Source organism: Electrophorus electricus, chromosome 10 (assembly GCF_013358815.1).
Source record: "Electrophorus electricus isolate fEleEle1 chromosome 10, fEleEle1.pri, whole genome shotgun sequence".
In the NCBI taxonomy this organism is placed as follows: Eukaryota; Metazoa; Chordata; class Actinopteri; order Gymnotiformes; family Gymnotidae; genus Electrophorus; species Electrophorus electricus.
Window position 1 is genome coordinate 7,016,168 of NC_049544.1, and position 144,179 is coordinate 7,160,346.

Here is a 144,179-nt window from a genome sequence, read left to right on the forward strand (position 1 = left end):
GTGGCTATTACAGATATTTGACTTTAATAAATGTCATGGCACAAATGCATCCTTTGGTTTTGTGGTCATGTTTTATTTGGTGTTCTCTGTAATGACTAATGAGGAAAACACATGTATTTCACATTACAATGTCTAACAGTTACAAAGTCTTACTAAGTTACAGAGCTCTGTTGATTCTATGTGGTTGATATATAGTAAACAGAACATTTTTCATGCTAAATACTGCTGAGTTTTGGAACTTTCTCCTTTGAATTCTTTGATATTATTTTCCTTCTTATTCTCCTTATCGCACATTGATTTCACGTAAATTAGTCATGGCACTTGGACTGCGTTCCTGCAGCCGCCATAGATCTTGACAATGTTCAGTACTTGTATGGGTTGGGCATGTGTAATCTCATATATTAACTGATCATTTGACTGTGAAAAGATGCTCACCTAGTGATGGTATGAATTTTCCTAAGTTCATGTCAGCTGTTTCTTTTTCTCATCCACAGATTGTTCATGCCTTCTCTTAATGTCAATTCTTTCTCTTCTTTCTCTGTCTCAGGAAAAATAATTAACATTATAAACTGATAAGTATAACAGTACCTTTTCACACAGTAACATAAAAGAAATATGTGCGCAACCTACGCAATACAGTCTGACATGTTGTTTCTACCATTTAGCTTCCTCATGATCACAATTAGGAGCTAATGTGCATCTCTTGATAACTGTATCTTTCTTTTAACTCATGTACACCCTGGCTGGGTTTAGGGTTCCCTTTGGTATTGCAATATAGAAATAAGAATGCTGCTGTATAATTTATAGCAGCTGGAGTGAATGTTACAAGTTTCATGATTCCATACTACCCCATGCCATCACCTGCCCCCCCCACACACACAAACACACACACATACCCCTATGTAGACAGCGAAGGCTATTCCTCAGTGAAGCAACTGTGTTCAGTGCTGGCTCCCCACACAAAGGACGTATTCATCTCTCTCTCCTCCATTATACCTCACTAACAATCCCCCTCTCGCCACTAAACCAGTGGCTTGTTTGTCCTCTGTCCCTGCCTCTGTGCACGGGTGATTCATGGCTAATTGATCAAGGATGCAACACGCTTGTTAAGGGGGTTAGATGGCAGGGACAGAGGCAGTCAAGGAGTTTCTACTTCTGAAAACTTCTCTGTCCTCTTTCCTCTATGTTGCTTTTTGGTCCCATCTCCTCTCCTCTCATCAGTTAGCTTCAGCTGGGAGGATGCTTTTGCACATTCCTGCAGTGGAGGATTTGTCCCCTGACATAGTGTAATGAAGACAGACAGCTGCATAGCTCAGCCCAATATTCACTTGTCACACCAGACTGCCCATGTCAGGCTCCCGCTGCTGTACCCTGGCCTGGGCCCCGGCTGAAGCCCCAGAGAAATGAAGCTAAATTAGGGTGCTGCTTTGCTGTGCTGTAGAGAGATCCCTCCAGAGGTCTCACACTCTCACTTTGTCTGGTCTCCACGGGTTTGCATAGCACTTGCTACTGCACAGTGCTCTGAGCCAACTGTGCAGGGTGCTTCTTGCTGCTAATGTCTCACTCTGTCAAAATGGGCACTGCAGTTGTGTCACAGCAGCAATAATTGTATTTGTGGGATAGCAGTAATTGGTATAGTGTCACATTTAAGTTACCATGTTAGGGCACGTATCATTTGCATAATAAATTTGTAAAAACACTTGAGAGGGAACGAGATTGCTTCCTTGCTTAATGGATCCATTTTTAAAGATCACACCATCAGCAGAGAATGTTTAGTCATTAGGTTTTATTGACAGCGGACTGTTTGTGTTGAATTTGTTTCAAGCATGGAGAGAATGAGCGAGAACATGAGGGAGAGCTCTTTGGGTAGCTGAATGGGTGAGAGAAAATTGATTCGGCTCATCCATTTTCTGCAATAATGAGGACATGGAGCGCGAATCCATCTAATAAGCAATTAAAGCGGATCCTCCCCCCAGCCCATGGCTCAAGGTTTGAGTGGGCTTTTAAACGAGTCCATGTTAATCAGGGGAGGTTACGCTCTGAAATGTTCTCATGAGTAAAATGAATGTTCTCATCAGAAAGGGACCTATGCAAACTCCCACACTGTTTGTGCGTGTGTGTGTGTGTGTGTGTGTGTGTGTGTGTGTGCGTCTAAGCTAAGGTCACAGTCACATCTCTGCTAATATTTCTACTCAATGCCCTTTCCCCTTCTCCCTTCTATCATCATTACCCTTCTTTCCAAGTATTTCCTCTGCTTTTCACTCACTCAGTCATTCTTGGTCCTGTTCCTTCTTTTTTCATCCTGTCAAACTCTCTTCTTTCCCCTCTCCTTCTCTCTCTTCTTGTGTGTTTAAGCACCATCCTCTTAATCTATGTCTTTCTCACTGTCTTTTTCTCATGAGGCATTTCCCTCACAGTGCTTTTGGTATCCCTTCTCTTAATCTCCCTGTCCCAAGGATGGTTTTGCCTCTGCTTAACTTCATTTTATCATTCATCCCTTCTTCATTTTCAAACTCATATCTCAGCGCTTTGTCCCAGAGCCCAGGCAGCGCACTTCTGTTGAAGATAATGGATGGAGCTCACCTTCATACTCTGTCCTGCTTGTGCTTCTCAACACACATCTGTCAACCTCTGCTTCACCTACGTGAGTAGTCAGGAAAAATATCAGTGTTCTTTGGCCAGAGTAACCATCATTAGTTATATCTTGGAGTAAAGACTAATGAGTTCAAAGAAAACTTAAGCTCTAAAAAAAAGCAGTTTAGAAAATCTCCACCTGACTTGTGTATTTTTGGACATTTTCATACATTCTCATTTGCATTTCCCTTCATCAGCTACTTTTAATATTTGAAATTGCACAGTTCTCCTTTGTGCACTGTAGTGCAAGTATTTAGAAATAGTTACTGGTTATAGAAACAAGAAAGTTTCTATAAAAGTGATGGAAGTATAGTGCAAAGTCAGGACTCCATTACTAACACACACCTCTGAATAATCCATCAGGCCACAGTGGGAGCATGCTGATTTAAGATTCTATTGGCCAACATATCTGCATTCGTGAGATTTAAAAACACACTTTCATACTGAACAGTTGCTCACTACCTGAAAAATGCCCAAAATCTGGTTTTATGTGTGTAAATGTATCTGTTAATATAAACACATAAAGTTTTACCCTTGCTCTTAACAACTATATTTGGGCTGCAACTGTGAAAGTGTGTTTCCTAAAAGGATTATTCATCTGTTAGATCATCTAATGCACCTCATACCAATTCTGTAAAAGAAAAATGCCAGAAAGAAAATAAAATAAGATAATGGCAGCAAAAGGCAACTCTGAAAGTAGTTCATACAATAATCCACTTTACACTTACCTTACTGTTCTATTCTTTGTGACACTTTCAAAACCTAAATTGAGAAACAGCCAGTTTTATTTTTTTATTTTTCCTCTCCCGGGCTCAAAGATATATAGCCCATTTACACTCATTTTCCATCTGCAACTAGGAAACTGAAATTAAACAGTAAAAAGAAATGACACTAATCAGCATCTATTTATTAATGGTGGTTAGAAATCACACAATTTGATAAGCATGACAGCATTTGATAGTAGATATGATTAAGAATTTTAAAAAGGGTTTAAGAATACAGTGTGATTAAACTGATCCACTGATTTTATAAGCACTGCAAGCAGGTTGAATAAATGGAGCAAACTGGTTGTGTTATTACTGTTCCCACAGTATTATAAACACAAATTACTCAAGGTTAAAGTCTTTCAGTGCATTATCAAGTTGTAACTCAATAGGGGGGGGCACCCTCATATGCATTCATGCCATAATATAAATACAGCACTTAGCATCTAGTTTCCCTATTATGAGCTAGTAAAATCCAGTGTTGTTTGAACTGTAATGAAAAAAGGCAGCCTAGGAAAAACAAAGCTGAGCAGACAGGACCCTGCCACCCTCCGTCAAAGGATGTGTTTTAACATCTCATCTGTTTGTAAGGCAAGACAGATGCCTCGACTCTCTAGGGCTTTCTATCAGTCTGTCCTGATTAAGCAGGAGTCATTTCACTGGCATTACCATGGTGCTCTATGGCTCCACTCTGCCTGCCGAGCCAGGGACTGGGGCCCGAGCGTTCACTGCAACCCTGTTTCCCCCTTGCAACTGCAGCCAGAAGCAGCTTTTCATCTCTGCAACTCTCACAATAGCATCTGATTGTGTATGCATAGAAACCAGCTGGAGGAGGTGATGGAGCTACAGGAAGACCAGCATGGGAGACATGGCCAAGGGAATCTGATTAGGCTGTCCAGGTTTGCAGTGACTGAGCCCCATAGAACCAACTGTTCACACACACATACATGTGCACTTGCATGAACTAGCTCAACTGTGCAAGGGGACACATACACAAATATGCAGTACAAACATTTTCTCCACTATATAAAATAGCATCTATTTCGAAATATACTGCAATCTGTCTATAGTATGAAATAGTATAAGGCTATGTAAATTTAATTCAGATCCATTGATCTACTGCCTTATGTACAAAGATGTAGTACAGTATTTCTGGAAATGTAGCAAAAAGCTTTTAATGGAAATTCCAGTCTTTGGCATGAATAAATATCATTGTAATATACTGAATAATAGAAATCATTTTCTTGCATATAAAAATGATCACCATCTTAGCTGCTAGATCACCATCTTAGCTGCTGACTTCAGTGCCAATGTAGAGAATCAAAAAAACACAGAGAGACACTTAGTTGTTGATCTCTTCACCACATGAATGCATTGAGAGGGGTTTGCCTTCTTCATGAAAAAAAGGTGCATAATGTTTACGTCATGAACAGCACAAATGCATTAGCCTGCATTCTTCCCTCTTGATATCACTCTCTGTGTCTGTGTTGTTGCTCTCAAAGCAAGAAAAGGCTGAAAAACAGTATATGGTAGATCCAGCTGACTGAGCTCTTTATTCTCACACATCTCACAAACTCCTAGGCCTTTGTGAACATTGTTTGTGTTTGTCAGCTCCAGAGGGTGTAGCTCCTTCCTCCACTCTCCCCTCTGAGCTGCAACCACAGGTCGGCTCCTTCACCCTCAATTACAGTGTGACTCTTCTGGATGTAGCGACTTCAATGTGGCATCCATCGAAGCCAAAGAGTTGCGCTTTTGGTCTGGTATGTACATACTGTATCTGTGCTGAAGCAGTTACGTTTTCTAAATCATAAAATGGGAAATAGGAAGTCAGTAGGGCATGCTGCATTTGTACTGACTCTATACTGGCTCTGAGATCCCAAGAGATGCAAAAGATACATTTTATATCTAGAACCTTTTATGCATACAGTGCTTATGAGGGACATGGTCTATGATGGAGCTGAAAACATACCTTATTTTGCATGTGTGCTGTACACTATGCACAATGATTTATATAAAGTCAGAATTTTTAGTGCCTAAGGAGATATGGAACATTGTCCTAAAATTCTGTCCAATGTTAGTATCAGTCATAAATCTTTACAGTAAAACATTCATCAATGTAAAGGTACCCATTTGGGACATTTTAGAATAAAAAAAAAATCCTCAAGATTGCATAATCTTGCATAAAAATGCATTAAAAATTTGGGTGGATAAAATATTAGCCCCTATGTGAATTCTTTGAGAAAATGTAGCAAATTGAAATGTTTAGATTTCAAACCACACCTGAACCCCAAATGATTGGTGCAATCAGTTAGCATTGAACTCTGCTAACCGGATTCCAGTGAACAGGGCTAGTAGCACATGAAGGCTAGACTGAGAGGCACTTTGGAGAGGAAAATCATCAGATATGTTAACAAGATCCCTTAGATATCTGCAAAGATGATAACTAACCTGGCCTCTTCTGGATTTGAAATTTCAAGGAATACTCTTGTGAGGGCTCTTCACTGTAGAGAGCATCAAAGTGAGATTGATGTTTACCTGTGACCATTTGAAAAATGGGTATGAGTTTTGGAAATCTGTATTTTTGTCCAATGAGTCTAATCAGAAGCTGGTTGGGAACATGGGTGTTGCTTTTGTTTGGGGGGAAAAAGTAACAACCCAGTTTTAAATACACAGTTCCCATAGTTAAGGATGGTGGTGGAAGCATTATGCTGTGGGGGTGTTTTACTGCTTCAGGCACAGAGAACTTTCTATGAGTGCATGGGGTCATGATGTTGCAATTTTTAAGGATAATGTGATGAAATCTGCTGCCAGTATGTCTTTATGTCACTGCTGGGTCCTCCAGCAAGACAATGTCCCCAAGCATACATCCAAGTTAGTCCAAGGACACCAAAATCAAAGTTCTGGAGTTGCCCGCTCAAAGCACAGATCTCAATCCTATTGAGAGTCTATTGCAGGTGCTCAAATTTAAGATCCATTCTTGAAAACCATGTAATTTGTATGACTACCAGTAAAAGGCTGCTGTCAGTTGTAAGTGAGAGGTTATACTATTGACTATTAATTTTCAGAGGGCTAATAATTTTTGCCTTCTCATTTTTGATTGTTCCTCAACTCAATGTATCATTATGATGTCTTTTAAACTTCATGGAGGTTTTTGTCTTTGCTTTTTGGAAGTAGTTATACCAAAATTACTGTTAGTATTGGTCATATGGAAAAGCTAATGACACTGTTTGATTTCATAAAGTGGGCTAATAATTTTTACCTTAACTATAATACAGGCAAGATTTTTTTCCACCCATAAAATGTATGGCTGTGGAGTTCCCTACATCCCTTTATTACATCTGTTTTGCATCTGTTCTTTTTGCTGACAATCTAGATTTAGAGCTAGGATCCAACTTTATAGGAGCATATTTACAATGCCTATAGTAAAAATGTAAATTTTATTGATTATGAGCATTAGACAGTAAATGGTTTAGTTATGTGTTGTAGGCTGCTGTTTATTTTATACAAGCTGCTAATAAAAAGATAAAAGATGGTCTGAATATTTTAAATTAGTGAAATAAAATTGGTTGCCTTGGTTGTGGTCAGATTATGGTTGTTAAATAGTGAATTAGGGGCGCATAAATGTTTAGGTTGGTCAGAAAAGGCTGATTGCAGGACTTTCTTACTTTTTTTTCTTAAATTACTTAAATTGTGTTTTGTGCCATTCTTGTAGTAAAAATGTGTGTGTGTTTGTCCTTAGTCCATATAACAGTACCACTTCTGGTTCATCTTCAGATAACCTTGATAATTACAGCAATCTTTTAATGTTCCACTAAGGGATGATTCCTGAAGAGTAACTCATACTGATGTTACCCTTCTCTACCATATTGATATTATCATTAGAGGTTGAGAACACAGATGATGCTTTTCAACTGTTAACTGTATTATCTGCCAACTCCTCCAGTTCACTCAGGCAGTCATTGTTGACCAACAGACCATGCCCATCCCAGTTGTCTTCACCTGAATACTAACTCTGTCCACTTTCTATCAATTACCACTAATTACTACATATAGTCCTCATTTACCCATCTGTCTGTGCAAATTATTGCTTGCCTGTGGTCAACTTTCTGACTGTTATCTAGTTATTCTCTACTTCTATAGTTTTTATCTATGCTCTGTTTTTTTCCCTCTGCCCCATTTTTTTGGATCATATTTTTGTACCTCTGTTCTCTGACCTCCTGGTTTGGTTTTTTTTGGTTCTTTTTTTGACTACTGCCTGTTCCCTTGTTGATGGATTCTGGACTGTGTTGTTTTTTTGTTCTATCAGAGTTAAACTTCACCTTACTCTTGGATCTTCCCGTGTCTTGTTCTATTATGACAGAATACTTTGTCACCTGTGGATACAGCAAGTATACAAGCAAGCTTGTAGTTACAGGACACCGCAATCAATGACTTGCCGCAAAGATGGGCAGGAACTCGTTGATTCTGAGGCACATTTTTCTGCCCTGTTCAAATCGATATTTGCTCACCCTACCACTCGTTGAGAATCTTGAACTCTGCTATGCAAGATTTACCAGGGAAGTCGAACAGCAGCAGAGTATGCCAAGGAATTCTGTGCAATCGCAGCTGAGAGCGGCTGGAGTAACCTGGCTCTGTTTATTTAGTTTCAGAGGGGATTCAAAACTGAACAGGGGACTTCAAACTGAACAGAGGCACTGTCGACAACTGGGAGGAATTTATCCAGAGGGCCATCTTATGTGTACACACTACTCAGCCTGTGCACAAACATTTGTCACCCAATCATCTGCTGAATCTTCCTCTGACTCTCCCTTGACTATGCAGATTCGCAGGGCTCCCTAGACCCTGCTGAAAGCAGGTGACAGATAAATGAGTGGCACTAACTCTACTCTAGGGCACCTAACCACCTTATTGCCTCCTGTCCAAGCTGACCTCCCAGACATATGGAAGACCCTCCTCCTCTTTATGTAAGAAGCTCTACCTTGCTCAATGTCATGACCAGAAAAGTGCGCTACCTGTTCTGAGTCTTGCATACCCAGACAATTATTCACTGGGGAACTCTTATCAGTGCCACACAGACTTTTGTTGCATATAGCTGTTAACGTCATCACAGACTATCTGCCATCCAATGGCAACATTGTCATCACTCACTATCTGCCTCTCCCTAAGCTCCTGTCCACTTTTGAACTATCTGAACTACTTTTCACATACATATTCTGTTATTTTAGTCTAATGGAAAACATAGTCTCTGACAGGGATCCACAATTTATCTGTCATATGTGGAAAGTTTCCTATGACTTCATCATTAGTCTCTCCTAGGCTACCAGCTGCAAGTGACTGGATAGACCAAATGAATGAATCAGGAACTCGGGTGATTTTTTTTGTGCCAAAACTATGTTCATAACCAACAGGACTGGCATCACTTCCTACCACGGACCACAGAATATGCCCAAAATTCCCTGATCCACTCCTCACTGCATCTGATACCATTTCAGTGTGTGTTAGGCTACCAGCCAGCGGTGTTTCCATGGAACCATCCACCTTTGGAAGTCTCTGCTATAGATGACTGCCATTGACATTGCCATAGCATGACTCTGGGAGGCTTCCCACAGGCAACTCCAGTGGGCTGTGTGCATTCAATGTACCTTCACCAACAGACAAAACAGACCTTCTCTTTTGTTTCACTCAGGGCACTGAGTCTGGCTATCCATTTCCACCTGCCATGTAGGAAGCTTTTTCCCAGATAGGTTGGTCCATACAAGAGCTTACGATGTATTAACCCTGTCAGTTATCTCCTTCAGAACCCACCTCACATGTGTATCTTTCCAGTAATCCACATGTTGAAGCCTGTCTATTATAACCCCTTTACCTCACTACATGTTGCCATGTCTCCTTCCCTTCCTCTGCATATCAATGGGAAATCTGTTTATTCCATTCCAGTGTGTTCTTATACAATTCAGGCTTTGTTGGACTTATAGAGACATTGACGAATGCTGCAGTACCTTGTGGACTGTGAGGATTACAGTCCACAGGAGCAGTCCTGGATTCATACTGGATCCCTCGCTCATCTGTGCATTCCACGCCAAGCACCTGGATCGGCAGCCCCTTGGCCATGAGGTTGACCTTGTCATCTGTGGTTGGGGGGGGAATACTCTCACATCTGCAAACTTCTGCAGTTCACTCAGTCATCGTTAATCAACAGATCATACCCATCCTGACTGCCTTCACCTCAATATCTACTCTGTCCACCTGTTATCAATTGCAACCTCCCTATATATACTCTTCATTTATCGCTCTGTCTTTACAAAGCATTGTTTGTCTTTGGTCAAATTGCGGAAAGTTATCTATTATCTACTTCTGTGGTTTTTGATTATCTGTTCTTTCCTCCTGTTTTTGTTTTTTTTAACTACTGGCTGTTCTCTTGTTGCTCTGTTGTTTTTGTGCTCTAGCTGGAGGGATCCTCCCTTGTCCTGTTCTGTCAGGGTGGTTAGAACAGTTTAACCATTTCCACTTTACAACCTTTTCACACCCTTTGCTATGTAAATTATTACCAGTATAACTCTCCAAATAGCTCATCAAAACATGTTACTTTGGCAACAACAAAGGCTTGACAATTGACTGTTTGTTTGTTTTGTTTTTTTCAGTAATTAGTAAAACTAATTCCATGCTGGAATGCAAAGTGAAATGTGAGGTTGAGGATTTTTTACCTATATATTTATTTATTTATATCACACAAACTGCGCAAATACTGCTGGTATCAAAGTGCTGCCTGTCAAAGTTTGTTTGAGCAAGATGATGTGAAGTAATATTGTGCCCTGTGGCATGTCCAAGCACTTTGCTGAAGTAATCAAAACCTTCATAGAGTGTTTGTGTCCTGTGTTATATCCTTAATGCATTTCCTCAGTCCTCAACTTTCCATAAGCTTGTGTGGGGCTGCGCTCCTGCTCCATCCCAGCATCTCCTGCTGCTTATCCCTCTAACCAACTGCCTGGGCCCCTCTGTGCAAGAACATTTGCTCTTTATTATTTAGAGTAATTTACTGGCTTGCCTGGAGCTACGGTGATATGCTGGTAAGCTCTCTAATAGGACGTGACTGGAAGAAAAGAGGAGGGAGGGAGTAGGGGGTATGAGATCAGAAGCAGACTGCGAAGGAAAGAGTCTACTCTTCTGTTTCCATATTAATATTCCTTGCTATGGTCTGAGCAGGTTTGTTTTGTGTGTGCCCTAGCTCTCATTGCCAAAGCCTACAGAAATGACAGTTCTATCCCAATAATTCTTAAACTTCTTAGTGTGAATCACCAGTAAATCACATGTGACCAACAAATACTGAAAGCATTATGGATTATATTTAATGTCACAGGTTATGTTTTGCTCTGTGGCTACGATGATGTGCAGCTGAAACTCTCCTTTTATGCAATCATGTTTAATCACTAAGGAGCTGTTCTCTTAACAATAAAGATAAACAGCCTTTGGTCAAGAGCTAGATAGAATATTTTGAAGTACCATAATAAACATATTGTACATTTCTTTCTAGATTCTTAATTGACTGGGGTTTCATGAGAGGTTTGTGAATTATTTTTAATTCACATCAGATGTGATTTAAAAGCAGCCTGACCCAAATGCCTTTCTTCGGTAAAATCAGAAATTGCATATACAGCTCTCTTAACAGTACCTCAGTCTATCTAGTACAAGTAATAGAGTAATTTAAGTATCAGGAAACTGTCAAGCTCCTCTAATTCAGGCTATTGCGGGAGCTGCAATTTGCACATCTCCAGCCAGTTGCCTTGTTGATAACAGTAGGGCCTTTAGCAAGGCTGGTACTTAGAGCTACTGCCATGGTGATTTGTAGCTCTGGTTTCCACTGCGCTCATTACGCCATTGGAATTGGTGCCGTTTGGTACATTCCCATGGGCAGTATCAGTAAACAGAGCCTCGCTTTATGAGCTTCATAAGATGACGAATAAGCATACCACCAGACAGGGAGATTGTCAATGATAAACGTCTGTACTTAGCATCACTTTCACCATAACATTGAGTGGTGGGAGTCAGATTGTCTACATGAACCACATGGGAAGGAATCACATTTCTGTGATTGTATAAATCATTAGAAGAAAATGACTGTCTTGCCTTTAAAACTGGATCTCCCTTCCATGGTTTCCACTGACACATCTATCTCTATCCAGGATTATTTCATGGATATATTTTCAAATTGAGATGATTCATACTCATGCAATATGACTATAGGCATGACATAATAGCATATCGTATCCTGGTCTAAGAAAATCAGTCCGCTGAGATCTGGGGTAGATGCCTTATAGTACCAAAGAATTGCATGTCCACAGACTGAAGCTATCTCGCATATAAACCAGTGTGCTGCTTGTAGTTTACTATCCAGCAGTGTTAGGCTCTACAGATTACAGCCCACCTGCTTGCAGACAGGGAACCCACCCACAGCCCATCTGGCAGCTGCAGCGGCGCAGATGCAGGTGGAGCTAGTGAGGCTGGCCTGGTGCCTCAGCATGCCCTGCCAGCCAGTACACACCTGATTGATATTCCGGCTAAAGCCTGCGCTGCACAGCTTGACTGGAGGCTTTGAATAAGCTCCACTTCCACATTTCTTAACTCGTTCTGTACAACACAGAATGTATAAAATCAGCACAGTCCTGAGATTGTCTAAACTCTTACACTAAAGGTCGCCCACTGAAAATAAGGGGTCGATTGCTGCATAGGCCTACCTAGTAGATTACATTTACACCAAGTAGCTGATGACGACTGAATACAACTCAAGCAATTGAGGGTTAAGGCCCTTGCTCAGGGGTCCAACAACTTGGCAGTGGTGGGGCTTGTCAACCTTCTGATTACTAGTTGAATATGATGAGAGTCCATGTTTGTACTATGCAAGAAAAAATAAATAGTGATATAGCTTCTAAGGTAATTAAAATTTTTCCAAACCTCAAAATCTCTTTGATTAGGCATAATCCTCAAGAAATTGTCATCAGGGTGGATCCAACTGAATTATCAAATAACATTATCTCTTCTAGAAAGCAGATAACTTTTAATTTCTTGTTTAATTAGTGAATTATCTACAGTGGTATTATATTTGTAGGATGTACAATTTAAATGAGTGCATTTTGTTTTTTCAAAAAAAAAAAGATGCCACAGAAACAAAACATAGAGGAAACACTTTGATGTTTCAGTTTCTCTTGAAGCAGAGATTGATTGCCGCTCGCCTCTGAGCCACACTGTGATGATTTATATCGCCCACAATGCTGATGACTGTAAACAGAGATGCACTTGACTCAGTAAAGGATGTGTACAGCAGTGGTGTGTCTATCCATGGGTCAAAGTCTGAGAGCAGCATATGCATTAGCACTGATAACACACAAAGAGCAGCCAGCCGGGGTTAATTACAGAAACAGAGAAAACAGATTGTAAGCAGATATAGAGAAATAAACTCGAATGAATTAAAAAGAGAGCACTGATATTCATCCCGTTTTCCTTTCATTGGTATTCAAACGCAAACTGTAAAACATTCAAATATTTTGTGTTCTTATATTGCAGTGAAAAAGATTTTGCTTTCATGGAGTCTCCACAGTTATTCATCATGGTCATGCCACCACCATGCTGTGATGTGAGGCTTTTTAATTAGTCATGATTTCATTGACCAGTGAGCAGAATGCTTCTGTGCTGATGTTTTTACCACCTTTGAAGCCCACCGTGTCTCGTGGAGTTGAGGTTAGTTGGGGCTACTCTGTTTTTGCTTTATATCTGATTATATTTCTCAGTTTGGCAGTTGTTCCAGTTATATTGCCTCAGTGTAGAAGGTGCTCTGATTATAATGTCTCAGTGGGAAAAGCTTTTCTGGGTGTCAAAGGATCAAAGGAAGATTTGTAACCACCTAAATACACACACACTGTGTAGGGGCCATGGGGCAGAATCACATGTCAAATTGGCTCTTGACTCTCCATGCAATTTATTCTTGACTTCTAATATTAATGAGCTCATTCATGCATCAAGTAGCCTTTAGCAAGAATTACAGTAATAAAAATGCAGAGTTATAACTAACTTCACTTGATCATTATAAATATGGTCGAAAGGATGGTGGAATAACCTTCCTTCCTGCCCTGACAGTAATAGCATGCAATCAATGGGACACCACCTAACAGATTAAAGATTTTCGTATTTAATCTGAAATCTTAGATTGCTCATGGCTAACTCCAGCAATTTGATTTTACACTTAAATGATGATTAATCACATATTTGTAACGGCAAAATCAGAATGGTTACACTGATATTCAAGTCTGAGGGTGGTTCTGGCTTGTCTGGTAGCAGCTTTAGCATAAAGACCTGCTCCATTACTGGAACAATTTAATTTGATTACAGCAGATGAGGTCTGACAAAGCACCCCAGAACTAAGGAGAGAGGCCAAGTATTTTATCATCGTATAAACAAAATTAGATAATCAATATGCAAATCCTGGCACAAAGGCTCATGGAAAGAAACCAAGACATTTCATCATTATAAGAGAAAATTAGATGTTGCTCATGATGAAGATATTTCGGATAACTCTATACATTCCATAATGATTTTAGGCTCCACTATCACATTAGTCATAGTCATTCTGCAGAACCTTGTAAATGTTAAGTGTTAATTATAGTCATTACTCAACTTAAAAAATACACACAAAAAATCATTGAATAGGTCTGTTGTATGGATACAAAGATTGAGAAATAATTGTTGCTCAGTGATTGGGTTTCTTATGGACAACATGATGAGCATCTTAAGGGCATTTTTTTCTGGTCTGCTATACATCTGTCAGATAAAAAAAAAAAACCACATCAATAGCAAGCAGATGGCAGCTAAATATTCCCTTGAACTTGCATATTTACATTGTCCTCCTTTTTTCCCCACTTACTTTTCCATGTGGTTGTTTTAATCTTTATTCATTTGAACAAGAAAGGTCAAAGGGAAGCTAGTATTTCACACAAAAACCCACATCCTCCATCTTCATCTCCTTGTAATGGCAGGAACATGCATGGCTATTGCTCTGCTTGTTGCTTTGATTTATGACACAAGAAACAATGGCGAGGGGAGTGTTAACTTTACCGTGTGTGTGTGTGTGTGTGTGTGTGTGTGTGTGTGTGTGTGTGTCCGTTTGTGTGTCTGTTAGGGCTGTATGATATGGATTAAATCAGTATTTATGCTAAATACCTTGGTCCCAATATTAATGACTATGGTTTTACACTTTATGTTTGAATTGATGGTTAAATATAACAATTTTTTTTCATAACAAATTGATTTGGAAATAGTTACTTACAAAATATTTTATACAGTGAATATTTTAACAAGTTCTGTGTTAGTTTATAATGAGGAGGCTAAATTTAAAATAAAAAAAGTCACCTGTGCCTTGTTCTCTTCTCACTTAATTCAAGCCCACAGATGCCTGCCTCCAGTCTTGTACGTTACTCCAAGAAACACCTGACTTTGTTCAAGACTTTGCTGCTGAGTCCGATTTCTAAGATCTTACTGCCAGCTGAATTCACCTTTTGCTTTTATCTTTGTTTTTCCCTTGCCTTTTTGCCAGCTTGGCACTGTGCTTGTTTTTTGTAGGCAGTGTGTAATGGAGAATAAATATATTCCTTCACCACACTCATATCTCTTTCCCTGTCTGTCACCATCACAACAGCCTGCTTATTTCTAGTAATCAATTAGTGGTATTTTTGACTTTTGCATGAATGTAGTATTAATGCACACCTTAATTTTCATATAATGTAGTGAAAAGTAGTTTCCTGATCTGATTTTGAAATGTCCAGTAAAAAAAATTGGTTTGACCTATGCATGTTTACCTCCCAGAAGGGGAAATTGATTCTTTTCATTGGACAGTTTAAAAGAATCAGCTAGGTAAATGAATAAAATTCCCAGCACTAATATGAAGTGCTGAAACAGATGATTAATCATCGAGTTTATGTACCATATAAACAGCCTAATTAAAATAACATAATCAGAATTTCTTCTTTTTAAGAAGATAAAATGTAGCCTACCAATTGCCAGATGGAGCCTTTGTCCAAAGCTTTGAAGATGAATCTGTTTATTCACAGTGTGTTCCTTCATCATGTCAGATGCGTTATTTGTTGTAACAAACTTCACCATGTTCGATACGTTATTTGGTGTAACAGACTTCATTATGTTGGATGCATTATTTGGTGACACAGATTTCATCAAGTTGGATGCGTTATTGGTTGTAACAGAGGCCTGCTGCTCCTCGCATAAACCCCAGGTTACTAACACTTCCTTCACTTTGTGTGAATTGTTCTCCCCCATGTATTTTCTTTATTTGAACCAAATTTGCACCATCTATTTTTGCATTAATTTCTACTGATAATTTTCCCCAGACAGTTTCCACAAAGCATTTATTTACACTCACATAAACCTCTTTGTCATGAACACTGTTGTTTACCTGGTATTTCTGTGTAAATGCAGTATATCAGTGACCTATGTTGTAAATGGCTAAAAAAAGGCTCAAACTGCAACCTTTTGTGATGTCTGTACCATACATGTTCATACAATGGCATAGATATGTAAACAGTTTATCATTAACATGTATACATGTTCCTCCAGGAGACAAAGAGAACAGATATCATCTCAGGTTTCTCCACAGGCAAAAGATATCTTTTTTTTTTTTTCCAGAATTGTATGACAGAATCTAGGGCTACCTTCCTCCTTTTCCCACACCATAACAGAGTTTTTATCTGACCCGACTCTTGCTGGCCACAGCAGGACACAGGATAGTATTTGATATAGCGAAACATTAAACCCAGCATGGGGTCTCGCAGAGGGTATGGATTTTCTAATAGCTGGCCAGTCCCAAAATATGCTTACAGCACCAAAAGTGAGCAATGTGCAGTTGTGGGGCAAAGCAAATGCATTGTGCTTTATTCAATCGCTGAAGAGTGCAGTTGTTGGCTCCTGATACCAACAAAGTGGACAATGACAGAGGGAGGAAACAGACTGCTCTTGGCCAGCTACATATAGAGGTAACTCATGTAAAGTGTTGCAGCTGTTGTACTGGCTGGTAGGATGCACCTCTTCCCTCTCTCTGCCCTCATCTCACCCTTACTTTTCCTCTGTCTTTCTCACTCTCTTTATCGCTCACTCAAGGTAACTCACAAGGACAGAGATGATGAGTATGTGATGCTCAAGCTGCCTGCTTCAGGTCACGGACTTGATGTAAATTACACTGCGATCAGACAGAACCCCATTGTCATGGAGATCTACGACGTGTTGATCGTACTGAACTGAAATTCTGTCGGTAAAGTATTGTTACAACATGATGAGTACAAGAAGATATCCCCATGCGTGCCATGCCTGCCAATGGGAGACGTGGGTATGAGAACTGTGAAACGCTGGAGATCTGTTGCGGTCCAGGAGGATTGGGCCTTCCTGGATGTTAGAACCAGAGTGAATTACTGAGGTTGCCTTCCCTTATTCGTGCTATGCATTTTGTCATACAGGCATACTGCTTGCCACAATGTGAAGCAGCATCCTTGACTTGAGACATTTGAACAGCATCACGTCATGTCACTCCAAACATCACGTCACTCCAAGTATCACATGTCATTGTGGGTTTGCACGCTGGCCTTCCTGCCATATGACTCACCTCTGCCAACATGTCATTGTACTCATCACCTCCAGGACGGCGGGTGCCAACAGTCACACCTTCCCCTTGGGTTTAATTGCTGTCATTTCAGCACTGAAGGAAAGGCCCCCTCCCCATGACAGCCTAATTAGTCTTATGAAGAGCGCCTTGGGGCCATAAACAGTTCAGCCATGACGAAAAAGGGCCATGGGGAGCGTGCGTTCGGAGGAGAGGGCAGAAGAAGTTGCTCCTCTGCAGTGGCGAGTCGCCAAAGCCCCTCCATGCCCTTATTAGTGGGCCTCTAAGTCTCACCTCTTTGATTTCATTATCACAGTGTCACAGCCGAAGGCTCCCACCAGGCGCCCAGCCAGCCACTGCTGCGTGCACACCCACTCCCGCCTGCCGGCTCGGCCCTGCCACCTCACCCTGCCCTCCAGACACTTGGTACAGAAAAGGCTCATTACATGATTTTCAAATATGTGCATGCATTAGCATCTTGGTCAGGAGGCGAATAATGATTAGAATCATGTAAAAGCATGTAAAAGATTTGCCGACCATCCAGTTCTGACCAGAAGCCTCCTCTAACCGAAGGTCAGACAGTAAACGTACAAGATCTCTTAGGTTATGTAGCAATTATACTAATTATAATGCAATTTATGACCAAATATAAAAGCTCACAGATGTTTGGTGTAAATCGTCAAATCGTTACTTGGGTAATTAACTGTCATTACATGTTACATGCGCTTAATAACTTAAGAAACCACAAAGTCCCAAGTTCTAATTAAGTTGCTGGTTGGATGACTTCACTGCTGGCCTGAATAAAACCCAGCTGTAACTGCAGATGTAGTGGATATTTCCTGAGGAAAATTGGATATTGAACATGTGGCCACTTCATTTAGTGTATCTCTCTATGAAGTTAACATTAGGGGGACTAGACTAGGACTAGTTTTAGAATAGACTAGGATATCACACGAGCATGGACCAGTGTGTGTGATGTGTAGTATAAAAATGTTCACAGTAGTGGTCAAGCTGAGTGGAGGCTGCCAGGTCATACTGCAGATTGTGCAAGTTCAGTAGGGATTGGCAACCCTGTTGGCAGTTCAGTGATAAGCTTAAAATGCCATAATTACAATTCACTGGTTACAATTCACATTCCTATTATTTTAAATATTGGCTACAGCCTGTATAAAGTGATGTTACATTGTTCAATTCTGAAGGCCTCAGAGCGGTTCTGGATAGCATCCAGCAAGGCTCAGTGAGTGCTCGATAAAAGGTGAAAATGCATTCACAACACACAGCCAGCAAATCAAGACCTTTTAAATGAGCAGCATAGGCTGCTCTCTGGCTTAGAGTCTAAACAGGCAGGGGGAGCAAAAGGCCAGCCAAGATCAGGACATCCTAGGAGATCTGAGGGCACCTCCTCTCTTCAGCTGTGACCCTGAACCTGGAGGGCATCAAGACCCAGAGCCAGGTCAGTGGCTGCACTGACACGCCGCCTGTGCCCTCCAAAAAACTTGCCTGTTATCATTCATTTGCCCCAAGGACACTGGGTTTCCTTTAATCTGTCAGAAACACATGATCAGAGTGAGTGCAGATGATGCATATAGATTTAAAGTGCTTTCTCTGTTCAAACTCAAATGGGTTCAGCTAAAAAAAACATTTTTTTAAATATCAGAACAAATTCTAGATTCAGAGCACATTACATTATACATGCAGGAAATAAAATTGCTCTCAGGTCAAATATACTTACACTCATATTTCATAGTATATGTATTCAAGCCTAATTCTGACATTGGGAAATGATGAGAATTTCAATTTTGTGCACTAAACTGTTTCTCTCGTGAAGTCTGTTTGACTCCTCAAGGTGACATACTACACATATGATGACCTGCTCCCTGGTTGAAGCAAGTCGCTCCGAAACTTGCTCTAAAACAATAAGACATCTGTTCCAGCCTCATAACCATGACACACTTTCTAAAGAAAAGATTACCCTCATTATGTGCAATGGAGTGTAGTCATATGACCATGCAGTCTCTATACAGCCATTAAAGGCATGCCAGCTATCTATCAGCTCACTGCCCTGCTTTTCCTAATGAAAACACTGAAAACCTCAAATCCATCCACAACATCCTCTCATTTTATGACAAATGATGCATCCTTTTTTGGGGACCTAGGATGCAGCATAGCACATGGGCATAGTAGCATATTCAGTGTTTATTTGCCCTTGGGGGAATTTACTTGACTTGCAGATGTGAGGATACCCCTGAAGGTCTCTTGATGACAAGCAGCTTTATGGTGGGCTGCTGGTCCTGGTTTCCTGATGCTCTTAGCCCTAAAGAACTCTTACTTCACACACTGCAAGGCTGAACTAAAGTGGTCCCCATTTAGTTGGTTTTCATGTCAGTGTCTAAAGCAAAGAAATAAAGTAGGCTGGTCATTATGACCATCTATTTTAGGTGAGCTAGCATCCAAAGTTGACATGCTGTACCACTGTGTCTAACTACTACATAAATCTTGATGTGATAGAAGAGGTATGTTTGGGGAAGATACTTGATAGCTCAGTGACATTTCTTGCTGCAAGCTTTATTTTCATACACTTGCATGCATTTGCATTCAAAAACATAGCCTCATAGAAAACTACATTTAGCCCATCAAACTGTGATAACCATCTTTGACATATCAACTTTGCCATGGCATAGCTGTAAGTGTCCATCCGACCCATTCTACTTCTATGGTCTAGTGATAATGGATTAGGAATTCTAGGATTTCTAGAGCACCCACTAAAGTAATGTTCTAGAGTATCTGAGCTGTGTCATGTGATGGAAGAGCCTAGGCTTTGGGTTCTGAAGTATTCCTACTACAGTCATCATCACAGTGGCTACAGTATTAACATTCAGGGTCAGCTTACTTGGCTTGTCTTAATCACTCTGCTCTACATTCCCTTATTCTGTTCTTTAAAACCAGTAGTGGTTGATTTTAAAATAGCCTGAAAGCCTTTAAGCTGTTCTTGTTGTTTCATCTAGACACACAAATTTTTTTTCTTCATTCATTTCCTAAAGCAAAATCTTTCCTTAATTAGGGTACTGAAGCCTGATAGTGAAGATATCCAAAAGTATAGCACTTATTTAATCTTAACTGTGAATTGCTAAATACTAAATCTCCACAATCTTTCTGTCTCCTCGGGATATTTTCAAGCTATGATGTTAGACAACTGAACCATTTAAAGTGTTATTTAGACATTTGAGATGTAAACCTGATACTTCAAGATTCTGCCAGAGGTCAACTAAGCTCAGAGGGCCAGTTTCCCAGATCAAGGTTAGTCTTAAAGCAAGTCTGAAAAGGATATTCAATGATGAATCACCACCACCAATATTACAATTTAGTTAATGACTAGCCTTAATCCCTCCGAAGGAAACCAGACATGGCTGTTTCCATCCCTGCACAGTTGTTAGGTTTTAGATTTTAAAGAAAAGAAAAAGAAACAAGTACAACATTTTGTGGACTGGTGGTTGTTATTTCATTATATGTTTACTATTGTATTTAAAAAAACAACAAGAATGTGTAATGCACCAAAGTTCATGAGTGCTCTAATTAACTCATCCTTTATTTGCTTTGAGAAATGTTAGTGGCATTTTCATGCTCATACAAGTATGATTTGTCATTTCTGATCTTATTTTCCCCACTACTCTTTGTTTTTATAATTAAAAACCTTTATGACAAAATCTGGTGTTGGAAGGCTTGTTACATCATTACAAGGGTTGTTATCTCTAAACATTTCCTAAATTAATGCTTACCAACCTTCAAGATTTAGGAAAGTTTTCTAGGAAGTTACAAAACCCAGGATTATACATTGGATCATGTCCTTAATTTCTCAAACTACAACTCTTACAGTTATGTTTTACAACTTGCTTAAACATATTATTTATTATATTATGTATATACAATCTGCATTACTTTGGTTAGAACTAGCATTTATTGACTGGCATCTCATATTTATCCTTTAAATAATTCTCTTTGGGTACAGATACGGGTACTAGGCACAGGATCTGTTTTCCCAGTAATGAAGCCTCAGGTGACAGAATCTTCCTATTCAGGCTCTCAAAATGGAGACTGTGTGAATTCAGTCATTGTTATCACATGGTCTCATGTTTAGATCAGTTTTCTCTAATACTGCGTACTGTGTGTAAACAACAACTAGAGGTCACATTCTGTTTAATGAGAACTCTACTGACCAATGTATTCCCTTTTCACCCTGTGGCATATTACCCTGAGGTTCAAAATTGCTTAAACTTTTCTAGAGAAAGAAGATTTAAAAAGTGACTCATGTTGGCAGTAAGTTACTGGGGTCCTGCTGGAAGAAAGAGAAAAAGTTATCATTTGAGATTAAGACTGTTATGTTTTTCAGCCCACTGCCAATCCCTGAACTGAACCAACTGCTGGCAAGACTGCACTGCAAGCAGGGCCTACTGTGGATTCACTTGGATATCTTTCTCTTCCACAGGGTTCACCACAAAGATTGGGATCACAGAAATAATTAAGCTGGTAAAGAAAATTACTCAAGTATATCTATCAGTAAACAGTCCAGACCAACCGAATCCCCACTGGTGCATTAGTGACCATGAAAAGAAGAAACGGAAAGCAAACCTAAGTGATATATAAAGATTGGATGCACATGCATAGGATTAAAATGAAACTATTCAATGTTATTACATTACAGATAGCCTTTCTCATTAGCCTTTCCTGTTATGTTACAAAATGACAAAAAGATTGCTGATTGAATTTGTGAACCAGAATGGTGGCTTTTTTTTTTTTTTTACCTGATTGTAACTACCCCATCTTACATAACCTTGCTCTGTACTTGTGTTTGTTGCTAACAGAAAAATAAGACCCATGGCCTCCTTTGCAATGACTTGTATCATTCTCTCTACCTGTGACCTACAGAGAAAATTATAATAGCCTTACCATCATAGGTCAGTGATCTAATAACTAATTATATGTTAATGTGTTTTTTCATTGACTAGAATTTCACTGAATTCTGTGTCTAGAATTTTTTGTTGCTTTACTTTTTTCCCTTGGTTGATGGAAATAAGAATTTTTAGTTGCTCAATCTGAATGGCCCCTGTTTAAGAAACACAGAGAGACCTACACAGAGTTTTAGAATATTAAATAGTTGTGACTGTTGAGTGATTTAGAACTCTATGGGTTGTCCCAGTCTTGGACTCAGTTGTGGAACTACAACTGAGCACTGTGTTGAAATGCTTTGTTATCTTAGGACAATTTATTGAAAACTGGCCCATTAGACTAAAATATATTTAGGTCTTACCTTGCAAAAGTCCACCTTCAAAGTACAATTCACAGAAAACATTTCACAAATATTTAGATTTTCTCCAACCAAGTAAGGGAATTAGTGTTCCAGAGTAGTAAACATAATAATATAAAATAATAATAAAAATCTTTAGTTTATAATCTATGACCATTGCACTTTTAAATCAGTTTAATGTGCTTGGAGTATACCGTTTATCCCAACCACTTCCCTTACTAGCAATGTTTTAATGCAGTCAGTGTTTTCGTAAACCTTGTTTGTCAGGTGCCTCACCTCATATATGTTGTGTATAAACTTTTAAAGACAAACATATGCAATACTTTCACTAACTTCAATTGGATAAGCATCGCGTCAATCAAGGAGAAAGGGCGTGTTTTCAAAGAGATCGCTCTGTGTTGTGTAGTTCTAGCGCAGTCTTGCTATTTTTGTGGGCGTGTGTACATCGACGTTGTAGCAAGGGGCACTTCGCAGCTGTCTGCGAGCTAGGAAGAATAAACCTCTTGGGAAAACGCTGAGAAATCGTAAATTTCTGTTTCTCCATTACATTTTCGTTTTGAGAACGGTTTTCGTATCTCCAAGGAATCAGCATTCAGCGTGCACACAAAGGGCAAAGAATTAAAAGGAAAGAAAGGTGGTAAGTGGCCTGTTTTCTTCACTGATTTAAGTTTTTTTTTAACTGTACTTGTGCATATACTCAACTCGGGGAATAAAAACAGTGCGGGTTGTGTCTGATACATTTCCGTAGAGCATTTTTGTTTGAATTTGTAATTAATGGATTTCATTCAGGTCGAACAGCTTGGTCTTCTCCGATGTGTTGCTGCCGCGACACAAAGCCTGTATTGCATTGCATTTGCCAGTGCAACATAATTTAAAGTCCTACAGATATGTAGCCAGTACCCTTTAACATATTACTACGTGCTTTTGTTGCTGAAACGCATCATGTTTCTCTTTAGAAACACGCGTGTCAGTTGCAATTAGTTTAAATCCTTGTCCACGATTTTGGGCACCGTGATTTTGCATGCGGCTATTGTCTGCCAGCTAATTATGTCGCGAATAGTGGTGCAATGTTGTTACACGGCATTGAAGAATCTCAGTGGGCATCCTGATGGGAAACAGATGGGAACAGTCCGTGTCTTTTTTTTTCTTTCATAGTGGCTGTTTGGAGTGCAAAAGAAATGATCAAGTTCCAGTACGGAACGGGCACACTCCTTGCACGTACCTCGCAGACAGACAGCGGAGATGATACGGGGGACGAGGGCGCAGCACCGTCTTCCCGCTGAGATCTTTACCGAACCTCTGAATTTTTCGCTGCTTAATACCACCAGGTGTAATGTTTGTCTCCTCGAAATACCGAGTTTTTCGATAAGCAGCAGCTCTCTCCCGTATCCAAAGCTATGATAAGTTTGAATACACTATAGACAACCCTACAGCATGTTGCGCACACTGGCCAGATCTCTTTCAAGCAGTGGTCGTTTATAGTGCGAAATGGTATCAGTCTGTTCACTGGATGTGTTATTATTGTTTCTTACTTAATACCATTCTGATTTTCGAGGTAGTATAGGGTGCATAAGTAGAGCAATAACCCAGACTTAACTAAGCAGCAACACAGTATAGCCCAGTCAGTTCTTGCTTTGAGTAAAACCTATATGTAGAGGTCACCCAAATTATTTGGATATGTTAATGAATAGGTCACTGTGCTATTACATCTTTTTCTGGCATCCTTTTCTCTTTTCATGTTGGATAATTTTTTTTATTTTTTTTTAAAGGCATTGCTCAGGCATAATTGCAATATAAGTGCTTTTAAAAAGGCTTCAACCATTAATTCTGTTGCTGGAAGAACCTTAATGGATTTCTGAACTGCAAAGCAGCCAGGGCATGACATTTTGTCTTTACTAACAATTTCTTCTTAAATGCATCTGCCTAACCGTGAAGGAGAATTAATAGTAGCAGATTTAAAATATGTTTGATATTATCATTTTTATTTCTTTCCTCATAAAGCAAAAAAAAAAAGTACTGTCATATCGACAAATTTTTGATAGCTAATACTTTCTTCACACAAACTTTGGATTTTTTTTTTGTCAGTCGTAATTTCGATAATTACGAAAAATCCTGTCAGATTATTTCAGTGAACAGCTGTAGTAATTTATGTGCGTTCCTCAGGTAAAGTAACACAAATAATATGTGGGTGTTGATCCATTTGTCACCCCAACAGAGCAAACAGGCCCCTCCCTTTGTTTTTCCTCATTGTGCTTTTTTAACCAGTTTCACAAAGTTTAGTCATGTCAAATTCACAATGTCCAGTTGTAAGCAATCCGCCATGCCATGCAGCCATCAGTATGGGAGGGTGTAAGCTCTGCCAGCTTTCTTCCAGGCATGGAAGGTCTGTGGCTGAGTTCTTTTGAGCTACTGACCTCTCTGCAATGACCAGTGTCTCAACAGGTTTGGGTAAAAGGCCTAACCTGTTGGCTGGTGTGAAACTGGATGGGTGTGATTGAGGTGTGCATCATTCCAAGTCCATGAAGGACAGAGGGAGAGAGCACCCCCCAGTTGCCATCGCACACCTCTGCTGCTGGTTGCCTTTCCTCTGGTGCTCACAGGCGTTGCATGGCACAGTTCAGATTCAGTATGAGCCTTGAGGTGCAGTGTTGGTCATAGGCAGCCTTTGTGCTCTGCACCACTCAGGAGCCCATGTAGAGGTCATAAGCTATGGGTGTTTGCAGATATATCTTATCACAGGTGTATTATTGCATTTAAAGATAAATTGTACTTTGAGCTCTTCAGTCAAATGATAGTGGCAAAATGCCAGTTGTGTTAACATTAAAACCCCCTGTTGTTCAGTACTGTATACTTCTGGCTCCTAGTTTACAAATAAATTCCAATAAATGCTATAATTTTGTGTTGTTAGATTTTTATGGTCAGGTTTTATGAAGGTTGAGTAACAGTTCCTGTTCTCTTTAACTGTAAACTTTCCTCTGCTTCCAGTGAGCCCCACACTGCCAGCCTCTTTGCAAGTGTGGGTAATGATGCGTATAGCCTGGGGTGTAATTTTATTTCCAATTTCCGTTGCTGTAGTTTTGTCCTAAATGATGTTACGCTAGCAGGGTGCTGCGGATGACTGTGTCTTCCTAATGGTTCTTTGGGTAATGAGTGCTGAAATAGGCTTGGTGCTACAAGTGCAGATCTAAGCCATCTACTCTTCACGGTCTCTTTTCGGTCAGTGTGTTTTATTTTTCTTCCCATCAGGCCGCAGATAGAGGCATTTACTTTTGAACCCCATTTGGCCCATTAGACCAGTTTTTTATGACAGACTGACATTCAGAATGGATTCATGCTCAGGGATGGGAGGGAGACACAGTGAACACTTTACCCTGCTGTTTGGACATTGAGAAACAATAAATCACCTTCAATTAGAAAGTATTGGGGGTTTGTACCATTTCCTAATTCTCCCTTATATTTCACACTGATTGTTGTTGCCCCTAGCAACAGGACAGCCCATAGCTTGTAGATACACCTGGAGTGGTAAATTATGAGGCAGTGGGAGGGGTTGGGATGGGCAGGGGGTGGCAGGCAAAAGAGCACTGCTTGCTCCTGCATGGCTGCCCATGTCCAGCAATGGGCCTAGTACCCCTGGGGAGTGAATTATTACCTGTCAGATGTGAATCCCCTGCATCATCTATAACCCAGGCCTGACACAGGGCCAGCCAGACCCAGCACAGCAGCATAACCACTGGGCCTTGGCTTTCAAGCCTGGCCAACTCTCTCTGGGTGGGGAAAACTTATTAGCTTGCTGCCATAGCTATTGCAAATAGCTTAGGAAAATGGCCTTGTTTTCTAGGTAACCTCTGATGTATTTAGGATGTATTCATATATGTGTGTGTGTGTGTGTATGCTCAAACATATGCACATGCATGCACCCATGACATCCAAATGACATCTCTGAGTTTGGCTGGTTCTGTTTGCCTATGGTAAATGGAAGTGATGATTTTTTTTAGGGAGCAGGGGTCGAGGATCATGCTAAAATAACAGTTGAGCCAATTCCAAGTAATCAGCCATAACAGGGACCTGAGACATTAGAGAAGTTAAATAGGAATTGCTTATCTCACTGACACCATTTGCCACCTCACGTTCAGTTTTTCTGTGCCCGGAAATATGCCTGACATAACTCCAATTGGTTTCAACATTAACACCACAAACCCCCGACTGCTCTTTGGCTGGCTGTGGACTGAAGAAAAACACCATAATGATGAACACTGAAGGGGGGGAAGAGCTGAATGAGTGCTGAGCTGAGAGGGAGGCTGAAGTCGGAGAGAGGGAGGGCATGTCCTGGCCTTCACCTTGGACAAGTTACAGACCTCAACCCCCATTTCCCTCCTGCTCTTGGACAGACTGGCTGGCTTCAAGTGGCTTTCTGAACCATTTTTCAGAGTCTTTAACCCGTTGTCAAACACGCCGTGTGGTAGTCCTGGCTGAGCCACGGCACCCACTCGGGGAGGGGGCAGTGAGGCGACAGCTGCCTCGCGGTATGCTCAATGGAGCCTCTCCAGCTAATGTGCAGTACCACAAGTTCAAAACCATCAAACTCGGATAAACACACAGAGGGAAAGGGAGAGAGGGAGAGTGGAGAGTGCTTCGGAGAAGCAAAATGCATACAACTGTCCTGCAGCTTCCTTTAATTTCCCTCACGTATTGTCTGTTTTGCTGTGACAAACCAAAGCGCTGTTGAAGTATGCGTGGCAAACCAGTTTCTCTGGATGCAAACAACGTGAATGGAATTGCATTATAGTGCTGAATTTTTTTTTTTTAAGGGAAATTATTCTTTATTGTGGTTATTTCAGTGTTTCCAAAAAAAAAAGCAAAAAAATCCCCAGAGCTGTTTTATGCTATGGTGCACATAGCGACACAAATGCAGCCACACACACACACACACACACACACACATACACACACACACACACACACACACACACACACACACACACACACACACACACACACAGACAGAATGAGCTGCTTACCCAACTGTCATCTTTAGGAATGTTCAGATAGCTGGGCTGAGAGAGCTAAATCACATTGGGCTGGAACCAGCAGGCAGGCTAAGTCACAGAGGCATGGCTTCACTGTTAGGGCTTTTCCCTCCTTTCTGCCACTGGCAGCTCTTCACACCAGATTACGGAGTGATGACTAACTCCATTTCTTTGCGCTTCCACTTTCAGCTGCATCCCCTGCTCCGCGTCTTCCACCACACAAGTAGCCTTTTGTAGCCCTCCCATTGGTATGCTAGCATTACGGGCCAAACCCGCCAGCTATGGCCGAGCGCTTCCAGGATCAGCTCTGTGCTAGGCTGATGTCCACTGCGGTTCCTTTTTAATTGCTCTCATTTCTGGATATAAAATAGAACCCGCAGGACCGGGGCTCCCTGTTTTTAATTGCTGTTGGCCATATGTAGCAGTTATTGATTTCTGCACTCTGTAGAGATTTAGAGGTGCTGTGATCTGTGCCCTAAATGATCTCTTAATCAGTTTATAATGGAACAGCTCCTCCTGTCACATTGATTAGCTGCTTGCACTGAAATAGTTGGAGAGCTTTAACTTTGTAATCTGGTTTGAGCTCTCTAGGCCTCGTTACAGTCTGCTTACCTCAGAGGCTGTCTTCAGCAGGCCTTATTGCTGTATGCATTCACCTCAGCACTGGCAAAGAAAATGCAGTGGTAGCTCAGTGGTTAAGCTACCCGACTTGTAATCCGGAGGTTGCTGGTTCAAGCCACAGCACTGCCAAGTTGACACTGTTGAATTGTAAACAGAAGGTTGCCAGTTCAATGCCCACCATTGCTAAGTTGCCACTGTTGGGCCCCTGAGCAAGGCCCTTAACCCTCAATTGCTCAAGTTGTACTCAGTCATAATTGTAAGTCACTTTGGATAAAAGTAAATGTGAAATGACACTTGAACAGAAAAATCTGGCATTAAAATGTTAGAAGTAGAATGTGTTATTCAAGCCCCACCTCTGAGATTCACTTTTATCACTTTTGAACCGCTCAAAACCTGTTTTGAAAATTCAGGTTTGCACTCAGGCTGTCTGTTGTTCTTGGAAACTGGCTGCTGCTCCTGAGAGTCCAGAAATGAGAAAAGCAGTCTGCAAATGGAGAGAACCTGGGTCGTTGCTTTGTCTGAAAATACTTTCACTATTTGCTAAGTTTTGTTAGGCTTTTTCTTTTATTGTAATTATTTACTTCCCACTAACATTTAAGTGTTTCTGGATTTTTTGGTCTTTTATATTAAGAGTTTTAGAATTTAATGATGCTTTTTAGCACAATGGCCAACATGGAATTTTAAATATCTCTGCAGGATTCAGTGCTATGTGAGTAATAGTTGACTGCCTCACTGCATGTTTTTAAAACGAGCAGTTTTATGGCTCTAAAGAGTGAAACAGAGCAGGAAATTAAAAGGCTGAGAAGTTTTTTTTTTTTTTTTTTTTTTTAACAGTTAAAGTTGTAGCTCCATCCAGCAGAGACGAATCATCACAGCCCATTCACTCAGGACAGCAGGGCTTCCGACCCTGCAGAAGAGCTTTGATATGAGAGTTGAGATTTTCATTTTCCAGTTTTATTTTTGATAGTGGCCTTATGTGGAGGCAAGCTGGTAGGAGTTGTTCAGTGTGAATCTAGTGTGACCATATGCACATTATGTAAATCCCTCCAATTTCCCAGGCTTCCATAAATAGAAGTCTCCTTTGACCTTCATGGAGTGAATCTTGGCGCGGGTGGGCCCATGTGTCTTCAGAAGAGGAGCAGGGCTATACGGAGGCTGATCATACAGTAGTCTGCATAACACAGCAATCTGGGGGTGGGGTCTGTTTGACAGGTGAGAATACGGAATCGGTTCAGACTGGGGTGGGTTTAAGATTAGAAACCGGCACTGAACTCCGTAAGGTTCTGCGAACTCTGAGGACATTTACTAGAACGCCATCTATTTTTAGTACTTGCTGTGAGGGGGCGGGGCAGGGGAGAGATGTGGTGGTTGGCTGAGGCGCTGTCATAAAATCTCCCCTTGGTACATGGCCAAGCACCACTAGGCCCCCAATTCTCCCTCCTTCGTGCTTCTCTCATTCAAGTGTGTCTTACTGTAAACTACACGATGACTCCGTTCTGTGTGAATGTGTGCGTGCGTGTAAGTAAATGAGCTTGCAGATTTGTGGGGTTTTGTGAGCATGCTATTTCTCATGGCCTTTGTCTTTGTGAGCTATTTTGTATACTGGAGTTGAGAGTTGACTCTAGTAAATTTCCAAATCTCCTATCGCGCACACGCACAATTATAAAGTTCTGGTCTAAAGCTACCAGATGTCTTCATCTGATCCTTCTTTATTGCTTTTTTACATTATCTCTCTCCTGGCCAGTGGCTTATCCCAGTGGAGCAATCTTCGCTACACACTGACGTGTTAAAAGCGACTCCCTGTAAACAAATCAGCCACATACAGACACATTACCTCTAACAGTCTGCCTCACCTACACTTAACCACATTAGGCGTGAGCCCAAATGTCACATGTCTTTCGTTCTTTTTTTATTCTTTTCTTTTTTTCTTTCTTTCTTTCTCACGTCTTTTTTCTCCTTTATCCTTCTTTTTCTCTCATTACACGTTCACTCCTTCCTCTCGCTCTCTCTTTCTTTTTCTCTCCCTCACTAAATTCAGTACACCAGTAGGAGGCAGATGATGTCACCATGCAGGGGGGCGAGCTGCAGCACTCTGAAATAATCAAGTCAGTCTCGCAACCTTCTCTCATTTTATATATATATATATATATATATATATATATATATATATATATATATATATATATATATATATATATATATATATATATATATATATATATATAAAATATAAATGTATTTATATGTAGCGAGAGCGAGAGCACAGGAGTAAAAGTTGCAGAGTAGTACTCAACGTCTCCAGAGAAACAGGACATTTGGTCAGAGGTCCTTCATCAGCTGCACAAGCAAAGTGTGTGTGTGTATTTTTTTAATATATGTATATATATATATATATGTATGTGTGTGTGTGTGTGTGTGTGTGTGTGTGTATATATGCATGTATGTATATGTGTGTGTGAGAGAGTGATGGAGCAAGAGCAGGTCAGTCTGATCCAAGTTCCATCTCTCTTGGGTGAGCCAGTTGGAATATATGTATATGCCTGCCAGTGTGAGGATGGAAAAGGGGCGGTTATATATGAGTAAGGGCAGACTTGATGGGACTGTTGCCTGCCAAATGTCTTACTGAGCTTTGGAAGCATTAGATTTCTTTGTGAGTCGCAGCCTGTCTCAGCTGGAACTTCCATTCATGCTCATTGATTCTCATTTTGAAAGGGCCGCATGGCAGGCCAGGAGCATTAGTACAAAACAGCTCATGGAGTTCAACAACTTCCTGGTGGAAATATTAGTTTCTGGGTTGACAAAAACATTGGCAGTACATATACTGTATGTTTCTTTTGTGCTTAAATGAACTATCAATTAACTGTCGACTGCTGTAAGTGTTTCCATTTGTCTTCTTACCAAAGTAAGCTTACAATGCTCCGCTAACCAAGCTTTGAGCTCTGTGTGCATCCATCCCATTTTCAATTCAGATGCATGCTGTTTTTTTCCTCCCCCAAATTAGCATGATAACACCCTGGAGATGGAAATGGAGAAGAGCTAACCACATAGCTCTCGCTCTCTCTCTCTCTCTCTCTCTCTCTCTCTCTCTGTCTCTGTGTGTGTGTGTGTAACAGCAGCTTATTGTCATACTGAAATGCTTCATTGGATAAACTAGCACTCTGATCTCTTCCATAAATCTCTTGTATCGTTGACCAACAGCAAATAGGGGAATGGAACACAAAGGCAAATTGTACGTCTTTTTCTTTGTGGTGCACTTGATATTATGTTTGGTTAATAAGCTCGTTTTCAGAGCTATTACTCCATGTTAATCACATCCTGGTGTGCCCACATGAGAAGATCATGGACATACTTCATTTCCATGATTTGCCACTGTTGTGAGTGTGAGAGGAATGCTACTTAGAGAGGTGGGAAGGACCATGCTCATCCAAAAGTTTTCACTGTGCCTCTGCCACACATTTGAATCTGAGTTGTTTCTGCCATTGAGACTGTGCGGAAGTGGCGGAGGTGAAAGCCGGCTGGCTGAAGATGTGTTTTTGTGTCCAGGTGCCAAGAGGACCACCCAGCAGTTCTTTCACTTTTTTTTTTTTCTTCTTCCTTTTTTTAATAAGCAGTCCAGACCAAGTCAGCTCTGTTGCTCTTTGTAAAACCTGACACCCACCGCGCTGAATGGGCCGACCCAAATCCCAGTCTTCCTCCCAGCACAATCCCACTAGGTTGCGGGGGTCACAAGTTAAGCAGGGGCAGCATCGTGGCCTGAATAGTAAAGGGATTGATTTTCTTCAGTGAGCGTGGCGTTGAGGGATGGAGATGATTCAGGTCAAATCATTTACCCTCTACAGGAGGAGGGGGAGTAGAAGAATGCACTGGTGAAAGGGGGAGCGAAGAGGGCACTCCCAACATGTCAGCCTAATGTCTTCAGTGAGCTGCCCAAAATGGGACACAGATCAGCGTTCCTTTTTTTAAATAGGCAACAGAAGAGTGGTGACAGGAGATGATGGCAAGTTTTTAGTGCTAGCTACTTGTTTAGATTTAACTGAGCTGTTTATCTCACCCCTCCCACCCCCCCACCCCCTCGGGCTCTACTTAAATGGTACAGTCGGCGAGGCCCACATCCCTTCTCACTGCCAGGACCTCCAGAATTCCTGGTTGATTGTTTAGCTCCATGCCTGGGTCTAGATGACTCAACTGAATTATGCGTTCGCTACAGTCATGCCTTGCTGCCAGCCGAGAGTCTTTCATGCATTTACACCTAATTTTAGATGATTGTAAAGATCTTTGTTCATTGTTGGAGGCATTTTCTGCCTGTTTTGTGTTCAGCTTGGCAGTTTGGATTTATTCTGATAGTCATGCTAAAGTGGAAAGATAACGGAAGTGCACTTTTGTATGGATAAAAGTTTTAAGCTCCCCTATTAAGCATGTGTGTGCATGCATGCATAGATGTATCCATGCATGTGTACAGCCATATAATGGCAATGAGTTTTGAATTATATGGTCCTCATAAGGCTGAGAGCTTTATCCCAGATAATGATCTGCTAAATCTTTGTGCCCAAGACATCATTAATCAAACTCCACAAGAAAGCAGCTGGTGATTCGGAGAGCCCCTCTTCCCTTCGGACATGCCCTACTGACTCTTGCTTTCCATGGTTTGTCTGTGTATTTCATATGCTTTTGGGTCTGAGCCAAGACAAAGTATGTGGTGAGGACATTTTCTACAGATGCCATGTCAGATTTGTGTTCGGAGATCTATTTATTCTCTAAATCCGCACCTAACAAAGGAGCCCCAACATGTGCAGGATGTTATTCCAGGAATCCGTTAAGGCAGCCGTGTTCCTGGAGTCCTGAATGGTGAAATATATTGTTGAAGTGCTGAGGTGAAACCTGCCTCGCTCTCGCTCTCTCTCTCTCTCTCTCTCTCTCTCGCTCTTTACCTCTCTCTCTTGGATCAATTGGTTGAGCTCCCATAAAATCCAAAGATTTTAGATTTTTATACCCTAGTAAATATTTTCAAATGATTATATTATTTTCCTAAATGTAGATATTCCAAATATTCCACGAATGAGAGAACAATTTTGTGATTTTGCCATTAGGGAACTATTTTCAGACAAGCTTGATTGTGAAACTTGTGCTGTAAGGCATGTAGTGTGTATATGCTGTGGGTTGAAAGACGTTAGCCCTGCTGTAAAGGTTGTCCAAAATTATTCTTTTTTTATTTTCCAAAGTCCTTCGTAATGCTGTTCTATTTACAAATTAGTTTCTAGTAGAATTTTAGTTGCACCACAGTTGTAAGCATTTTCTGGCCCCAAAGGTTTAATATTGGACATTTGGGAACAATTTAGGATAGCATTAAGAGGTCTTGATAGTTTGCTTGTCTTTTTCATGTGATAATCGCAGTATGATTTTCTGAAGAAGACGGAGATGATGAAGAATGAAAAAGCATTTTGCAGTTTAGTAAAGCATAAATCTCAGTCATACACTGGCCAGCTGCCTGGCAAGTATCGCGTGAACCCAAAATAAAGTGACACGGATGCATTCGAGTTGTGTTTCTCCATTTTTATGGTTTCTGCTGGATATTCTTAGCAGCAGTAATGCAAGACATGTTTACAGAGGAAGGCCTGTACCAGTGGAAGATAAACTGGGAAGATACAGTGCAAAATGTTAGAGAATTGTGATTGACTCCTCTCTGTTCCTTAACCTGAATACTGAAGAGCAGGAAGGAGCCAGGTGCCCCCTGCGCTTATCTTCTGACTTTAAAAGCCTCAGAGGAATGTTGCTCCAACCCTCACCAACCAGAACAACCTGTCCACAGACAGCCTGTTACAGCTGTGCAACAAATCACAGTAGTCCTGATCCAGGACCAGTTTCTGTTCTGTTTCATTTTAGGTTTAAAAGCCAGACTGACCCAGAAACAGCACTTGGGTTTAGGATGTTTTGAGCTGGCCAGTTCTGGAGCATAACTGGCTTGGAGAGAATGGATTCGTTTTTGTTGTTGTCTACAAAATATCTTGGTGAATATGAGCCCTGGAACTGAACTGCTGTTGCGCTCCTAAATTTTGGATTTGTCACACTGAAACGGGCCATGAAGATCTTTTGTGAAAATGCCCCAGGATACAGAGAGTGCTTCAGGTCAGTTCCTTTCAGATGGGAGCCTGTGCCCCTTAGCCTGAGCATGGTTTTTAAGGCTCTCACAAGTGAACACTGTGAATGTTCTCGGTCACTGTTTTGCAAATATTGGCTTTTCAGATAATTTGCCTGCCACTTTCTTAGGTTACTCAGTATTGCCTTAGTCACAGACGGACTTTAACATTTTCTAGTGGTCTATAATTTATAGATTTTTAATTTGAAGAATTAAGAGGTCTCTCTACCAGAGCATAACTAATTTAGCCTGCCCTGAGGGGGATTTGTAAGTTGAAGCTTATTTTACAATATTAGGCCTGACTGTTATTAGATCAATTTTTCTCATTTATTTCTCCATTATTCTTCATTAAGACAAGATGCGTCCATCTACAATGTAAGCAAGTCTAATGCACTTTGTGTTTTGTGAAGAGACCGACGAGGAGGCATACTGATAAAGGGTTGGAGACTGGGAAGAAGAGGCGTGTGCTTGAGACTCACGCAAAGAAACACAGAGCGAGTTAGAAGGGCTAAGCCACAAAGACCAGAGAAGGCAGGGTGGTGGTGGTGGTGGTGGTGGTGGTGGGGGGGGGGGGTAGAGGAGAGCGTCAGAGTGACGCAGGTCTGCTTAAGGAAAGAAGCTGGCAGAGAGGAGCATTTGCACGCAACAGATTGAAGGAACAGATTGCGCTCCAAGATGCCCTGAGATTTGGACAGCTTCGGAATGGGATTTGTAGAGATTTGGTTGGAAATCTGTCCATAATGAATATTAAGTGAACAGTTCCTCCATTTTCTTGCGTGCAAAGGCATTGTTTTCTCTAAATGTTATTACTGTTTTCTGTTTCCTGTTCTTGGCGCGATGTCCCGGTGCTAGAAGAGAGAGATTTGTTTCACTTAGTAGTGTATTCAGACAATATAAAAAGTAAAAAGTGATTAATCTCTGAATTCATCTTATATGATATTAAGTATGATAAGAATGATGGTACTTAATACAGTGAAAAAGCTGCAGAATCTGTGGCAAATTAGTAAAAAGATCCAATAAATGTATTTTGTGGAGAAAACAGCTGTGAAAGGACTGTGTTTGGTGTAAAGTAACTGTGTGCCTGGTTTTTATTTAGTAAGATGCATCTAATCTGAATGCTGTAACAACTCCTTTAATAGCGGTTTTCTTTCTTTGTTCCCCCCACCCCCAGACTGAGGAATGCTACAGCTTCACTGAGAGTCTCCAGCATTTTATCAGACACACTTCGCCTCAACTTTGTCATGTGCCTCCAATCCAGCAATATCATTGGACAAGCATTGAGGTAGGAACCAATGGGAAGCAATTTGCTGAACTCTTAGTCTCCAAAATCACTCATGTTATTTCTTCTTGACCTCTTGAACCTTTGTTGATATTTGCTTGGTGAAATACAATTGCACTTTCTGAAGAAAGGCAGTTTGATTTGGCAGAAAACTGAAGCCTTAGCCAGCTGCATTACTTTAGGCTGGCTGGTCGCCGCAGGGCATTGTGTGGGATTATTTTATTATTTTTTTGGTCAATTTGAACAGCCTAATACAAATACAGAATGTACTTTCCACAAAAATACATTGGTGTTTGAGAATAAATCAAATCCTAGGTTCAGCAGTTGACCGAGGAAAGTGTGCAGGCAAAAAGAGTGCAGAGGGAGAGAGGTCAAAAATAAAGAGAGAGGGGAGAAGGGGAGGGAGAACAAGCGAGAAGAAGTAAGCCATAAGGGAAAAAAGGACAGACAGACAGACAGACAGACAAAGACGACGTGAAAGAATGAACCAGAAACTGTGAAACATGGGCTGAGCCACGACGGAGAACTGAAGAGAGAATAAAAAAAAAAAAATAGGCAATGTCTTTTTAGTACTTCTGAATAGTCTTCACCAGAGCACACCTGATGCACAGACCCAAAGAACTGGACCCCAAGCCAGCACTGGACCCACAGTGATCATAAGCACACAGGCACGTACAAAGGCTCACACACCTGAAGACTGGCTCGAGGAGTGATGGCGGTGACGTGGGGCCTCTCCTGCGTGCGCTAGGACCAGATGGATGGCCAGATGCAGGGCTGGGTTTGACCTTGGTGCCTACAGAAAGCGAACAGCCTAGTCCTCCCACGCTTCACACTCTCTCAGCCAGCTCGGCCTCCCCATGCTCCCTGGTGCCGCCTTCTGCCTGTGACAGCTTCTGATCTTTTTTTTTTTTTTTTTTTTGTCTTTGGATGAAGCATATGGAACCATTATAAAGGGCTGGTGTGGAAAATGCTGTCACAGTCTTTCAGAGTGGCTGCATTTTAATCACTGAGCCCGAACACTCATGTGATTCGGCAGACTCCTTAATCTAATGCAGGACTGTGTGAGAGAGGGAGAGGGAGGGAGGAGGCAGGGAGACAGAGTGGGTGGGGCAGAGAGGCGTGTGTACAGGTAATAATTGGGGCGAATGGGTCCCCAGGGTTGATCGAGAGCGGCCTTATTAAGTCAGTCGAACTCGCGGGTGAGTTCACCCCACTTCCCTTTGCTCACGCCTGGTAAAGCTGCCATACATCCCAGCTCCACTGTACCAGCAGCTAAAACATTTGCTCCATGAGCTCTTCCATTTCATGGGTCTTCAAAGTAAGACTTGAAACACTGACTACTCAAAATCAAAGCAAAGTGACGCCAGCATTGATGGACTATTTGCTTCTTTTTAAAACTGGCCTTGTTTTTTTCTACCTTGTATTAAGTTGCTCATTTTGTGCTTGGTGTAGCGGAACTAAGAAGGAACTATTCTAACTTCAAAGTTTTATGGTTTTAATGATAATTCTCAGATGGGTGGCTTTGTATTTGAAAGGAGTAAAAAAAAACAGGTGGGTGAAGGTGGATGTGGATTGTGTTCTGTCTCTGCCTAGATCTATTAATTGTGGGGTTCCACAAGGAAGTATTGTTTGTTTCTTTTTTGTTTGTTTGTTTTAAAACATGAAATTGATCAATACAATGAATAAATCGGTCAAAGAGGCTGCACTGCTTTTAACAGATTACTAAAAGATTTGGGACATATCCTGGAAACTAGAGTTAAATTTCAGCCACTAACCATGGATTGTATTAGACAAGATTGTCTTAGACAAGTATTTAAGTATAAGGACATGGTCTTGTGCAAACTAATTTACATTATTATTACATTATCTTCCTATTAAACCAATACAAATATTTCAACTTGCACAGGGTTCCAACCCTGCCAAAAACATTTGTAATTGGGCTCATGGATTCATGGGAGATGTTGAGAGTTGTTCTTTCTAAATCATTTTGAATCAGAGAGTTGGCCTTAGAACATGTTATACTTATGTTATACTTCAGTTCTGCCTTCAGTGTCTTCCCTTAGTATGTTTTATTAACAGAACAGTGTAGGTGAAGTTCCACAGTGACACAAATATGAATAGAAAAAAAAATTGATTTTATTTATATATATATATATATATATATATATAATCAATGTTTTGGCCTCTTATATCCTGCATGGTTTACTCCTGAACAGTGAGTTACTGCACTGAACATCTGACCAAAGCATGGACGCATCCACTCCATGTAGCCTACTCATGCTGGCTCCAAGAGGGCCTCCTTGTGATTTTGTTTCAAACTTCCTCTTCATAAAAAATGCTCTTTAAGACTCTTTGTTGTGAGAGACGTTGGTCTGACCGAAGGCCTTTTCACTGAGCAGTTGACAGTAGACCAATTTCTGTTCCCTTTCAGTGTGTCATAAACAAACTAACCCCGTTCGTTTATCGTCACCATTGGTGTCAGTGTGGCCACCTATCGTTCGCCTCCATCTTGTCCATGTTCCTCCTTTCTTCCCTCCCTACCCATACACCATAGCCTGGATTGTGGCCTGCACACTAGTGCACGCTCACTAGGCTCTGTGTTCACAAGGCCTCCTCATATACCAGGGCAATTTGCAAATCAAGTGAAAGGTTGTTAAACAGTTTTATCAGGAGTGTGTGTGTGTGTGTGTGTGTGTGCTTCAGCATCTAACTGCACTACATGTTAATACGTCTTGAATTGTGAGGCAGCATGTTTAGCATGCAACTCTTCCCAAGGCCTGTGCGCAATGGGACTGGTTTACAGGGTGACTGAGAGGAGGGTGCTGGTGTCCTGGGCACCCAGGAGCACTCTGGAGGCACTTTCATATTGGGAACCCAACACCAAAAGTAGGAGTTAAATGGGAGGAGGAGGAGGATGCTTTCCTCCCTCTGTTCTCATCAAATTGGTATCTAAGAACCATGGTGTGTGCATACGTGTTTGCGTGTGCATGTGCCTGCATGTTCGTGTGTGTGGCCTTAGTTGTTTGTTAATCCCCCAACCCTGGCTAACCGGGAAGTGCGTGTACCCCATGCTAACCTGCACCTCCAGTCTTGCCAGCCACTCCTTGGGGTCCTTCTAATCCTGCATGTGCCCTTGGCAGCGATTACAACCTTCTCAAAAGCTTTCCATCACAAGGCTTCAAAGTGAAGGGGTGGAGAGGGGTTGGGATCGGGGTAGGATGGAGGTGAGCAGCACCTGGTCGGCCTGTGGGTCAGCCTGAACCTTTACCAGAGTGTTTTCCATTATAGCACAGTGAGACCTGAAGGCCCTGGGGGAGAACGTGGGCAGATGGGGAGGGAAAGCTTAATATGTGGTGACAGATTAATCCCCCCCACACACAATTCCCATTGCATTTTTAATGCTCTTTTCTGTAAGTAGCAAGGCAGTACCAAAGTGTATTTCCAGTTGAAGAAATAATTACAAACTTTGCATAGCACACTACATAGCTTTTACAAGTTTCCATGTGGGGAACAATTTTATTTGGTGTTTATTTAAGATTTATAATACTAGGGTTTGTTTTGTCTGTAAACTTTAATGCAATAGCACTGGGCATTAATACTCAGTAAAACATTTTACTGTTTCTGTTGTGTTGGATATTGAGGGGGGGAAATGGTTTCATAGTGCTGTAATTGTGTTTTGAATGTTTTTCTTCCTCTTCAAACTCACTTAAGCAATGTATGGCTCCTATGGCCTGATTACTGAGGCAGTAGCATGCACAGACTTTTTTAGCTCACACAAAAATCAATAACAGATTCGGTGTCTGGACAAGGCGTTCGTCATGAGCCATCGTCGGGGATAACAGTCGCGTCGGCAGCATTGCACATGCTAACCGTTTTAGACGTGCTGTTTGTAGTAGCAGTGCCTGGGCTGTCTGAGACGGAGTAGTGGCGTGACTGAACCACTGCTCTGCGCTGCATTGGCTTTGGTGCCATATGTTTCCAACCACCCATTCATCCTCTGGGTCCAAAACAAGTCATCCTGAGCTTTTTCAGTAACATGCTGGCCACCAGACGGAAATAATTGTGGGTTAATACTGGCTCCTGCTATTTATGTTGAAATCCTTAAGGAGGACATTTGTTTTGTTGCATATGATGTGTTATTGTAAAGATGGGGGGGGGGGGGTTGTATTCAACAATATCTCTTTCCTTTGGAGCAGGCTGTATCTCTCTCTCTCTCTCTCTCTCTCTCTCTCTCTCTCTCTCTCTCTCTGGTTTGAATTATAACTCTTTGCATTCAAGTTTACTTGTCTATTTAACTGGATTCAGCCAATGAGAGATGACCTCATCTAAAATGACTGTAGACCTCTGGCAGAGAATGGCCAAGAACATCTCTCTTAAAGAGGGTGGAGGGCTCTTGAAAAAGCTCATCTCTAGTTAGATTGTCTAAAAGCAATTAGTTGAAATGGCAGATAAAGGGACAGGACCTTGGCTGGCTGTCCAGATTTCAACATTTAACTTATCTTAACCTCTGTTTATATTCCCTAATAAAAAAATTTATGAATCTACATTTTGAATCGTCTTTTGTGGTCTTTGTTTACAGTACTACCAAAGGTGGTAGCGGTGTATGTAATATTTTCATTTGTATTTTGGGCACTTTATTCAGGGGCCAGTTCATGAAGACGTCATTTCCATGGGGAAAAAAATCTCATTCTGTGACTCATTACTGTAATTGAACTAAACACTTTGTGGCAGTGTTCAAGAGGCCTTGCTTGTTCAAAGCCTTGATTGGAATAAAGGGATGATGGGTGTGAAGGAGCTATTATACCAGATGAGAAGCCACTCTGCCTCTTGTAAGCTTTAATGCCAGCACAGTGCCCACACATCCTGCCAATTAGCTTAAGTATCGTCCTGTCCCGTTCTCCCTGCGCTGCCCAAACCCTCTCGCCTTGAACGATTATTCCTCATCTTTTCTGTAAAAAAGCTCAAGCTATTAAACCCCATGGCTCTGATTGCAACTGCTTGATGTCATATTGCGACAATGTTACAGATCTACTAGTGAGACAGATAGGACTTTTGCTAAGTGCTGCGATGATTGCTGTTTTCACATGTGGCTCAGTTTGTTTATGGTATCGGTCCCCACTCACTATTCTCCATGCAACACAACTTGATATGTCATTCGATTTCCCCGTCATGCCACCCATCTAAGTCATTTGTTTATTTGTGATCATTCATATGACTCTCGTCGGATTATTTTGGATGCTGCCTGATTTGCTGATTTGTCTTTAGGGACGCCTCCATGGACTCCGAGTACTGATGCCAGCATGTGCTTCTGATTTGCGTCTTCTTACGGCATACCTCCTGGAAACTTCTGCGTTCTGAAACTAGCGCTTTCTCACGGTGCATCCGGAAGAGCCAGCGTGTGTGGAGCAGGGCGTGAAGCTGGGTTTAACTGGGTTCAGGCTCCACCCAGCAGGCGTTATGGGGCTTTTACACCAAAGTGGCAAAACCAGCTGGAACAGTGTTAACGGGGCAGGGTAGGCTCCTGTGATTAACTCAGTGAAGGCTTTTGTGTATGCTCACGCTATCGTCTCTCAACGTAAGAGAGCCTTTCACTGCTAAATAAACATGTCTGTTACATGTCTGTTCACTGAGATAAAGCCTACAGACAATAGACCTCTTTTTGACATGAACAAAACATAACGGGTGGCATAGGATGTGTCTTGTTTGCATCAGGCTATCACAGATTTAGCAGGCACTTTACTACGACTTGAGTGTAGTTTGGAGTATCGGCTAATCTTTGGACAAAATTTACATTCGATTCAGAGATGGACTTAAGAGATCAGCTCTCCTTACTGATGAAGTAGCCTTTGCTGAACTGCTTGGTGTGATTTTGTTAGTGAGATTTTAATCATCCAGGCTGGATATTTTTCTCTCACAGTGGGCTTGGAGCTCATTTACACCACTCGCTCACGCTCTTCTTTCAGGTGATTTGCATGCTGAAGTCCCACAGGCCCAGCACACACCAGCACAGCATTAATTGTTTGTGTTGCAATCAACAGCAAGCGCTTCTACTTTTTTTCTCATCCTCTGAGCAACGAATACCAAGAAATATCAGGAAAATTAGTCACTCGAGGCCTGGACTTTAGCAGAAATGTATTTGTGTGTGCACACGTTTCTGGACGTGCGTGCGTGCGTGCGCGTGTGTGTGCGCCTGCACTCCACCAAGGACAAAGAATACCTGGAGCATTGCAGCCTATGTTGCCTCTTTGCCCATGCACTTGAGTGGATTGATTTTTATGTGATTGCTGAACAGTGTCTGCTGATGTAGCCATGCGCATTTGAGCCTCGCTGTGCAATCAAAAGGTTGTGCGCCACTCTCTCCTCTAACCTCCGTCTGCGCGGTGATGAATGACCTCACAACGGAGCCCGACGTGGCCCGATACTGCCACTAAATCTCCAGCCACAAAGACCCCAGCACACTTGATGATATGGCTTGCACACGCACGTGTGTGCAAGTGCATGCTTGTGTGTGCAGACAGACGGGTAGACGATTATTGCTCTCTCCATTCATCTTCATTGTGCCTGCTGTTGGGCTGCTTCTGTCTTTGCTGGCACATATTGCTCTGGTCACCATCCTCCCAAAGTCTGGAACAGACACTGTGTGTAGCAGAAGTGTGAGAGCAAAAGTGGCACATGGGGAGTGAGAGACGCCGAGCGAAAGCCAGCGTGTGCACGAGGAGATGGAAGCATGAGGAGAAAGCAGGAAACTAATTAGCCTCCGTTGTGCTCTCATGCTGGTGGAATACCGGACTCCTCTCAGCTCCATCACCTGTCCTCCACCCCAGATTGCGTGCTCCTCACTGGCTGGCTCTTGGTCTTGTTACCCTCTCCCACCTGCGCAGACCTAATGAGGGAGGCAGATCTGCTGTGATCAGCTCGTCCCCATCGTGTCCACCCCGCACCTCAATGCTCCATCTCCAGCTCCTTGTACCTTTTGGTCTCTTGACAGTTTTTTGCTTTACTTGACTTCTAAGGCTTATCTTCCTGAAGGTTTCATTAGCAGATTTCCCTCCTTCTATTAATTATTTCCAGACATGAAATGCTCCCGCAGAGATTACAGCTGGAACCAGAGTAGGAAGAGTGAAGCCTGCACTCTGTTCCTCACAGCTCAGAAGCCTTTAATGCTGCTACCGAGCTGTGCTCACTTACTGCACCCGGAACAATCGCATCAGTCTGAGGACACATGGGAGAACGGAGAGTCACGTTAGAGGGGTTCTCACAACCACCAGCCAGGCTCTTTTTTTCACAAGTGATTTTTTTTTTTTTTTTTTTTAGCCCTTCTTTCCTCTGCCTCTCTGAAGCTTGTTGCTTTTGACAAAAGTAACTTCAGTTGGAAGAGCTCAAAACTCAAGACCACCATCTGGGTTACCATGGAGACTGTAGGATCTGTTGCCCCAAAGTGGAAAGCTACAGTTCTGTAGCGCTCTAATTGCCCTGTCATATGCTGGTGCGGAAGCGCTTGGGATGTAGCGCTTGGCACCTGGAGGACTTGTTTGCTCCCAGCCGGGGTCACAGAGGGAAGCAATGGAGGCGCGGCATCTGGGTGGGGGCCACGCACTCTGCCTGCTGCTCTCCAAAAGGGCACACCTCCACCATGCCCAGGCAGTGTTTAAACGTCATCCTCAGACATGTTTCGCATTCGCTTCTGCACTTTTAACTGAGACCTCCCTCCTTTGTGCTATAAGGGGGTTTATTTACACCCGAGGCAGGTTGTATCTTGTTGTGAAAGGAGAAAAGCCTTTACAAAACTCTCTTACACTGACTCTTTAGTAAAATATTTTTTATCATTTAATGGCATTAAAGGTTCTTCTGCAGTTAGGCGCGTCCAAACAATATGGCCTTGCGTTACAGTGAGCGTGTTATGACTAAAGCTGGATCACACAATGAAGTACTAAAATAATATTGGTATTGCAGCCATGCAGACCATATAAGTGCATAATGGGATATGAGGCTGGCGTTTGAGGAATGGCACGCAAGACTGAGTGCAACTGGAGCTGCTAGCTGCACAGTGGGGCTGGCCACTCTCTCATGCTGATCTGTGGTGTTCCAAATGCTCAGTAATGACAGGCCATTTGCCCCAGGCCACTGGCTGAGGGATGTGCTTGTGCTAACAGCACCCAGCTCACCTGGACCCACCCGCCCTCAGGCTGCCGCTGCAGGGTGCGCTAGCCGCTTTGCTCACGGCACGTGTGAGCGAGTGCCCACCTCCACTGTCCCGAGGCTCTCCTGGGGAGGGGAGGGAGGAATCGATAGCATTCATTTACCAGTGGGGGAGTGCAGCTCAGCTCCTGGGAGGGAGGGAGGGAGGGAGGGAGGGAGAGAGAGAGAGAGAGAGAGAGAGGGAGAGAGAGAGAGACTGTGAGACTGTAGAAGGTTAATGACTGCAGTATGCCATGGTGTGTATGGGCAGCTTGAACCAGTTTGGGGATGAGGTAAGCTGGCAGCAGCAGCTGCCACTCGGGCCATGAACACAGGTGACACAGGGTTTGTGGAGGGACCTGGCTGTGAAATCTCTGGCTTTCTTTACTGTGCTTCAAATGTCTAGTTTGCATAATGTAACATGAGGCTGCATTAAATAGGGAGTCCTAGCGTAAAGCCTGAATTTTGCACCAATAGGTTGCTGGTTTAATGGGGGGTGTTATAGCATTCTAAAGACAGTGTAGTAACACACCTAGGACACTTACTTTATAACCACCTCAGATGGTGGATAGACTTGTTTGGGTTTTGTCTTTCTTTGTTGAACCCACCCCTCCACAACACACTTACATGCATATACGTCACACACACAAACATACATACACACATACATAGTAAGACCAACAGAGACACACACATACACATACCCCACTGAGCTGGAAATGCCAGGCGAGGCCAGGCTTGTATTTGATTTCTCCAGAGAACACTGAGAAATACAGAGGAAGTATCTTCTGTTGACACTGAAACCTATCAGCAAGCCAAGTTCAACAAGTCTGACTCCCCTTCCTTCACTCTCTGTGTATGTGTGTGTCTCTCTCTCTCTCTCTCTCTCTCTCTCTCTCTCTCTCTCTCTCTCTCTCTCTCTCTCTCTCTCTGTGTGTGTCTGTCTCTCTCTCTCTCACCCACCCACCCATAGATTATTCTGCTCTGTTCAAATTCTCTCTTTCAGATGATAATACTGCCAAAGCATACTGCAGCTCTCAGGCCTGACATCAATACACTGCTAGAAGTTTTTTTTCATGGGGAAGAGATGTCAGCTCGGGGAGGAATGCGCCGCTCTTCTCTGAGGCTTTCTCCAACGCCGAGCCCCTGCCTTTGTCCCTCCCAGCTTCATACAGTCCGCCATGCGACTTTCTGTTAATCCAGGCAGGCTTTGAGCTTTTGGTAAACTGTTAGTGAGTTGGACTTGTTTAAATGTTACAGCAGAATGCGTTCCCACAGCCCTGGTATCCTCTAGATCTTGGAAAACATGTGGTGCATAATCACGGCAGGGTTCGAGAGGACACGGGATAGTGTGTGACCATGTGTTTTCCGTACGTCCCTGGGGCCCCTCAAACACAGCAGTGGAGGGACATGTTCTCAACAGTTCCTTCTGCCTGCTTTGGCCCTTTATTTTCTTTCTCTTCTTGGAAGCGATGCTCCTCGAAGCAAAAATGTGTTACCATACTCTGCCACGTTGCTGTTTAAACACCTCACACACACATACACACACACACACACACACACACACGAAGTTCATGAATTGCTCTGGCCACCTGGGGCGCTCCGTCCAGCGCCCACGGCTTCCCAGCCGGCCTTGGCCACGCAGTTGCACAACGCTGATCAAAAAGCTGGCCTGTGCCCCGCTGCCTCCCCACACCCCTGCTGCTCCACTCCCCACGTTCAGCGCTCATTATTCCGCCGTAAATAAATGATGCGGGATCAACGAGGAGGCCGTGGCCCCGCTGGGAGTGCGTGGCCGATTCCATTTGAATGCGGGGCTTTGTGATTGTTCCTTCGCTTTCTTTCTCTCCCCCTTCTGTCTCTGGCTGTTCTCTGCTCTCCCAATTGAATGCCTCATAATGCAAATTGCTCATAATTTATGGATGGGTCGTGATGGAATTGACAGGAAGCTTCTTCTCCCTCCTCCCCTCTTTCGCTCCCGTCACTACTGCTGCCCCTGGAGATGTGAATATAATCTGGAATATAACGCAGCCCTTTGTGGAGGTGCGAGCGTGACGGGCCGAGCTCTTTTTGGCCCTCTCCCTCGCATTGTTCCTAGCTTGGCCGTCGGCGTTTTCCGAGCCCCTGCCCAGAAACCCCGGCACCTTGCTCCCCCCTCCTGCACCTCAGCATCTGTCTCCTCCAGGCCTCTGAAGGCCTTAATTGACTTTTCATCCGCACGCAGCATAATTGAGTTTTAATCACCGTTTTGCATTCTGTTTTGATATTCAAATCAGCCGTGTCATCTGAGAGAAGAGGCAGTGGCTCGGCCGATTCCGCGCTGCCGCTGATGAGTGCATTCACGGGCCGACCCGCTCACCAGTCACTACAGCACTCAGAACCTGGCTCTCGGACACAAAGAGCCACTAATGGCGTCCCCCATCCCTTCACAGTAAACACTAATTAGCTCCTGTCGACTGCACGCTCTGCTGAGTGCGATGAAGGCCCGTGAAGGTGGGTAGGTGTTTTATTTTTGTGCGTATCATGAAACACCGGGAAATTAGAGCTGGCGTGACCCTCGAAAACAGCCAAGTTTCCCGCTGTCGCCGAGTGACTTCGCTGGGATGAGTGGTTGGAGCACTCACAGAGAGGCGGGGTGTCTGACAGAGGAGAGGCAGGTGTGTGTCTGTACCGCCACCGTTCTTTACTCCTCTTCAGTGCTCCCGGAGCTCTCCTCTCTGGGTGAACATGTCTCCTGGAGAGCAGCAGGGAGATTAAGGCAGTTTATAACAAACATCGATCAGAATAAAAGCACCCTGCTCATTAGTGGGCTACTGTTCAGGAGGTAAAAGTTCATTAACAGAGAGTGGGAGTCTCAAACCTTCATTACTACAGCACATGGTACATGCATGAATATCGCCAACAATGCAGGGGAACCAGAGTGGGATTGGTGGTAGCTGTGCCTACACAATCTAGTAAGATTGCTTTTGGCATTGGAATGTTCAGTCCCTAAATTATAGTCCCAAGGTGGCATTTTAATTCACATAGAAGTCATCAGGAGTGATCTGGAGTGACACTGGGCTCTTTGGAGGCAGGCAGAGACGAGTGCTTGCATGCATTGCTTTCATAAACGGTTCTCTCACTACCATGAAATGCGGGATGGCAGGCAACTTGTAAACCATTCTGTCTGGACAGGTCTTCTCTCTTAGTGACACACACACTCACACTCACGCACTCACTCACTCTTTCCCTCTCCCTCTGCCTCTCTCGGTGGTTGTGGTGTTGTGCTTCCTGGATTTCTCAGGACCATTTAATGAATGAGTGAACGTGTCACAGAGGGGCTCCATTCCATTCCAGGCTGTCAGGCATGCTGACGGTGCTCCAGCAGAGCTCCCCTCTGCCTGGGGATCAGCGGGCCCTGGCTGGGGCCCGGCTTCTACCTCCACCCCATTCATTTTCCTCGCGGCCCTTTGCCACTCTAAAACACCCCAGGAGCTCCCTGGGATAATGCAGCACATATGAGAGAGCTGCTTTAAGCTGATAAATGTATCCATTTTCGCACTTTTCTCTCCAGTCTGCTGGGGATTCTCTAGCTGTTGGTACTGTGGGCAACAAGATCCCACTCAGCTGCAGAGCCGAGAGCGAAAAATAATAAAGGCGATCCTTAGCCAAAACCTTTCACTGACATTTCAAGAATGAATAGCAATGAATACATTATTTATTTCTTTATTGGTTTTTGCATTTTTATTATGCGCAGTATCACAGCAAGCCGTAGCCAGCCCAGAGTCCAGTTAAGCATCTTTAATGCATCTTTAATCAGGCCTGTTTTCAGTTCTCACTATTATTGTCTGCTAACAGGTTTATGCCCCTTCTCAGTGCGTTAATGATATTTTGCGTTTATCTGAGCCTATGGCCTTTCGTGGGGCCCTGTAACGAGCCCTGCCATTTCCCAGGCTACAGTGTGTATCCTGCCTTCTCCTGGTCGTGTGCTCCTTTGACCCACACTGGCTGTCCATCCCCCTGCTGTTCCCACGCGTCTGTGTCTCTGCATTTCCCGTCTCTGCTTCTGGCTTTGTTTATACCTGCCTACATTTCTGAATGCTTCATTTTCTTTCTAATGGCAGGCACGTGTGCTTTTGGAAAGCCGGCCTGGCTCTGAAACGGGATTTAAAAAGAGGGACGTTTTCTCCTCGGCCCCTTTGTGTCCATCTCTCTCCTTTATTATTCCCCCCCGCACCACCATATCAAGCCAGTTTCTGCTCAATTGCCCAGATTGTAATCTTATTCTCGGGGGGAAAAAAAAGTTTGCTGGAAATGAAGCTATACATCATAGACAGCTGAGAGAGGAAGAGAGGAGAGTGAGGGGAGAGTTTGAGAAGAGGGAGGGGGACAGAAAGGAAGAGAAATGGGGAGAGGCAGGAGCATGGGGGCAGACGGAGAGAGCGAGGGGAGAGACTGAGGGGAGAGGACAAGGAGGCGGAAGATTTAAGAGGGGAAAAGGAGTGGAGATGGAGAGAGGGACTGAGTGCCAGATGGAAGGGTATTGTAAATAAGTGCTCATCTCCAACCTGACCTCCCTGCCCAACCTACCCACACCGCCTTGTTAAAGGAAGTGACATTTACAGACAGAACATTCTTCTTTTGCTGGCTGGGCATCATTAGCATTCTGATTCTGCAGCATGCTTTTCCTGGATCGCTCTTCAGCTTTTTTCTTTTTGTTTCTCTCTCTGTGTGTGTGTGTGTGTGTGTGTGTGTGTGTGTGTGTGTGTGTGTGTGTGTGTCATTGTCTGAGTCTTCCTTTTTGTCAGCTGTTGGTGGATACTAAGAGGGAGTGTGTGTGTGTGTGTGTGTGTGTGTGTGTGTGTGTGTGTGTGTTTGTGCCCTGCGTGTGCCTGGTTTGGTCCTCACATGTGCCTCCACTGCTGCAGCACACAGGAAGGTGCCCGTTTAGCCGTCTCCATGGAGACAGAGCAGCGATGACCAATGAGGAGCAACTGAGCCCCTGGGAAGACACTGTAGGTCTCAGTGAGGGAAAGAGATGAACTGAGAGATGGAGGGGGAAAGAGAGATGTGTGTGTGTGTGTGTGTGTGGGGGGGGTCTTCATGATCTTTTCTTGCACTTTGGTCAATATGCAACCTTGGAAGAATTGGCTCAGAGCACTGAAAATCCTTCAAAGGCTTGTAATCTGTTAGCAATATTGACCAAAGCTGTGTAAGTGGATAAGACATTTGTGGTTTTCTGTTTGTCACTCTGAGGTTTAAGGCTTGGTAAACACTTACCTTCACTTTAGCTCTGTGACTGTCTATTCCCATTTCCTGTATTGAGTCATGCATTAGAACACAGTCCGACATTCAAATTTATTAGCACTCTTAAATGAAAACGCACGACCCTATCTGAAGTGTGTCCAGTGATATATGCAATCCCTTAATAAGACTTGCGCAATGAGAACATGCGAGTCTGCCGCACCTCGGCACCCCATGCTAAATGGCCCATGGGTGGCTGGTGTAAGGCTGCAGGCTGTGATCTGCCCTAAATCCCCTCAGCACACTCTTGCGCCCAGCTTAGCCATGTCCCGGCTGGCCTTTGGGAGGAGCTCAGGGCTAGTGAGGCTCCATCGTGTGGGCGATGGCTGCAGAAAGGTGTGAAAGGCGGCGTTTATTCCCACCTTGAGTAACCGGAGCCTGTAGGGCTTGCCTGGCTCCCCGTGTCACTCCCAGAAACGCAGGCGGTGTGTCCCAGACCTGTTGTAACATGCGAAGGAGATGGGTATTATTCTGGTGACATTTGACTGATGGGCTGTTTACTGCTGTGAGTTGCGTAATCAAGGTCTGCCTCTGTATTATACAGAGTTAGAATTTAAGTTAGCAAATAAAATAGTTAACAGTAGTAGTATAATTATTGTCAATTCAAAACATCACTGTCAGATAAAATACAATTTTATTAAGCACTTCTGAAGTCTTCACCCCCAAAGGAAGTTTTGGATGAAACAATACTGACAGCAGCCAGAACTTGATGTTAATAAATTATATATTTGTTGGCATTCAAACTCAGACTAGTTTTAGATGTGTGAAAAAGACCTCTGCTCATCTGTGGGATACACATCGCGTAACACTGGAAATGGTAGAAGTAAGTTTGTGTGGGTGTGTGTGTGCCTAAGCTGAACAATAGCTCAGGAAAATGAATCCGACAGAGAGGGAGCAGACTTTGGCTCCTGTGGAAGATGGGCAGCCCAGCATGTGCAGGTTGAAAGTAGGACAGCTCTCAGAAGGATGCTACCAAGACTGTCAGGGCAGGGGCACAGACACAGACATGAAGACCTCCTATCCCACACACACACACACACACACACACACACACAAACACACACACACACAGTGTAAAGGAAAGATGTTCACAAAAGTGCCTTTGGCCTGAGGTGGGTGGGTTTATTAGTGTGGTTGTTTGGTGAATGATCACATCTCCCTTTCAGTGTTTGAGGGATGAAAGCCTCCTCCACACTGGCTTTCTTCCCTACACTCCTCCTCTTAAACAAGAGCACACGGATGTGCTGCTTCTCAAACAGGCTGCCACTGGATTTCAAGTCCCTCCGTCATTGATCGAGTCACTTCTGAAATGGTTTCCTTAAATACAGCTCTCTACCCCTGGCTCTCTCCAGGCGGGCCTCCCTGTTCAGAGACCTCAGCCCATCCGGCGCGGCAGATCACACGGAGGGAGCGTCCTGCCCACTGGGGCCATAGGTAGACAAATCCATCTATCCTTTCCTGTCTCTTGCTCAGCCTGTTTCCGTTGGGCACTACTAAGGTTAATTAGCACATTCGATTAGGCAGATGCCTCCTCAGTCGCTTTCTCCCCTCCCTCCTCTGTAAAACCGACTTCCCTCCAGTGGTCTCTGCAAGGTCTGACTTATCCTGGATTTTTATAACTGGTCCCAATACTATGTGTGTCAAGGAAAAGCGATTACTAATGCATTCTACCTGCTGTGTTTTTGAATCTTAAATCTGGAATGATCAGAATTATTTAATGCATGGACTTTTAAATGATATAGACTCCAAAAGTAATCAAAAATAACTACAGGCAGGAATAACCAAGCAAAGCATGAATGCATTTTGGTAAACATTTCAACATGTTCCAGTGGAGCACCACATAAATTGGTCAGCTCTGTGCCTTTTGAGTTTCATATGCTTCGGTTCTGCCTCACTTGCTCAAATTGATTACACAAGCAGTTTGCCAGTATACTGTCAACATATAGATACAAGTCCATGTACTGATGTCTACTTTTATATCATTATGTAAAAAGACTATGACGATTTTATCGTGCGAGGGATGTTATCACAAAATCATAAGATTGGATGTGCTGTGTTCCTCAGACTTTAGTGGTCTGTCTGTCCAAGGACACAGGGAGTGGCTTGGCGTTGGAGCAGAGCGGTTGCCGCGGGAGCAGATGGGGCTTTAGATGTGCAGGCAGAGCTCCCAAAGGCACCTCCTGCAGCCGAGCCACAGGGTAGCCTGGTCCGGACATACACCTCCTCTCACATGCTGCAGACTACTGTGGCGTGTGTGTGTGTGTGTGTCTGTCTGTCTGTCTGTGAGTTTGCACATATCAGGATTCTCTGGTTTCAGTTATGATGATGCTGTCGTGATTGTTTCCACATGTGAGATGAAGAGGACGTGTGCGCATGCATGCGCCTCTTCGTGTGTTTGGAAGCAGAGTGAGCCCCTGTGGAGTGCAGGCTTGCCAGACAGATTTTTTTCCTTCTAGCCCAGTGACTGCTCAACCCTGACAGTGAGCTTTGCCCAGCAGTTGCGATGCGTCTGTCCCTGCCGGCTCCGCTTCACACCTCAGAGATGCTCGCTGACCCACGCATGAGCCCCAGGTGCACCCCCCAGGTCCCCAGGCCCCGCCCATGCTCAGTGCATGCGGACATCTCATGCTGTGCACCCCTAACGTACACATGCACAGGTCCAGAAATCTTTATTGGAGCCATGTTCTTTTACAAGCCCTTGAGTCAGCCAGTCAGGAGTCCTCCCTCCCTGACTCTTTAGAATCTTCAGTCTGGAGCTGTAAATAATGGGGAGGTTAAACACCGGTGCACTGTCTCTCTGCTGACCCCCATCCCTCTTAACCCCCCACCCCCCAGCAGAACAGTCCCGAGAGAGAGAGAGAGAGAGAGAGAGAGAGAGAGAGAGAGAGAGAGAGAGAGAGAGAGAGAGAGAGAGAGAGAGAGAGAGAGAGAGATACAGAAAGGACTACAGTGACTGGGAAGGACTGGAGCCGGGATTAAGACAGATGGATCCATCAGAGTGGCTGGATGATGAATCGCAAGGCTACAGGGAGACGCTCTCCTTTATGTAAAAGAGGCGCTTTCAGATGTGGCACTGCCATAAATCAGATGGAGATTGTTCTAATTTCATTACAATGGCAGACAGTGGAGCCGCCATTACTGTGTTGCACTCTGCGTGTCTGTCTCTGTCTCTCACTCTCTCTCTCTCACACACACACACACACACACATTTTTATTGTGCTGTTTGGACCCGGTCTGCACAGGAACGGCAAGAGCTGTGGGGAGCACAGCAAAATTGCCTTTGCGTTTGTGTTTTCATACATATTCCACAAGAGACATGAAATGGGGATGAAAGGAATACTGCTGGTCCTCTGTCTTTCCCGGCTCTGCTCCGGCCTGTACAGGCAGCAGCCGCACCTGCCCTGTGAGTGTGTGCCAGGCCCAGGAATGGCACGCGGGGCACGGTAATTCCTCTCCCAGTGCAGATGGCAGAGGGGGCTGGAGAAGTGAGCTGACATGCACAGCAAACGGGCCGCGAGCCACAGAGCTGCCCCGTGGCCTGGGCCCCAGCCCAGCGCCCATGCATTATTGATGTCGGAGCCAGGCAATGGAGCCAGACACAGAGAGGAAGGCAAAAGTGTTCCGCAGAACAGGTTACAGGGCGTTTTCTGCCTGGATGGAGGTGATGGCGTGTGTGTGTGTGTGTGTGTGTGTGTGTGTGTGTGTGTGTGTGTGTGTGTGCGTTCTCTCTCTGCATGAGCCCCATAAGCCCCTGGCCTCCCTCAGCAGGGGGCGGCATGCGCTCCAGCTGTTTTGGCTGATAAGCTGTTGCCGTGGCGTTCTCAGCTTATAGCCATGCGTCAGTGGTACCCGCTCTCCAGTGTCTGCACGACACCCGCCACTCACACATGCGCATGCGCGTGCTCACACACACACACACACACACACACACACACACACACACACGCTTGCATTCACTGGCACATTTCCAGATCGCTCTGCACATAGATAGCGTCAGCCATGGCACGCTTGCACACATGCGACCTCCGCCTGCACAAACGCCATTGCTCCAGCTCTCTGTCCGACACACACTTCGCATGACACGCACTCTGCGCCACACAGCTGACTGATAACTCGCCATCTTTCCATCCTTCCTCAGCCTCTGTCAACAGTGCTGCCTGCTCACCCAACAAGCTCCTGACAGCTGAAGCCCCCCCCCCCCAAACACACACACATACACAGGCGCGCACACACACACTGATACTGACAATGACGATAATTGCAGTAATGAACATGGGGATGGTAGATGTCTTCAGACGCCATCTTAGCACTTCCTTCGGGATGGCTTCATGGAACCATAGTGGGTAAACAGTGAGCATCTTGCTGAACCTGCAGCACAGATCAGGCTGTAAACACAGAGCTGATGAGTGCAGTGAGCCTTTGGCAAAGTAGCTGGAGCCTGTTTCAACACTCCGCACAACCGCTAGCTAATGCTCTTACTTCTGTTCTTCACTGCTGGGTAAGACCTCTGTTGCTGTGTTGTTGGGAGCAGACTATTGCAGATTTCTCGGCCTGCATGCTATTTTTTTCAGTGTAAAGGAACCATTAATCAGTGCATCTTTCTCAGTGCTCAGTGCTGGCTTAATTTCAGCCTAGTCAGCTCGTTATTCCATGATTCCATCCTCGTCGGTATACAGACCGTCACTCTCTTGTTGTGTCTACCTTGACGACACAATACAATACTTCCCAGGACACGGAGACACACACACACACACACACACACACACGGTTGCTGTAGCTCTTATTATGTCCTCCTCTGTGTGTACGTGTGTCTGGGGCAGTCCCGCAGCCACTGCAGGAACAGTGATGACACTGACACAGCTCCACGCAAAGGTCAGTAAACAGCAGCTCATTTCTCCTCCTGCAGACTGAAAGGGAAATTGTTTTGCTGTGGTGGGAGTCACGGCGTGTGCACAACCTGACTGGCTGACCTGTCAGTGTCGGTCATCATGCAGGAGCCTCATTTAACTGGCCCTAATGCAGGCAAGTCTCTGTCTCTGTCTCTCTCTGTCTGTCTGTCTGTCTTTCCCCCCTGTGGTTCCCCCAGCCTCAGGTGTGGAGGTCCTCTCTACAAAATCAGGCAAGCAGAGGAGCAGGATCAGATGAAAGATTCCCACATTAAAATAAACTCCAGGCGCATTCCCAGAACTCGTTACCTCCACATCCTCACACTAGTGTGCTTCAGAAGGGCTGCACTCAAGGTTTTCGAGGCGAGACGCTTTACGAGATTAATATCCGCGTGTGGGTGTGTGGCGTGTATGCGCTCGTGCGTGTGTGAACTAGCCGTTGGCTGTGTGCAGCAGTGTTTTTCCCTTCTGTGGTAAGGACAGGGAGAAGCAGGGCCTCTTGGCTCAGACTTCACTCACACTGGCGCTGGCAACCCAAAACCCAGAGTGCCATTAGCAGAACAAGGCTACACACACACACATGCACGCCTGGCAGCCTATGACCCGCTATTTTCCACAAGCTTGCTCCAAAGCGGATGAGTGTGCCAGCCTATTACACGGTGCTGCTAGGGGCTCCCCTCAAAGCAGCCAGTCAGAGCTCCCATTCATTCAGTGCATGTTTACACAACCCACTTCATAAAGCCCCGCCTGCTAGGCTGGGCCTGCTAGGCTGGGCCTGCTTCTCACCACGGCCCTTTCACTCACTGCTGTTTCTCCTGAAGACGGTTGTGCTGCAAAGAATTCGGTGATTAGACAGGATAAGTCAGTGCCACTTATCTATAGTCTATGAAAACTAAAAAGATGAAAAGATTCCTGTCTTTTTTGGGTGGGTGGGTGGGTGTGTGTGTGTGTGTGTGTATGTGTGTGTGTGTGCACGCGCATGGTGTGGTGTGGTGTGGTTATATAAAGGGGCCAGACGCACAAGCCATATTTCTAATGCTCCCCGTCACTGTACTGCAATAGCTTTATTGATCCCTCTTAGTGGATTTTTGGTGGCATTTGCTCATTGTGTTCCTGCGTTCATTGCGGTTGAGAGTTTATTGGATACCGAATATGTGCACAGAAGACCAAATGGTTCTTTCTGACTGCATTGCAGAATTCTGCAGGCTCTTTGACACACATTTGAATAATGTTCTATTGCTGGTAGTCAGTCAGTTTGAAGTTGATTTAATTTTGAAAAAGAATTAGGATATTAGCTTGAGTTTTGTGGGCAATGTTTCATTTCTAGGTGAAAGGCCATCTGATATCCCTTGAGTCTGAGAGATGGGGGGGGGGGGGAGACGGGACACAGATTTGTAATACTTTCCATGAACTGCCCCACTTTGTTTAAGCAGAGTAGGGTTGTTGTTTTTTAAAACATTTTTAAGGAATTTTTTTTTTTTTTTTTTTTGGGAAACAGTAACATGGTGGGCCAACAGAAACAGGTAGAGAGATGTTAGCTAATTACCATTTGAGTGCAATGCCAGATTTGTAAACCCCTGTGAGCTATATGCTCAGAAAGTGCACTGCTAACCTGTGCTGTGCCGTCACTATTGTTAACCCTATGCTGTGCCGACACCATCGTTAATCCTGTGCTGTACCAACACACACATTCACTCAAGACAGGCTTTCATACTTGCGCGCACACACGCACGCACACACACACACACACACACACACATATCAAACAATGTGTCTGAGGGGTGTACAGTGGGCTGGGTGACCCTTTTGAGCAGTGTGTGTTTGTCCAGCCTGGCTATCGATTGCTCCATCGAATAATCGAATGAGAAGTACTTTTGCCTTATTAAAGAGCAATAATAAATATACAAGCAGAAGACAGTTCTCTTAAAATGAACAACTAATTGGTTTCTACTTTAGAAAAATCTGTATTTTTTTTATTGCTTAAGTTGCATACAGTATCTGTCAAAACTCAACATAATTTAAGTGCAATATTACATTCGTGGTTTTAAATAAAACATTTTCTGAAATGCAAAAACAAGTAAATAAAAATAAAAAATAAAAATGGTATCCGGGATATTTTTTCCATGAAGTTTTTATTTTTCTTGTGTTTTTCAAGATATGTGCAGAACATGATTGTGTTGCGTTTTGTCAAGTCATTAAACATCACTTTGATGAAACTGGTGTAGTGATTGTTGATATGAATGGCAAACACCAAATAGTTTGGTTTACACACATGAAAAATATAAACCAGGTAAAACTAATAATTTGTCATTTGCTACTTTCATTAACTTTTACAGTGCACTCTGGGCCTTAACATTTGTGTGAAAGCAGAAAGAGTTCTTGAAAACAATAGAAATATGTAAAGAAAATATGTGCAAAAATCCTTCAAAAGTCACTTATGGCTTATTTATACTATCCTCCCACCCTTTTACAGTAGAAGTAATACAGTGTCACCTCACATTGTTTTGGTGTGCTCCCACATTTTTTTTTTTTTTGCAAGCAAGCTTAGTATTTAGCTACTGAATCTGTTTTTGGCTTGATGGGTGTTTTACATATTTTTCGAGCAAGGCACGATGGGGCATAGGAATGCCGTGCATATAGTTCTATGGATTAAAATAAGCTTCGACGCAAGGAATTTGGATCAATGATTTTTAGTAATCGGGTTACTTGAGTTTCTAGAGGAGTCATTTTCGCCATACCTGGCTGTGAATGACACAAGCACTGGAGCAAAAATGGACAATTGATCTGGAAGCTTTGGGGCCTGAGTGACTTGAATTCTCTGAAATTCTGAAGAGAAGGGAGAACGGGTTGAGCTGGAGATGGGAGAGGGTTGAGCTGGAGATGGGAATGTATTAAATGCTCTTGGTTAACTTGACAGCTTGGAACATTGGGCTATAATAAGAGATGTGAGTGAAAAAAATGGAGAGAATTTTTTTATAACAGGGAAAGACTGCTGTGTCAGTCAAATAAGTTGGCTGAAAAAAGTCCTCAAAGGCAGAGCTTTACTTGCAATTAGATAATTCACTTCATACAACTAAAAGACATTGAACTTGCCGATATCTCTCTCGGCTCAGTGCTATGAGGTCTTGTGGTTTCTGCTACTGTGGCCTTGAATGCACAACATTCGTCGCATATCAAAGGCAAGACTAGTGGAACGCCGTCAGTAGCAGTGACCAGCCCCTGGCACACTGTTCAGGAATGGACGTGGAACTGCGGAACAGAAAAGGCTGCGGCTTTCTATTCCGGGGCCTAGTGCATTTCCCTGAGTGCTTGGCGAGACTTGGAATGCTGCTTTGGTTGAATGGCTGTGCTATATCTAGTGAACAGCTCTGAGGAATGAGATTGCACCCAGCGCAGGGCAGAGGGCCATCTCCACATGCTGCGTGTGCTCTTGTGGTTTGAATTTCCTTGCTGGTTTTGGCACAGCCGTTGAATGAACAAAGATGGTGATGTACAGATGTCAGTGACATTGTGGCCTGAAGCATCAGGAGACCATGGCCAGGAGGTTTGACAGACGCAGTATGTAAGAACCCCGTAGACGGCTGCAGGCACTGGAGCGCCCGGCTAGCTCATGTCTGCTCCTCGTCGCCTCATCTCAGATTCAGAGATTTCAACAGATATGAAGTTTCATCATCCCATGAGATGCGTGTTTGCAGACAGCAGCAGAGATTAGAGGGGCGGGAGAAGGAGAGTAGATAGGCGGTGAGAGAGTGCCGTTGACTTGGAGACCAGATTTCATTATCTGCATTAGCTATGCATGGCCACGGTTACTCAGAGCCAGGTAATGGGAAGGGGTGGACGGATGAGGTTTTCCCATGTCTTTAGGGATCCAGGATGGGGCCTGGATGTAGAATCGCACGCCTAATCCTGGATTATCTGTGTGTGTGTGCGTGCGTACGTGCGTGTGTGTGTGTGTGTGTGTGTGTGTGTGCTGGCAGAAGAGATAAGAAGATCCATAAGGACTTCTTTGTTTGCAGCTCCTGCACTTCCGCAATGTCTTTAAATCTTTTGTTCCACAAACAGAGAGAAGAAATGGGCTACACTGCTGGAAAGAGCTTGTGAAGTGGTGAGGAAAAATTCCACGAAGAGGCTGCTTTATCCCAAGGCCACCAGGGCTGACACTTTTCTTTTTCATCGTAATGACTGTCATAGTGTGGCTGGCCAAGAGAAAATTGTGGTTTGTGTTAGGCTTGGTAAGATATCTGACCCAGGGGCAGCTTCTCCTGGTCAAAGAAAACAGGAGAAATTAGTCATGGCAGCGGTGCCATTTTCTGACGTGTTTATTCTGAAGCCGCAGGTCCTGCGCTTTTTCACAGAGCTATTTTTTGATGCTGCTGTTTTTGGTGTCATGGATCTTACATGCATAGGCTGGTATCTCTGTTCCACCTCAGCCAGCCTTTCCTGTAATACCACTGGGGGTTTGTTTATTTACTCAAATGCTGAAGTTGGCCCTATTTTGTGGCGGGGGTGGGGTTGGGGTAAACTGTGATTGTGATTTTTCCCTTTCCCTTCCCAGGTTGGAGTGATTACATGTCTAGGTTGTTCCAGTGACTTGTCAGCTTGACAGAAGCATACATCACACCTTGCTGTCTCTAAAATGCTTCTCCCTCTCCTTTAACACGCTCATCATCCCTTCATCCATCATTCCATCACTCCACCTCCACCGCCTGCTAAATGAGGTCTATGGTTTGCATTTCTAGCAAAAGCCCCTTCCCCCGGGAATAGTGATCGGTTTGTAGCCATCCTGTGTGGGTTTAGGCGGAGGCGGAGTGGTGGTACATTCAGCCCCCATGACTTGATTTTTAATAAAGGCATGCTGGGAGCTGTCCAGCTGTCAGTCCAAGTACTGCATGCTGCTTTCAAGGTGATTTATGTCCAGCAAGGCTCTTAGATTGTGTTTTCCTGCATTGCCATGTTCATGCAAGCGTTGGCAGCCCACCATGGCAGGAACCAAGAGCGGATGCTTACGTTTCCAGTGGAGGATTGCTTCGGTGTGCAGGTGATGTATAAAATACGGCGGGACTTTGGTCTGCCTTCAGGCTCTTTCTGTGTCCCTTTTACGCCTCATCAAGGTTGGGACACATGCGGACATGGATAACAGACATGCAGAATTCTAGAAAGCGCTGTTTTTTAGGTTAGTTGCACAGTGATTGTGCTCATGGTTTTTGCTGCATGACTAAATAGAAAGGCCGTTGTAAGGTCAGTGCGTGTGGCGAGTTGTCTGAAGTGAGCTGCGCATGGGGGTGGCGACGGTGGTGGTTGGACACAGGGAGATATGGGAGGGCTGAAAGGCTACCTGTCAAACTGCAGAGCTAGAACAATGAGGTTTCCCCAGCTGGCACACCGGGCTGGAGAGGAAAAGGGACAAGTCAGGGTCATGTTCATTTTGACCAGCACCAGGGGGGGGGAGCGAGAGAGAGAGAGAGAGAGAGAGAGAGAGAAAGAGGTATATTCTGTTAGCAACCTACCACCTTTTCCTGTGTGTTTCTCACCAGCCATAATTTTGGGAGCACTTGAAATGCATCAGCAGTGCACTTGTGAAGCTGCAGCCGAAGGGGGTGTTTGTGTAAAACAGCTGACGAAGGAAGAACCGACTGCAAACAGCTGAACAGCTGCAAGAGACGGAGAGATGGAAGTTTACGACATCCTGACAGGACCTCTCCATCCGTTCCCATGACATCAGAGCAGGGACCAGTGACCTGGCCCTCTGCAGCCTGAACCCTGGGCCAAGGGCCTTGGAAGAAACCCCTGAGCCCATACACAAGTCCCTTTCTTCCCCAGGCACAATGCTCAGAGAACCTTCTACTGAGCACGTAAAACTTTTTTATTCCAAAAGCATTCCTTTTAATACTTTCTATGATGCGACTACTGTTTAGAATAGCTAAAATAACAATTCCGCTTACTTAGGCTCATACTGACAAATATTTAGAGCCCTGATGTCTCAGATGAGCAGCTGTATGTTCTTGCCCTCATTCACACCCAAGGCTGCTTCCAATAGACTTTCGGCAAGCTTGGGCATGGACTAATGAGAACATCCATTTTCATTTGTTGTTCACTGGAAATCACTTTTCCTCCTCGTTGGCACCCCTATACTCTTCCTCAAAGTTGTGCTGGAGGTTTCATTGATTTGAGAACCCCAAAGCTTCCTATGACTTGGGCCTGTATTTAAGATGGAGGTTGGCTTGGTTTATATTTTTGAACCAGTCATAAAATGTAGGTTTGGATGTTGGCTTGGATTATAATTTTGACCCAGTCAAAAGATGCATGGTTGGAGGTTTGGTGTCTGTGGCTGGGTCCAGGTAATTCTTTTTAGCATGATTTGGCCTCTGCAGGAATGTCAGGGTCATTTTACCCTGGCCTCTTTGTCCTTTCTTTTTTATCATTTCACGTCTCATGGACAGTGTGAAAAAACTATCTCCATCTCTCAGGGCATACCCATATGTCTGGAGTGAAAGATGAAATGCCGCTGTGAATGGCACTGTCAGCCTTGCAGGAATCAAACTCTCACACTCCTACAGGCGAGAGAGGGAGAGAGAGAAAGAGAGAGAGTCATGCCTACTGGAATGTTTGCTAATTGGTTGAGGTGCAAGTAATGATATGAAGCTGAGATTGGTGCCATTACAATGAGTTTTTCCCACTGTTTCCAATTGTGCATTTGTGTTTATACATGTGTATGCATGCACTCGCCCACAGGACACTGTAACTAATCAATATTTCCACTGGGGGCAGATGAGCTGTAGCGTCTCTGACTGCATTGTACTAGATGCACATGTACTTGCACACAAATGCACAAGACCCTTGCATCACTAGCTGTTTTACAAAGCAGCTTGCAGACATCTACGATGTGCGGTGTCAGGAAACACTGACATCATGTTCAAAGTAAGTAATGATAAACAACCAAATATTTCAGAAATTTCAAAGTGGATTTATTGTTCTGCCTTGAGACTCAATCGGCTTGGTAATAGCAACCAGCAACAGCTCGCAACATTATGCTGGGGACACAAAAGACCTTTTTTGCATTAGAAGCATTAGAAAGAAAACTAGGTTGTACAGGTACTCTCCTAATTTAAGGAAGGTCTTTAAATGATTTGATTGCTGACAGTATTCTTCCGTGCCCTGGTGCGTCACTGGCCATAATTGAACATGCACTCAGCAGTGGGGGTGGGGGTGTAAGGCATCTCTGCTCAGCCACATGGAAGTGCAGTCCATTTCATTTCCTCCTGAAAGACAGCAATTAATCTGATTAGTAATTAATCAGCCTGCTGGACCTGCTCTTCACTACACTAATGGCCAGTATGACAGCGAGGCAACTGCATTATTAATAATCCCATTTCATGGGCTGGAGGGGGTAGGGATGTGGATATGGATGGGGGGGGGGGGCATGTAGCAGGACCAAATCAGGGCCAATGATCAGCAAACAAGGCTCATGGCCTACAGGGTCATGGAAGGCGAAGAAGGCAGAAGAAATGAGACGCGAACATGACCACACCTTTTTACAGCCGCCCAGTACCCGGACTGAACACTTGATGAGAGACTGGTTCCAAACAGTGGTGCATAATGTTAAAACTTATGATTGTGAGCCTCTGTGAACATCTAGTCTTGTCATGGCAGGCAGAACACACATCATGGACAGTGATGGTGTCTCAGATCAGGAGGCCTAATGAAAGTTTGCAAGGTTTGTTACAGCACTCGGGTCCCTGTTGCACTCTTTTGAAATATCAGTATTTCAGAGGCCAATATCAAGATGATGATTAACAATTGATCCGCCGTACAGCAATATCACACAAACGCACACAGCTCCTTACAGAAAGGCGACAATGAGGGAGTGAAGGAGAAAGGATGTGCTGTGAGAGAGCAAAGACACAGAGGCGATCTCATAAGCAATGAGGCACGTCTAAATACCAGTGAACTCCTCTGGGTCTTTTAAAAGCAAATGAGAAAATCGAGGTCACATGACTCTTGTTAGCTGAGATGGGGCCAATATTTACAGTCACCATTTATACCCCAGCTGTCGCCTGAATGACATCTTTAACCTGAACCTTTATCGTCTGAACCTCTACGATTTAGTGCCGCGTCAGCTTAAACTTATAAAACATCCAATAGAGAAGTTTTGGCCTGAGCCCACACATCTCCTCTTGGCTCAGCCTGTTGACTAGAGTCTGAATTAAGCACTCTTCTAGAACCTTTGCATTTATCCCTGCTTTATCTTAGCTGAGCCGGTCTAGCCAAGACTAAGGTCGCTGTTTCTGCGGACACAGCGCAAACGTGGAACATAAGACCTCATACGACCACAGCGCACGCATGGGTGGGTGTGGCAGAAGCGTTGTTTGATGTATTGCTATTTTCATAATTACAAAGAGGTTGCGTTAGACTGAATACATGATCAGCAGGTGTGGCTAGGCGTCCCGCCAGTGTATCTAATCAGAATAACTCCTCTAGTTCCGTTTAAAAGCTGGGTGTGAGAAAAAGCCGAGCATGAAACGGCGACTGCGCAGTGACAATTTCGTCATGGCAGCGAATGTGCAGGAATGGCAACGCCCACAGAAATTCACAAATGAGGAAACAGCCATACAGAGAAGTAGTCGCCGCAGCAAAATGTATGGCATTCAAAGCATTATTATTGTTCCCGATGATGAGCGTAAATTATTATTTACATAACTGTGATATGACGAAGTATTTTATTTATTTAAATTATATATTGTTTTGGGTTTAATGACCCGTCGGATTCACATTTTAATAGTAACAATTGGATTTTAAAAAAGAAATAACTTAGGGTGATGTTCGTGATCAAAATCCCGTTGTGAGAAATTAGACACAATTGTGCAGTAGTGCAAGCGCGTTTTTAAACCAAAATGGAATCGACCAATACCGTCGCACCAGCAGGTTTCAGTGTCACACCCCCGTTGCATCATTCCACCTAACCTGTCACATGCGCTTTTACGTCTGTCCACCAAGTTAACGAATGGTAATACACGCATGCGCATCTTACGTTCAGTTAGTAAAATACGGCGTTAGGTGGCTTCAACGCACCAGCACCGACACGAAATCAGAGCCCAGTCTTGTAGAGCAAAGTCTGCTCTGCATGGCCAGCGGTGGTGTCTGTGGTCTTATTTCGACGGCAGCCACCTCATGCAAAGCAGACTCAGCAGTCTAGCATTTCCCATGCGATTTCTCACCAAGCACAATGCCTACACAAATATGTTGCTTTTTTGTGTTTTTAAACTCTGTGTGGTGGCAGTATGTTGTAAATTCTGGCATTATACATTTAATTTGTGCCATATTGTAGCTTTAATTTGTGCCCAATTGTGACAATATTGTAGTCACAATTCTGTTGGTGCAATGACAATGAACAGGCAACCTTATTTTGTCCCCTTTTAAATATGGGGCTCACAATACCTTGCTGGTTTGTAGGAACAAGGATGTAAACTCTCAGAGGACGTTTACACACACAAATGATCACACATGACAAAAGTGAGTGTGTATAATCGAGTCTAATAAATGACACTGCAGCCCCTTTCCTATGAAACACATTTCAATTTGTTGACATGCGCACACACACACAGAAAAACGTGTGTGTGTGTGTGTGTGTGTGTGTGTGTGTGTGTGTGTGTGTGTCTTTAGATTCTGGAACACCATCCTAACTGACTATATTGTTTCAAATGAACTGGCTGTCACTTCATATGAGGTGGCTCTGATCAAAACTCCAGGCCAAAGACCCAGTAATATTCTCCAGACTCTAAACAAGCTCAAAACAAAAATGCCTGTTAAATGTGGCTTACATGCATCTGACTCATTATTAAATAAATATTTAGATCTTTCTGTATACCAGGTGCTTCTTTACGGTCTATTTAAATTTCCCTGCAGATGAGCATCAGTTTAAACATGGGTATTTGGGACTACTCATGTGTTAACCAAAGCAACAAAAGCCTCTGTAGCTCTTTGCAGCCTCTGGACTGCCGAGAGGGGACATCGACACCTCTTCGCTGTATTCATTTGCATTAAAAAAAACCATTCAATTATAAGTCCACTCCATACATTCCGATGACCAAATATGGCCATGGCAATGAAGCGTCTTGAATTGGGGCGGGGTTTCAGATATCGGAAACAGACGCTGTTAGTCGCCAGCGGTTAGCGCAGCTAGCGGCAGTCAGAATGTGCTAACCTTGCACAAATACGTTTGCGGCACATTCTGCGAGTGGCCCCCAAACTCAGCAGGGAGGAGGCTTTCTTAAGAGAGGCGACTGTGTGTAAAACTCCGTGGTTGCTTAATAAGCTGGGCTAAGCCTGGGCTCTGGAATTCGAAACCAGTTTTACTCCGACTCTGGGGTGTCTGTTTCGTGCCAGGAATTCTAAAATTTGAATCCCTCAGAACAGGAGCCCTACAGTCTGACTGCAAAGCATATAGCTATATATAGAAAGTACTTATTGTTTAGTCATGTTTTAATAATGCAGGTATTAATACATTGTTTACATATGACATATGCAATGCTGCAGTTGCTTGGGAAATAAACAGCATCTCTGACTAGGAAAAGGAGAGCGGGAGAAAAACAGGGAGAGATTAACCAGGGTTAATGAGTTTAGAAATCGTGGCTCTGCTCGTGGCGGTCTCTGGAGGAGGGAGCTCTGCTTTCCACCAGAAACATCTGCTAGTGTTTAGAGCTCCACTGTGCGTGTGTGTGTGCGCATGCCCGTGTGCTGTGACAGGCCGAGTAAGGGCGGTGGTTGCTCTAAGGGGAACGTTCAAGCGGTTTGTCCCTTCCTCTGTCACAGGTCACTGACCACTTTGTGTTTCTGGCCAGCACTTTCCTGCCTCAAACATGCTGTTATTAACCTGTGACTTTCCAGCATGACTCCTAATTCTCTCTCTCTCTAATTCTTACAGGATCTTGGCTGAAGACTGCTAAGTGCTGTCTTGTCTGTGGGGTTGTTGCCCCTTCCCCCTGCACCCCCCCCCCCCCCCCCCCCCCCCCTCAGTGCTCCCAACCCAAAACTCTTGCTTCCATCTGCGGCGCAGAAGTTCCTCCATTGAGCTCCGAGGCGGAAGCCAAAACTGCTCCGTTCATCGGATTCGGCAGCCATCCGGGCACTGACAGTGAGTACAGACAGCCTTCTAACCCATCCCACTCTCTCCCTGAGACGGCAGCGTAGATATCCTGGGATTCTCCCCGGCAGATGCAATCGATCCCAGACTCCTGCTTGGTTTACTCGGGCGCAACGGCAGCCGGCCAGCATCAGTGGGAGCTCAGGTGTGCCTTTCTGAAGCTGCTCTTTGTACAGGCTCTTAGCTGTCTGCTGATCAAGCGTCCCAGTGGGCCTTGTAATGAAGTTTGACGTCTGCCTGCCGTCTGCCACCCTCAGCCTGAGATCAGGTTGCTATGACAGCTACTCCCATTCAACCTGTTCCACGGCTGGAAGTCCAGTGTCTCTAGACAAATGGACTCAGAATAATAAGTATATAGTGATGAATCATAATTTGTATCATAATTTGAGAGCTAAAAATCTTTACATTTTTAAATGTTCTGGAGTAGAAAAAAATAGCTCTGGTTTGTATGCTCTGGCATGACTTCACTATAGACTGTCAATTTCTCCAGTTGTTAGAGCCTGAACAGAACACATTTCTCATTCTGTCTCCATGTATTTTTCATCTGTCTCTTGTTCTGCCTATGCCCTCTCTCTCAGGCTGTAGTGACTACCCGAGCCCCTCCCACTTTTCTGCGGGTGTGTTTAGCGCCCCCCTCCACCATGCTGCGGGCAGCTCTGCTGGTGGGCTGCATGTTTAGCCCCTCTGTCCGCCCTTTTGCGACCTCGCTCTTTTTTGTCCTCTAAGCCCTCCTTTTTTGATTTTAAAGGCCACCGAAGGCCAGGGAGCGGCAGTCAGAAGTGTTCGGCTCACGAGCAGAGGCATGTCTGTTGTGTGGCTGAGGGGTCCACTGAGCACTGTGCAGATTGCGTGGCGCTGGACTCATTCGGATCGGAGTGCAGAGAGGAGGCACCTGGCCCCAGGTCTCCAGTTCCCTGTAATGGTTGTAATTTAGGGGAGCTGTCGGGCAGTAGAACAGAGGAGCACAGGCGCAGAGTGGGCGCACAGGCGTGAAGAACACGCGGGCCGTGGCCCAAATGGGAGCGCGGCGCACTCCACTTATCTTTCCTGTCACTTTTTACTATCAGACAATGTGACTTCGTCTGTAGGACCATACAGACAGAGATCTGGGAGGAATCCTCTATGGCTCACAGATGCGTCTTTGTGAGAATAGTTTTTCCATTGCATTTCAGGGTTTCGGGCTTCTGGGATGGATGCATTGATGATGGCCTAGCAGGGGGAGTGGGCAGGGCTTTCTGGTTCAGGTCCTGCTCCATAAGTGACTTGGGTCAGCACACACGACTGTGCTGCACTGGGCTTGTGTAACTTTCACGCCGATGTCATTTTCAGCTGACATTTATTTTCGCGTTTGTCCTAATGCTATCCCTCTACAAGGAGTGCTTCCCTGGAGCAGCCGGAGGTTAATTGCTTTATCCAAGGGCACAGTGGCAGCAGCCATCAGTGGGCATCAAACCTCTGACTCGTAGCCCCAGCCGAGTCTACTGAGCTACCATCACAAATTACAGTATTCACTCCACTGTGCTGTCCACTGTGTTAATGCTGCTACACTATTTTGTTCACTACTAAACCGACCCTCTTATGGGGGGCAACGGAGAGGTCCTATTAGAGAAGAAAAGAATGCACAGCCATTGAAAGAAAAAATATATCAGGTGTCAATTGTCTCACTCAAGGGCACCTTGCTGGGGACCCACTTGGGATTCTTACCAACAAACTTGCATCAGTGTTCCGTGGCTGTGAGAAGTGGGGCCCCTCAGTGGAGCAGGGTCCCACCCACCTGCTCCCTGGGGTCCCTTCTGGAGATGAGTGCTGAAAGAGAACAGTGTTTCACTCCAGCACCCAGAGCCCCACAGCCAGACAGAGGCACAGATGGTGCAGTGAGGAGGGTGTCTCCACATCCCGCTTCTGACAGGAGCTGATCTACCCCAGTCACGCATGCTTCGCTCCTGGAATCTTGATATGTGCAAATGTTCAGACGCACACACTCACACTTGCACATGCACCTGCTTCTCTGCTTAGGTACATGTGCACAGGTTCATGTGCATGTCACCTTCTGTCTTGTTTGAGGCAGTGGAAGGCGTTTATCAGCCCGTGGGGGCTGTGTTGTGGTGATGGAGACCGCTGGCCCTGCTGCAAGACAGACAGATCCCCCTGGCCCCAGTGCCAGCCCTGAGCACTGCCTTGTAGGGCCCAGACTCACCAGATGCTGCTGGAAGAATACTGAACTTAAGCCCTCAGGAACTGCACTCGCTCTGCCGACGCTGTGATCGCTACAGCGCTGCCCAACCCACCGCTGGTTTCATTATGCAGCAGGATATAGGCTGCGAGTGTTATGGTGACGTGATCTACTGCAGGGCCATGTCTCGAGGAAGGATGACTGTTCCTTTGTTTTTTGCCATATTGACTGTTTGCAAAATGGTGGTCTTAAGATGCTTTAAAACAGTTTTGGGACAGCATGAGAACAAAATGTCCTACAAACTACAGTCTTAAAGGAATACAAAAGTTTTCCTGGAATTTAAAATAGAAAACTAAAAGCAAATCAGGCCATGTGTGTGTGTGTGTGCGTGCACGCGTGTGTGTATGCACACGTGTGTGTGTGTGTCTAGGTGATAATTGTAGGCTTTGGATGGTATCCTCTGTGAGAGGCTGAGAGCGTTTTCCCACGGCCCATTGATATTCCGAGTGAGTAGCACATTAAGTACGGTATTGATCTGCAGATGTGATGCATCCGTCGGGATTCTCCAAAGGCGCTCTGGGATCCGTTCTGTCAGTACATCATGTCTCTCCCAGCCTTCCTTCAGGCATTCAGCCACATGAGGAGACCAGTTTTGTCTGTTTGTGTGAGTGGATGTGTGTGCATGTTTGTATTAACGTTATAATATCTAAACTCTGACATTTAAACTCTTACTTTTTGTTTTCCTAGGATGCATTTCATTTTGCATTGTTTTTTTTCTTCATAATTCTCATCTAATGCTTGTCAAAAAAGCAACACCTGCTATTTTGTACAAATCTTTCTGCTTTTGGCATCTCTTTTAAAAACAACGCTCTTCTCCAGCTGAGTCTGCCGTTGGGGGTCACTCCAGTCCTCACACTCTGCTTGCTCCTGTTCTGCTACCCAGAATGCCCCTCCCCTATTGGCACCAAGAGAGACACAGTAAGGTAGCGATGCCGTAAGGAGGGAGCACATAAGGCCATGAGACTGACAACACAATGCACTCTGGGTAGGAACTTGAGGTCCCTGCAGCCTACACAAACGGACCTGCCACAGCCTGAAAAAAAATCGCCTTTTCATTCTAAAAAGACAGTCAGAGTGTGTTTACCTGGGGGGCGTGTGTGTGTGTGTGTGTGTGTGTGTGTGTGTGTGTGTGTGTGTGTGTGCACGTGAGTGTGTGTGAGAGTGAGCGATGCAGGGAAGTTGCTAACACACATCCTTCTTTGAAGCAGCTTCAGCTCCAGGCATGAGCAGGTGCCCAATAAAAGATAAAGCCCTCTGCTTGATATTGCCTCCCTTGGGCTGGTAAGATACTGGACAGCCAACTGTACCTGAATCTAACCCATCCAAACACACTGCCATCCGCTTCAGCTGCAGTCAGGAATGGTTCTCGTTTGAATGTTGAATGAAATATTTAGACATTAGCACTTTAGGAACCATGACACTACTTAGCAATTGCATGGAAAATCAAGGCACAAAATGAAAAGGTAACATCAGAGGGGGAAACATTTCAAAGCACGGAACATGTTGAGGCTTAAGTGTCACTGTTATCACATGTGAGGTGAGTCCATTCTTTTCTTTTTAGTCTCTTTCTCCTTTTGGTATAATTTATCAAATTGATGTTTTTCCACTACCTCTAGTTACCTGTCTGCGTTGGTGGAATTCAGCATTCTCTAGTTTTGCTGTCTGCTTTAGTGGAATTCAGCTACTGCACTCTAGAGTTAATCTAATTAATTCAGCAGACAGCTGGTAGTGCCTCACACTTATCAGATCACACATGTCTTGCTGTTTTTTCTTTTGCAGTAGGTAGGAGTGAGTAACATACTTGTCTGTTGATAACCCAATGTGCACAAGGTCAGTAGCTTTTACCATATGTTGGTTTGTCTCACTCTCTTGTCCAATTTCCATTGTGTGCTTGCAGGTAAACTCTCCATGAGACCACTTTACTTTCATTCCCCTCCACTTATAGCTGATGAGTAACTTGTTCCCTGACCACATGATAACCACTGCCACCCTTCCCCCCCACACCCCCAACCCAAAATAAACATTTAGTGCACCAACCTGACCCTCCTCCGGTTCCAGGGGGTGGACCAGCCTGTGCACAGTTTTCTGCCATGAACTGAATCAGAACCCTCAAATATCCAGCCATGTCAGATGTTCCCCACACCATTCAATCCTCCTAGCCTCTCAGGATGGAGCCAGCATCTCATCTTTCACCACTGTCAGTTATTTCCTCTTCAGACAAGTTCGCTTTTCATATCCACAACCTGGCTGCCCCAAAGGTCAAATTAGAATATTCATGGGGCCGGCTTTTAAAAAAAAGCACTTGGTGAAGGACGATAAAGCTAGATGAGTTCACCGCTGTTCTGCTCTGAACTTCCCCGCAGCCTCGTGCAGTCATCGTTCTGCTCATGCCCAGGCTGCTCTCTGTAGTTGATGGTGGAACCATGTGCCTGTGGAGATTATTCAGTCCAAGAAAAAAAGTCACATTGTTTATAAATCCTGACAGAAGATACTAAATCCCTAAATCCTCACAGAAGATACTAATTTGGATGGCAGAAGCCTTGAGGAGCCTGAACTCTTGGGATGGTGGGAATCTTCTCCTCTACTTCCACTTTTAGACTTGCGGACAGGCCCAGACTAATTGGACATGAAGGTGTTCTATTTTGAGCATAGCTGCAGCCTGGCCTGGACCACCCTGTTGAACTCTGGCCATCTCCTTAAATGAGACACAAGCTCCTGCTGCCTGGAGTATGACACGTCCTGGCTTTTCTGATTGTTCCTCTTTTTTTTTGTCTGCTGCTTCAGATGTTCCTCAAGTGCGTGCTGTGGAGGCGTCTCATTATCTCTGAGGCTTTGAGAAGAGGACCTGTAGCTTGGTCTTTTTTGATGAGTGCTATAGAAGTGGTGGTGTGCTATATACCATGTTCTCCACCTCACAAACCCCTGCTTACTGTGGTCTCTCTAGACCAGACATTGATCTTATTTCTGTGCTCACGGCTTTGAGCAGTAAATCTAATGGCTGCTTTAGAGGTCTGAGCATGTCTTAAAGTCCAAATGCAAATGTAATTGTTAATAAAACCTTTAGAATACATTCAGAATGTTTTCAGAATGGATTTCATTATTAGCATTAGTGCTGTTTATAATGATTTCAGCATTTTAAGTGCTTCAGTCAAATGCACTCTGGCACCTTTTCTGCTCTAGCAGAACAGTTGAACTCGATGCTCAAGTCAGTCAGACCAGGTCTCACGCCTACCCAATAAACACTGTTCTTCAGGGCTCGGCAATGGCTTGCCTTCCCACACAGCTCCCAGTGTGCTGTCTAGATTGGTACCTGCTGTAAATAAAGAGCACATCCGCTCTAACCTCTGGGCCATTTTTATCCGCTCAAACCACCATCATTAGGGATGCTGTGCCAGCTCAGCGGCAAAGACACAGAAGTGAAGACCCTGCACTTATACAAGTGTTGACCCCGAGCATGACGCACAGCACCAGGGAGCGAGCCACAGCCGGACGGGTTGCGCCCCACACAGCAACCCCAGTCCTGCAGCCCAAACTGAAGATTTGAGAGCTGTATGTGTAGCTGAATGTGAAGAACACAGGCCAGCTGGTCCAGCTGCATTGTGTCGGGCCTGCCTGCTGGTCGATCGTGTTCTTCCCAGAGCCTGCGTGGGGGAGGCAGACGGAGCGGTGGGAGCCGAGTCCCCATTACTGCTAGAGGGAGGGCACCTAAAGCGCATCAGAGCAGCGCACTCCCAACACCCTTGCGCACCCCTGCAGACCTGTCCACAAAGACCAGAAAGAGCCCAACAACAGACACGTCCTCATCCTCTGACTTTTTCCATTTTCTGTTGTTCATGTCTCTTTTCTGACCCCCTGGCCATGCTTTTCATTGTGGTTCTTTGAACACAAGAACTCTGTTTTGCTCAACTGATCAAATATATTCTATCTGTCATTCTGAAACACATCTGTAAACTGTATATTTATATATAGACCTTTATGGCATGGAGTGAACCAAGGCCACAAGCATTAAATTCTCTCTGGGGAAAGATTTCAAGATTATGTTGGTGGTTGTGATACACTAGTCTGACACAAATAGTATCTCAGAAGGACTGTAAGTGCTGAAACTGTGTGTATGTGGTAAGGTTCATATTTCTGTGATGCATTAGCTATAGATAAGATGTTATAAATGGAAATATCTGTAAAAGTAGTCTGCTGGTGTTTGCGTGTGTTTGTGTTTGTGTGTGCAAGTGTGTATGCGTGTGTGCGCTAGTGTAACCGCAGATTGTCTCTGTATTGATTCAACTTGTTCATTCTGGTTCTGATTTCTGGTGCTCAGTGGCTTCTGTACTCTTTAGTACAGTGACAGTAATACAAAAAAGAACTCTTTGGATCTCTCGCTTGCTGTCTTAAGCAACCCATAATCTCTTGCTCTCTCTTTCTCTACATCTCTGTGCCCTGTTCTCTCTTCTTTTTGTCTCCTTTTTGACTCTAGACACACTCTATATATGTTCTTTTCACTCATTTTTTTGTGGTGTTTTGCCCCTCCACACACACACACACACACACACACACACACACACACACTCACTCACTCATCCCCATGTCATCGGTGGCACAAGAATAATGACCCTTGTTGGCTCTTGCACACAGACTAATGAGAATCTCAAATCCGACAAGCAGAGTGCATTTATCACACACTCACGCTTAATGACGCCAACACTGCCATAGCTTAACACACATATGCGCGCACACACATTATAGATGAGGCTGTCTGGCTCTCCTGCGCTCCATTAGGGCAGTATGCTGTAATACTCGGGGAGGGGAGAGTCAGTTCAGGAGGAGAACTGTGCCCATTTCTCTCCCTCACACCCCCACGTTTTCTCCATCTGTTTTTGCACTCTCACTGTTAACAGGTATTCACATTAGTTTTACAATGACTCATTTAAAACATCTCATATAATTTACTTAACTAATACGTAAAGTAGTATCTAATCTGTTCTAGGGCATGTAATTGGGATTAAGATTAGGATTAGATAAAGGATTACACAGTGTGAAGGAAGAGTGTTCCCACTGTTTGATGTGTAGATTTAACAGATCGGTTTGCACCTTAAACACACCCACACATCCTCATGCCACACACAGGGGATGGCATGTCATACCTGATCACCCGTGGCGCCACCAGCTGGCACTGTCTGCTCCGTGCCGAGGCCCGTTTTGTCGCATTATGGGACGTTTCAGAGATTTGGATCAAAGCCTTTTAAAATGGCCCTTAGTAATACATTTCTCTCCACCCCACTTTCCCAGTGTTCCCCTGGCACTGGACCTTTGTTGTGGCTTTGTTTATGTCTTCCACAAGGTCAGCCTGAATGCCAGGCGGGCGCGTCTCTTTCTAGGGCGTTCACACTCTTGCTGTCAGTGTGATTCTTATCTCTTGTCATCTTGATATAATGGGTCTCACGTTTTCTATGTGATGCTCCAGTGATTTGCCTGTTTATTAGAGCCACCTTAGGTATGCAGGTAGAAGCCATAGCCATCCTGTTACCTTGTTTTAGCTCTTCAGCCGTGCTCAGTTTCTGACTGGGCTCGTTTTTGGTGGCAGACCTCTCGCAAACCCAGCACTGGCGCTGTGCCAACACATGTAAAAACTCCAGAACTAAAAGACCCTGCTGTGCCTAGTGCACGTCAACCAATGTAATACCTGCTACCTTCCTGCTAGCAGGGCAGGCTCACCACTGCGTTGAGAATGGCTTGCCACCCAGTTAATACCTGGGCAGTGGCTGAAGACTGACCGGTGATGATGAAAGAGCTACAGCATGGGTGACAAATCAGAGACCAGAATGTGCATGATTGCAGGTGGGTTACAGTCTATAACTGTGCACATATTAATTGCGCCTGTAAAATGTGCACTTAATAACATGGTATAAGGAAGGTGTTTCTAATATAGTGAGTGGCGTGTGTATATGAACAAGGGCTAAATGCAGACGTGATGTAAAGTTAGTGAATGCAGGAAAAAATAGGGTGTTTGTAATACAGAAAATAAAGTTGGGAAGGTCACTTTCAAAATGCGTTCTGCGCCACATTACTGATTGCGTTATTTAAAATTGTAATTAGTAACAATCAAAAGAACTTCACGATCCCAGTAACACATTCTGATTACATTCTATACTTTTTAAATTACCTTCCACATAAAGCCTGAATATTGAAACTTAAATGCTGGTTTGTACTTACAGCCAGTGACAGTCCTGCTACCACATCTATTGTTGCCAGTTTTCCTCTCTTTTTAGATGCTGTTGGAAACTGTTCCCCCTTTAGCCCACTTTTGAAATCTAATCATAAAAAATCACATTATCTTACATTAATATGATTATTCAGCCCATGGTGCTGTACCTTTATGGATTACATTTTATGTTATGTTTTAAATATGTACTGTAATCCCATTCTGAGGTTTGTCAGCTGCCCTAGGCTCTGGAGTGGTTTGTATAGATTGGATGGTTATATAGAAGAGTGGCTGCTTGGCTCTGAGGGAGAGGACAACATGATGATGAGCTTAATTTGAGAGCAGAGGTTGGAACACACCGGCAGGATAAGAACAGCCCCCCCTATCCCCCACAACCACCACCCACCCATCTCTCTCTCAAACACACACCCCACCCACCACACACGCATGCACACATTCCCGATTCATGCTCTTTTGATTCTGACTTACTGGCACTCTTGATTGGAAATCATTCATTTAAAAATAGGGTAGCCCCTGTAGTGGGCGCCTGCCTAAGTTAAGTAAGGATCATGTTCAGTACCAGAGATGGGTGTTGGTGGCAGAGATGAGGCCTCCACTGTGTCTTATCCTCTTCTAATCAGTTGAAGTGTCCTGTCAGGAAGGTTTCCCCTTGTATGTTCTCTGACTCACACAGTCTCTTTGGACTGGGAAGGTCAATAATCAGTGAGCCATCATTGACAGGTATTGGTCAAGAGCCTTCAAGAACAGGGAGCTGACCTTGAACAGAGCTGGAAGGTTCAAAACTAATACTGAATTCTGCATTCAGATGGATGAAACCTGTCCTTCACACCACCCTCTCTCTAAACTAGTGAGCTCATGCATCTGCATTCTAAATAAAAAAAAAAAGTGACAGTGTGTCCAGTGTGTCACTGCAATGAATCTAAGTTCCGGCCAGGTACTTCAGCTCTGGGGCCGTGTGGGTTGAGCTGTGCAGCAGCATATGGAGCTTCCCCATGATGAGAGAAGAATGTGAGCGCAAGAACGAAAGGTATAGAAGGACAATTTGAAGGTATATATTAATAGCACACTGGAGCATGGAAACAAATGTGCTAGCCGCACCTAAAAGCCAATTTGTGTGTGAAATGGTCAGTCGCTCTGAAGATGTACTGAGATGAAGTGAAGAGCACAGAAGCTTTTGCCCTTGCCTAATGGAACTGCAGCAGAGATTAACAGAGTTGTAGAATCACACACATCCACGGCCACTCATTTGGGATGCATGGAGCATTGTGATTTACTGGTTAAATACCCACACGCTTTAGCTTTAGCAAGTCACTGAGTTTTACTCTCTGTGGTTTACCCAAGGAGCTCACAGAGAATATAGCTTTGTGCTTGGTTTGGTTGTATTTCTGTGTTGTGTAGGCAAACACACAAACATGCAGCCAAACCCGATGGCAGAATAACATATAGATTCTAAGGATATGCCTTTGGGGTGGGAAGATCGTTAAGAGATGTTCCCATTGTTGTGTTAGACTGCTGCCTGCTGTGTGTGTGCCTTTTTGGGCACATGTGCAGGTATGCTTGAGTATACCATCAGTGAACATGTCTGTACAACAGGCCTGTTGTACCTACCTGTTCTGAATGATATATATTTCTGCCTTCTGCTGAGCGGGAGTGCGTATATGTGTGTCAGTGCATGTGTGTGCATATGCATGTCATATACTGTCATATAAGGCAAGTACTGCAGAGACTGATCAGAGCTGCATGCTTGTATGCCCACTGCCCATACGGGGGCTTGCCAGATGAGAAACAGTTCACAGTAAACAAACATTGTAAAAATCTCTCTTACCTTCAGATCTCTTACCCCCAGGAACAAAAACATTCCCTCATGCAGTCTTCACCTGATTTCAGATACACAAAAACACCCACAAACATTTGTGCATGTACACACACTGTTGTGTGAAGAGAGACTCTAATCTGATAATTATGAAGTTTCCATCATCTTTGTCTCTGATTGAGAGTCAGTCGCTCTCTCGTTCGCTCGCTCGCTCTCTCGTTCGCTCTCTCGTTCGCTCGCTCACTCTTTCTCTCTCTCTCTCTCTCTCTTCCCCCCCCCCCCCCCCCCAGCTTTGTAACTTTGTTTCTCTTAGCTGGGTGTTTCATCTTCTCAGCATGACTGAACTGGATGTCATTTTCATGTGCGTGCTAGTCCTTCTCTCTAAGGGGCCTGCAGATTTTAAGGGAAAGGCACATACACCACAATAATGCACAAAGTCTCATATTCTGTTATGTTTTGAACCTGAGACTCTCCTTCATAGGCAGGGTGTCCCCCAATAATATGTTTTATGAGTCATCACAAAGGTGCATATGTAGTCATGCCCTCTTAAACTATGGGTGTCTTTTTTTATATATATATATATATATATATATATATATATATATATATATATATATATATACTTTTTTTTGTTGCATGTGGAAGAATGACCTAATGAACAACAACGTTAAATCTACACTATCAGTTCTTAGGTCTGCCCTGCCCCACCCTATTCTACCTCATCTTACCTATCCTGCCCTACCCCTGCTAGAAGTGTGTACAGTAATATAGAAGGGCTGACTTATATATATCACTGATGCTTTATGCCAAAAATATCCATTATTTCATTCTTTTTGTTTTTGACGCTCGCTCGCTAGCTAGCTAGCTACCTTGTACTATAACTAATTATGCATAACGTTAACTAGCTACTAGCTAGCCCACTGCTATGAGGATACAGCTGAGTGTGCCTTTATAAAGGCTTCGAGGGCCGATCTAATCTGGTCCCTGAAAAAAATGTAAGTAAATCCTGCAATGAGCACTGAAAATAAAATCGCTAGTTACCAACCAAGTAAAAGTTACAGAACAACAACTTGTACCAGATTATTCAGGAGGTACATGTCACTGGAATAAATGGTCAGACAGTGTTACTTCATTAATACCATTTAAGAAAAGCACCGTAGAAACCTGTTGACTAAGCTAAAAGGCTTATTGGCCAGCTTGCTATGAAAAATAATAGCATGACGTAAAATGCTGCGTATTTAGAGAGCTCACTGGATATCGAGATAGGTCGTCTCTCACCCAGACTCTGTCTGTCTCTCCTTAATTGGAGTCACGCAGTGTTGTGCTCAGTCTGATGAGAGTGAGGGTGTGTGTCTTGCCGCTTTGACAAAGTGCTCTGCAGCTCTTTGATAAAGACTCTGAGCGTTCTCCCAAATCACCGCATTCATACCTGCTTACGCCGACGCACAGCTACTCGCGCTCCTTAGGGAACGCTCCCTGGCGCGCGGCCGCGCGTGTGAGGTGACTAGCAGAGGAGTCTCTGGGTGGTGGTATTTGAAGACCTAGAACAGATAGTAAAAATAAAGTGAGAGAGACATTCTTCACTCTCCACACACAGCTCACTCTGCACACACTTCACTTTCCAATTATAACGCCCTTTAGGGAGAGCCTACTAGAATTTCTGTCAATACAGGCGCAGGTAATGTTTCTCAATAACAAGTTAAATTATTAATGCGAGAGCGACAGAGAGACAGACTGAGAGAAGGAATGCGTTTAACATTAACATTTGTTCAAAACTTTATAAAGCAAGCAAGAAGAGAGACCTTTTGATGGTAGTCTGTAAATCAGATGGATGGTTTGAGGAGGTGGCTCTTGATTTACAGCTAAGACAGAAACAAGAATAAACTAAGTGCATGTTTTTGTTTACCTCCCTCTCTCTATAAATGACTGATTTGCAAGGGAAATTGTCTGTGCTGTGCACTGTGTGCGCAGGCTGGGGTTCGTAGTATGGTACAACAGGGGAGGGTCCTGCCAATGGCCCTAATGCTGTCCTGAAGCCTGGCAGACAGTGGAGAGACTTCACGGTGGTTTTCCTATCGATCATGATAGTGTCTGTCTGCCGTCTGTTGGAGATCCCGCTCCGGTGTCTGGCCGCATCTGACCAGCATCTGACTGGAAACTTTAGAACAAAAAAGATGTCAGTACTTAAAGAAAAAACATTTAAATAAATAAGAAGTCAGGTAGAGGTTATTAATTGTGTGTGTGTGTGTGTGTGTGTGTGTGTGTGTGTGTGTGTGTGTGTGTGTGTGTGTGTGCGCGTGTGTGCGCGCGCGCGAGCGAGCGAGCGAGCGGGAGCTCTGTGAGGATGTGACCGTAGCCCACTGCCGTGCCCAGGTGCTTCGGTCTGTTCGACTGCATCAGGAGATCACTGAATATTTCATGTGGTGCGAAAGGCATGTTTTGAAAAGACAGAGCATCAACAAAGGCATTATACAGCGTGTCTACCACTGCCACCACTCATGTAAGCACATGAAGTACTTTTTCATAACACCACAGAGCACTGCCACATCAGAGCACTGGAGTAGGGCGTGTCAGGCTTGTGCAAGCTCCACAGAGACCTTCCTCCTCCTCCTCTTCCTCCTATAGAAGCTGGCCAGCAGCCCTGCTGGGCCAGGCAGACATGTTCGTCTGGTAGAATGACCTTGTCAGTGTGGTTGAACCCCGGTGCCTGTGGCCGATACTTTTCCTCCCTGTGGGATTAGCTGACTGGCGTTGATAGCAAGAAGGCTGTGACCCCTCTGTTATAGACCAGACATGCATGTGTGTGTGTGCGCGCGCACACACACACACACACACACACACATACACACACACACACAGAGTATGTATACACAGACCTGTGTCCTCAGATGGCACTGAGGTTTTCGTCTAAAGCCCCAAGGTTTTGCCACTATTCTGATACTGGAGTGAGAGAGTGCTGATGGCTCTGACATCATCTGTTTCCTCCTTAATCCCAAATGAGGAAGAAACCACTGTCTGTCTACAGAATTGATTCTCTCCTCTCAGCTCTCATGACAAGTAAAGGCACTGTCAGTCACGCACCCCCAACATACTACTGCACATCACTGGCAGTTTTATGTGCTCTGGCCTTTATCAGCTCTCTGAGGAGAGGAGGAACTCTAATATACCAAACGTTCCAGATGAGGGGAAAAACTCTAATTTATGTGTCCTATGTTTATTTTTGTGTGTAACATGACCTTTCTGTGAGAAGTCCAGCTCATGAATATGCAATTTCCTCACTTCAGTTTTGTAAATTAAATGAAAGTTTTGTCGGAAACATTGTGCTTGTGGTGGCTAATGGGTGCTCTACTTAGGCTGTTGTAGCGTCTGTGCATGTTAGATGAACTTTGAGTGGTGATTTCAAAGGTTCTTAATTAGCAATAGACTCAAACTGAGTTTGACTGAGGTGCAACAGCCCTGAAATTTCACGTTCTCTTGGACTGCTATGGGGCTTGGCTGTCGATAATTGCCCATCTCTGCTTGATCCTGGTTCTGGTGTGGCCATGCAGCAGTATAGTGGGTGTCCACTAAAATCTAATTAGGAAAGGCCCTGACTGTCCGGCTATGAATCGGTTAATGAATTTGCTGATGGCACAGAGTAGAGCGTTTGCTACCACCAGTGGTGTCTAGCCTAGTCGCAGTGTTTTGACTGGAGCTGACTGAGGCTCTTTAGCGCTGATCTGGGACCAGGTCTACTCGCTCATGTTATAGTCCTATTTAAATCAAATGGAGCCAGTAAAACTGCCATTGGGTTTGTAGTAAAGTGTATAACTCTGAGCCACTATGCTGCCTCCTTCTTTCTATAAGTCTTCGAGGTGAGCCAGGCCTTAGGTGAGAGGCATTCTGTGATGGACCGCTAACTGCTGAACCGGCCCACCATCAGCAGGTCACGGCCATGACTCCAATCAGACAAAGCTGCCATTTTAGAGATGAGTCACGCGCAGGCTGCCCATCCTGCTTGTGTTTTCCTGCAGCCGTTCAGTCTGCTGCCTAAGCACATGAAACCGCATACTTGTTTGTTTGTTGAAGACTGACTGCAGTCTCGATTCTGTGTTTTTTCTGCTCTTTGGGGAATTGACTGTGACCATCTCTTAAAGGATTGTGCTTCGTCTGCATCTCTGCTCCTCAGGCCAGCTGTTCTGCAGGATGGTCCAGCATCTTCAGAATATCATTAAAGAGCATCCAATCTGTCAGGCATCCGTGCTGTGTGAAGATTCAACAGTGGCAATAATGTGGGGTCATTTGCAATGTAAACTCCCTTCAGGCGAGGTTTTTAGACACATGTGCAGTATTCCCAGTTGCTGGTCAAACAGCTTTATGCAGCTGTTGGTTTGGGGGTCACGGAGGCTCTCCTCAAGGTCTAGAAGTTCCTCAGGGTTCCTGGGGGCATTTTCCAAAAGCCACATGTGGTGGTAGCAGCTCTCCAAATGGTGCTGCGGATGGTGTATTTGTGGCCCTGCTAATTGGCAAAGCTGCCGGCCTGTCCCTGCTGGAGAGACTGGGGGTTAATGGGCCGTGGAGAGCTTGCACATTAATGTGCCTAATCGTGTCAGAAGTGACAGAGGGGCCCTGGGATGCATGCCTTCATTATGTGGGTTGATGTATACGGATGGGGACAGGGGGTGGGGACCAATTTAAGATAGGGTCCCAAAGCACAGGGGGGCGGCCGTCTTAATTCCCAGGCAGAGATAATGGAAGGATCAGATCACAGTCTTATTTCCTAATAGGTGCATAGAACTCCTGATCGTATTTAAATTTGGCCGTTGTAACTTTGATCGATATGGTTTTATTGCATCTGCCTCTCTGGCAAGTGGCGACAAAGCCAGGATTATTACCCAGGGTGGATGTGTTGATCCCACAGTGCCGGGGACACGGCATAAATTGCTGGCCGTTCCCACTTATTAGAGTTCCCTGGCACGGCGGGAGGAGTGCTAAAAGTGGCAGATGATGGAGGGGAGAATGGCGGGTTTGTGAGGACCAGGAGCAGCCGCACTGCTGCTAAATCCAAGTGAATGTCACATAATCAATCCAGAACCCCAGAGGGTTGTCATCCTCTGCCCTCACCCCCATGCCCCTCCCCTCATGCCCCTCCCCTGCTGCCCAAACAAAGCTGCTTCATTAAAAACAAGCTGCGCTTATTGTCAGAGGCCCAGCAGCACAGACACAGGCAGCACAGCGCAGCAGAGAGGAGGGGCGGATGTGATGGGGGAGAAGAAGCGGTTTAGGCTCCTATCGACAGCTGTCACCTCATCAGCTCTCTAGAGTCCGCCAAACATGCCGCAAATGCCCGCTGATTACAGAAGGGTTAGCATTCACAGGGGGGAGGTCGTAGGAGGCAGCTTGATGACTGGTGTGTATGTGTGGTGGGTCTCCTGTTAGTGACAATGTTTTGGTGGGTGGTTTATGCTGTGTGGGTTTAGATTTCTTGTGTTAGAATAAGATACATAAATATGTCTGTGTTAGTCATATTCAACAAATCTTGTTAACTATTTGGCGAATTCTGATTTTGTAAATTCTTTAAAGGCAGTGGCTCAAACTGGAACTGTTTAGAAGTGGTGTAATCTTATGGTATAATCCTTAGTTCACAATTTTTCTCCTGTTCCTAAAGTTGCTTGCCAAAGCAGTCTCACAACTTCCTTGTCCTCCACTTTTTTTCAGAAGAGCTTATTAGACTCACTGCCATCAAATGAAGGCAGTATTTCACTTGATTCAGTGAACCTTTCAGTGAGAAATATACTAACAGCTCTGTAAAGGAACGTGAGTGGCACTCTCAACATGGCTAAGGGCAGCCTTATTTTCTCCTCTAGACTTCCATTTCATGGAGGTGATTAGCCATAGAAGGTACATTTAGTTTTTGGAGAAGACCAGAGTGAGAATTTTAGAGACACTGCTAGAAGTTCTGAGTGCCTCCAACAGATCGTGAACCCCCAACTTTGGCAGAATGGATCGCTGCTCAGTGGTACAGTGATAAATCCAAGGCTAAGGCAGTCGGACGCCAGCGCTGTCTCGTTCCCCTTAGCTTGTCCAGCAGCTCGGGAGCATCAGAGGAATGTGCTACACCTTTGGTGGCACTCAAACCAAGATGGGCTTTGAAGGCAAGCCTGGCCTTTTTGGTCAGTACTGAAACTATCCTTGCTCTCTTTTCCTGGAAACTAGCTAAACCATCAGCTGAATGTAAGTTTCTGTTCCTCAAATCAAAGAAAAAAAATACAGAAAACCTCAAAAGTCATCAACAGCCTGATTGGTGTAAAGATAAACCACATTCTCATTGGTACTGCTAGCATCGCTGAACTGCAGCTAGGTCTGCTGCATATACGATCCCAGACTTCTGAAGCGGCTATTGTAAATTAAAACATTACTAGCCAGAGAGGATTTTAACAATTTGATTTGAATGCATAGCTTTAAATATAGCTATGCTGCTGTCTTAAATTATAGTTATGCACATAATCCATGTCTACATGGCAGAGACATAGTGACTATTTATGACAGTTTTATTTGGGTATTTATAATGACTGTCTCTGAATCTCGTTCATACTGTACCTGAGCCATAACAGATTTTTACTGCCTTGACACTACACCAAGCATCCATTATGTCAGCAACAGGTTTCAGTGACAACCACCCATATTTAATAACAACAATAAGTCCATCATCCAGTACTGCACAGCCTCCTCAAGTGCCTGGATGCTTGGTGTCTATTCTTCATACATGGTGGTGTTGCACCACTAAGAAGCAAATGTAATTTAGCAAAGACTTGGTCCAGATATGCTGATTAAACGCGCTCTCGAAAACAAGTCATGAATACTGTATGAGAGAAAACGTGCTTAGCGGACTGCTGTCTTTTTTTTTCATTTCAGTTTCCAAACTGAATGCGAGTACTTGGTCTTATGTGAAGAAGCATGCCACTACTGAGGTGTAGCCTGATGTGACAGCCAGCCAGCTCTGCTGAGGCAGCCATGAGCAGCTCCTCCAGCTCTGCTGAGGCAGCCATGAGCAGCTCCTCCAGCGCTCTCAACCATAGCTGCTCAAGTCCTTTATGGACATTTGCATGTACTAATCACTTTTCTGCTGTGATTGCCAGGCTCTAATAGCTTCACCTGACACCCTGGCCTCTCGTAACCTCTCATGGACACTCCAGAGATTGTAATTAATAACCTGTCTCGCATCCTGCCTCACTTCCTGTCTCGCATTCTTCCTCTACTAAACCACCGCTTTATGTATTTTCAACCTCCTCGTGAGCTCCAAATCTGCGTCTTTGTCTTCTATATTTGCTCTGTACGCCCTGGATTCCTGTAAAGCTGCTTTGGGACAAAAAAACCACCATGCATATTGAATTGGATTTAATTAACTCAATGGAATCAGCTGAAGCCACGTTCTAGAACTCTGTGTCAGAGAGTCCAGAAGTTCTAAACTTATCAGGCTGACAGCACCAGAGATTTAGTGGAGCTGAGTGTGGAGTTGTTCATTCAGTGTGACGGCAATGACGGAGGCATGAGAAAGAGCAGCAAGGGGAAGTAATTAAGGCCAAATCCATTTAGGTCATTTAATTAAGCAAGAGACACATCCACTGTCTTGCGGAGCCATCAGTGTAAGCATCAATCTCCAGTGCTAAGGGAGGGACCTGGGGAAGGACTTGACTGCAGAATGCTACGTAAGGTATATAGGACAGGTAAAGTCTGAAACTGAACATGTACTCCGACCAGACCAAAGTGTTTTCCTCTTGAAAGTCTTATGGGAAATTGCTGCTTGCAGATTCATTTCACACTGCGTTTGTTTTCCTCAAAACATTCCTTTGTGAAGATTATCATAAAGAAGGAATTATTTTCATCCTACTTCTTGACAAATGGATCTGGAGCAGCCCTTTACAGAATACAATTCTGAGTACAAGTATAAACCAAGCCCCCCCCCCCCCCCCCCCCCTTCTACCTTACTATCATTAGTTTCTCATGACCTCCCAACACCACTTCCTACACACACACACACACACACACACACACACACACACACACAAACACACACACACACACACAGAGAGAGAGAGAGAGAGAGAGAGAGAGAGAGGAATCATTTATTCCAGCTTCCAGTGAGAGGGAGATCACAAGACATTACTGCAGCAGAGTGTAACGAGTCTGTCTGCCATGCTCCATAATACATAAAAAAATGGCTTACAAAAAGCCATTATTTCAGTAGAGCATGTGGCTGAATTGCATAATCGCTGTTTGTTTGTGTTCATGTGGAAAAGGTCCTCTGATCTTCTGTGCAAAAAAAAAAAGATTTGCATTCATATGTGGATGTCTGTGTACCTTTCTACAGAAGCCTACTTTAGGTCTAATAAGGCAAGTGACGAGCCCAACCCTGAGAAAGGTGCTGCACCACACACTCTAACTGGCCGTTAGTCACTACTGAAGCCATGCTGTGGTGGCTGGCTGGCTGGTCAAAAAGTGTGTGTGTCTGCACGCATGTGCGCATGTGTTGTTTACTTTAGTGTGCTTCCATTTGACCAAATAGACTCAAGTTACTGAGGTTAAAGTTTAGTAAGGTTAACTAAGGTTAAGGTCAATGGAAAATGCACATTAGTATATTTGTGCAAAACACTCGGTGAATGCATACGTACAGACATGCCTGTGTGTGTGGGCTCTGTGCTAAAAGGCAATTCTCCATGTGCAAATAATCCATCAGAAGTAATGTCCCGATATATTGCCTTGACAGGATCTAAACGTGTGAGTGTGGGAGGGGGTAGGTGTGTGAGTGTGTGAAACACTCACTCTCACATGGGAGATTGTAATTCATGAAATAAACAGGAGCAGACACCTACATTTTCAATTTATAGCCCTGTGATCATTGTTCGACTGCATCACTAAACGCTAGCTGCTCTGTTGAATCTGAATAAGTGTGGCGCGTGGGAATATGGGTAGTGCTTCATATTCATGTTGACTCCCTCTCTGTTCCCATTCGAACTTGGCTGGATAGTTAGCGTCCCTTTCCAGCTAATCTCCGACCTCCCATTAACATGGAAAGCAGAAGCTGCTCTCCCAAAGACTCGTCCACGCAGGGAGACTACTAGTGTGTTTTCTAAAGAGTGAATCCTTGATTTCCATTTGGCTGTTCAGTTAGCCCGCAAGGTAAACAGACCTGACCATTAGCATTTCAGCTTACTCGGCGTCTGACGCATACACTCAGCCGCTCATTAATAATGGTACTGGAGGCAAGCTCTGCTCAAACCTACCCAGCACTGACAGTGGGCCACTTTTTTTTTGTTCCCTGTCATTTTTCCACTGCTCTGCAAATGAGTTTTTGATGCATCCCACTTGGCCTTGTGTCAGGGCTGACAGAGGGAAGAAGTGTCCCAGCAGCCTTTGCTGTTAATTGTGTTAAGTCACCTGTGAAAAACTGTAGAGTGGAAGTCAATGAGCCAGGTGTCCCTCTGGCCAGAGGTCTCATACCCCCTTCCGCTTCTCTTCAAGCTTCTCAGCAAGCTATCTCTGAGCTATCTATAAGCCGAAGCTCATTAGCCCAGCTGTTCTCCTCATGGTGCTGTAACAGACCAGGTCTCAGGAGAGTCCAGGTCTCCACCTGAATGCACTGCTCTGCATTTATGTGAGTCTTCCGATGCTGTTCTAACCTCCAGTCTCCTCAGGATGAGACTACAGAACGATGTAGAACATGATATTCATTCAAAACTCTGGTCACAGGAGAGACTACCTGTCTTAAAGTAGAATACGAAGCACAGTGTGGGAAAGCAATGTGTTGGAAAGCATGAACCGAATGCTGTGGGCACTGTACCACCGGAGTAACACGACTTGTGCAACTTTAGACGCCATCGGCGTTTAATAATCACAGCACTGCGCAACTTGCAAATGCATTCAGGTTTGCCTTTTTCTTTCCAGTGGCATTTCCTGGTCTATAGTAAAATAGGGTTCCTTCCAGAATCTCAGTACATAGCATACTGAAGACTCTGGGTTCCAATAGAGAACCTGCAGTAACGTGTGTGTGTGGGTGGTGTAAATTTGATTAGTGTAGAGAGCGTTGAAGGCTGCTCGAGGTTTTAATGAGCGGAGATGCTCCTGCACACTCTTTCATCTCTCTCCTGTTTACTGTGGCACAGCCAACTAATTAAACATTATTACACTGATATAGAGACAAGTTTTGATCTTCTGTACCACTCTCAGCTTGAGTGTGAAACTGTAGCATTGTAAGTAGTTTGTAAAATTACATACATGGGCGATTTTGACACCTAGGCTATGCTAATCGACTTAATGTAAATATACCATAGCTCTTCCGCTGAAATACACCAACACCCTGACAAGCGTCGATTCTTTATCCTATAGGAACATCTATAATGTCATTTTTTGATCAAAATAGTGAGCGGACTACTTCAGTCTTCTATTCTACATGCAGTATACATGTACAAGCATGGTGTTCCTTACAGTCTCCACCAACCGACTGTGGTGTCTTTGTGTCTCTGTCTGTCTCTCAGGTGGGAGTGATTCTACTGGGGGTCATGCTGTGGGCCTGAGTGCTATAGCTGGAGCTGAAATGCGGTTGGTTTTGGGGTTGTGGCCCCTCCTGGCCCTGACCCTCACCCTCATCGGCCTATTACAGCTAACTGATGCTGCCACGCCCTTCCCCCAGGATCTGGAGCCAATCAGCATTGTGGGGAGTGAGTGTGAGTATAAATATATGCTTAGTATTCTGTAAATAAGCACCATAAACTAAATTTTCAAGTGTGGGAATCTCTTCTAAAAGAAAAATTCTCTCAGAATTCATTTGGAGTCTAGCATATTAGACTTTCATTGGCTGTTTACTATTCTAGGTCTTTGCTGCTCACAAGGCTCCTTGTCAAAATTGTAAGAAAATGATGTGAGATGCCATGTCCTGCCCAGAGTGAATTAGAAATTGAGTAAAACCATCTCCAACATTTAAAAGCACCTAGCCTTCCAAACAGCTAGCACTTGGCAGGTAGGAAACAGTGTTCCAGTGGCAGTCGCCCAGACAGCAAGCAGCTCCATGGCTAATCCAATCACAACGTTCACATCAACACATCAGTACTAGAAAGTGGATGCCCATACTTGGCTACAAATGAACCCTCACATTAGGAGAGATGGGTTCAGTGCTTTTATATCGATAGTAGCAATTGCACTTTGACTACTTCTGTGAAGTTTGATGGTTAATTTAATTTATGCCTCCATAAACAATATAGGCAATTGAGCTACAAAAGGCCCAAAAAGAATATGCACACGATTGTACATGAGATGTGAGATTAGGGCAGCACGGAACACGAAAGGTCCATATGGCGGGTGTCACATACAGCAACATGTATGCAGTCTACCTTAACGGAGAGCATGTGGGGACTTTACCTGGCTGAAATTACAGATCCATTATTGCTGTGCAAGGTGAGAGGAAGACCAGTTCTGCTGTAAATGGATCCATAAGAGATGGAGAAGCACTGGGTTACTAGCAGAGATGGCCGAAGCTATTGGAGCTCCTCAAGGAGACCAGCAGACATGTAATGAGGCCCATTTATCAACCACTTCCACCTGTGGCTGTGCGCACGCACACGTGTGCGCATATTTGTGTGTTGAGTTGCACACCTGCAGGATGACTATTACTTAGGCTAATTCCCTGACTGTGTATAGGGAGAGTGCCTAAGGTGTGCACCAATTAAAAAAAAAAACATGTTAAAGATAAAGGACCATCTCATACCATTCAAAACCTCTCAAACAGAGAGGGCTGATAAAGAGATCTCCTGTAGAGGGCGCCAAGCTTGCGGTAAAACCAAGCCTACAGGTTTGTGTTAAGCTATAAGGGAAAGTGCCGATATAAAATTGTTCAGTGGAGAACAAAGTAAAACCCTGAAAAGAGAACAAGGTGGATGAAGCAACCTTGATGTGAAGTACAGCCGGATATTCAGAACAAGTTGAAACAACTGGCACAACACTGAGCAGCACAGAGGCATCAGACTCTATTTTTTAGAACTACGGTGATGTTTCTGAGTTCTCTGCTGAAAGCTATTGTTGGTCCGAAAGGCACAGATATATTATTTTTCATTTAAAGGTATGACAAAGTTTTGCTGCTAAGATTGTGTGCTGCACCAATATGACTTGGTAAGAAAGCAGCAGTGCTGTGAAATGACGTGATAAGATTTTGACCATCAGACCTTGAAGCCTAATTATTTGATTCGGAACAGGAACAGACCCTGTTAAAGCTATAAAATGGCAGCGGCTTGTAATTCTAGACCATTTTTAGACTGAGACTATATTCAGCCTTTGCAGCTATAAGGAACCTGGCTCACACCTATTATGCTTGATCTTGGCTGAGAGTTAAGCCTGTTTCTCCTCTTTGTGAATAGAGGTAAAGCTCTTCAGTGTCGGCTGTTCACTCAGCATTTTTCCGAGGTTTTTACTGGTGCAGAAAGCAGGTCTTTTTTATCTTTTCCCTCCACATCTCCCTCTCTTCTTCTTTCTCACACCCACCCCTGCTTGCTCTTCCTTCCTTTCTCTCTGTCCTTCTCTCTTGCCAGTGTAATAGCAAATTCATCAAAATTGCAGAACATTTTGTGAAAACTGCTATCCCCCCACCCTCCGTCCCCTGCATTCAGCTTACACAAATACCCAGAGACCCACGGTGCTCATGGTCATGGGATGCTGCGCTGGGTTTTTAAATAAAACCTCAGTCTTCACCGCTGCAGGGAGCCCTAATAACGCCGGCCTGGATCAGCACACACCCGGCCCGGGGAGAAAAGGCACAGGATTGGCTTCTTTGGGGGTTCTCGCTGTATGAAGTGTTATAAGAAAGGCTGCACTGTGATCAGCGCTGGGCCTGGTGCGATCACATGCCGTTCGCTGTGTAAACATTGCGGAGGAGAAACGGAATACTGCTGCACCGAAACACTTAGATGTTTCACACACTGTCACTCCATCACCGCTCAGAACAGTTAAGAGTCAAATTCCATGCTGACAACAGCTGTAGTATTTCTGCCCTCAGAGTTCAGTACAAGACATGACAGTAAACTTTATCAGTACCGTGCCTTACAACTTAATTGACACACACAGTCTTCTTAAAACAGTCATAAATGTTTGAGCATGCTTGACTTTTGCTGTGTAAAAGCGCACACCCATGTATTATTGTCTAGTATGTTATGCTTGGACACCTTGCTCAGTGAATGACAAAGGCAAAACCTTGACGCTAAAAAGGCCTCCCCAACTCCTGTCTTCCACCACCAAGCTGCAGGAAAAATGAAGCCGTCACTCTGGTGCTGACAGATTCGACACACTGACTGAATTTACTCTGCCATGAAGAGCCAGCAGTGCTCTCAGACCCTGCTGTTAAATAATGAATAAAGAATATGCTGATTGAGAATGGCTTTTCTTTGAGCCTGGGTGTTCTCAAGAGGATTATTTTAATAAAGCTGTGCTGAAGAGAATGAGGTTAGAATGCCTTGTTATACACTGGCTATTAGTTTGGGCTAATATGGAAATCTTTTGTTGTTTGTTGTAAATAAATGTGGGTGCAGGTAGTATTGAATGGTAGTGATTACTCCTAACAGCTGCTATTGCAAATTTCTTATTCTCTCTCTCACTCCGTCTTCTCCTTGTCTGTAGATTCCTACCTATATCCTGGTTTCCAGGGCAATATGTCAGACAATGACACGGCGAGGCTTGGTCTGGACTTCCAGAGGATGCTGCGCATCAACCACATGCTGTACATCGCCGCCAGGTGAGTCTGTCATCTCCAACACCAGCCCTGTTAATCTGCCAGGTCAGTCTGTCATCTCCATCACCAGCCCTGTTAATCTGCCAGGTCAGTCTGTCACCTCCAACACCAGCCCTGTTAATCTGGCTCACTTCCACTGTTTGTCTTATAGTGTGTGTATTAATACAAGACTACTGACCTGGCACTGACCATTTTTACCTCTTTGCCCAAGCCCTGTGATTTCATGAAAAGGAGTAAGCCCTATAACAGGACTTGTACAGAGACAAGATGCATGAAGCATATATCTCTGTGGATCATTAAGATGTTTGAAATCTGAACACAAATATGAATTATACACCTCATTGCAAGCACCAGCTAAAAGCAGTTGTGGAACTTCTGGACCTGTATCTTGTGTTGAGGTTCAATGTAACTGAGAAGTGATAAATCACACCCTGAAGGCTTTGTAAGATATGGGTTTATTGATAATCCGCCCCTCTCTCCATCTCTCTCACTTCCTCTGTCTTTTTTCCCCTCTCTCTCTCTCTCTCTCTCTCTCTCTCTCTCTCTCACACACACACACACACACACACACACACACACACACACACACACACACACACACGCTCACAATAAACACTGTGTGATTGAGGCTAATCAGTCTCATTCAAACTGAGGTGACTGACACATCTCTCTCTCTCTCGCTCTCTCTCCTCCTCTCCGTTGATTTTCTCTGTTTCGTGTGTGTTCCAGGGATCACGTCTTTGCTGTCAATCTTAGCACTTCGGCTGAGCAAATTGTACCTCAGCAGGTAAGCGCCTCTCCTTCCCCATGCCCATCTGACGTAATGGCGCCTTTGGAACTGCTCGGAATGGCGAGGAGCCATCCGAGCTAATGCTCCTCATCCGCAGCCCCTCTCGGTGTCGCTGCTGCTTCTCTGGCCACTTACCTGATCCCAGCTCCACGCGGCCCGGCCCGGTCGCTTCCCTCCACTGCCTCTCAACCCATTTCACATCTTTTTCCGAACATTAAGGGACTCAGAAGTAGCAGTGCATTTAGTCTGAAAGCAGAAGGAGGCCAAAGGAAACTCCTGTCCTGGCTTTTCGCTGAGCCTGGAAGCCGGAGGCTGCGCTACAGCTCTTGAAGGACTAGCCGGCATCCTCCATTTTTCTCCGGCACCTCTTTTATTGCTTTCCTGTACTGGCAGTTTCTACATTAAGACGTAAATCATTCAATTAGTGCGATTTAATGTGTCCTGGTTGGAAGCTCACAGAATCAGCTGAAAGTCACGTTTTTGAGGGGTGATTTTACTTATAAAACCAGTGAAAGGGAACCATATGAAAAATCTAGCCCTTTTGTCGAGTGGGAGATTGACACTGGAATGTTTTAGCAAGTTATTTATTGCATTAGTGCAAATAATTAAGATTAATTAAGATTAAATTGCAAAAGAACACATCTTATGCTAAACATTTCTATCTGCCTCCTGTTTCTCATTCCTTTATCTTTTTTCTCTCACACTTTCTCCTTTCCTCCCTCTCTCTGTCCCTCTCGATCTCTCTCACCTTCCCCCACTCTCTCTCTCTTTCTTGTAAATTCCAGTAGAATTTCAGTGTATCTCAGTGTTGTGACAGCAGAAATACAGTAACTGCACAGGATGTTTGTGGTTTTGAGAGGTTTTTTTTCCCCTGTGTGTGTGTGTGTGTGTGTGTGTGTGTGTGTGTGTGTGTGTGTGTGTGTGTGTGTGTGTGTGTGTGTGTGTGTGTGTGTGTGTGTGTGTGTGTGTGTGTGTGTGTGGATTGAACCAATGTTCCTGCCGACAGGGCAGACAGAGGGAAGAACAAATCACTCCAACTCCTCAGCCTAATGACATAAACCAGCACCCTGCTACTATGGATACACACGCACACTCACATACTCACACCCACAGCTTGTTAATGGCCTGATGGATCTTTACTTATCTGTCATTCGCTGTGTTCCTGTGTGTCATTCCCTGTGTATGTGTTTGTGTGTGTGTGTATATATATCTCTCTCTGTCTCTCTCTCTCTCTCTCTCTCTCTCTCTCTCTCTCTGTCTCCTTCTATCGTAACTGTTTGTTTCCTGAACAGTTTATTGCGGTAAATGAGGCTTTGTCGTCATCGCTGTAATGAGCAGTGATTGGTGTGTTCCTAGCAAGAAGCTCTTGATTGTCGCTGACACTTTGTTCCCTATGTTTTTGTTTTTGCAGAAACTGACGTGGAAGACAAAGGATGTGGAGAAGTGCACAGTGAGGGGCAAGAACAGCGTGAGTGTGTAGTCGTGCAGCCCCCCACCCCGCACTCCTTCAGCCTCTCCCTCCCTCTTACTCTTGCTATCGCACTCTCTCGCTGTCGCACTATCCTGTTTTTTCCACTCTCCCTGTATTGTTTGCCTTTGCACCAGTTCATCTACTGTAGTGTAAATTGCTTGTTAACATCAGCAACAGAGGTATCTGCTACAGATGAGTGCGTACACACACACACACACACACACACACACACACACACACGCGCACAGACAGATTTCATGATTGATGGTATTGCTCATGTAGGTTTGCATTCCTAGACTAATCGTGGGGGCCCACAGACCTCAGTGTACATATTAGAATAAAACACTGTGTGTTTGAGTGTCTCTCTGCTTTGTGTCTAAAAGCTTCTTGCCTTTCACAGGATGAGTGCTACAACTACATCAAAGTACTCGTTCCCCGCAATGATGAAACACTGTTTGCATGTGGAACCAATGCATTCAACCCCACCTGCCGCAACTACAAGGTAGATGGAGCCTTTGGTCTCACCTACACATTCATGCCCTCTACACACACATGTACACTCATCAATGCCTTGAACTCCATCTGTCATTAGCAGAAGGTATTCCAACCTTCCTGTCAGAGCCTGTGACCTGCCTAACCCACCCCTCTCACACACACACACACACACACACACACACACACACACACACACACACACACACACATTTACATACACATAAACACACAAACGTACACTCACACATTCATGCACATACACTTACCCCCACACAGGAATAATACAATAAACCTGAAAATCAGTTAAAATTATTGTAATATGATAGACTAAGAATGTTAGACTTTGATTAGATTAGGTCACCAGTAAAAATTCAGTCCACCATCTTGTTGAATAGGAATGGGACGCCTATAGACAGCTTGGCTGTTGTTAGTGGAAATGCCCCAGTATGGGTTGAGTGTTTACAGTGTGGTGTAGGAGCAGTAAGGCTGTAAGAGGTGAGTGTTTACAGTGTGGTGTAAGAGCAGTAAGGCTGTATGAGTTGAGTGTTTACAGTGTGGTGTCGGAGCAGTAAGGCTGTATGAGTTGAGTGTTTACAGTGTGGTGTTGGAGCAGTAAGGGTGTATGAGTTGAGTGTTTACAGTGTGGTGTCGGAGCAGTAAGGCTGTAAGAGGTGAGTGTTTACAGTGTGGTGTCGGAGCAGTAAGGCTGTAAGAGGTGAGTGTTTACAGTGTGGTGTCGGAGCAGTAAGGCTGTATGAGTTGAGTGTTTACAGTGTGGTGTAGGAGCAGTAAGGCTGTATGAGTTGAGTGTTTACAGTGTGGTGTAGGAGCAGTAAGGCTGTAAGAGGTGAGTGTTTACAGTGTGGTGTAGGAGCAGTAAGGCTGTAAGAGGTGAGTGTTTACAGTGTGGTGTAAGAGCAGTAAGGCTGTATGAGTTGAGTTTTTACAGTGTGGTGTCGGAGCAGTAAGGCTGTGTGAGTTGAGTGTTTACAGTGTGGTGTAGGAGCAGTAAGGCTGTAAGAGGTGAGTGTTTACAGTGTGGTGTAGGAGCAGTAAGGCTGTAAGAGGTGAGTGTTTACAGTGTGGTGTAGGAGCAGTAAGGCTGTAAGAGGTGAGTGTTTACAGTGTGGTGTAAGAGCAGTAAGGCTGTAAGAGGTGAGTGTTTACAGTGTGGTGTAAGAGCAGTAAGGCTATATCTGGCCCCACAGTAACATGGATCAGCAGTCATTAGGAGAGCCATCTGCTGGTGTCCTGATGAATGCACTGTGCTGAAGACAGAAACTGGGTGGATACTAATGTCTTAACAGCAGTCTGTGAACACCAGCACGGTCTTCTCCTTCTATCTGTGTTCTATCAGGGTTTTTAAAAAACACACACACACACAGTCCTGTCAGTTTTTGAGTTTAACTGCTGTGCACAGTGATGTCATAGTTGTATATAGACCTATATATATGTGTGTGTGTGTGTGTGTGTGTGTGTGTGTGTGTGTGTGTGTGTGTGTGCGCGCGTGTGTATGTGCGCGCGTGTGCATGTGTAGGGTCACTGGGGAGTTAGCTAAACTCTCTAACAAGACTTGCTGTCTGTTTCTTTTTGCTACAGTCTCACTGAGCCTGATTTATATTTTTCACCATATGAGCATACACCCCCAGTCTCTTTCTAGCCCCTCTCTTCTCATGCCTCCTCTCTCTACCTTTCTCTCTCCCTCTCCTCTCTCTCTCTATCTCTCTCCATCTCTCATCTCCTTATTTTTTCCCCTCTTTATTTCTCTCTTTACCCCCCCCCCCCCATTCCGCAATGGAAACCCTATGGCTGTCAGCTCCTGCGCAGGACTGAGATTAGTCAGGGGAAGGGACAATCGTGTCTTTGGGTCCAGGGGCACTGTCCCCTCCTGCACCATGTGTTTTCTGGGGAGAGAGGATCCTCCCCAAGGCCAGCCTGCAGGCTGCGGAAGAATGTCTGGGCAGAGGTTAGGGAGAGGCTGGAATATGCCTGCAACGAGATTAAACTAAGGTCAAGAGGAGGTTGTGGTTATCTGTTGAAGGGAAGTAAGGTCGTGGTTCGTGGTGGGTTCAGTTCGTTTGGAGAGTGGATACAGGAGGGTCATGGGGTGATTATAGGCTGCTTTTAAAATAGTTTTGCTAGGGTTAAGTGGAAACTGTGGAAAGATGGTAAAGAACAAATTGAGTTTGTAAGAGACATTGGGGAGAAGAGCTTCAGAGAAGTTGGGGAACAGACTTAAGGAGGTCATGGTAAGGCTAAGGGCGAAGGATTAGTGGCTCAGGAGGAGCTGCATGTATGGGGTAGCTTCACTGTCAGATAGAGGTGTGAGCAGAGCTAACAGGCAGAGCAGCTCATCTTGTTAGTCTCAGACTGAGACACCAGACCGAGAGCGGGAGCATGGCAACTTTCACACTGTCGACACACACACAGACACACAAACACATCCATGCCTTATTGCTGAGGGAGTGGATATTCCGGGTGACATTGTGTCTGTCCCCCAGGATTAGTGCCTGTTCTGCGTTGGCGCCCATGCTGCTCGAGCGTAGCAGGGATGGGGGAGAGCGCTGGGACGGAACAGTGTTGGGATCAGCGCAGCTAAGCTGCATCAGAAGGGCAATTTAAATCATAAAGTGAAAATCAAAAGATGTGCATGGTGGATCAAATGTCACTGCACTAAAATGGCAATGACAGCAACCAGGGAAAAGTACATGGATGTGTGTGTAATGTCTCTCTCTCTCTCTCTCTCTCTCTCTCATGCTCTCTCTTTCTCTTTCTCTCTCTTTCTCAGATGACCACACTGGAGCAGGATGGTGAGGAGGTGCTTGGTCAGGCGCGGTGCCCTTTCGAGTCTCGCCAGACCAACGTGGGCCTGTTTGCCGGTGAGTTAGCTAAGATGAAACCTGATCCCACGTATAATCTCACCAGTATTCCGCTGACATTTTGCAAAGTTCAGCTGCCGTTTCCGTCATGCCAGCGACTGCGCGCAGGCTTGGAAACACCATAGAAACAATGTGTGGGAGACCAAGCGAAAACTTGTGCTCCTGATACCTGCCACTTCACCCTCAGGAAGGCACTGAGAGATGGCCTTTATAGCCCCCCTTGAAATTAAGCCCCTCCACCTCTGCTCTGTGCCCAGGTGGTGATTTTTATTCAGCTACGATGACTGATTTCTTAGCGAGCGACGCCGTGATCTACAGAAGTTTGGGCGAGAGCAGCCCGGTCTTACGTACGGTGAAGTACGACTCCAAGTGGCTACGAGGTCAGAGATTATCCATGTGCTCTCCCCCACATTCATTCTCTCCGCACTCTCACCTTACTCTCCTCGCACTCTTCCTCCCCCACACTCACTCTCCCCCACACTCATCTCCTGGCACTCTTGCCCACACTCACTATCCCCACACTCTCCCTGCACTCTTCCCCACACTCACTCTCTCCCATGCTCTCTCTCCCCCACAAATTTCCCCCACACTCTCCCCACTCTGGGTGGAAGACCCTAATTTACACTGCTTCTTTAAAATCTGTGCTATGTTCTTACAGAGCCCCACTTTCTACATGCCATTGAGTATGGAAACTACGTGTATTTCTTCTTCAGTGAGATTGCTGTGGAGTACACTACTCTTGGCAAGGTGAGGTCGGCTCAGCACAGCCCGGTGACTTTGAGTGACCTAGCTTTTACGAACTACGGGCAATATTTTTTATAGCCTGTGCAACTTTAAGAGACTAAATATACTTTGCGTGTTTTCTGGGTCATGATCTCCAGACTCGCTTTGTGTTTAGCAGGAGTGGGAACAGTACATTTGGTGATCTGCGCCATATTATTGGTCGGAACTGCAGAAGTGCAGTATCTCTTCCCTGTAGTAGTTATTAGCTAAAAACAAAGCAGCTCTGAGCATGTCGTCCCTCCGTGATGTCGTTGCCTGTCTAGGTGGTGTTCTCCAGAGTCGCTCGAGTGTGTAAGAATGATAACGGAGGTTCGCCGCGGGTTCTTGAGCGCTACTGGACGTCGTTTCTGAAGGCGCGGCTAAACTGCTCTGTGCCGGGCGATTCGTTCTTCTACTTTGATGTCCTGCAGTCCTTAACAAACATCCTGCAGATCAACCACAGACCTGCTGTGCTGGGGGTCTTCACCACACAGGCCAACAGGTGCGGGCACCCAGACAGCCTCATTCTTTTCGCCTCGTCGTTTTTAAATGAATACAATCTTACATTAGCTTATGGCCTCACTTATGTACAGTACATGTACTACAATATTGCACATTTCAGGAACACTGCAATAAAGATTAACTGTGTATAAAAGATCTGCTCTGTGCAAAAACTGTTTCATTCTTTACTATTGTTTGGAGGTAGTAAAACGTGTGTTTCTTCATTGTCTGGATGAAAGATTCCAGCAGCATTTTGCCTCTGTGCCTCTACCAAAGGCATCTCATTAGTGTTGGATTAAAAGCAGCCTCTCTGTCATCCTCCCAGCATCACCGGCTCAGCTGTCTGCGCCTTCTACATGGACGATGTCGAGCGCGTGTTTAGTGGCAAGTTTAAAGAGCAGCGGACCAGCGAGTCAGCCTGGACCCCCGTGCCTGACGAGCAGGTGCCTAAGCCCAGGTGGGTGCATCCCTGGGCAGAGTGTGGTGCAGTGCCGGGTTCGGTTCCCTGCGAAAGCCCTGGAAATACCACCTGCCACATCCTGTAAGCGGGCCCATAGTGGAGCACGCACGAGACTGCAGAAGAAAGGAGAGCGTGCACACAGCACTGCCATAGAAGCCCAACTGTTCAAATCAGATTTGTTTTTCTATTTCTTACTTATGTGATTAGATTCTTGTGTTTAAACAAGCTATTGATTGTTTGCTAACTGCGTTGGTGTTTGAATGTGACTCAGATCAGAGTAAAAAAAAAAGGAGGCAGTTAGGGGTGATTGTGTACTTTCAGGCTTCAAAGAGAAAATGAGATATGTGTTTGATATGTAGGGGGGGGGGGGTTGACGACGTGATGAGCAGAGGCTTGGACTGCTGCCATTGGTTTGTCAGTCGATTATGTTCAGTTAGAGGCGCACACATGCATAAGCACACACACAGTAGTATTTCTTCTGGCTTTGATTAATACCCCTGGCCCTTCTAACTTGCTATGTGGAACTGAGAGCTTGGCTGGTCAGGCCTGAATTGGGGATCTTGGCTTTGTGTTGGCTACCAGCAGCTTTTGATTTAATGATGGCTGGAAGAGATGCTTGTTTGGGTATGTGTGTGTGAATGTGTGTGTGTGTGTGTGTGTGTGTGTGTGTGTGTGTGGTGATAGCATTCTGGAGAAGGTTTTGTAGGCAATGCTCTGTTTGTGGGTGAATATGCGGTGAAGGCATTCTGGAGAAGGTGCTGTAAGTAATGCTGTGTGTGTGTGTGTGTGTGTGTGTGTGTGTGTGTGTGTGTGCCTCTAGACCAGGCTCCTGTGCTGGCGATGGCTCTGCGGCTGCCTACAAGTCCTCCACCTCTTTCCCCGATGAGACACTTACTTTCATCAAGTCCTATCCACTAATGGATGAGGCCGTGCCTTCAGTCAATGACCGGCCATGCTTTACACGCACCACCAGCAGGTACACACACTCACACACACTCACACATGCACACACAGCTCACTTGCAATCTGCAGCCTTCAGCACAGCGCTGTGAATGTCACAGCCAATCTGACAGCTGGAGGTCTGCTTGTGCAAGTTGTGGAACGCCTGCCAGGTATAGCCACACTCCCCTCCATCACATCTGTCCCTCTTACTTTCTCTCAAACTCCTTCTCTGTTTTCTCTCTGCCAGGCCTTCTCTCTCTTTCTCTCTCTCCTTCTCCCGCTCTCTCTCGTGTGCACGTGCATATGCTGTCCTCCGCTCTATTGCTTACTCTCACAATCACAGCTGTCTGTGACTCCCCTGAGAAACGCCACGTCTAACCACCACTCGAGGGGAAACACAGATACCTGCATCGTTTAATGTCATCTGATGCAGTGACAGCTCTGTTGGTTGTTTACTAATGAGCATGTTTCCTGTGTGTAGATTTAAGCTGACCCAAATAGCTGTGGACACAGCCGCTGGACCCTATAAGAACTACACAGTTCTGTTCCTGGGCTCAGAAAATGGTCATATTCTGAAAGTCCTGGCCAGCATACACCCCAACTCTACCTACAGCAGTCAGCTCCTGGAGGACATTGATGTGTACAACCCTACCAAGTGAGTGCGCTCTCTCTCTCCCTCTGTCTACCACTCTCTCTCGCTTTCCCTCTCTACCTCTATCTGAGGAGTGAGGAAGCATACCCTAGGCTCTCTGAGCTTCTTGACTGATTAATCCACTTTTTCTCATTGGGCCAATGCTCCCCTGGAACCTACAGGAAATGACACGAGAAGTTGTTTACTCATTTTACTAAGTCTCTCCCTCTTTTTCTTCCTCTCTCTCGCGCTCTCTCTCTCTCACACACGCACGCACGCACGCAAATGAGTAGAGGAATTTATTTAGACTACAGACTCCCACCTGTAGCAAATAGAACAATGTTTGTACTCTTGGGATGTTGCCAGAGTTATGTACTACGGCTATACCCCAGCCACTGATCCTGACGAGCAACACAGGTGGCAACTATTTCACGCTCTCTGTTTCATCCTTACTAAACCACTTGAGTGTTTATGTTAATAGTGCATACTTTCATATTTATCATGAGTTCATTTAATCAGAAGGGTAAACTGCATGTAGTGTTACTAAAATGATGTGACTGACTGTAACTGGCCTGCATCAGGTGCAGTGTGCGTGGGGAAGACCGGAGGATTCTGGGACTGGAACTGGATAAAGACCATCATGCCCTGTTTGTGGCCTTCTCCAGCTGTGTGGTGCGGGTACCTCTGAGCCGCTGTGCTGACTATGGAACATGCAAGAAGTGAGTAATAGAGTAATGCTGCTCTCATACTTACACATCTGCTGATTCTTAATAGCCCTTATATTTTTGATTAGTACTTGTAGTTAATCTAGCCTAATTTACACTGATCAACACTTTATGCTCCTCATACCATCAAAATGATGGTCTGGGTTGGTCAGTTCAGAATCGTGGGAGGTTGGTATGTGGTTAACTTTCCCCTTTTCAAGGAAACTGCATTTACTGGTGAAAATAGAAGCGTCTTACAGCATCTCCCAAAATATCCTTCTTGATCTATAATAGATGCTTTCTCCTTCAGGTCTATAGGAAAGCCTGAGGATCAGAGCACTGCGCTTTTGCAAAGACAAGCATTTAAATTTAAACGCCAGCGCAGTTTTGCAGGCATAAAGCTGGGCCATTACCCCCGTGCAGGAGAGAGGGCCTCCACATGAGGCCGCAGCTGGTCCACAGCTGAGGAGCCGTCAGGAGCGGGAACGTGCTTCCCACACCAACTGATGAAGCTCCCTCTCCTCCACCAACACCCCCACCCAACTCTCTCAAACGTGCTCCGGCTCAAACAGGATCCATCTGATTGGCTATAGGCCAGTAACAGCCAGACCAGAGAGGTTGTCATTGGCCTCCATAACTAGGGGACAGGAAAGCTGAATGGAGCTGTTTGCATTAATAAAGCAGCCAACAAAGCCTGACAGGTTTTTTGGGGGAGAGATGACTGTGGCTGGGATTGTCATCTTGGGCTAGACCCAGACACACAACTGATGCATCTCGCCACAAAGTCATCTCTGTCTGCCGGTCTGCTACTTCCCGCAAAACGAAACATTGTGTCAAACTCTGGAGAGCGCACAGGGTATTCACAGTTTAAGCAGCACCACTGTGTGAAAGGATAATAGTTCTGTTTCTTTATTCTAGTCTGGTTAGTTTTAGTGTGCCTTGCTCACAAGGGGAGGCTTTTCATGACGATAAGCAGAACCAGCTGCATGTGAGGCCTGAATGAGTTCAGTGATGTAGGGCCACTATGGCAGGGGCTGCGACCCAGCCCACGCTCACAGCCCTGCCTGCACAACCTGCCCCAAAGGGTTCAGAGCCCTGCACGCACAGCCCGCCCAGAGGGCTCAGTGGGATCAACTCGTAGGTGACACTGTCTCCATCTGTGACCAGAAGGTCGTCTGTTTCACCGAACCAATGAGGAGGAAAGAGGAGCACATTTGTCAGCGTTGGCGGTGCTTATTTGGTAGCAGTAGGATCCAAGTGTTTCAGACGGTTCTCGAGTTTAGGAGGGCTAAGCAGCTGTGGGTTCTGAAATAGAAGCCGCTGCGTGTACGAGAGCGGCTCTCCACCAGTGGAAAAGAAGACATTGTTTTAGTCGAGTTTGTTTTTCCAGGCGCCTTCATTTTGTTTCTCACCGACACTCACCCTCCCACTCAATCACACAAACCACACTCTGTAGATAACACACATAGACACAAACTCAGAGTCCCCCCACCCACCTCACTCTATGCCTGTCCTTAAAATCCTCTCTCTCCATCACCCCCATCTCTCTCTCTCTCTCTCTCTCTCTCTCTCTCTCTCTCTCTCTCTCTCTTTCTCTTTCTCTCTCCCTCCCTCACCCCAAACCCCCCCCCCCACCCAAAAAAAACATCTCTGTGGATGTCTCATCTGCTTAGCTATGTCACTGAGTCCCACTTGGGTTCTGGCAGGCACAGCACACCTGTCAATCACACGCATGCATGTGCACACAGATTCACGCGCACACAGCTGGCCCTTAAAGTAAGTAGTCTCCCTCACAGTCTCACTCTCCTTCTCCCCCCCCCCCCCCCATCTGTCTTCCTCTCTTCCTTCTTAACTCTCTCTTCTCTTCTCTCCCTCTCTCCTGTTCTCTTTCACTTCTCTCTCTCTCTCTCTCTCTCTCCCTCTCCCCCTCTCTCCTTTGTTATGGTGATGCTGTGGCTGGCTGTCCTCGCTGACTTGTCACAGACACGCAGACTCAGTCCATAACTGGGGTGCTGCAGTGGAGGGAGATTTATGGGAAGGGACACAAACCTTCTCCAACACATCTGGTGGGAGTTAACTGTGTGTGTGTGTGTGTGTGTGTGTGTGTGTGTGTTGTAGGAGCTGTCTGTCCTCGCGAGACCCCTACTGTATCTGGCTGAGGAGTGGGAGTTGTGCCACTGTGCTGCCAGGACTAAAGTGAGTTCCAGTTTCAGCACACAGCATCCTTCTCTTAGTGCTTTTTTTATTCTCTCTGTTCACACTAAATTGCAGCACAATCGTTATACGCCTCCCATTAAAGTGAACATGTATACTCTGCAAAGCACGGAATATAAATTCAGGAATATATAAAGTACAAATAATTTATCTTCTTTTAAACTGAATTTTTGTTGGTAAGGTTAATTTAAGTATCTAAGATCAGTTCATTTAAATATGTGTGGGTGTTGGGAGGCCATGACTCTGTGCTGTTTACCCGTGCTGTGGCTGAAGCTGTATTGGCAAGACTCTAGGCTCGATGTTCATTAGGTGCTGGTGGATGCTCAGTGGATTACTACATCCTCTGCAGCCTTTTTTAAAATTAATCTAAAATAAAAATAACATGCATCATTGAACCAGTATTAATTATATTCCAACAGATTGTGTACATTGGAACTCAGGCTTCAAGCTTGTGGAAACACTGTGGATCTGAGCTCGATTGCCAACCATCTTGTTTGTATAAAAGTAGCAAATGCCTATGAACCAAGCAGGCCAAAGAAATGAAGGGGCATGAGTGGTGCCATCCTGATCACCCCCAGCCCAGTGCCATTTATTTATCCACACATGATCAAACCACTATCACATTCATACCTATTGACCACCCTGGACCTCCCAGCACAGCCAGGGAAGACCACATCAACCTGTCTTTCGATCTCTGTGTGCTTGCTTGCAATTGAAAGTAATGTTCAGCTTTCTGGCTTTCAACCACCATAGCTATGTACAACAAACCCACAGTGCCTCTCGGAGTGAGAGAGAGTGAGAGTGAGACAGAGAGAGTGAGAGAGAGAGATGTTATCTGTTAGTCCTAAATGTTAACTCTTAACACCCAGCAGAGCTTAGCAGTTCTACCCCACCGAAACATGGCTGCCACTCTAAATCACTCACCTTACTTATTTTCTCAACTTTACTTTGGCCATAAATTGCGGCGCAGTGCTAGTGAAAGTGTATTGTAAGCATGGGTCGGCTTCGCAAATGTGAGTATTGATCTCTTCAAATAAAGACACAGAGTTATTGCCTCGTACCACATGACTGCCCATGTGTTATATTTACTGTAGGCCTCTCCGGCCTGCTGCTAATGGAATGTGTGGAAATATATTAATGTGAGTTCTATAAATCCTCTGGCACACAGCCCCACCCGGCATTCGCCTCAACAGCTTATTGACCTTGTTTGGAAAAACTGTTCCACTGTGAGCCGTCGATTTGCTTGGAGCTGTATGTAGTTGTGCTGCTGGAGGAGTTAACATGCAGGCAGTACCACAAGCAAGCGGGTCAATTCTAAACGGCAAAAGCAAGTCCTCTCTTTCCATTCCAACTGCTTGTCTAAGCCGTAATGAAGTTGGGCACATGGGTTGGGAAGGCCTGTTGATTGGATGACAGTACCTCAGTTTGAATCCATCTTAACCCTAAGTTCAAAATTACTTTTGATGTTGACAGTAGAGGAACTTATACAACCATTTGCAGCTTTACTCATGAGTAAAATATGATAGGGCTCCATACCAATCAGAAACGTGTTTATGACAAATACTGAAAAGACAAGTGGCTATGAATGATTCCAGACCCCAAGTCAATGTACTATGCCATATGAACAGTAATGGTACACATTTATATATGTTCCCAGTGTAAAAGACCCTGCAGCTCTGTCCATTTAAGCCTATTGTGGGTCATTACAAGTTAGAGGGAAAATGACTCACCTTCATCATCTTTACCCTTAGACTTTTGGGAATTTATGTCCTTGACTGGTGCAGGCCAAGATGTGGTTTAATAGTGTCAGGGCTCGGAGGAGAAATCTGTAGAAAGGGCTCTGCTGTAAATCACTGGTTGGTTAAAAGGTATTTGAACTGTAAAATTGTCTGTGTTAATTTAATTTGGGACCGGTATAAGTACACAGTCTCCAAAGCACAGTGCAGCTATTAACACTAGTACTTCACTGTCTGGAGGAATGTGTGGATGAAGCATCTTCAGTGCTCTGTCTATTTCTTAATCAATTATATAGAATATTAATGTTGACATGAATGAACTACTATGTCCACTGAAGCCAGGGACTGGGGTACTGCAGTTCTTGGATCTCATCAGTGCTTAAACTAAAGAATTAGGATTAAAGCTCTTTGCCTCTTTGAGGATTAGGCTTTTGGGAATTGATGTGACATGAGTTTTCCATCTTTTGCCATGTATTTTCATGTTTTCCATGTGTTATTGAAAGATCCACTGAATGCAGAATCTGTCGAGGCTCAGGCAGTCTCCTCAGCGGCAGTCTTCTAAAGGCAGGGCCTTATGTTGTCAGCCCACTGGCTTTATGAGGGTTTTGGTATTTGAACACCTATTTGAACACCTTTGGCCACCAGCACAAAGGTAATACTAGGGGTCTCAGCATCTGAAATTTAGAATCTAGCACTGCTGCAATGCAACACGTTTCCAATCATTTTAAAGAATGGTTCACAGGTGAAGGAGAACTCCTCTTGTCCTTCAGAGCCTATGTTCCAGTGGCAGTCTGACACAAGAGCTCTAAATATGAGCATAATGTATGCCAAAATATGAAGATTAGACATGTATGGCCAGGTGTTCTATAGCCTTCTTTGCAGTGGACTATACTGATTGCTCTCTTTCCCTATTTGATTTTTCTTACTGCCCTTTTTCTCTCAAAACTCTAACTCGCTCTCATTCCAGGGCAATTTGTTCTTGGGTAATGGAAATGGGGAATCTAAATTGTGTCAGGAAGAGGGCAGACAGATTGAATATTGTGGGCGGGGTGGGTTCAGGTGTGGAGAAACACCTTTGTGTCAGAGCCAGAATAGAGTGCTGTCACTGTATGGCATACACTACAGCTATTTTACATTTCCCTTTTTAACATGTCCAGCCTCTTTGGTTATTCCCATTTGAGAGGGACTTGCGCAGTGAACCATCGAGTCTGTGCTCTGCTATTAGACAATACAAAAAGGCTCCATTTAACAGAGCACTCGTATCTGTGCCATTTATGCATGCTTGAGTCAAGACACCAAAGAGATGAATCAGGATATCAAGTAATGAATCATGCTGTAATCAAAGCATGAATCGCAGCCATAGGTCCCTTAATTTGATACTGTAGCAGCCCAGACTTTGAAGGAACAACCCTGCCTTCATAACTCGATCATGTCCTTGGTGGACTCTTTATTAACATCCATGCTTCTTGCGGAACCTTCCTGTGTTTACATTGTTTGCCTACATTGTTCATTTCATCCGCTGTTCTGCGTAGGGCAACACTTATTGTGTCACTCCAAAGCAAGCATGTGTGCAGGTGTGAGCAGTTTCACGCGGTAGCGATATCATTCCTGACGTTTTAATTCCACCATCTTTCTGCCTCCATTAACATCTGTATGTAAACCTGCAGCTGCCTGGCTCTGGTAGCCTCTGACTGACCCTTTCATTATCATGTCGGCTGCTGTGACTGCCATAGCTATTTTTGTGCAGTTGGTCAGTGGCTCTGGGAGAGCACGAATCCCTGTGGCATGTAATCAGTGATGATGATGGTGAGGGCGGTGCAGTAATCTTCCTTCTCAGGTGCTGAGTCATTGCAGCTATTGAGCTGTCAGCTGTCAGGGAAACTAGTTCCCGGTGAAATTTACATTTTCTAGGAGTTTGAGTAATTCAACTAATTAATGTCGGGATGATTCAGTACATTTGGTACCATACTTTTCCCAGCGTGTAAGTGACCCTGAGAAGAACAAAAAAACATAAATTGAATAAGAAACATGAAACTTCCTGCAGAATTGATCATTAGCTAAACTGAAGATGCTTAGAGCCCAAATCATGTCTGGTTGTAGGGAAGCAGGCAAACTCCAATTTGCGCAACTTTTATAACAACCGAATGTACTTTAGCCCTAACCTTATTTACTTTAACAAAAATACTTTACCATAAGTAGCTTGATTTTTTTTCAGTAACATTATCAAGTATTGCACAGTGATGGGTTAGGTATCAATATTAGCTCTATAAAAAACAACTGTATTTCTGGCTGTATGAAAAACAACTCTATTTCTATCCCTTTAGTCAAAGGGCTAAGTGAGAAGTCATTTTGAATGTGGCCCTATACATTCATTTTAAAAGGACCAGCAATCTAAGACATCTTCACTGATTTACTCTCTGACCTCTAGTGAAGTACAGTCAATAAAATAATGTTCTGTTCAGTACCACACTGCCACAGTAATTTCAAAAGTGCCAGAAATCGACCCCCTCACATTGATTCACATTGGTGCAAGCTATACAGCAATGTATCCAAAGTATTTCATTCTTTTTGCTTGGCTAACTCGCCAACCTATAATGCCAGTCTTGGCTACTGACAGCTTTGTGTTGCTGTGTATGTAAGTGCAAATGTGCATGTGTGAGAAGGTGCTTGTATGTGCATATTAGATAGATACATAATTTAGCAGATTGTGATTTTATGCTCTGTGATTATTAATTTTTTAATGCCCATAATGAATGCAGTCTCTACATTAGTATGGTCACTGGATCACAAGTAGACATCATAAATGGCCCCCCTCCTGAAAAGAGGGCCCTGCTGCACAGAGCTCTGTGCTATCAGTGAGCTACACTCAGATATTTCTGTTTGGTGCTAGGTTAAAGCACACATTTATTCAGTCCATCAAATGCACTCAGACCATATCTGAAATAAATCACTGTTAATTGCAATTAATATTCACAATCATAATAGCATCTAAAATAACTGGAACTATAATTTTTATAATAGACATAAGGCCTGTGGGTGTGTATGGGTATATGGGTGGGTGTAGATGTGTGTGGGTGCTTGTGTTCGTGCCTTTTGAATGTTTTTTTTTTTTTCTGCTCTTCCTGTCAGCATGGAGAAAACATGGCTGCCTCAGTGTGGCATGTGACGTCTTGCGTGCATTTTTCATTCGCTGCTCGTTTGCCCAAGCGCCCCTGTCAAGAGCTCCATCCTTGATGAGGCGGCAAACAAATTGCATTTCCCTTTTAGTGTTATTCAAGCCCAGACACAGACAGCAGGACTGCTTCCCCGGGCTTGACAGCAGAGGCAATTAGGGGAAGGAGGAGAGAAAGAGATGACGCAGGTGCTAACTCTGTGCTTTTTGTCTCTTCCTCAGGTCGGGCTTTGAGCAGGACGTGGAAACTGGCTACCCACAGTACCCCGACAGCTGCCACGGTCAGCACCAGACAGCCAGTGGCCTTACATGAGTCATATGTGGGCCCTGTACCACACCTTACTTGATGGAGGCTAGACACAACACAGCCCTATGGCACATATATTCTAGATCTCCGGTTGAGCTCAAGCTTAAGTGCGGCTCCCTTTAATCTCTCACTTTGTTTTCCTTAATCGCAGATGTCTTGGCAACCACGCGAAAGCAGAACACGGCAGTGGATTCGGCCTATGGTCAGTGGCTCTTTGGTTTGTAGATCGCCTCAGTCATCGCCGCAGTCTTCAGCACTGGCTTGAATTCATCACTTGCCCAGCGTTACTGCCTTTCTGTGTATCACTCTCCTGTTCAGAAGGGCTCCGAAACTTGTACATGCATTTTAACTCCATTCATTCATTGAAAAGCCATTTGGTTCCTTCTTTTGTGGGAATAATAGCAACACATTTCTTATTTTGTTTGGCGGCCTTGGCCCGTGAATTGCACAAATGGCAAACGTATTACTGCATATTGCTCCTGTATGAGGCAATTTTCTCATGCACACATGTTACAGAGAGTAATTCAATCTGTCCTGTTCTGAGTGTCTGAACCCTCCCCCACCATGCTGGGTGGAGGTGCTGCACGCCTCCACTCCAGACCAGCCTCCACCGTCAGGCACGGCTGAGCTCGCTCCCACTCTGGGGGGGTAGGCTGCAGGCCTGGCCCCCGTCTGCCGGAACTTGTCTCCAGATCTGAACACGTACCCTGGCTGGTTTGGCAGCCTGGTCAGTGAATGCCCTTGGAGTGCAGTGCACCACATGCTATGCACATGCACGCTGAGCTGAGCACATTCACTATGCTGTGTGTGTGTGTGTGTGTGTGTGTGTGTGTGTGTGTGTGTGTGTGTGTGTGTGTGTGTGTGTGTGTGTGTGTGTGTGTGTGTGTGTGTGTGTGTGTGTGTGCAAGCATGTGGGCGTGCGAGCGATAGAATGGTTGTTTGCGGTGGCAGAATACAATGGGTGTCGACTGGGTTGTGCAGTGCAGACAGATCAGCAGAGGGGTCAGGGCCTGAGAGCGTTTGTGCTGAAGCACATCAACAGCACATCCTGACACAGAGACAGTACAAGCTGTCTGCTTCCTTAACTCCATTCATCCCAGCACCCATCGCAGCCTGAAACAGGCGCGCACACACACACACACTCGTATCACTACAGACAGCCAAGAATTACCCAGTGGTGCAGTGTGCAGAGGTTTCACACATTCACTGCTCCCTGCACGGTGTAGGCCAGTGTCCCCATACACCTCACAGTCCACCAGCAAAGAGACAAAGGAAAAGACACCTCAGAGCAGCCAGGGACACTCTACATCTCTAGGCCATGGTATCAGTCAGGGGGTCTGAAGGGTGAGAGAGCATAGACTATGGAATTATAACTCCCCACACTCTCCGACTGATTAATTCAGCTTGGATCTCACTGGACCACCACTCTCCTACCACTGGAAATGACACGAGTGGTTTACTTATTTAGTTTAATGGGTGTTTTATTCACACTCTGAAACAAAGTCCTCCACAGCTCTATAGCGCAGAGCAATTATTTCAGTGCTGAGAAACACCCACGTGCCAAAGCCGCACCATTATAGAATCAGACCTTTGTTCCTGTGTGCTTTGTCTCTCTTTCTCTCTCTCTCTCTTTTGCTCCCTCCCTCTCACCCCTCCCCCTTATCTCCCCACTGTTTGATAAAGCAGCCCCACAGAGAAAAGCCAGCCAGACACATTCCCCACAGCACACACAATGAAACTGTTCTCAGTGGCCATTTTTTTTTCTTTCTCCCCAATGGTTTAAAGAGGCAGAGGGAAGAATGATAATAAGTGGAGGTAATAACATAACTCAGCCTTGCGGCTGTGCATCGGTCTGCCAGCCCAGGCTCCCCTGGTGTGTGGGCTCCATTTGCCTGGCACAGATGGCACACTGACAGCATAGATTTGGAACAAGCCTGGTGGACTGGCAGAAAACAAGTATATGTGTGTGTCGGCTGGTGGTCACAGCCTGGCGCACGAGACGAGTAAGGGTGGCTCATTAAGCGTGGGTGCCGCTCCGAAGCCCCTCTCTGCTGACCGGGCCGAAGGACACTCTGCTTTGTGGGGTGGCAGGGTTGGGACTTCATACGGGTATCAATGATTAAAGTAGCCCTGGCAGTACAATATGTAAAGTTCCAGTGCAATATTAAAGATGGGGATACCCTTAAAACCATTCTTAGTGAGTGCCAAGACATATTGTGAAGTCTCGGAGTGCTATGTGAATGTGGAATGAAAGGGAGAGGCTTGGAGAGAAGAGAATGATTGGAAAAGTGGAGCTTGAACAGGTCTGCAGCCTGCTGGAAGCAGGGCTCCATGAAGAACTCCGTCTGCTGGCTGGGCAGGTGTTCCCAGTGAGCTGGGTTCTGCTCTAGAAAACACTGCAATGCCTCATGCTAGAAATTCCTACATAGTTCTCCAGTGAACAAAAACTGTTTTTGGTAAACTGTTGTTTAAGGCAACTATTGATTTGGCTTCCCAAGCAAGTGCTTTATTGATCTTAAATGAACTCTCCAAATAAGTTCTAATTGCCTTTGAGTAGGAGTGTAATTTACATACCTGATTTAACATTATGCGCACAAATCATGTTGGAGAACTACTCATTGTGCAGACAGACAGAGCAAGTTCATGCAACCTCCTTTGCTGTGTTATCTTCATAACTCTTTGTTGCTGCTTGTGTACAGAATATTGTTATGAAAACTGATATTTGTTTGTCATATGTTTATGTAAATATTATTCACATAATGGATTTTACTGATTGGTTAATCTGTTGCCCCCTTCCAATACAACCACAGGAAAGACCTCACCCACAAGTGCCAGCCCAACCAATCAAGGGCCAGCTCAACCTAAAGGGCCAGGTGTCTCTGAGAAAGGTACCCACCCTGCAGAGGGGGAGCGGGGAGGGCGGGGTTCCCCTGACTCGGAGCCAATCAGTGTGGAAATGGAGGGTAAGGGGGTGGGGAGAGGATCTAATTCTAATGTCTGTCTTTTAGTTCTCCAGTTTCCTTAATTGCAGCTCCTCTAGCACTATACTGGATTCTACTGTGTGGCCCTCAGTTTCTCACACACACACACACACACAAACTCGGACTGTGCTAAAGACTGATTGGCTGGCATTATCACAAACACACACAAATACAAACTAAATATTTCCTAGACTGCATTGTTCACGGATGCATAGACACAAACATTCATTAATGAACAAGAATCATTACTGGTTGATATAGCATCTTTAAATGTCATTAGTCTGTATACAGAAAGAAATTAAAAGTAATTGACCAATGTAATTGCGCTCAATATAGTTATATCAATACAATTAAACAGGCTTATTAAAAAAAGTAAATCAAAATCTGCTCCTGGTGAATAGTGACCTGTCTCTAGTGAAGTGCAGTCCCAGGAATACCAACACCTGCTCACAATAACACTGCCCTTATCACATGAAGAAATCCCGACTGGTTTCCTGTTGGCCTTTATGCAATCTCATCCAAATTTTCAATTCTCAGCAACTTTTGACTTATACCCTTATACCTTCTCATTTCTTGTTTAAATCAAAGACTTACACGCATCCATTACATATGCATCAGGTCTGCAGCGAGCTGTGTTTATTTAGCCATTTTTTCCTTCTGCTGGCTCTTTTTCCTCTACTCCCATCTCCCACAATGCCCTATGTCAGATCAGGCGTAGTGCAGTTCGCTCTATCAGAGGCCTCCAGCCCGCTCTCACCGGCTGTGCGGAGATGAAGTCATACATCCTGCTCCCTCAGAGTGCAGTGCTGCTCACTCAGGCTCTGCCTGATGCCATCGGCATGATCACTCCCACCAGCCCGTAATAACCAACGGCAGCGAATAAATAATCCCAGGGCCGTCTCTCCAGAGGCAGGCGCTGCCTGACGGACCTCTGGTGGGCGATATGTTTCACACGGCCACACCAAGGCCCTGCCAACAGAGACGGCCTCAGGCTGGAGAGGTTCAGAGCTAGACAGAGAGTCGCATGCATTTCACACAGCATTTCTTTGGGTTTCGTTCCCACATTTCGTCTTTTGCTCTCTTTCTCTTCATATCTTTTTTCATCTTGTCCTCCTGTTTAGGAGATGTTCACTTTATCTGCCTTTGTCTTCACATTCTGACTCTTCTCTTCGGTTCCTTGTCTTGCTCATCCTCAGCCTGCAGAGGCGGGAGTCCATATGCCCTTATGGATGCGCACAGACTGAGAGTGGGATCTCATCTATTATTGACAGCAGAGAATATTTCAATATAGCACTGGCCGAAAAAGCATCAAACAAAGGTTTTGTTTGTTTGTTTGTTTTTGTTTGTTTGTTTAATTTAAATAATTAAGTCAGAAAATCTCAAAACACCTTGAGGTTAAGTGTGAATATCTTGAGAATAGCATGAATTTCTAAATCACAGCTTTCATTCATCCCATAAAACACCTGATTAAATTATAAACACGGTCATTCTTCAGTTTGCTATATAGCTAAGATGAACTTGTTAATACTAACCATGTATGTATATGTATCAGATTTAGAGAGTAGGTATATAAAGGGCAGTTTTTTCTCTTAAGGCCAGAACCACTTTGCTCCATTATATAAATAACTAACATGCACACATATTGTTCACCCATAGCTGCTGTGTGGGTTAAGTGTAATTGGAGGGGCTGGCGAGCCCAGGTTACGTGCTGCTTTCCAAGCTGCAGACACCCACAGACACCTATAATGATGCTTCCATCAGAAGCCAAACATGCACCTGTTATTGCTCAGAGGGGGTTGCTGCCCATATCAACCCACACCCCCAATCACCACCACTGTTTGAAACGGAGCCTCTCGCAGGTTATCTACAAAATCAAATGAGGCGACTGGCGGCGTGCCGTGTGCTCCTACCCCTCTGATGGTTCTCACATGAGCTGCAGGAGGCTGTGCTCCTGATCGGCTAACACAGTGCTGCCTCTGGAGCTCATTAGAAGCCGAGAGAGGCGATCATGGAGACGAACCTTAGGAGAAGTCTCGAAAATGCCCTCAACTGCGTGGTGTATGAGAGGTTATTAAAGCCTTTGGAGAAAGAGCCAGTCCATGTCCTCCTTCTTCTTTATGAAAATGACTTGTTTTGCTGTAACAGTTATTATAGCATGATCACAGCATGTTCACATGTGCCACTCACAAATCACGTGGCAAGCTCTTTGTGTAATATACACACATCATCTACTCTCATACCTGCAAGATGTGACCGAAAAAATGGACAAACCATAAAACCTCATGCCTCCCATTACTAATACACACAAACTCACACAGATCATGACTTTACATGAACTGGGGGCCCACAGTGTGTAATCCATGTAATGTGCTCCTCCTACCCGAGTTTCCTGACCTCCTCTCCTCCTCTTTCTGCTCCCTTTTCTCCCCTCTCTTTCCAAGCACAGGGGAGTAGTGTTTTGTTAAGCTGCCTGGTGTTTCTTCTCGACTAATGCTTCACACCTTGCTCTGTTCAGTCCCCAGTTCCTCTTCTCCTCGACTACCTCCTCCCCGTTGTCTGGTTAGCAAATCCCGCGCACTGCCCAGACCGCCACAAGAAATCTAGAGGTCTGCTCGAGCTCTAGATTTAACAGACCACAGGGCAAGCATAGAATTAGAATGGCACTCGTTCTAACTCTGTGAATGTGGCGCAGTTCAAATTCTAGGGCTGTTGGTCAGAGAAATCGGGAGCTGGAGGTAAGTTTGAGGCATTCCTCTTGGGCTGTCGGTGGAGAACAGGGGTTGGAACTCTGCTGTGGACATCCGCCCTGCTCCTGTCGTGGCCTGCACGCTTCTGGACCTTTTGGCTCTTGTTTTGTTTTTTGCTCTGGGAGATTTCTAGAGTCTCCCTACTCAAGGAGCCACCCTGCTTCTTCCTCTGCCTGTGAGATGTTCACGTAGCCAAACGGGTACCCTGCATGTGCCTAACACTGCCTTCTCTCTCCCTATTGAAGTGTGCACCCTGATGAAGAAGAGCAGTTTGGGTAGTGTCCCTGCTTCTCCACTTTTATTATGTTTTGCATGCATATGGCATCAAACAAAGCATGAATCTTTAAAAATATAAAATATGTCAATTTAAAAAAAACTTAACGGAGCTTGTCTGTGTTGCAGTTTGCGGACAGTGAAGTGATAAATTTGTTATTCAATACATCAGAGCTTTTAGGTTTGTGGGAACGAACACTATTGCAATGATTGTTTATTGGTTCTTTGTGTATTTCAATCAGCTCAGACGCTTGTGTATGAAATTCCTTGGGGTGCTCTTCTTACAAATGAGAATCTCAGGATTGTCATTCTACTTCACCCTGTCATAAACGAAGCGGAACTCAATTTGCCGTGCAGTGGAATGGAACAAAGAAATCTAAATAAATTTGAAGAAGAATATGCGATGAAATTTTTTTTTTTTTTTTAATTCACACTCAATTATTTACTGTTTGTTATGAACCATCTGATCTTATACAACTTGTCAAATTACTTTCACTCAAATCTACCTTTCAAGGTGGAGTAACTTGTGTGATGGAGTGTTGTGCAGTAGGGAGAAAATTCAAGTTGGATGTTCTGTTTAGAGCTTCGTAAATTGAATGAGTGTAATACACAGTGGCGTCGGGGAGCAGAACAGTGGCGATGGCCATTCTGAGGGCCGCAGTGCCGGGGGGGGGTGTTCTGTAGAAACGGGGGGGGGGAAAAGGGAGACAAGCAAGCGTTAGAGCCATACGATGTGCATTTTCTCTGTTTCTGGAGTGAGAAATGTTTACAGCTCCTTCTAATTACGTGCAGTTTGCAAATGGGCTCACTGGGGTTGAAGAACATGCAACAGCTGTGGCTGTAAAATGCCTGGTCTGCCACATCTTAAAGCTGATGTGAGCAATTTATTTTAAGAATGCTTCAGTTAAACTGTCTCTGCATCATGAAGGCTATCACTAAAGAAAAAAGTCTCTGAGCTCTAATGAGCCACTAAAAATTTCAACATGGTATGTCCATATTAACCAATTCAATAGTTCATGTGCAAGGACGTGGTCCTCCTTGCAGATCAGTTATTCTAGTTATTGAACAGGTTCTATCTAGGAGTAGAAGAGTAAAAATAAAAAAATCAATAAAAGTTCTGTTTCTGTAAGCCCCTGAAGTCAGGTAAGATAGCATCCTGTCACTGGGACCCAACCTGGCTCATTGCCTCACTCCTTTACAGTGATCTTAGCCAGTGAGAATTTGTTAGGTCACTGAACAGGATTGGTAGCACTCTCCACCACAGACCGCAAAAACCAGGTTGAGGGTGGGGGTGAGTGTTCAGTCATGTGCTTCTTTGCACACCTTACGTACACACACAATTCACACTGGTTGCTTGCCTTATTTATTTCCATTTTAAGCATTTTTACCATTAAACTTTGTTCAAAACAACTATCACATTCCAGGAAAGGTTTTAGAGTGATCTCACCATCCTTCTCCCTGTGCACCAAAACTCCCCTCTTCAGATCCTGATCTACTGTTACATATAGTGCTTATGTAACATGGAGTTTTAGCTATTTTTGTCCTTTCTCTTTTCAGATGGAGTCATTAGAACAGCTACATGGCTGCAGTACACAGAGAAAGGCAGAAAGAGAAGGGTGGGAGGGGGAGTGCAAAAGAGACACCAACTCAGTGTGTCAGTCACTTGTCTCCCAGTTTGGTCCTTCTCCTCGACTCCTTCCCTCATCTTTCCGCATCTCTTAGGGTGTCTTGCTACAGCTTCTCTCTCCTCCTGGACAGCGATCATCTTCATATCTCTTCATATCTCTGTTTTCTGCTCAACCCCTCTCTCCTCCCCTCGTTGTCATCCTTAACCTTCCTAACCATTCTCCCTGTCTTTCACACACTTTGTTTCTTTTCTCACTCATTTTCGCTCTTCTTTCTCCCTCTCTGTCTGCCTTCTCTTTTTTGGACTCACTGCATTCATTTTTCCCCACTCAGCCCATCTGGTTGTTTACCTTTTGGCAGACTGGAGATGGTCCATAATATGGCTGGGCCTGTTCTTCGCACGTCTGCTATCTTTAGCCCTCGCTCTGCTCCTCAGTTTAACACATTGAGTGAACATATTAGGCCAGAGCCAAGATGCGCCTCATATACAAACGTTTGGCAACACTAATGATCATAATGATGACAAACAAGGCAAGTTGAAGGGAAACTTCTCCTGTTAAGATGAGGTTTTTAGGAAAATGTTTGCATGTGTATTTATTTCAGAGTTTTGTCTGTAGGAGAAGTCTTCCTTTGCGTTTCAGACTCAGCTGTCTTAGGGTGCCTTCTGGGCCTTGAGAGGAGCCTTCTGTGTGCCTGTCTGGAGAGAGGTACTGGGAGTTGGCTGGACCAACATATGGCTCCTTCTGGCACTGCTGAGCCCTAGGCAAGAGCTACAAACAGGTTGTGACAGTGAGGGGCGGGTAGGATTCATGTTGTCCTCCTTTGTGCCCTCTGTAGCCCTGCACAAGCAGGCATCAGGACTGAGTCACTCCTTCAAAGAACATGTGCGTGCCAGTGTGTGCCAGGGTCTGTGGGTAAAGTTTAGGACCCTGCAGGGGGCTGATGATGGGGGGGAGAGAGCGAGAGAGAGCGAGAGAGAGAGAGAGAGAGAGCGAGAGAGAGAGAGAGAGAGAGAGAGAGAGAGAGAGAGAGAGAGAGAAAATGAAAATCTCTCTATTGTTTTTAAATGCCTTGTTCTCCAGGTGTGCATGCGTGCACACAGAGAGAGAGAGAGAGAATCTGTGTTCATTCTATTCAGTGCAGATGTTAACACTAGTGTGTTATGATACCCAAGCATCACTTTTTCATAAAACACAGAACTTTCTGGAAGGTACTGCATCCAAAAAGAGAAACCTGCCATGTGGGAGCAACTCTTTCCAACAATTTCATGACCTATATAAATCCTGTGCCAAACTGTGTGTGTGTGTGTGTGTGTGTGTGTGTGTGTGTGTGTGTGAGGCGGGGAGGGGGGGTGATGTTCTGTTACCACAAAGCAAACTTGTATATCACAGTTTATTTCCCCATAACTCTTAGTTTGCATCTGCAAGCAGCTCAAGAAAAACATTTATGAGAAAAAAAGAAGAAAAAACTATCGGAAAGCTTCTCCCGTTCAAGCCAGCAAAATACTTTGCTCTGCATTCTTAATGTGCTGCACTGATGCCTGGAGGTTTACCATCATTGTTTTATTTGCATCCATAAACTTTTCCTGCATTCATAACTATGCTTTTGCTTGCAGCTGCATGAAAAGAACACTTTCCTCTCTTGCTCTCTCACTCACTTGCTCCCTCCCTCCCTCCTGTGGTCCACCCACACTCCCCTATAGTGTGTGTGCAGTCTGTGTGCTGCATGTTCCTGCTGAAGCATTGTGAAGCAGAGAGCTTCTGCTGACTTGAGCACAGACCTCCAAGCCTTCACAGAGCCTTCATATCCTCTGGTGCTGTTTAATGCCACCACTGTCCAGCACTGCCACCTTTACACTTCATTATAATTTGTTTGATTAAATGCATGCATCATGTTCATGAATCAGTTAACCAGTTTTTAGCACCCTCTCTCTCTCGCTCTCTCTCTCTCTCTCTCTCTGTCTCTCTCTCACACACACACACACACACACATATACACACACACACACACACACACACACACACACATATACACACACACACACACACACACACATATACATACACACATACATACATACATACACAAATCTGATTTTTTTTAACAGTGTGAAGGCCTAAGCCTACCTTTGGCACACACATTTTACAGATTTGGCCACTGGCCATTACTCTTGCATCAAGAAAAATTGTAGCGACAGTAGGGGCACAAAGAATGGCAGTCCAGCTGGCAAAAGGATTTGCTAATTATGTCAATAGGCAGGTAGTAGAAACCATCACCTCTGGCTTCATCCTGTGAAGCTCATCAAGACATTATGATGGCACAAATTATTAGTGCACCTTTCCTGAAATATTCAATTTGGCCATCCTCCCTATATCACACAGCACACATGAAATTATATTTGGTCGATGATGCATCGAAATGCAAATTTAAAGACCTGCATAAAAGTCTGAATCAGCAGTAGCATAACTCTGTTCTGTCTGAGCAGATCTGAGCAGACCTAGTCTACTATGACAGACATTATGCAATGCTTACATATGTATGGCAACATGAATGCCCAACCCCACCCCCAAAGCATTTGTTCTCAGAACATACTGACTATAGCTTTAAGTAGTGCAGTCTAAGCATTGCTGTTAGTCACATGCAGCATATCAGATGCTTCCTTTCTGAGCCCTCCTCCAGCTTCCAGAGTGAGATCGGATGCCCACTAGTGCTCGTGTTCATATTGAAAAGCACTGAATGTGCTTAGCGCTTTAGAAGTCAGCAGGGAGCCCTTAACCCAGCTCTCCCAACTCGCATTCCAAGGCAGAAACCTTGTACCATTCAGCCTTCTGTTGTGTCTGACAACTGTAATTTGCAGCAGTAATAATTTGCTCGTTCCTCCAAGTCTTCAAGTTCACTGTTTGAGGGAGGGATTAGCAAAACATCACCACCGTCCTGCTGTGTTTTTATATCAGTAGTAAGATCCCGCCCCACTCTCTAACAGGCATTTTTCTATTCATTTCTCTTTCCCCCTCTCCCCCCCTCCATCTCGTATTTTCCCTGTCTGCAGGCGTCCGCCGGCCCCCTGAAGTCGAGAAGTCCAACCACAGCGTTCACTACACCCTGCTAATAGCATGTGTCCTTGTGGCATTTGTCTTGGGTGCCTTCCTCTCAGGCTTCCTCGTCTCCTGTTACTGCAACCACAATGTCAACAAAACCAAGAGGCTGGCCAAGGACCCAGAGGCCCCCATCCCACATGCCCTCTCCCTGCGCAGCCTGGCCAAGCTCAATGGCCTCCTGGAGAGCCAGGGCAAGGACGAGAAGTTGGACGTGTCTTCTCCAAAGCTCTACAATGCCTTCTTCCCAAACAGCAAGGATCACCCACCCCGCAGGAGCGCCCACCATGGAGTTATGTCTGAGCTGATCCACCCCCACCACCACCACCACTCATCGGAGCTTTCAGGCCTGCCTACACCTGACTCAACCCCAGAGCTACCGATCAAGAGCATGAAGGCCTTCAAGAACCAGTGGGAGAAGAACCAGAACTGCAACAATGCTAAAGAGCCGAAGTGTCCCAACATGGCCGGGTCCAGGCCCAGCTCGGCTGTCCACCAGCAAATGTTCCCCTTCTCCCATGGGTTGGCCAGCCGGCAGCCGCTAGGCGGCTCCATGCACCTGGACGAGCGAAAGGTCCACAACACTGAGCGCATGCCCGCCCCGCCGCCACACTGCTACCCGCACAAGATCGTGGACGTGACCTCGCTGGACGAGCTCCTGAAGCACATCCACGAGATCAGCGTGGCACCCGGCAAGAGCCCTGCCGTCCTCACCTCCTCCGTGTCGGCCAGTGGGGGGCAGATGGCCTTCGCCAATCGCGTGCAGCCTCACATACCAGAGACGGAGTCAGCGCCCTACTACAGCTCCTCCACGTTGCCGAGAGACAGCCTGACGCGGCGCATGGACGTGCCTCCCGAGGTGCCCCCCCAGCACCAGTCCACGCTGGAGAGGGTGTCCCGCCACCCCTCACAGCGCCAGGCCCTCATGGCCTCCGGGGGAGTGGTGTGCCGGGAGCCTAGCTTCGGCCGCCGTGCCCACCACGCCCCTCCGCTCCTCTCCCGCGTGAACTCGAGTGGCAGCAGCAGTGGAGGGGGCAGTGATGTGCGTCACCAGCTCATCCCCAGCAACTACCTGACACGTCAGCACAGCTACAGCGAGCAGCCCGAGGTTCACCGCGGAGCCATGATCCGCCGGGCCGCCTCGCTCAAGCCTGACGTGCCGCCCAAGCCACTGTTCATCCCCGCCACATCACCCGTCAACCAGGCAGGCAAGTTCAACTACTGACCTCCAGGCAGGCTGCACGCGTGCATTCCCGAGCCTGCAAGCTGGGGCAGCCTGCGCTCGCTCACAGAGCGAGGCCGCTCTGAGGGCTAGCTTACTTCAGTCTGCCTTTGGATGGCTTTCCACTAAATGCTGAGCTGCCACTGACAATTGGATTCGATTGTGGGGGTGTGCCATACTGCATTCGGTGGAAATGGAAGCTGCCCTTTTATAATGGCTGCCAGTGTTGTCAACTTTAAATTTGAACTTTTTCTGTTTTCCTTGTGTCTCATGAATATATTTGTACCATATTGGTATTGCTGAGCTATTTGCTTATAGAAGGCGAGGAACTAGAAGAGAAAGGACAGTGCTCATCTTGTTCTAGGCTGCCACTGTGTTAAATGTGGCTTTTAAGTGTTCTCCTGAACTCTTAATGGTATCCCTAATTCTGAGGCTGGGACCTGGACTAAGACAACAGCTGGACTTGAGCCTTATATGATTGAGATCTCTCTTGCTTTGGCTTAACTGTTCTGTTAATGTGGAGTTGATGAACTGTATTGATCCCAGTTCTAAACGTGTATATATGCATGTGTGTGTGTATATATATGTGTGTTCATATCTACACAGTATATGTATACATATACATACACGGTATATGTATCTTGATGAACAAAACGGATGATCTCCTCTGAAAGTAGCTCTTTGCCTTATCTGGAAAGTAAATCCATTGTGGAAATGCCCATCCTTTTATCCCTTATGCTAAAAATGAAAATCTCTTGGTAAAACACGAGCAATAACCTATCCAGCATTGTTACCATTACTTTTTCAGCAGCACTGCCCACCGTTCAGTGTGATGGAAAGCCTGTTGACCAAAGGCCTTTTCTAGGGAGAGGGCTAGAGTCAAACTGCGCGTACTGGTGTTCTTTAAGCGCTATGGATATGGATGTATGTAAAAGGAATGTAATCAGATGTGCATTAGGCTCATCAGTTTATCCAAAGCAGAATGTTTTTTAAGCTCTCTTAATACATAAACATTTTGGGCCAGTTCATCTAATTAAGTCACGCCCTAGACTAAAAAAAGAGCCTGTCAATGAAGACTACCAAGAGTGAATATTCCTAAACTAGGCTTAAACTAAGTCCTAGGCTAGGCTTAAACTGTGAAAACTGACCCTCTGCGTCACAATGCAAACGTAACTCCCAATCTGAGCTACTCCCATTTTCATCATATTAAAATGCATTGTCATTAATAACATTGTAGCTATTTCGTGTAAATATAGGAACAATAACTAGCCAAATTCTGTTTGTGTAAATTTGTGCCTTATTTAATATGATCCGTGCTATCGGGGTGTGTGGTGAAAAAGAGGGAGAGGAGAGTCAAGGCGCTACCTTTATTGTTTCATTTGTAATTTTTAAAAAAAGAACTTCGGTGTCTGTATGTGTCTCATATATATATATATATATATATATATATATATATATATATATATATATATATATATATATATATATATATATATATATAAATAAAATATTCTATTGTAGATTTATATTTCTATTTAGACATTTTTAATATTCCCTTACTGTGTGAAGCTATTACATTTGAATCATCTGCGTGATTTTTATGAATAGGTTTCTCCCCCTTTGTTTCAGTCCTTTCTGTATGTGTGCATGTATACTAATGCACTGCACAAAACACTGATCACAAGCAGAGGTGGTGTGAACATTTCATTTAGAGAACTAATGCTTTTTTTTTTTTCTAAGTACAATGATCACTACATCCAACCAAAATGAACATTTTAATCAAAATTAGTAAACATCCACTAAACCCAGCATTCAAATGGCTTGGGGCTGGTGTGACAGTGCATTAAGCGTGTGTGTCCTTGTGCATGCACATATATGTGTGCGTGTTCATGCGTACACGTACGGGTGTGTGTGTACATGTGTGTTGTTCTTTGTATTTGTGTGCATGTGTGTGTATGCGTGTATGTGGGCGTGTGTGTGTTATAATCTGTTGGGAGTATCTGTTGGCTGAAGTTCAAACATTGCTCTCTTTCTCAGCTTTGCTCCACTGCTGCACTGTTGGACAGAATGGCTGCATATGGCTCACATCTCAAGGACATCTCCCCCCTCTAGCTTCTTTTATGCTAATGTCTGATTTTGCATTGAATTCTTGGTGCTGCTCTTAAATAGTTTTCCTATGTACAACTGAATTAATCTCCCATGTTAAATGAATTAATATCCCATGTTAGCTGCCTGTTAAGATGTGCTACAGTATGTTGCCCCAAATTAAACCAAATGCAATGTCATAATAAATGGCTCATGTATCATATGCAACATGCACAAGACAGGAGGAAACTGCTGAGTGAAGCCCTGTTAAAACAAGGGCTGTGTATTGAAAAGATGTTTTGTCATTTCGGTAATGTCCAGGCAAGAATGGGGCAGGTCACCCACCTGTAGGTGGGGACTAGTTTCTTTGAATTCCCATAGAGCTAATGAAGGAAAGCATTTGTCTGCGTTACTTGCTCTAACCGCTGAGGGTTTTGTTATTGCACAGTGTAAATAAAGGGGGGCACCATGGAGATGGCCAGAATGCAGGGTTCTTTTCTGACTACTGCTGGGCTTAAGCACCACGGCTCCTCCCCCTCCTGCTTTTCTTGAATACCATTGTATTTTCCTTATAACAGAAATAAATCAGAAGACCTACCAGATGTGTTGTTTTGGTCTGATTGGATAAATTCCTCATTTGTAGATGCTTGTTTGAGAAGTCGTCCTGACACTCCCCCAGTTGTCAGCTGCTGGGTTCAGCTATCAACCTATCAAACATTTCTTTTAGCTAGTGTGGAAATATATGGAGGGCCCCCCATAGGCACAACACAACACAACAGCAACTGTGAAACATTTGATAACATTAAGGCACAGCAAAAACCCATTGAATTAATACACAACAGCATTAATGGAAACAAAACGTAAGTGCACAATTTATTCAAATATCAGTTAGTTCATACTGTTGTGTTGTGGCTCAGTGTTAATGTATTGTTATTAAAGTTTTCTGTGTTGTAAGCCCCTCCTACACACAAATGCAACATTTAAAAAAAAAAAAGTAGTTTCTGATAATGTTTGATGTATTTGTATTACCTCCCTAATGTTTTGTCATCCTGTTTGCTTCAGATTCACAGTTGTTGTTTTAGCTCTGTGGGTACCATAAAATGTGTCAGCATACATGTTTAAAGAGGAAAAAGGAAGGAACCATCATAATGCAAGCATGTCACTTGCATTGTCTTAAATGACAATGGCCTAAAAATGAGCACTTTCCTTTCTATTCCACATCAGCAGTACTTCTGCACCACCTTTTTTCTTGAGAATAATTCAGACAGAGCTTGCTTCTACACTAAGAGCAGAAATAAGCCACTGTTAGGTCTACCTCAATTCAAAATCAGTCATTTCTATTCTCCTTTAGCTTGCTTGGCACTTTAATATGCACTCTTGTTTGAGATCAGACAAGATTAATTGCTCAGACTGCAAATGTCCTCGTTATTCTGTGCTGTTCTTGGCTCAAGTCTGAAACAGTGGCAAGGAGCAACAGTGATGTGTTATAGTAGTCATTGTCAGTGATGCGTAATTAGATGCTAATGTGGCACGGGAACCTATCACTAAACATCTTACCAAGAGACAGCCCCTTTTAATACCTTTTTTAACATTTATTTACCAGCTTTACTTTAAACTAGCAAAGTATGTGGCTAGTATCTAGATAGCAAATTGACATCCAGCTGGTTTTGTTTCTGATCCTAACATCAGCAAGATATGCTGTAAAATGTCTAGTAGGTACTCAGACATAAACTGGGATTACTTAGATAGAGCCTTTACATGACTGAACACATGTATACATTTTTTATATGAAATGTATATATAGAACAAGACACTGTTAAGGTGATGTGCAGGTTTTTATCATTCTTTTAGACTCTTGTTTGCTACGGGCCTGTCAATTTGATACTTTTCAATGAACTGTCTCAGTGAGTTCCTTCTTATTATCTTTTGTGTATTAAGGTTTCAATTAATTATGCAGTTCCTTTTCTATCCCGGGTCAGTGTCTGTACTGAATTTACCAGCATGATTACAGATTAGTTTACCTAAGGTGAAAACATAACTAAATCACTCATGTTGCCATTGGCGCAACTATTAACCTATAGTTAATGCCACTAGGTCTAAATTCACACAAGCTCCTGTGTAAAATGATGTGAATGTTATGCATGTATTTTTTTAGACAGTCAGGAAGGGATGGCCAAAGAATCCTCCTAGGAAATACAAACAAGTTAGAGGTCTGCATTCCCATGGTACTCGTGCTACCTCCCTCATAATCAGGCGAAAATGTCAGTGTCATGCGCAGAAGGTGGTTAACCAAGCCAGTGCATTCCAAAACAGGACACCACATACATGTAGGAATAAATAGTCTAAACATGACAATAATGACTTAATAATTAGCATGCATAAATAACACAAAGAGATAACAGCAAAAATATAAAGGAATGATCTAATACTGAATAGTGTTCTACAAAAATCTTTAAAACGGTCAGAAGGCCTCGGATGAAGAAACTTCTATAAAGAAAGGCAAATACACCCTAAATAAACCGACTCAAGGCAGTTCTGACATATGGCAGTCATTTTCACTCGTGACTAATGCAGACGGAAATCAGCTACCATTTGCTTGCTGTGAGAAATGTCAGAAAGCGTTAGTGTAGGCCCACAAATAGGGTTGCGTACCACTGGTTTAAAGTGTCGTGTGCTCTGTTCAAAATGGGTAAATAAGGCTGTCATTTACCCCCACGTTGACTAAAGTGACGAATGATTTAAAGAAGGAAACAAGAAAATTGCTGAAAAAAAATGTATTGAATTCGTATTCTAGGACATATGATCATTTAATCATTTGTCCCTGGTCCTTGCTTTTTCAGAATATAGGCTACATATTTATTTGTAATTATCTGGTTAATTTAGCCAACTGCATCGTTTTAATATGTATGTGTATGTTTATAGAGGCCATTTACTTTTATATGGACATTTTATGTTGTCTGTAGCAATAGCCTACCGTAATAAATGTTCTGTATTTTTAATTTTTTTTATTTTTCTATTTGTGTTTATTAAGAATAAACAGCCTGTGCTTAACAATAAAATTAAGTTGGACTAATGTCTACTAGATATGAGATTTCAGGATAAAATAATTTATTTGTGAATAGAATATGTCAAATATTGGATGTCATTTACTCTCGTAAGGGGCTGCGGGCAGGAGCGTTGTGGGCGGCAGCCTGACAAATGTTGCCAATTTTTGAAGCGGATTAATAAATCAGTCCCACGCAAACCTATAAAACAAGTAAACTACGACTAGGCACAAACACGACCCTCATCAGTGCTTTCAAGGTTAATTGTCTCCCATCTGAACACCAAAAAAGCAGAAAATGGCGAGATTAATCGGGCCGTTGCAGTGGTCGATGAATTCCAATTTGAATAGAGCATTAATAAGACGCATCGGCTTGCCTTTATCTGTCACCCTTCATCATTAAACCATCATTAGACCCCGCTCTGCCTTCCTTGGACGCTGTGCAGTTCACTGCAGAGGCAATGGTGGATCTGATGTAAGGAGGAGTGACTAATGATACGGAATGGTATGTACCGGCAGGACTGAAGATCTTAGTCATCCGGGTATTTTGTTGCTGCAGCGATTCAAAATAGAATTGGTCCTTACTGTATAAGGATGTTTTTGTGACAGCAAAATGTTTTAAATGGCGAAATTAAGGCGATGGGTATGTATAATTACACATCAATACTCTAAACCACAAAGCTATTGCTGAAGGCCAGAGACGTGGCATCCATTCATGCATCTGTAAAAACACCTTGTCTAACCAAAATAGAAGCAATGAGATTAGTTTGTTAGAGCCCTCAGTGCATCTTCACATGAGCATTCCAATTAACCTGAAAAAAAAAAACCAAATAATTTACTTCCTTGAAAACCTGAATTTAAATTACACAAAATGCAAAGGACATTGCAGTCATTTTGGGGTATACTTTAATTATAGAAACAGTTAGTCAAACATGATTGTGTGTGTGTGAGAGAGAGAGAGAAAGAGAGAGAGAGAGAGAGAGAGAGTTTTTTTTACCTCCTTCCAGGTTTTCTCTCATTTCAAATTCTGATGACAATTAATGCACCACCAAGATTCTCCTGTGACTGGCACCCATGATTATGTTCTAATCTTAGAAGCCTAATCCATCTTGCTCCTGACCTCAGGTAGTGCTTTATTTCCCTATCCTACGGCTTCTCTCAGCTCCCATCCTCCGCACCCGCTCCCAGCACTAAGAGAAACTCTTTTGAAACCTGCCTCAGAACGCCTCGCCATACGCATCTTTTCCTGTTGCAGCATCAGTGCCCAGACAGCGGGCATCAGAATGCATTATGTCTGAACTCCCTGAAATTGGGAGCAAGGGAGGAGGACTCCCTGTTCTTCTGCTCAGTGCTGTCAGGCTAAAGAAGGATTTCTGTAGTATGATGTGTTGCCAAGCCGCTACAGTTTCAGAATGATCCAAGTGTCAAAACTCACCCATAGTTTCCTCTGTTCTTCCCCCTTTTCTTCTTTTTTCTTTCCTTTAATGTTTTCACTTCTTTCTTATTGCTTCCACATATTCTAGGTCTGTAAAGTAAAATATTTACATTTAAGGTTGATGTTAATGACCAAATGTAGTCATTAAAACTGGCCAGCTAAGTCCAGCAGGTGGTGCTCTAGTTTTGAGGTAGTGAGTGCTGTACATTTTTCAAAAGTCCTACTGAAAGTTGAAAAGAGGTTGTCACCCCCCCCCCCCCCCCCCAAGTGAATAAAAGAGTGCTTGATGGGGAATGCATTTAAAGGCAATGATACTTATTAGTGTCTTGCTTATTAGATTTTCTAGCTTTGATCATTCTGTGAGTTTTCATTTAAAGGATCAAAATCCTCATTAATCTGAGTCATGCTTTGTCAACATCCTTCTTTCCTCTTCACTTTGAGAATACTGTTTGAGTATCACAAGAAAGAAAGAGAGAGCCTTTAAATGCATATTAGTTCCACCACTGACCTCCTGAAGGCTTTGTTTCAGAACATGTACATGCAATGTCATTGACTTGAAGCACCATTCTTCTATAGCTACCATGCTATCTATCTACACACCGTCCAACCAAGCACTATGAAAAAATGAGCTGACTAAACATGAGGGACAATGAGTTGTTACCAGCAAGATTCATGAGGTGCTCTAAAATGCTAGTTTTTACTTAAGGTCCATTGTAATAATTTTAACTACGTACCTTTGCCCTTGAATTACAAATAGTAAAATGAGTTTATGTACAACATTCTGTCTATTTATGTCCTTAGCAGCACTGCTTCCAAGCTGTGTTTCAGAGTGCTTGTGACAATTATGGAATATAATAATTTTTAAAATATTTTATTGGAGTATAAAATAACTTAAAAATGAACAAAAGTACTACCATTTAGAACCACAAAATAGTTTTAAAATCAATAATAATCTTGGTCATAATGAACACAGCTATCTCTTGTCCCTCAGTGTTGTCAGGATTCAGTACAATTTCACTTGATTTATTTGTTGCAAAATAGCCAATGTATAACTTAACCTTTTCTATGTGACTTTAGTATTGTCATCTGCTATATTGGCTTTTGTAATAGTGATATTGCAGGAGCTGGCAGTATGCAAAGAAGCCCTCTAACGAATCACTTTTTTCTTGTGAGCTACAAGTATTCTGACCTACATTCCAGATTAGAGCACTGTGGGTGTTTTAATGAATCAATGTTGAATAACACAAGGCAACAAACATAAACAATTTTGCTCCAAATAATGAAGGCCAATCTTGAACTAAATAACATCAGAGGTTCAACATAGTGCTATAATATATTGTAAGGCATAGCCCAACTGCAACATAATGAAAATATTCTCTTTCTTTAACTACCATACAGCCTTGCTTAACACATTTTGTTGGTGGGTTCAGGACTGTTGCTGTGTCCACCCAAAGATACTGAACAAATCTTGTCTTGCATTCAAAATAGCCCTCCACTTCATAAAGCCTGTGGTGTTTGTTTACAGTATTCTTTGTCAGCTCAGCCACCGTGACTAGGTGACCTCCCACTGAGTATTGGGATACGTTTAAACACACTATAAACTGTAAGGAAACACATGGCTCCAGTCACAGACTGAGCAACTTGTTCACTCTTTTGCTGTTATTAAAAAAATAACCGTGTGCATGGCTCTACATAAATAACAGTAGATAAGCAGAAAAGGTTAGCCAGCACACCTCATCTGGGACTTCTACTCTGCTTAGTTATGTGAGCTGCCTCTTTAAAGCAAGCCAACGAGTAATGGACCAAAGAGCGTGAACTGAAGCCAGAAGTATGGAATATGTAGCTCAGTCAATGAAGACTGGCTAGCTGATACGCCTTCTTCATGTGAACAGTCAAGACTAATAAACACTGACATGTCCTTGTTTACCATGGTGGTATGATGGTGGGCTACCAGCTAAACAAGGCCAAAATATCTTTTGTTTTGTTAGTTATTCTCTAACCTAATTTATTTCATAAGGTTGTGTCTGTTAAATATTTACAGCATAGATTATGTTGATTTCAACCTATCGGTATAATTTGGAATACTCTGTAATACACATTTTCACAGATGAAAACCTGGTTCTATAGCAGCCTCCCCAAGCTAAGGCTGCAGAACAGTGGCGTTTTGCCATGGGGACATATCCCAGCTCGAATGAGGTCAGTGGAGAGTTCTGCTATGACAGGCGTGGTGAGCTTGACAAGCACCCCCAGCCTGTGACCCTCCCTGCTCAGGCCTGGTCCAGGGGTGCTGGTTTGATCCAGTTCTTTCTGGTGTGGGGCACGTCTTTAGTCAGCACCCTAAGAGCCAAAGCTGCGCACCTGGCCCTGCCTCTCCCGCCCATGCGGACGTATGCAGATGCTGTCCATTTCGTTCCACTTTGGCAGGCTTCACTGCCTGCATGTCCCAGCCTGTGTGCCGTGCACCTGTCCTTAGCAACGATGACGTAGTCCACCCCTAATTAACAAGACAAGCAGAGCCCAAGCCTACTGAATCCGTGCACAAACAAGCCTGCGTTCATGTTCCCTCTGTCCCTTGTCTAATTAGCCTCCCGAACACAGGCTAACCTTAGACGCCCCGCTTTCCACCAGCATCAGAGTGGCTGGACCCTGCCAGCCTCGGTGGATGTGCATATGGTGGAGGAATCACGGGAAGGCCAAAGGCGTGATTTTGTACACAAAGTTTGAGTCACTCTTACTTTGCAGTTACACTTTTTTCTAATGAGGGTCAGCACCTGAATCATGACAGGGTCATCACTGTTTGTTTATTTCTCTGCCTTCTCCCATGAACGTTTAAGCAGTGAGGTGGGTGTTCCTAACGGAGCTAACGGAATGACAGCTGACCTCCGGGGAGTTTCCAACACGGTGTTTTAGTTGCTGGGAAGATCTGCTGGTCACTAAAGTTTCATGAATGTGTGCATACAAAACTTTTTATTATGATTTTTTTTTTTTCATCCAACATATGTATCACAAAACTAGGATTGGACTCATCTCATGATTTATTTAATTTTGCTGATGTTATCAGTTTCAATCCGACTTTTAGCTTGCGCTGTGATCTGTCCTGACGCAAGTCTCTGGTTCTGTGTTGGATGAAGAGAAAGACCACACTGTTAGCACGCTTTCCTACTGGTTATTTCTGAAGCTGTAACTGAGCAGTTTCTTTTTTCTTTCTGATATTAAAATGTCTAGAAAATTAATGTCTGTCCTTACAGCTGCTTAGATTGTTCACTGTTACAAAGCTAAAATCTTTTTCTGCTCTGGGTTTTGGGACAGCATAAATAATTTAGTTAAATGTGAAAATGTCAGTCTCTGCTTATAAGACTTTGCTGCTGATGCTCATGGTGTGAAGTTCAAAGGTCTTGATTTTTACATGCAAATTTAATTTCATGGTCTTAATAAGATCTACAGAACTCACTTTCAACATTGAAATGAGAACTATTAACCAACATTTGTCACAATGGTGCATGTTTCTGGGATATTATTTTGGAAATTCTATAATAATTTACTAAGTCATGCATGGTTTGCTACTTGTTAATCTTACATGGGACCTTCAAAGACTTTGCATGTATATGTACACAGTACATCCATTTTATGGATATTTAGGTCTTCAGGTCTCTCTTCAAAATAAATAGAAATGTCCCTGGTATTTTTTTTTCAATCTGAATAATAAATAAAGGAACAAAATAAACCAACTCAAACACCTGGAGGAGAGGAACATTGAAGAGTTTCTCCTGCTGCTACTGTCTATGCAACAGTGTGACAGGGCCAAGTCAGACACCTAAAGGAGGACAGGGTCTGGTTCTCAGCGTATGCACACATGCCGCGTTTGGAGCATTGGATGAAAAGCACCCTAACCCTGGTCTGTGCTGCAGCCTGGCGCTTTGTCTCTCAATGCTTTGGCTGCCTCTAAATCTAACAAAAGTGCTTGTAGTGGCAAACTCACCCACACACACAAATACTAATTGTCACCTGCCTGTGCACAACTTCACAATCTATCTTTATGTCATTAGGTATGATAAAGACCAGCTTGGAACTCACTGGGCTCAGACTGCATTAAATCCCTATGATTACTTCTGTCTGAAGCTGGAACGTTATTGTTCTAACGTTCCCCTCCCCACTGCTGCAGACATGACACTTGAGCTTCCTTGACATGTCTCACACTGACATTCAATTAGTCCTCTCACTACAGAACCTCCTGCTACCTAATAGCTCAGAACCCTTCTTTTTCACTGAAATCATTTCTTTTCTTCCATTTAAGGTGCCCATTGCAAAATGGAGCACAGGATAAGTGCAGTTAGGACGAGGAGGTGGAGAGGATAGATTCAGAAAACGCAGCTCTTTCTTTTTGGGCTTTCTTCAAAGAAGTCCTACACCCGATGAATAATAAGAAAAGAGGAAGATCAAAGGAAAGTACGGATCCACATGCAGCAGAGCTGCACTTTAATCCGCGCTTGCCAACACACCTGTTATCTAGCACTTTGATCTCGAAGGACCACTGAGAACCGGAAAATACCAACAAGGCTGTTGACATGAAATGTAAGACAACATTATATAAACCACACAGTAATAACAAATATGTGTCATATTTCTAGTAACTCTTTTTATTCTTTTCAGCCAAGCATAGTACAAACTGTGTCATAATAGTGCACAATGAGATATGATATGATAAGCCACCTCTTCAAATGCTTATTTGTTCACTTTATTTTTGGCATTCTATGTGTCTCTTGCATCACTCAGTGGGTCTCATGACTGATGACTAATCCTGGCAGTATAGAGGATGATAAAGTAGCCTGCCTATAAGACCAACGTTAGTCATTTAATTTATGCTATATTTCTTAGTATTGCTATAAAGAATGTAAGGTAGCATCCAGTAAGAAATATGTTGAATGGGCATGCTGAATATCGAGAAGCGGTATTTCAGTATCACCACAGGAGATGATAAAATGTAATTGTGTCAAAGCGGAAAAGTCACTGAGCCTCTGGTGTAGCTCTGAGGAAAGAGCCTACATCATTTGTAGCTTAAACTATATCCACAAGATACTTGATGCCTTACTTAGTAAATTCTTCCGCATCGTACCTGAATAAGGTAGTAGGTGTGGTAAACTAAATAAAGTGGTCTGTGTCGCCATCTAATGGTCATGTTAATAAAATGTTCAACAAGGGGCTAGGAGGAAAATAGTGTGTTGCTGCCATCCACAGGTGACTTTAGTATCTAGGTGACCAGACGTCCCGTTTTCCTTAGACAGTCCCAGTTTTAGTGACCTATTCTTGGCTGGAGATGTCCCCGCAAATGTCCTCGTTTTTAATTGTTACTTAAAAAACCAAAAATGTCCTAAGAAGGTCCTCAGAAAAACCTGGCAGCAGAGCAGACGTGCAGGCGTCTCACGTTGTGCTTGTTTTTGCCAGCAGAGGGGGTTGGCTGCTGCTATACTAACCACGCTTGCCTAGTTTTAGAGAATACGGCTGCGTAAACTGGACTAGAAAACAGCAAGTGTTAGTCTTTTTAAGGCTTGAATGTTGGCTGCCATGCGATCTTCAAATACTGCATCATTTAAAAAAAACTGCGGCAGTTCTGGAGCTATCCTTATATGACATGACATATGTTGATAGCAGCCATCTCTGTCTCTGTCTCTGTCTCTAGAACTTGGTTGTGTTTAGTCATGGCTTTTTTTCTGAATCCTGAAGGAAATACATTCTTCTAAAAAATATACAAATTAAGTTGGCATATTCCAATCTTATTACTTTTTTTATATTATTAGGTATTTCACATGTAGTATTGTCTCTGTTTTGTTTGTTTGTTTGTTTGTTTGTGGGTTGTTGGGTTTTTTTGCTCATGTTCTCTTCAACTCTTATTCCACCCACACTACCAGGACCACTGAATGGCTGTTCAGATAGTATGTACAGATAGTGTCTGTATGCTCAGTGGTGGATTTGCTCTGTCCTGGGTGTTGTCGTCGTTCCCCTCCCTGCACCAGATTCAGTCCCCCAGGGGGCTGAGGTTCCTGGTTGAGAGAACGCTGTGTGCAACTGGCTGCTGCTTCTCACTGCCGTGTGATGTAAAAGTTGTCTGTTGATTGTAAAGCATTCTTGGGTTCCCTGAAAGGCACTATATAAGTGTAAATTCATTCATTCTTTAATTCTTGTTTATAGTTTTTCTGTAATTGTTTTCTCTGTTTATCACAGTGTGTCTGCTAGTGTGTCAGTCTGGCATTATTTGTTTTGTTTAGTTTTTTTGTTTTTGTTTTTTGCCTTCACTGTATTGTATCTAGCGATTAAATGAATTATATTTGTTGTTATAATGTGTAACAATGCTGCCTCTCCTGTGAGGTCTAGGATTAAATCCCCACTTGTGCAAGTGCTCTATGCTATACCAATAAGAGTCCTTGGGCAAAACTATTAACACTACATTCATCTACCTTTGTAACATCCTTGAAATTGTAAGTTGCTCTGGATAAGCGTGCCTGTCAAATGTGTGAAATGTATTGGTTAAACTGTAATTTGACCGTTTTCTTTAATGTTATATAGTTTACCATAGCTTCATTCACCATGGTAGGATACTGTATGATTTCTGACACAGTTTACAAAGATACTTAGTACCCAATTTTAACAGTGGGCCTTCAACATAGTTCATTACAGTACAACAGTTCCTAGGGTCAAAATACATGAAACTGGAACTGCCAGTTTTTTATTTCATAGATAAAATCATTGGATATTTCAATGTCATGTAGTTACTCTTAAAACAGGACTATCGTCTTCAGTTAAGAAGCATACAAATATGGCGGTTTTATGCTATAACTTGCATGAAACTGTTCACAAGGAAGAGTTGGCACTTTGGAGAAATACTCAGTTTTACCTTTTCACATTTATTTTAGCTATGAAACAACACATACTGGGTAATTGATTAGGGGCTGATTAGGGGACAATCTCAAACAAACCAGAAGTCTTGCAGTAAGGAAGGATCCTTATCTACTTTAAAACATGTAAGCCTATATATTCCTTATATACATACATTGCATGACATGTTAAATGCATGACATTCCCAGAAAAAGAAAAAAAAAAACAAAACCTTATTCTGGCTCCAGTATATTTGATTTGAAATAAAATAGTGAGCATGATCTTAAAGTGCAGAACTATAAGTGGATCAGCTTTAAGTCAAATGTGTTTACATTGATACTGGGTAAATCATATAAGAATTCAATTGTATTTGTCTTACTATGCACAGGCATGCTCAGGTCTGCTTCATTAGCCACTATATTTGTCATATTTGTAAGGCAAGGAGATCCGATTTCCCTAGGAAGAACCCATATATTACCTAATTTTTCGAAGTGATGTTTAGTTGATATAACCTGATTCCGTTAGTATTGCTGACTTAACTCCAAACCAAAGGTTTTGATGTATTAACTGAGGTCTCTAGTGAATAAACACTTGTAAATTACTTATGTCTTACATCATACTAAATACTCTGGTATGAGAAACTGTAGGAAAGACAATGCCAGTAATGGGCTCTGCCTGTGATGCTTATGTTTACATGGTGGTTCACATTTGGGCTCCATTGGGGATGATTACTTTAATTACTTTTAATTACTGTTTTTGAATTATTTGAATCCCCCCACACACACACCTTTTGAGAATTATTAAGCCTTTATGTATCTTTCATGAGGTAGGACATGTAAACAGATAGACTAAATATCAACAAGAAAGAAAAAAAGAAGAGAAATGGCAAAAGTAAAACAGATTATTATTAATAATAATATCAATAATAAGAAAAATAATATCAATAATAATAATAATAATAATAGTAATATACTACATTAATAATACCAGCAGTATATACATTAGATGTTAAATAATACTGTAATGCTGCGATACAATTCAGTGTGTGCACATTTGAGGGTGAGTTTGTGAATATGGATGGAAGTGTTTTGTGATGGTTATGTATAGTGTGGTATGGAATTGGGTATTGGATTTCGGGGTGCCTATTTTTTCACTAGTGTTAAATTGTTGGGGTGATTACTGTTGGAGAAAATTAATGACTGTTGTCCAGATTGAGTTACATTGAGTGGTTCTGTTTTTGACAGAAGCAGATGTTTTGTTTTGTTTTTTCCATAAAATTTTTCCAGTGAGTAATAGTAATGATGTTTTTTTAAATTTCCAGTTCATGAGGATAGATTTCTTGCTAATGGTTAGAGCTGTAAGTAGTGCAGTTGTGGTTCCTTTTGTGGTACTGATTGCTGATGTGTCTTTTAAAATACATGGTTCTTGAGATATGGGGATCATGATGTTTAAGCAGAGTATTAACAGATTGATAATTTCTTTCCAAAATTGTTTCATGGGTGTGCAGTGCCACGTGGCATCTATATGGTATTGTGTGTACAATGTGGGCATATTTCAGAGTTGCTAAATCCCCTTGTAAACATCTTTTCTTCAGTGTAATGTATTCTGTGGATATTTTTTATATTGTAAGATGTAGATTATGGTTTGTGATCATGCAGAAATTATTTTTTGCATATTTGTGTCCAGAGATCGGCATTGGGAGTAATTGACAAGTCTTCTTCTCATTGATTGGTTGGTAAGGTTATTATGCATTTGGTTTAGGTATTATTTTGTATATTTTGATAAGAGTATTTCTGGAGAGGATATGCTGATAAAATCAGAGATTTGGGGTAAATATAATATATTTTCAGCCTGTTTGATTGTGGAAACTTTAGATGATAGAATTCAAGAAATTGATTACTGTCAGTGCTGGAATTCTGGGAACACTGTGAGAGTGATGTCAGAGTGTTCTCATGGAATATATGAAATGTGTGATTCCTTTAGCAATCCATGAAGCAAAATGCATTGATTTCTTTATTTAAGAGGAGATTGGGGTTATTCCACATAGATTCATTCTATGAAAGTGGAGAGTTTGTGATTTTGTGGAATTTCCACCAAGCTGTCAGAGTTTATGCTATTGTTGCAATTTTGAAGCAGGTGTGTTTTTTGAGTGTTTGGCTGATAAATGGTAAGTCTGCTATCTAGATATCTTTACATAATGTTTGTTCAACATTGAGCCATGTGATGACTGTTTGGTTGGGATTTACCCATTGTAGTATGTATTGCAACTGATTGGTAAGATAATAATTGTAGAAATTTGGGCCTTCTAAGCCTCCATAAATCTGTGAATTCTGTAACGTGGTAAGCTTGTTTCTGGGTGGTTTATTTTTCCAGTAGAAATTTCAGATTATTGTATCTAATGACATGGGTTGTAGCAGGTTGAATAGGTATCATTGAGAATAAGTAATAAACTTTGGGCAATTTAGTCATTTTTGTTAGATCAATTCTGTCTATGAGAGATATGGAAATGTTTACCTACCATTGGAGATCCTTTCATGTATTTTGTGAAGAGGGTGGTAATTGAGACTGGATAATTCTGACAGTTGGGGAGAAATTCTGATACCCAGACATGTGATGAATTTAGTATTCAATTGAATAGATGGTGTCTGAATAGGTGTTTTTAAATATATACTTATATACTTATTTATTGGTTTGACATTGGATTTGGACCATCTGATTAAACTGAAATTTTGGAGTAATTTTCAATAGTTTCAATAATTTATTTTATCAAGTGAGATGGATATCATCTGCATATAAACTAATTTTATGATGGGTGTTTAATTAATTTCATTGATATTTTCATTCTGATGTGCTGCTGCGACTAATGGTTCTATGAATGTGGCAAATAAATGAGAGAGGGCATCCTTGCCCAGTGCCTTTGTGAAGTTTGAAACGTTGTGATATCATGACATTAGTGGTTATAGTTGCCATGGATGTTGTATAAGATATTAATCTACCGTATAAACGATTCTCAGAATCCCCATCTACGTAGTATTGGGAATAAAAATGTCCAGTTGGCTATGTCAAAATCTTTCTCTACAACGCGAAGCAAATTCGTGAACGAATTAGGAAAATACTTTATTCAAAATGACCACATGTGCGCTACATTTCGGAAATTTCGGAAAACAATGCAACTTCGGAATACACACAAATTCAGAAACACCGCATATCCAGTTACAGCACAACGGAAGTGATGTTTCCAGGGGACATGGAGAGGGGATGGACTCCTATTAGATCAGCGGCAGCTGTAGCAGCGAGCTACAGAAATGTTTTATTTGCGATTATCACTGTTTTATCATTGATATATGATACAGAGTGAAGAAGCGCTGTATTCGTGCACCGCAATCTTGTGTATCTACTGTTGCTAGGTTACAGAGAGACAGCCTTAATGAACGCTGACAAACATTTTATTTATCCAATCCCACGTGCATCTTCTGCTGCAACTGCCCTGCATTCCCCGCTGCTATTGTGCACTTGTGTGAATCATCTCATCCCAGCTTACTTTGGAATCTTTTCAGTTCATGGGAACCTAGCTCTGTTAAACAAGGTATTAAAAATAATTACCAACAGGATTTTTCATACGATTTTATGGCTAACTGTATTATATGTTTTCCACCACTAGTGGGCATGCTACAGGTAGTTTTGACCTATCACCTAACCTCAAAGATCATTATTGTATTTAATTATATGTTCCCTTAACAACCGCTTAGCTTTTTTAATTTTTTAACTTTACTACTTTTGAAGCCCACATATTAATTCTTACTTTAGCAGTATTCATGAGAAAAAAGGAAATGTTTTGGTTTGAAGCACCACAATAAGCAATATCACACTTCCAGGGCAACAAGCAATACTTGCATCTGTGTTATCCCACACCACTCCTCTTCTTGAATTATCATAGGTGTACTTTGATCTGTCTTTTTATGTCTTTGGTTTCGATGGTGGAATGTTACAAAAATGTGTGGCAGAAGGATATTGTACAAATGTAGAGTTGCTTGTGGAGTCCTGACTGAGTAGCCTTCTTTTCATCTTCCATTAGATACCAAACAATGTCTGAAACTCACACTTAGTCATGCTTAGCATTCACATGGCGTGAAGTTCAGGTTGAGAACTCTAGGCACGGTCAGCTCTAATGTATATCACATGTAGTCAAGTGACCAAAGGGAATATTCTCTTACATTTGTAAAGGAAATGGCCTCTTCTTTCCTGCAGAACGATGCCAGTTGAATGCAGCAGTGACTGATGGATTTCTGGCCAGTGGCATGAGAACCATAATACAGAGAAGAAGAGAACGACAGAGCAGTCGACAAACATGGTGGCAGTAAAGCAGATAGACGACAAGTCAGAGAAGCTGAAGGGGGGGCTGAGAGAGGAGAAAGCACAGTAGCGAAGCAGCCATGGCATTTTCATGGTTTTGTTGGCCAGAGCCATGGTGTGAACTGCAGTGGCAGTGTTCATTTATGTAACCTGCGGCCTCCGAGGCCAGCAGGACAAGTCCCCATCTGATCGTCGCAGCTGACACACGGGTGTGAAGGCAAGGCCGTGATACAGGCTCGAGGCAGGTCGAGGCATGAGGCAGGCTTGGTTTTTTTGGTTTTTTTTTTTTTTCAGTTGCTGGAGCCCCAGGGTCCACAAAGAGACACTTGTCCAACTGGCCCCCTCCTGTTCACACGATGATTTGAGGATTTCAGGGAAGGCTTTTCGTTTGCATCAGCAAGATTTACAGCAAGGTGAAATAAACGCTCTGGAGCATCTGTGCATGCCATGCCTGCAACAATCAAGATCTCACAATGCTAATATGTAAATGATTTGAGGGCTTTTTCTGGCTTAGAGGAAGCAAGTGACATAAAAATAGTGATACGATGATATAAGTAACATTGGTTGATAACCCAAAATATCATGGATATCATGTTGGCCCTGTGCTTATTATGGAATATGTGTAAACAAATTAGCATTCAGATGACATCTATCTGACACTGAGATGATTATTATTTGATCTTCATAGAGTGAAATGAGGTGAGAGAGGACACATAAGAAGAGAATGCAGGGAGAGATTGTTCTGCAGTTTGAGAAAAAGAGACAGGGGAGAGAGAGATTGAAAGAGGGAAAACAGATGGGAAAATAGAAATTTGGTATGTGTGTATGTGTATGCCTTAGAGAAAGGGAGCCTCTTATACTGTCTCAGCAGGAGCTTGGCCCAGGCTTCGGCCTAGTCTCGTCTGCCCAGCGGGGGCCTTTCCTGAACTGGCTGCCCAGGGGAGGGGCACCTGCCCCAAGCCACAAACACTGGAGCAAAAGCAGAGAGGTGTGGACCAGGAGTGGAGGGAAGCAGATGGGGCTCAGAATGGAAAGACCCTCAGGAAAAGGACATGTATTCAACTGAGGAAACATATAGGTAACATAAAATTGCTATTATGAAAAGAAAATATATCCCCCTTCACATTCTCCTACAGTCTGAGGTCTTTAACTGACCACCCCCTTCAAAACAAGCAATTTCATACAAGCAGTCATTGTGGTTATTGTTGGAGAGTGAAACAGTATCAAGTCTTTGTGACTACAAACATAAACTGACAGCTTATGGATTTGTTGACCTCCCCTCAGGGCACTATTTTTCCACAGTTTGAATTTGGTGGGTAAATACATGTGTTTGAAGTTTATCACACACTCAATCATTTAGCCTGGAAGACTGAGCAAGATGGAGTGTATCCAGAAGTCTAAGATGTTATAACTTTCTTTTTGCATTATAAAAACCCTCACCTAAGGCACTCAGTTCAAATTTGTAACATAGATTATATCAAATTTACAACAGAGATCTCCTGTGCTCTCTCCAGACATGGATTAAGCTATTTCATATAAGGCACCATGATACGTGAAGAAGACCAGAGACAAATATCGGGTATAGGAAAAGAACTAATCGCATTGTTCCACGGAAATGCTTTAAGCTCCATGTGCACAATGACTGAGCTGGAGGTGGAGGGTCCATACAGGTGTGAAGCTGGTCAGCCATGCAGGGTGTGAGGCAGGGGTGCCGGCTAGCCCATCATCCCTACTGTCCCTGCGCCCGTGCACGTTTCACCCAGGTAAAAGGAAACGCATGCCAGGGTAGGAAGGAAAGAAGGGGGGGAAAGGTGCTGTTATGCACATCAGGGTCCCACATGGGATCCACTGTGCTCTGGTTTCAGAACAGCTGAAGGCCAGCCTTCTGAAGAGAGATTGACCTCAGTCTCAGGCTTGGCAGTATTCAGTGATTTGGCCCCCAGCTCACTCTAATCATTTTCAACATGATAACTCTATAACTCAACTGATAACTCCAATAGAAAAGGTGATCCACTATCTGGAATGTCTAGAAGGTAGAGAGGAGAAAAAAGCATAATACAGTTGTTTAATTGTATTATTGTATTACTGACAGAGAATTCCCTCATTCCTTCATAACTTATCAAGCTTTTGTTCAATTGTATTAAATATCTTTGTGACAGCTGTCACTTCTTTTACTATTTCTTTATAGTTTCTTAGTTCTTCTATATTATTTGTTTTATATTGTCATGTTGGCTCTGTTCTGAAGTAGCGTTCACTGCTAAAACCATTTGCTATTAAAGTGTCTGCGCTATCTTCAGTGGTCTAGTAAAATTCTCCCGGAGAGACTTCGAAAAGACTGCTGGCCAGGGTCCACCATGTAGCACATGTTCACACACACCTCCACATACAATACTTGTTCATGTGCATGATAGCTTTGAAGGTAACCTGTCACAGTGCCATCACAGACATCACATACACACACGAGCAAGCACTATCTTACATGTCTTCCACATACGAACATCACTGGAAGGCCACATATGTAAAGTAACTTAGTATAGTCACCTAAACATGAGATATCAGCATTAAAAAGAAGGGGTCGCAGGATCAGTGTGATAATTTAAGGACCTTTATCACATTTCACTTGGCTTCAAAAGAATTTGTTTTCATTTGCCTTGATACTTGATACCTAAACAAAGGTAAATCAGCACAAAAGGTAACACCACCAGGTAAGCCAGATCATCTTTTTACATAGATCTACCTTAATAACCATGAACCATTCCACCGACTTCAGTATAAATATATTTATTCATGCTTATATATTATTTTATGCACCACAAATGCATGTATATAAATGCTTGTGACTATGCTTCGTGCAAAGCAATGCATGGAAAAAAAGCACAACAAAATCACAATGCAGTTCACTATCATAAAAAGGCAAACAGCTGTTCAAAGTCTGAGTCTTTGAAGAGTCATGGTATGGATGCAAAGCACAAAGATGCCTTCTAAGAAAAGGCATCCAGCGGTCAAATACAGTACCGATTCCAGAATGTTTAAATCTGTGATTTTTTAGGCACAAACCTCAGTCAGAGCAAAACCATCAGAAAATTATAGTCAGTAGGACAAGATTTCTTTGCGGAGAACTGACGTACATTACTGTTGTAATTTTTAAAAGTTCTGATTAAACACTGAAATTCTGACTAAGCAGTACACTGCTACACTGCTTAGGAAATCAATGCAGTGCCTTTTCACACTGACATATAAACAAAATGAAAATAAATCAACATATTAGCAGTAACTGCACCCAATCACCTTTATGCCAATTAAATAGTGAACCAAAGTGTGGGTAAAAAAACTCATCCATTCATAAATACATGCCATCAGAGCTGACATAATTGTTTGCCTAATTGTAATTTATCAAATTCCAATGGGAATTGTCCTTTAGCTTTAAGCTAAATTCAGATGAAGTTGTTCCCCCTTTCATTTAAACTAATAAAACAACTTGGTTTTTAAGTAGTTCACACCTGAAGTAAAAATGACACCCCACCCCCACCCCCAGGTAACTTTCAGATCATGACAAAACTTGTGTTTTCCTTTAATGTTGTCTTTGGTGTCACCTCAAACAGATGTTCTCTGCACTTTAGTCCACTATTGTATTATAAGATGTTTGAATGAAAGAGCCTTGTCCCCTAGACATTTGCAAGCAATGCTACTTTAAAAATGCATTTACATTTCAATGCCGTTATCAATAATGCTGAACAGGTTCTCCAGTGTGTTCTAGTCCATTGTATCAAAACCTTAAAGAACACTGAACTTAGATACCTGGACAGGGAAATTAGACCACTTCTTACACTTGCCTGCACCAAAAAGGCTTAAATCTTAAATCTTTAGTTGACAGAGCTGCAAAGAGTGCATTTATTCATGGGAATGGAAAGGACGAGTGTTTTCACAGGGGCACAGAGCTGCTCTTTGGGCAGAGGGATGTGGCTGTGCCTTTTATTGGGGAACAGAGCTCCTCTTTGGGTAGAGGGGTGCAACTGTGCCTATCACTTGGGGACAGAGCTACTCTTTGGGCAGAGGGGAGTGGATGTGCCTTTCATCTGCCTGCTGGTCCGTTGCCGCTTGCCTGTCAGTAGTGTGTAGAAAAATGGATTCACACATGAATTCCCATACGTCAGCCCTGTCAGTATACGGTTAACTGTAACCTGTGTGCCTGCAGGCACCCTGCAAAGAACGTCTGGTCGATACAGTGGTAGCAGTTGCCAGATCCAGAATGGGAGAAAACAGGCCCAGAATGTGAGCACAATCCCTAGAATCAGAAGCAACACTTTGGGCCGAGGGGCCCGGGGCGGGTATGTGCTGCTTCCCCCGGCCCAGGCTGTCTGCGTCTGAGAGACCCAGTACAGCCTCCCCAGGGCTGCATACAGGCACCCGATGGCTAGTCCTGGTCCCAGGATACTGGTGCAGAACAGCACGCTGAGGTAGGCTTTGGAACTCTGCTCGTCCCATGCCGGAACACACAGCGTGCCCTCGTGGTTTTCCCCATCCTCCAGGTGCAGGGTGATCATCATGGGCAGGCTGAGTGCCAGGGCAAAGCCCCAGGCCAGAGCCACGCGGAGCAGGCCTGAGGAAGGGGCTGAGGAGGCAGCCAGCGGGTGGGCCACGGCCCGGTAGCGGTCCAGGCTCATGGCGGTGAGAGTGAAGATGCTGGCGTGCATGGTTAGCAGGTCCAGACTGAGCAGGAGTCGGCAGCCAAGCTCACCGAATGCCCAGTCTGACGCCAGGCTGTCGTAGACGATGAAGGGAGCAGTGGAGAGGTAGAGTAGATCTGCCAAAGCTAGACTCAGAACCTGCAGGTGAAGAGAAGAGGAGGAGGAGGAGGAAGAGGAGCCAGAGGAAGGCAAAGGGGACGAGGCTTGGAGACAAGGGGGAGCCGTACAGCAGTTAAGTGCCATGCGCCTCCTTCTTGGGCCCCTGCGGCGTTGCATGAGAAGCCCCAGTGTGTAAAGGTTTCCCAGAATGCCGAGCAGGGAAAGGAGTGAGAGAAAGAAGCAAAAGAGAACTGTGGCCACACTCGGGGACGGAGAAAGTGAGGGGGAGGAGGAGGGGGTGGAGATGTTAGGGAGGAAGGCATAGGTATAAGATGGAGAAGTGGAGGAAGAGAACGAGACTTCCATTTGGCATGGACACGAGAAGCTTCAGTTAGGCAATTGTCTGAGATGTTAATGTGAAATGTTGAATGTTAATCTTAGAGTTTTGGGGTTATGAGCTGTGAGAATAGGATTGTTACAGCATCACAGAAAAAGAAGGTAATCTGTTAGTACTCTGCTCATATGAGTTAGACGTAAGAGGGAGAGATACATGTGGAGTGAAGACAAAAGCAAATAAAGGATAAGAATAAAGCTAGACTGAGCTACACATGCTTGAGTTTTAAGTCATTTAATGGCTAAAACATAAAGATATATTATTAAAATGTACACGATAAGATTATCACGCTAATCAAAAAGCATCAAAAACGCCAATGACAATGTCACAGAAAACATAGGCCTAATTATATAATCATATGTGTAGTGTCCTCAGTTTCCTGTCCAACATACTTCAGAGTTGACACTTTGACAAAAACGATAACGTTGTTAACGTCTTCAACATTTTTTAAAATTCTGCTGGTGATGCATTTTGTTGTCAGACATTCATTTCTTTCTTACATATGCAAGTTGTTGCTAACAGACAAAGGCGGTCCACCTACACAGTGTGCTGTGGATCTCACCATATATTAAAGCGGGTTGACAGGAGTACCGAGGCAGTGTTTTGTCTATGAGGGGCTTCACGGGGGTAATCAGTAATCAATTGTTCACTTGTAAGAAATCATTCTGTGTTGGTCAATGTTAGGTGAGGGAAAATATTTTCAACACTTTAGTGGGAAAACTGTTCTTATAATTAGCTTTTATAATTATGTTCAAAACTCGAATTGGTTATTAGCTCAAGATAGGCTGTTCTCGTATTATGAAAAAAATATATATATAATTTTACTTACTGCATCATCATTGGCATTATGAATTTACTGTAAATAGCCTGTCAACGTTTCCCGCCTGTACGTTCCTCAGCGGTAGGCTACTCTGGGGTCCGCTCTATGAAAGGTCTATTCTTTATCACGGAGTTTGTAACATTATCTGCGGGAAGATCAAAGCCGTGTATAGGGGCATACTTGCGGGAAGAATGTAGACAGCACATGGTGACCCTTTAAGCGCGAGGATTAAGTGCTACTGTGGAAAGGAGACATGGGATTAAAGTGAATTTAAGAAAATATGCAAAAACAGAGAAAAACCCTTAGCCTTCAGTGCGTTAAATTGTAGCCTACTGAACTTGGTTGCCTCCTAATCTCATCTCTATGTGGAGTTCATCTCAACGAAACCGACGATATTGCTTTAGTAAATAATACAGTCGATGGCAGTGTTAAGGTGATATTTCAGTCTACAAAAAAAACAAGATTTAGTGTTTCTGTAGGCTAATTCAACCCTATACATTTTATTGTGTATTATGAGAAACTAAATAAATAATGTACTTAATACAAGCAACAAATTTAATCTAGTTAACCTGTTATGTCTACCTGCAGACACGTCTTGTGTAGCCTGTGTTTTTCTTTTTCTTTTTTTCGTTTTCTTTTCAAAACTGCACTTGAACTGATTTAATTTTAATTGTAATTTTAAAATAAATTATTTGATCTATAAAAATTTATTTTAACAGTACTCTAGTAAAATGTATAGTCTCTAGAAGGACCATAAGCGCATATATGAGACATGTCTAATAGCGCGATCCTTCAATTAGGTTACTAGAATATACAAATGACAGAGAACAATTATCATCATAATTGTTCAAACAGTCAAATGACAGACAAGGAAAATAAAGCATGTGGACCACCCAATGGCGTGATTTATAACAATTACTTTTTCTTGCATCTCTTATATTTACTAATTTTACTTGTGTTTGTGACGCTTAGGATCAAAACTGACCAATTAAAATTACTGAACAAAGCAATTAGTGTAAATTGAACTTACCATGGACTACAGTGTCAAGAATGTTATATTCCAGTTAGTCCGCACTGGTCTGTCCGTAAGAGAGAAACCGTAGAGGGGGTTCTCAAATTTCCCTAAGACGAAAATCTCAGTCCTTAATGCTTTTTCATTTTTAAAATGTGCCCATTGCGGATAAATCCGTTTGAACAGACCTGTGTTGAGGATATGTTAACATTCGTTGATGATTAAACACATTTCTTGTGAAAACTTTGAGCTCACGCTGAATCCCGCTCACCTTGCGTACCTCGCGCCTCCTCTTCTGACTCGTTGGATGTCTACGAGCGAAGAAGGGAGGAATAGGAACGGATGGGGCGGGGGTGCGTTAAATGAACACACATCATGGATGACAATGTAGTTAGACGTTAGCGGCGGCCGACCTGGCATTGACTACGATTTCGTTGGGTTTTTTGGGGGGGTGGGGGGGGGTGGTTTTGTCTCGTCTGTCTCGGTTTATTCTTTGGAGAGTTAAAGTAGGGTGTATATGAAGTAATGCTGAATTATTGCTTTAGGCACGCTTACGAGCTATACAAACTTTAGTTAAAATACAATACATTGAACATAGTAAAATCTCATTTACAAGGTTCAAAGAAATTTGAGTTTACCATAATAAAGCACTTGTAGGCTAAATGTCTGGTAGCACTATTTATCTATATTAGGTCGTTGCTTCATGAGAAAAGAAAAAGATGACTAAATATGGAAGTTAAGGCCTGCTTCAAGTTATACGAATAAATACCCTACTTTCGAGCATTCAGATTAAACTACTAACCACACGACAAGCGTGTTTTAAATCTATTAGCCTACCAGAGACCCTGGTATAGGTTAATCATTCTTTAAAAATGCTGGATGATATACTGATATCCTGATATTTATGTTACTTTCCAAACCACAACCGAGGCAGTGAGTTCAAAACAATTTAATCACAAATACTATAATAGTCCCTTAGGACCATACAGGAATACATTACCAATAAAGGAGAGAAAATGTTTGAAAACTGTGGCAAAGGACATTTTCATCTCCTTAGTTATGCAAAACTCCACATGAGTTACATTGTATACATATAATATTCATACTGTATTCATATCCACATAAGAATTATAAAAAAAAGAAACTTGAAAACTAGAGCAGTGTAAGTGATAGAGATGAGAGAAATATATGTAAATATGTTTGTTAGGCAGTTGTCTATTCTGGAAGGAAAATGCACTTTAGAATTTTATATCATAAGTGTAAACACGATTCACACATAAATGTACTAAATATGATTAAAATACAAATGTAAATGTACACAATATTTGGCCTTAAGCAAAACTGTGAGAAGCTACTTAAATGTGAGTATACTCGTCAGAAAGCAACTTTTTTTTACAGAGATTTAGTCACATTCATAAATTATGAAAAGTGCACTAATTATGAAATCAAATTCTATTACAC

The 144,179-nt window shown here is 43.8% G+C and overlaps 2 protein-coding genes and 1 long non-coding RNA gene across 9 annotated transcripts; 2 read left to right on the forward strand and 1 right to left on the reverse strand.

The window, feature by feature from the left end:
* The first annotated feature begins 22,770 nt into the window (after positions 1-22,770).
* On the forward strand, positions 22,771-118,847 carry sema6e (sema domain, transmembrane domain (TM), and cytoplasmic domain, (semaphorin) 6E). 7 transcript variants are annotated; one of them, XM_035530527.1, is made up of 24 exons: positions 22,771-22,988; positions 23,507-23,679; positions 30,038-30,104; positions 35,304-35,414; positions 53,779-53,894; positions 64,680-64,889; positions 85,676-85,864; positions 88,800-88,914; positions 89,641-89,698; positions 91,113-91,169; positions 91,573-91,674; positions 94,456-94,546; positions 94,804-94,926; positions 95,205-95,293; positions 95,593-95,810; positions 96,135-96,266; positions 97,090-97,245; positions 97,693-97,866; positions 98,424-98,561; positions 100,665-100,742; positions 105,891-105,949; positions 106,127-106,177; positions 108,786-108,938; positions 116,652-118,847. In XM_035530527.1, exons 5-24 carry the CDS (start codon positions 53,861-53,863, stop codon positions 117,920-117,922), a joined length of 3,498 nt encoding a protein of 1,165 aa, XP_035386420.1. In that variant the 5' UTR covers positions 22,771-22,988; positions 23,507-23,679; positions 30,038-30,104; positions 35,304-35,414; positions 53,779-53,860; the 3' UTR covers positions 117,923-118,847. The 7 variants fall into 7 exon arrangements, with proteins under 7 accessions (XP_035386420.1, XP_035386419.1, XP_035386421.1 ...); XM_035530526.1 differs by lacking the exon at positions 30,038-30,104; XM_035530528.1 differs by lacking the exon at positions 23,507-23,679.
* LOC118242130 lies at positions 64,896-71,500 on the forward strand. The gene is made up of 2 exons (XR_004776555.1): positions 64,896-65,043; positions 69,029-71,500. It is a non-coding gene; the product is annotated as an uncharacterized LOC118242130 (long non-coding RNA).
* A 19,654-nt stretch (positions 118,848-138,501) lies between the features above and the next one.
* On the reverse strand, positions 138,502-140,858 carry LOC113575287 (urotensin-2 receptor). Its single transcript, XM_027006710.2, has one exon. It carries the CDS (start codon positions 140,856-140,858, stop codon positions 139,728-139,730), a length of 1,131 nt encoding a protein of 376 aa, XP_026862511.2. The 3' UTR covers positions 138,502-139,727.
* Positions 140,859-144,179: the final 3,321 nt, after the last annotated feature.

What these genes read in the sequence shown, in the direction of transcription:
- LOC113575287 (XM_027006710.2), bottom strand. Translation starts at nt 140,858, where the DNA reads ATGGAAGTCTCGTTCTCTTCCTCCACTTCTCCATCTTATACCTATGCC.
- sema6e (XM_035530527.1), top strand. Translation starts at nt 53,861, where the DNA reads ATGCAGGAGCCTCATTTAACTGGCCCTAATGCAG. An exon ending in CAGTGAGGGGCAAGAACAGC is followed by an intron (nt 91,170 to 91,572) that starts GTGAGTGTGTAG and finishes TGCCTTTCACAG; the next exon opens with GATGAGTGCTACAACTACAT. An exon ending in AATCAGTGTGGAAATGGAGG is followed by an intron (nt 108,939 to 116,651) that starts GTAAGGGGGTGG and finishes CCCTGTCTGCAG; the next exon opens with GCGTCCGCCGGCCCCCTGAA.